At 46.2% G+C, this 103,678-nt stretch overlaps 1 protein-coding gene across 1 annotated transcript; it reads right to left on the bottom strand.

Annotated features, from left to right (window-relative positions):
• Positions 1 to 19,999: 19,999 nt before the first annotated feature.
• Positions 20,000 to 71,673, bottom strand: LOC147684115 (uncharacterized). Its single transcript, XM_086944950.1, has 3 exons — positions 71,451 to 71,673; positions 62,118 to 62,226; positions 20,000 to 20,902 (listed from the first exon to the last, which is right to left on the bottom strand). The coding sequence occupies exons 1-3, from the start codon at positions 71,515 to 71,517 to the stop codon at positions 20,644 to 20,646; spliced, it is 435 nt and encodes a 144-aa protein (XP_086801076.1). The 5' UTR covers positions 71,518 to 71,673; the 3' UTR covers positions 20,000 to 20,643.
• Positions 71,674 to 103,678: the final 32,005 nt, after the last annotated feature.

Consider the following 103,678-nt stretch of genomic DNA (forward strand, 5'->3'; position numbering starts at 1 on the left):
CTCAAGACCTGGCTGTTCGATCAGTAGCGAACCCCTCTCCCTTAAGCGCCTTGAGACCCTCTGGGTGAGTAGCGCGCTATACAAATTTATGACTTGACTTGACTTGAAAACTTCGCAATAATTTTCAATGACAAAATCGCCAAGATTGACCTCTCACTTGGTTCAAATCCCATCTCCTCCAATGAGATCAAAGCATCCAAAACTCCTGTTAAAGCCCCCTTGAACTCTCCAAAACAGTGGTCCTACTTCACTCCCATCCAACAAACAGAAATAGTCAAGCTAATCTCCAATGCTAAGCCTTCATCTCATGTCCTGGATCAGCTACCTCCTCACCTGGCCAAAGACCTGAAGCTCGTCCTTGCCCCGCTATGGTGCAAGATCATCAACAGCTCACTAAGCTCCGGAATCGTACCTGACTGCCTCAAGGTAGGACAAGTCAACCACTGCTAAAAAAACAGGTCTAGATGCTGAGGATCTGAATAATTTTGACCTGTATCGAACCTACCTTTCTTATCCAAAATCATGGAAAGATGTGTACTCCCACAGTTGACCCAACACCTGGATAACATCAATCTACTAGAGCCCCATCAATCAGGCTTCAGAAGGGGATGCAGTACCGAATCAGCAATCCTCAATATCATAGACAACCTACTCAAGTCACTCGACTCGGATCAATGCTGCCTTCTCATCCTCCTAGATTTATCGGCCGCATTCGATACAGTTGACCACTAATTCCTCATAGAGGTTCTACAAGAAAGGGCCAGTCTACAAGAGACGGTCCTCCACTGGTTCTCTTCCTTTCTCCACAACCGTTCACAAAGAATAAAAATCAAAAACTTCGAGTCCGACCTCCACCCCGTCATCAGAGGTGTTCCTCAAGGGTCAGTACTCTCCCCTCAGCTCTTCAACATCTACACTGAACCCCTTTCCTCTCTACTCAGGAAATCCAACATCCCCTTTCATTTATATGCAGAGGACACGCAGTTGTATCTGGAAACCACCTCAATTGACAACATCCAGAGACTTAACAACACACTCAAGGAGGTTCAACACTGGCCCACAAACAATCACCTGAAACTTAACCAAGAAAAAACGGAAATACTCTTCATTTCCAACAAAGATGAAAAGCCACAAATTGAAGAATGGCTCAAAGCCATTGACGCCCTCAATGGTAACCTCACCTTAGCGGATTCGGTAAAGTCTCCAGGAATCACCCTAAACCCAAAACTGGACATGAAGAAACACATCACAAGATCTGCTAAAAGTGCCTTTCTAAATCCTAAAACTATTATACAAAATTAAACCCTTCCTCCCACCCAAGGACCTGCAACAATCACCCAAGCACTGGTCCTCTCCAGAATAGACTACGGGCTCACTACCTTGACTGGGACAGTAAAATCCCTCAGTGCCACCCTGAAGACAACCATCAATGCAGCTGCCAGAATGGTCACTGGAATTAAGAAATTCGACACATCTTGCCAGCTCTCACAGAACTCAGATGGCTCCCAGTTGAGTTGCGAGCCAGCTTCGGAACAGCCTGCCTCACTCACAAAGCCCTGCACACTGGCAAACTGGAATACGTGGCCGCCAAACTCAAAAGGGCAGGCCAGTCCAGAAACCTCAGGAGCTCCAACTCTCTACTACTCATCCTGCCAAGAACTCGCAAGCATAAAACCACAGCCAAATCTTTTGCCGGTAACGCTCCAAAAATCTGGAACTCCATGCCCCCACATCAGAATAACCCCCTTGTTTCCAAAATTCAAGAGCCGACTCAAAGCCCTCTTCCTCGACTGCTCTTGAACGAACCGTTAGAGCCCAGGTAGCTCCCTAGCCGACACTCCATCTTACCTCAAATTTCGAGACTGACGACAATGATTCAGATCAAGAAAACTTTTTATGCATAAATGGTTTGATTGCCTACTACGCTCGAATGATCATCAGATTTGGCTTGCACCCTCCTCTCCTCTGCCCCTTCACCCATACGCTTGTTCCCTTCCCTGCTCGAACCCCTGTTTACTACAATTCTCCTGTATCATATGTTTGCACATTATTGTATATGCTGTGAAGCGCTCTGATACCCCTGGGTCCAGCTAGCGCTATACAAAACTTCTAAATAAATAAATAAATAATAAATGAATGATTATATTTTATTTACTTAATTTGAATTTTATAGTGTTAATTGTTGGAAGTAATTTCTTTATAATTAATCATTTATTGGTTGTTAATTAAAATTAATTATTTAATTGGAAATTAAATATGGTAATTGTGTAATTCTTTTTAGGTGCAGGTTGTGGGGTTTATAGAGGTAAAGAGTGAGAAGTAATTTATTTTTGATTAATTAATCATTAGTTAATTTATAATAATTTATTGATTGAAAATTAATTATGGAAATTGTGTCATTAATTTTAAGGTGTGGGTTGTGGGGTTTATAGGAGTAAGGGGTGGGAAGTCATTTTTTATTTTTTTTTATTTTTATTAATTTTTCTTTTTATTGCAAGCAGATCAGGTTACATACATTTTACCAACAAATATGGATAAAGCAGAGAAACTTAATACATACATACATGAAGATTCCAAAAGAAAATCATTACATAAACGACAGAAAAGAAAAGAATCATGATAAATAAAGCATGAAGACCTCTACCCCAGTTCCCCCTCCATCCACCGGTCAACAGGCGCCCAGATTTTTATACCTAATGCCCTTTTTTTATGCCCTTTCATTCTATAAATAGCGCGTTCTAAGATAAACGTAGCCAGGAGGCGCGCCCTCCATGAGAAAAAAGATGGCGGCTCTGGACTAATCCAGTTTTGGGTAACACATGAGCGCAAAATTCCCATTGAGATAAATATCAACTTCCTATTATTATCAGCGAGAACTGCCAAAGAGACTCCAAACAATACAAGCTCCGAAGTCAATACTACTGAATTTCCAAGTAACATGGAAAGGAAAGTTTGGATTTCAGATATTAAAGGAGATAACTGCGGGCAAAGAAAAAACATATGCGTTGCATCCGCAGCATGCACCCCGCATCTACTGCATGTGGTGCCGGCAGATATTCCCCATTTTGAGATTTTAGCTGGAGTGTAATATGGTCAAACAACACCATATAATGCTGTTTCCGACCTCTGCCCGTCAATAAAATGGAATTAGCCAGATGAATAGACTCCTCTATCTTAATACAGTCAGCTCCCAATTTCTCAATCCATCTCTGTTGCCTGAATAATAAATCATCTGGGCAGAAGGTTAACAATAAATTGTAGAAAAAAACAATCTTTTTTTTGTTATACAAATAATCAATCAAAGGAATCCGCTGTAATCCTGCGCGTTCCTGAAAAGTTAGTGAATTAAGAAAACTATGCCACTGAAAATATTTAAAACTAGCAGCCCGTCCCGACGTTGTCCGGGAGCAATTAGGCTTCAGGGCACCCCGCCCGCCCCGACGTTGTCCGTGGGTCCCCCGGAGCATTCCTCCATATATTGCAGTATTATACCTCTATGTTTACTTTGTACGCTTTTGTAACCTGCACACGTAACTTTTTCCTCCTGTAATGCACCGTTTGGCTCACTTTTTAAATGCTCCGTTTGCTTCCTCTTGCTACCTGCACACGTCACTTTTTCCTCCTATACCTCTATGTTTACTTTCTACTCTTTCGTTACCTGCACATGTAACTTTTCCTCCTGTAATGCACCGTTTGGCTCACTTTTTAAATGCTCCGTTTGCTTCCTCTTGCTACCTGCACACGTCACTTTTTCCTCCTATACCTCTATGTTTACTTTCTACTCTTTCGTTACCTGCACATGTAACTTTTCCTCCTGTAATGCACCGTTTGGCTCACTTTTTTAATGCTCCGTTTGCTTCCTCTTGCTACCTGCACACGTCACTTTTTCCTCCTATACCTCTATGTTTACTTTCTACGCTTTTGTAACCTGCACACATAACTTTTTCCTCCTGTAATGCACCGTTTGGCTCACTTTTTTAATGCTCCGTTTGCTTCCTCTTGCTACCTGCACACGTCACTTTTTCCTCCTATACCTCTATGTTTACTTTCTACGCTTTCGTAACCTGCACATGTAACTTTTTCCTCCTGTAATGCACCGTTTGGCTCACTTTTTTAATGCTCCGTTTGCTTCCTCTTGCACACGTCACTTTTTCCTCCTATACCTCTATGTTTACTTTCTACGCTTTTGTAACCTGCACACGTAACTTTTTCCTCCTGTAATTCACCGTTTGGCTCACTTTTGTAATGCTCCGTTTGCTTCCTCTTGCTCACGATGTACGCTTTTGTAACCTGCACACGTAACTTTTTCCTCCTGTAATGCACCGTTTGGCTCACTTTTGTAATGCTCCGTTTGCTTCTTCTTGCTCACGATTTTCATTTTTGCTTCATTTTTCTGCCGCTCACCGCTCCTAAATAAATAAATAAATAACCTACCTCATCCGCCGCTCACCGCTCCTCCCCGCCTGTCCGCCACTCCTCACCGCCTGTCCGCCGCTCCTCACTGCCTGTCCACCGCTCCTCACCGCTCCTCCCCGCTCCATGTCCGCCGGTCCTCCTCGCGCTCCTGGACGCCGCTCCTCCCCGCGCTCCTCACGTCTGGCACGCACGTCGCGGCCGGCGCTTCTTCCAAGGGACTACTTTTTTTTCTGTAAATGTTTTAAATAACGTATATTTATTACGTTTATATAGCCTATGTCCATCTGCACACCCTGACGATTACAACGATGTATCGGGTGTGTGGATTGGCGCTGTAGTTCCCGAGTTTACCCGCCTCAAAGGTTCAAAGTTCTTCCTTTATAATAGTGGTATAGATAGTCTACATTCGTGAGCTTGAATTTAGTTTGGAGCTCTGAAAAAGATATCATATGATTACTATACCAAAGATCACTAAAGTATATAATACCATGATTGCGCCATCTTTTCATGATATGGTCACTACCAACAGATGAGAGAGTATGTTGGGACATCAGGGGAGTATATCTCGTGATTTTAGGAATACCAGCGATATCCCTAATAAATTTCCAAGCCCTGAATGCTGCTTTTAAGATCTTAAATTTTGTTTTTTTGTAGTAACTAGGCTCAATTACTTTTAGCAGACATCCCCTAGCCTCTACCCGTAAAGCCATCTCGTAGATAGACGGGGCATGTGCATCCAAAATCAATGCCTTATCACCAATTATTAGAGGATTGATAAATTTCAACACCGAAGCGAGATAATAATAAAAAAAAATGTGGGATACCCCATCCCCCCCTGGCCTTTGGAGGTATCATTTTTTGATAGGCTCTGCGATGACGTTTATAACCCCATAAAAATATCGCTGTCATTCTCTCCAGTTGTTTAAAGATTGGAAGAGGAAACTCTAGAGGTATAGATCTGAATAGATATAAAAATGTCGGTAATATAAGCATTTTCAGAACATTTTTTCTACCATAGAGTGATAGATGTAATTGATTAATACGCTCAAGTGTAGCGTTAGACTTTTTAATGATAGGATTGATGTTTAATTCCGGAATCTGCGTAACTGGGGATGTGATCTTAACACCCAGATAAGTTGCTACAGGTACTATATTAGGCAATGCCGGGGGATTATGGCCTATAAATAATATTTGTGTCTTCGGCAGGTTCAGCTTGTAACCAGAGAAGGCACCAAACTGGGTAGCCAGTTCCTCTATCTTTAACATTGCTTTTACAATGTCCGTGGAGATGACCACCACGTCATCCGCATAAGTAGGCTGTCCGGATTTCTGTTAAAACCGACTCTGCATGACATTACACTACCGACTGCAAATCAGCTGACCCTGTTTAAACCGAGTATTGCCGATTTTCTGCAAATTTTATTCACCATTTGGCCACTTGCACCTTTTGGCCACTTGAGGAAGCCAAAGCAGTATAAACCAGCATCCGAGCTAGGCATCAGTAATTCTAATGAAATATTTCACCCAATTCTTTGCCTTACTGCCAAATATTTCCAAATTCTTTATTCGGCTGAAAAATAAAATCCTGATTATTTGTCCTACTGCTGCGAATATTTCGTACCTTCATACTTCTTCCCTACATTTCCTAACCCTTTGTTCTGCTGTCACAAATTTCCTGCCACATTTAGTTGCTTTTTTGGCATTGTATTTCTTGTAGGCATTTTTTTAATCTGCTCTTTTGCCAGTGATGGTGACAGCTTTCCATTTTATTTCCACTTGGCCTTTAGTCAGAAGAGTTGCCGGATGATGGTGGTAATAAATTGTAGGCAACTTGCAACCATGTCTTGAAAACAAAGCAATGGAAACTACAATTTCTCTAATGTGTTTCTGTTCTTTTGAGCAAAACACTATACATTATTCATTAAAAATACAGCTCTAGAGTTTACTTCAAGTTGTGGGCCACTTTGCACCGTGGACTTTGAAAGTGAGCAATGTGATGAAGTAGCAGAAGTTCACAACCTTCAACACCTCCCTCGAGATATGACTTTAAGGACCGGCAATGTAGCATAAGGTTTAATGCGCAGTGGCCCTGTACATTTGATATCCATATCCCTTTGGCCTGAATTCCATGTACATTTTTTATGTTTTGACAGGATGCCGGCTCGGTGTTGGCGCCTTGGCTGGTGCACTTCTTATCTGCTCTCCTTGAGTAGCAGGGATACCCTTGCTTCTCATTCATCTCTTCCCCGCCTGACATCCTCAGAGTAGGCAAGCGCCAGGCACTGCGGGGAGGGCATTCTATTAATACACACAGTACATGACAGCACTTTTATTGGACACCAGGATCCTTCCCACAGCCTTAGAAGCCGTTTCACAGTTCTGGCTCTCGTTGTGGCAGGTGGATACATAACAGTTCTGTCACATCCAAATAAATATTCAGCAGCAACACTGAACCCATGCACTCAAAGCAAAGTAAAACCAGAAGAAACTGAATTAATAAAATACTAGTTAAAAACATCTTTATAGCCAAAGGCCCCTTTTTGAAAGGGGCGTACCCTGACTTTCACTCTGCCTCGGGCAACTGCTCTCTTTTCAACGTCCGTTGCTTTACTGCCCGCCATCCGCTCCCCTCCTGGGCCGATTGATGGCATTAGGAAAACGAAAATTAATTATTTAATCTAAACCAAATCGAGCTTGCCGGCTGCACACAGATCACTGCAGCAGGCTCCGTGATCACAATCCAGCTCGGCTATTTGGTAGGTAAGAGTGCTTTCAGCTGTACAGTTGACTCTCTACCGCCCCTGAGCCCCCATTTCTTTTATGAAAAGCGCACTTGGCCCACCCGGGGGTCCATTCTCTGCTCGGAGCACAGTCCTCAATTTTAACAATGGAGATTAAAGGTTCAGTTAATCACTCAGGCTCGGGCTATTACGGCTGCTCCTGTTGTATGGCGATTGTCTTTGGCCAGGGAACAGCGTGCACAACACAACCTCCCCCCTTTATCAAGCACCCCACGTGGACACAGTAGCCTGCCTTTCTGCATGTAGACATACCAGACTGCCTATCATCGGAGAAACAGAAATTCACTGCTGACCTCCTCCTGGTGGAGAAGTTATTCTCTAACCCACTATCGGCAGGACCTCTCCGCAGTGTGAAGTAACAGCGCAGACGTCTTTGTCAGGCCGTTTCTACCAATAGGCAACACTAGGCGGCTGCCTAAGGTGGCAAAAGGGGGAGGGTGGCAAAAAAATGAGTTCTCCCCACGCCAAAACAGTAAGCATGCCCTGCCTTATAGTGCTCAATGAGGGCCTCCCCTTGCCTCTGCTGCGGATGAACTCCTCCCCTTTCCATGTACCCTGGTCTGAGCTCAGCCATGATCCAGGCACAGTCTACTGCAGCCCCGGTAATATGATTTAGAGCACAGGCTCGTGTCTCTAAAACAACTGTGCAGCCATCAATTTTAAGAGTGTCATTTGACAGATAAAAGTTTACATGGGAAGGAAAGAGCGAGTGCGCATGACCAAAGACTCACTGAAGAAGAATTGTATGGGATACTAGAATAAGTTTGATTTGTAGAAATGTGTTTGTATCCTTATATATACTGTATGTACACTTTCTATATGTCATGCACTATCAGTGTAAAAAGCAAGCAAAAATAAAAGCGAAATGTTCCATAAACACTGGAACAACACAGTTTCTGTTGTTTTTAATGTCGCGAAAATGGGTAACCACTGATAACCAATGTTATTTTAAGGTCTTGAAATCACTGGAAAATACTGGAAAAAACCCCACCAGAATTGACCAAAAATAGAAACTGAAATAAGGAAAGCCTAGGTATAATTGAGGTAGTTCAGTCAGTTAGTTGGTAATGCACATGCAGATGCTGAGACGAAGGTGGTTGAACCTGAGAGAATGCTGAGGCTGTGCGATGCTGATGAAGATTCAAATACAGAATTACCTATTTTAAGCAATTGATTAGAAGAAGATGGCGGAAGAATCTCGAGGAGTAAGACAGTGTCAGAGTGGGGTGCGACAAGTTTGTCGGGTCTAGAGAGGTTCACTGTTCTGTCCTGATTCCTGTCCTGAAGCCTTTGTCACCTGTTCTTTACTAGGTGACCCTTACCAGCTCTTTGGCCAGGGAGTTGGTGTTCACACCATCTTTGGTAATTATGAGATTCGTATTAATTTCTAATGTACTGCTCTCTCTATACTCTCCTTTCTGAGCAAAGTCATTTAATTAAATCAAATCTAAGAATGAATTTTGATTAACTGAAATCTTCCTTCCTATGATTGATGGTGGCTGTAATGTGCATTTGAGATGGGTCACTCACATTTAAAATTTTAGATAAAGGTTTTCTTCCTGTGTCTGCGCTTATTGTGTATGTAAAATCCTAATTATATTAAGGTTATGAGCATCTTCACCATCAACTGGTTCCAACTAATTTGGTCCATTTACCAAATGGAAAGAACTTATTGATTATTGATGTGCTGGCTGACAGCTTGGCTGACTATTCTCGATCATTATATACATCCAATGAGGTCCTCCATCCCTCAGAGATAGAGCAATTCTTTAATGACATCCCTCTGAAGGCTCTCTCTGAAGAGGCTCGTGAGTCACTCAAGGTCCCCCTTTCCCTAGAGGAAGTGATCACCGCAATGGCTTATCTACATAGGGGTAAGGCATCGGGCCCGAATGGCTTCCCTAGCTTATTTTATAAGGCTTAAATGGCCTTGTTAGTCCCTCATTATCTTGAGGCCATACAGGAGGCTGCGCAGATCACCTGCATGTCCCCAACTGCAGACACACTGAAATCGTCGTGTTCCACAAACCAGGGCACCCTCCAGAACTCCATACCTCCTACCGGCCCATTTCTCTTTTAAATGTGGAGACGAAGCTGCTAGCAAAGGCACTCGTCACCAGACTTTTGGCTCATCTCCCTGACCTGATTCATCTGGATCAGGCAGGATTTATGCCCCAGCGGGCCACGCAGCATAATATATGCCCCTCGCCTAATGCCATCGCAGCTGTAGATTGCCTTCACTGCCCCGCGGCCCTCTTAGCTGATATCGACAGAGTATTTGATTTGGTCAGCTGGGCATACTTATTCATTCTCTTAAAGCACCTCAATTTTGGTCTGAAGTTCTTATTGTATATTTGTATGCTATATCACCGGTTGACTGCCTCAGTCCATATTGCAGGTAGGGTGTCTGCACCATTCCCAATTGGCCAGGGCACTAGACTGGGGTGGCCACTTTCTCCTTTGTTGTTTGCCCTGGCCATCGACCTGTTGGCGGCCTGGATCGGCTTAGATGCTCAGGTCATGGACTATGAGTGGACCGCCAAAGTTTCTGACTGGATAGCCCTATACGCATATGACGTTCCCTTCTTTATGACTTACAGTCATAGGTCCAGGCCCCGAATTCTCCAAATTATGCGAATATTTGGCGAGACCGCGGGGCTCTTTATGAATGTAAACAAATCCACAATATGGCCTATGCGGGACAGATGACTATTACAGATGGGCTACAGACCTTTCTCAGACTTGGGAGGGCTTGAAAAATGTAGGGGTCTTCATCACAGATAGGCAGGACATGGCGTGGGCTCGCAATCTGGGCACGGTCCTCACCAAGATTAAAACAGACAGTACACAAGAAATTGGCAGTAGGGAATTATGCACAAAACAGTGTAAAATTATATCTTCTCTTTGTATAAGTGACTAGCATATGCTCTAAGGTAGAGATACAACCACAACCAAAGATTGTAACAACAGGTAGATGAATATCCACCTTAAATTTTAAACACAATTTTTCAACCTGAGCAACTCTAGTAAATTCAAATGTCCATATCAATAACAACCTTTTCCAATTTGTATAATTTTCCGTCTCTTCTTTATTTTTTCAATTCAAATTCTTAGTTCAGTCCAATCACCGGGTACAGGACATAAAAAGTTCTTCAATGTTACAAATAGCCAACAGATTTTGCTAACACTTGTTTCGTCTGGCTCCTCGGCGAATGACTTCGTAAGGGCTAAAAGCAAACAAATTTGTCCTTAAGTTCATATAGATACAAACCATGAAAGTTTACATGGGTAATCTATTTTTAAGAGACTCTAGAAAAGAAAAGAAAAAACCTACAGAGAACGGATAATGATAGAAAGAGGTGCTCTAAAGGGATACATCCCAAGTAATAGACCAGCATATCCAAAAAGTAACTACCAATAGAATGAAGTAAAGGAAAGAAAAAGTGTAAGAAAAAGACCAACACCTCTTGTATCTAAAGTGCCATTAAAGTGAATCAAAGGGAAGAAAAATTGTATAATAATTGTATAATAGATAATCTTATTTAATTTGATTACTTTACATTGAAGAATGATTTTAAATCATGGATAATCAGGGATGTTACTCTACTGAGAACCGCTGATATATATTTCTATCTTAGTTGCCAGACCTTGGACATAGACGGAGGATAAAGAATAACCTTATTGTTAGTTGTGAATGTCCTTCTCGTGATAGGAATTATAATTACGCTAATAGAAATGGTAACTATTACGATTATAACCTGTACATGTTAAGATGGCGCTACTTGAAGAACGATAGTCCGCTCTCTCTGTCTTAGGTTGACAGGTTTAACGTGAGGGACGAAACCACTGAATATTAAAATGGACTACTCTGTTAATATTGTTAGACCATAATTGCGGTTTAATACTGGAATAATTATTTCTCTCGTCATATAATTAAATATATTGATGACAATCGCGATAAATTTACTGTATAATAATAAGTTTACTATCTGGTTGTATACAATGGTGAATTTTATTTTAGTAATTAGATTTAAATAATTTTACAAATAGGTAAAGTACGTAGAATTTAAATACAATATACTGACTACCCTTCTGTACACAGTAGGACAATGCTATTTATGCTATACGCAAGTCTGCTCTCGATATCTAAGGGTGATAGGTAAAAAAGCCTTGTTCAAGATGGCGCCAACGCTAGACGCCGACGCGAACGAAAACTGAAGACTATATTTGCCGGTAACATCCGCATGGTGAGACACTGCGAGGGGAGATAGTGGCTCTATTTTAGATATAACTAGCACGTTCTACTCCTGGCAACGGAATTGTGTTTTTCCCTTTAAGTTCAAGCTCAAGAGACTCACAGAGCAACGAGAACCGTTTCTTTCCAACAACTAGAATGAGATACGCTCTTCCCTAGTTCAGGTACTTTCGTGTATTTATTTCTCTAACAAGATAGTTTTAACGTATGTTGGTAAGATGTCAACATAATTCTTTTGCTCCTACATTTTAGATTTGAACTAAATCAGTCGAAATACTGGCTGGTTTTATTTTAACACCTTGGCTGCTACTTGAATTTTGCCCCTGTGCTGGACATTTCAGAACAGGGTGTGGTCGTGACGGAACCATTCCGTCATCAGCACAGCTCAGCCGTGACTGATGACGGAATGGTTCCGTCACAAGCATCGAAGGGGTTATTTAGAAGATAACAGAGCGATAACTATCATCATTAAGGTACTTTTTAGTTCTCGCGACCTATCAATGCGCGCAAGCGCATTTAGCGGAGCGAGAATTCAAGTCCTCAAAATCCTCGTCAAACCAAGGGTTTTTGCTGCGGTTTTCTTTGAGTTCACGTGAATCACGTGACCAAACAAGCACGCGCATCAGCCTCCCTCCCTCCCTCCTAATTGCATTTTTTCACGGCCGCACAGCACATCAAAGGGCTTCTCCCAGCGTGTGCTGTGCGGCATCTCCTCCCCTAATTATTCATAGCTGGCCGGTGGCCGGCCGTACTTTCAGTTTCCCTGCCGCTCTTATTTTACATTACGTGCCACCAGTAATTTTTTGCAAATGCTTCTTTATTTAATTTACACACATACATACAATATCAGCATGAAGCCCTTTCACGAGCGCCATGCTTTAATGTTTTCATTGTTGTCTCTCTCCATGTTCCTCCACCCCGATCTCTGCTCTCACTCCCCCTCCATTCTCCCACGCCCTCCTTGTTTTTTATACCTTCCTGTGTCTTCTTTATCCCAAATTACGATTATCACTTATTTTCTGCTTTTATACATTTCTTTGATTTGATATATATTACTTTAATTGTGTATGGTTTTAATTAACAGCTGGGCCATGATTAGTAAACTTGTATTTATTTGTTATCGCTGTGTGTGTCTATTCTCTCCGGTTCTTTCATTCATGCCCTCTCCATTTGCACTCTGCCGCATCTCTCCTTTTATCGTGTTTATTTTGCCTGTCCTCTGTCACCGTCTTCTCTCTTTGTGATTTACACTGTTCATCTTCTCAACACCTTTTTCTATCTTATCCTATCATTTTATTTTTCCTTTCTTCTATTATTTTCTTTACGTGTTTTACTGCTACTCTCTTTTCTACGCGCTACGTTTTCTGCCCGCTACCCCGTCCTTTTCACTTCCCTCTCTGACAAGCACTTTCCTGCCTCCGCGCCTTCCCTCCTCAGCCCGCGCGCTGCCACGGGCTCCAGCCTCTGGCAGATCTTATCTTTGAGCCTATGCACCTCAATAGGGAAACCACAACTTTAAAGGCGGGATTTCAGGGCGGCTGAGACAGAGACGGCTCATCACCTAAATCAGCAATTTGTAGTCAACAACCCACCCCGCCCCGCACTGTTAGCCTTTTGAAGAAAGCTTGGTGACGCCTACAGTCTCACCGTGAGCTCCTCGCTCACATTCCCGCCCCCCCACCAGGCTCTCCCGCACCCATCCGGCTTCCCTCCGGCCATTTGCCACACTCCTTGCCTCTGCCGCAAAGGACTCCTCCCCCCGTCACTCTCCAAAACAGCTTTGTTTGCTCTTCTTTTCGCTTGTATTCCGTGAGCTCCTCGCTCACATTCCCGCCCCCCCACCAGGCTCTCCCGCCCCCATCCGGCTTCCCTCCGGCCATTTGCCACACTCCTTGCCTCTGCCGCAAAGGACTCCTCCCCCCGTCACTCTCCAAAACAGCTTTGTGCAACGTCTGTATCCATTACTGGGAAATGTTGGCGCTCGTAATTGCTTATTGGCCTTTACTAGGACAGTGAATATTTGTATTATATGGGGGGTCTTTTGCTGTTTGCCAGAGAGTCACTACACTCACTGCACCCTACCTCACTCACGGATCGTTCTTCACTCACCAAAAATGCCATGCAGAAGTACAGTGTTACATGGATATGTTGCCTGGGCAGGTTCTATTCTGTGCAGTGATACATTGCAATAAGAGGACACAGATGTACGGAAACATACGTGATTGCTCGGCTTGTGATCAGGGAGCAAGCATGCTAAGGTCTTACCACATAATAACGGGCAGTCTACAAGCAACTCCTTGTACGATCTGACAGTTATTGAACATCGTATAGGTAAACTATATTGGAGGGTCCCTGCAGACACTTCGCTTTTGCTTTGACAATCAGAATCAGATATTCTAAATGCTATATAAACTTTAAAGTTACTTTTTTCAATCGTGGCTCTGTTCATTACCAGTGTTTTGATATTACATATCTTCAACTGTCCTATTTTATTCAAGTGCTCCAGTGGTTTCAAGTCTGCAGGACGCTTTTATAAAACGTTTGAGTAAGAAAGCGTAAAAAAAAAATAACCACAAATGCGTTCATTTCTATCACGTAGTTCCAATGGTTCTCTCACGTGCGTGGGCTGTGTCGTTTGTTCAAGAAATTAGTTCACTGGAAGCACAATCCAACCGTTCCGACTGCTGGCTGCAGTCTGATGCTGCTTTGACGGTGCAGGCGCTAAAATGGACCCACTCTCACACCCCCTCATCCTCACCCCCCTCACAACCCTCTCACCCTCACTCAGCCTCACACCTCACCCTCACACACTCTCACCCTCACACCCCCTCACCCTCATACCCCCTCACCCTCACACCCCCTCACTCACCCTCACACACTCACACACCCACTCACCCTCACCCTCACCCTCACACCCCCTCACACCCTCACACCACTCAGTGCTACAACACATATGTGTGTGTAGGTGCAAATGCAATGTTCTTGGATTTTCGTCACAATAAAATACACTGGACATAATCTTCAGAAAATTTATTTACAAACGTTTAAGCTATTACCATTATAAATTACAATAACTTTTATTTAAGTATTAATTATTTCCAAAATTAAAAGCCATTGTTATTTGTAATATCAATACATCTAAGTTACGTAAATACAACACACATTGCATTACAAATGCTATAGGTGTCACATTTGCGAAAGTTAAAACTATTGACATTGTAACTGACAAAGCTATTAATTTTGCTGTTTTCAAAAACAACACATAAATTCAAAAAGTGTCATTTACAATACCAATCGCTCAAACTTTCCTAATGCGAAAAGTTAAAAGTATGGGCATTGTAAATCACAAAACAAAAAAATAAAATGTCATTTAGAAAACCAATAGCTCAAACTTTCCTACTGCGAGACCTATTGGCAACGCCAGTGCTTGTTTACCTTGATGTCTTTTACTCCTAATAACGTCTTTTTAAACATGTTGACTTAAGACAAACTTGGTAGTGAGAGGCCATATGTATAGACCTTTAAATAGGAGAAAATTCGAAGGTACTTGCCTATATCCGGTACTGTTACACTATTAGTACCGGTTGTACTTAATTTCATTCCTGATTATTAATTGGAATGTGTGCATTACTAGTGTAGCCTTACTATATATTTAACTACAGATATAATTCAACTATTACAATAAAATCTGATTAGTGTCTGTTGAATAATTTTAAATTCCTTTTTCTTAGGAATTTTATTGATTTGAATTGGAATTTTACTCCCTTATGATGCCATTTCTGAAAGATATTGCAATTGGTAAGTTGAACATGATCTACCTTGAAGACACAGTGTATATGAATAGATTAGAAGGTGAAATATTAGGGGCACAAATCATACTTCACCTGCATGGATTTATGCACTTATTATACAATTATTCTTCCCTTTGATTCACTTTAATGACACTTTAGACACAAGAGGTGTTGGTCTTTTTCTTACACCTTTTCTTTCCTTTACTTCGTTCAATTGATAGTTACTTTTTGGATAGGCTGGTCTATTACTTGGGATGTATCCCTTTAGAGCACCTCTTTCTATCATTATCTGTTCTCTGTAGGTTTTTTCTTCTCTTTTCTAGAGTCTCTTAAAAAAAGATTACCCATGTAAACTTTCATGGTTTGTATCTATATGAACTTAAGGACAAATTTGTTTGCTTTTAGCCCTGACGAAGTCATTGACCGAGGAGCCAGACGAAACACGTGTTGGCAAAATCTGTTGGCTATTTGTAACATTGAAGAACTTTTTATGTCCTGTACCCGGTGATTGGACTGAACTAAGAATTTCAATTGAAAAAATAAAGAAGAGACGGAAAATTATACAAATTGGAAAAGGCTGTTATTGATATGGACATTTGAATTTACTAGAGTTGCTCAGGTTGAGAAATTGTGTTCAAGATTAAAACAGAATTGAAATCCTCGGCGGGCCTACCCCTATCCCTTTATGGACGCTCGGCAATATTTAAGCTCTCTTTCTCCAGGCTCCTATACCAGCTTCAGAATCACCCCTTTACCATTTCACAAACGTGGTTCAGACAGAATAATTCCATGTAAAATGTGTTTCTTTGGGGAGGAGGGGCAGTTAGGCTAGTTCTCCGCACCTGTTTTCTCTCCACGTACTGTAGTGGCATTGCAATTGCCGAAATACAGTCCTACTACGCGGCCTCCCAGCTACAGGTTCTCAATGACTAGTGGTATTGCCCAAGAGAGGAACCTGCATATAATGTAGAGAGATGGCTCTTGGGAGATTCATCAGTACATAAATTCCTATATGGTTGCCCTAATACCCAGGCTCTCCCTTCAGCCACAGCGGTCATGCTGGCAGTGCGGTGGCAGTCTCTTCGTCTTATCGTATGGCTAAATAGGCTCACATTCAGGGTCCCACTATTGTGTAACTGCCTTCTCCCACAACTACAAGGGTTGCAAGGCTTACAAGGTTGGGACCGTATTGGGATGTCTACATTGGGGGACGTTCTTCAAGGCACCACTCTTAAATACTTCTCAGATCTACAGAGGGAATATTCCATGCCATTCATCCAATTCTATAAATATTTACAGTTTTGCCACACAGTCTCTCCCTATCTCAAGAATCTCACAGACCTTCCTAAATTCAGTCCACTTGAGGGCAAACTTCTTATGGGGGGCCTACAAGACCATAGAATTTCCAAAATATATCAAACTTTGATTTTCCATAGCGCTTCAGCATTGGAGTCCCTTAGAGAGGTATGGCAGGCAGGTATAGGCCCTCTTCATAACAATGACTGGAGAGAGGTGCTGGAGTCCCCCGGGGTAACTACCATCTCCTCGCGACAGCAGTTGATACAGCTAAAATATCTGCATAGAGTATACTATATACGAGTGCGGCTTCATAGAGCTGGGCTCATTGAGTCCTCTACATGTCTACGCTGTGTTGCGGAAGAGGCCACCTATATACATATATGGTAGGGACATGTCCAACTCTTGGTAGGTTCTGGAGAGGGGTTCATAGATGACCTAGAGGAGGTGCTGGAATGGACCATAGGCAGTACACCTCGACTAGCCCTACTTCATATTGCAGAAGATACTGGGGACAATAGATATAAGCGCTACTTATTGTTTTTAGGATTAACCTTCGCCAAATGATACATTGCTCGCTCCTGGAAAGCACCCTCTCCACCGCTATTAGGGGTCTGGAAGCGGGTTCTAGACTGTTGCATGGCGATGGAAGAACCTGTCTTCGAAGCCCAGGGTTGTCCTCAGAAACATGCGCGTATATGGCAGCACTGAGCGGACTATAGAGGAATAGTATTGACCCTTCCGACTCCACCACCTACTTTACTAGACGTGGAGGTGCTGTCCAATTCATAACATTGTTTTCACATGTACGGTCACCAAATTACTGATTGGGTGAGCAAGCCAAGACAATACCCAGGGACTAGATTATTCCGCAATAATGTTTTCCATTCTATGTTGATCGCAGCTGGTTGTGTTTACTTTTGGATTTTTGTTACACTGTTAACCTATGCAAGTGCAATCCTTGCTTATACATGTCAACATCATTTTTGGTCAATGAATGTATAATGTGGCTCTTGGAACATGATGTTAGCAAATAAAACTCAGTAAAGAAGGTTTATTAAAAAAAACATACAGTAGTTCAGATCATACATAAATCACCAGGTATCAGTGTGCCTGAATCACCCACTTTGCACCCTATGCAGCCACAGCGCTTCATATAGTAAAAGGTGAGCCCCACATGGGACACTTGGCTTATGAGCTGTAGGCTGCAGAAACACCTGTATGCCTACTAGTGACAATATGACAATTTTCACTGAGCAGGTAGGGTACCGGAACTCCTGTGTGCCTTTGATGGGGATTATGGTAATCCCCTATGCTGAGACAGCACGCCTAAGGTTTTAGGAATGGCCCCTTGGGACCTTGTCGGCAGTGACCAATGCAGCTCCTCAGCGTCTCCCCCAAGTATGTACAGAAGCGAGGGGGAATACACACCTGGAAATCGTGGAGGGAACCGACTCAGCTTCTCCCATTGGTAGGGAGATCACAAGGCAGCGACTGACAGCGTGCAGAGCAGTGGCAAAAGCTGCCTTCATAGTGGACAGCAGGCCTCTTCCATCCAAGGGCGGTAAAGCCTTACTACCTCCCTGGGCCCCCATCAACTCAATCGACTGTACAGGAGTAAGCAGCACGGAGCTGGCAGCTACAAGGGCGGTAATCCCTCGTCCAGCCATTGGGGCCGCCAACGTCTAGTGTGACATCAGTGGAGTTGCTCGCCTCTCCATGGGCTTCCCTATTGTGGTAGCTGTATCTGCAGTCACAGGGGAAGCCGGTATGACCGCAGGGGCTGCGCCCTCAGCATGCTTCTCAGTACTGCCATTTCTTGGCCTGATATCTGGGTAGGATTGAGGGGCAGCCTCCAGCACACACCAGGTCCTTTGCACACACTTCTTCTCAGAGGAACACAAAGCTCTCTCCACTAGCTGGGTTCACAGAGGGAAGGAGACATACACAGTGCTACTCATGAGCTGAGGTGCTAGAAAAGCAAAAGAATGGATGTGCTCAATGTAGCACTTTCCACCGGCTATGGTTTTCACAGAGGTTGGTGTAATGGCAGCAACCCCCCCCCCCCCCCCCCACACACACACACACCTTGGACTGCCACAGTAAGCGCTTCTCACATTCTTACACGTTTAGCAAAGATCAGTCCAGTTCTTCTCATGCTCCAGGCAGGAGCAGTCACTGCAGGCCGTCTTACCCCACACACATCAAGGGCTCACGCTCCTCTCTGTGTCTCCAGCTCTCCTCCCAGGCAGGTTACTTGGTTTGAAGTCTTTGATTTCCCTAAAACTTCCAACAGGAGGCCAGCACACACAGGCCCTTTGAGATTCCCTTCACAAGCAGGATACCACAGTAGGGAAAAGAGTCAGTCATTTTCCTCCACCACAGACAGAAGCAGCTACAGCAGGCCAACCAACCCATCATACAGAAAAGGCAATGCTCGTCACACTGTCCTTCCGCTCTTCTTCTTGGCACGGTCTTCTTGTTCCTTGAAGTAATCTAAAGTCCTGGGGTTTTAGGTCTAATATTCATACTCCATTTGTCATTGTTCTCTTTGTGGCAAGGGCCTGTGAACCCAGTTCAAACGAGTCCTATCCTCCCTGGTGCAGCATGAGCAAATTGAGTAGAGATAGCATTGTGAAAAGGAGACACAGCCTATTCAGGTGCAAGTGAAACTCCCCCACCACTCTAAATCCAGAACAGGTTTATTCGGCCTAGCAATGAGTCACCCAGGCAAGGCAGGGCACACCTCAACCCCCTTCCCAGTGACTGTTTGGAGTGAGTGAATATACCCAGCAGCTGGCACTCCAACACCAGATGCTTAATACACAAACAGCCAGAGGCACACAGAATGGTAAATTAAGAAAATGCCCACTTTCTTAAAATGGCATTTTCAAACGCACACTTTAAAAACACCTTTCCTAAAAGGTGTTTTACGTTCAGAGACCCTAATCTCTATTTGTCGATCGTGTCATAAATTAAAGTTACACATGTCAAATGGTACAGTGCAGCCCCTATGGAACAGGCACCTTTTTAACAGTGAAAAACGAAATACAGTCACTGTGAGGGGCTGGGACCCATTAGTGTGTGCATTATTGGGTGCAGATGTAGCAGTTCAGTTCTGAATACATAGGACCATAAAAAAGCAGTCAATGTACGAGAGAGGAAGATTTTTCGATATTTCCAGATGGCCCTGGTGGAATCCACCCTGCATTAACTTGTGAGTTGACTTTGCAACAGAAGATCTAACTGTATGATGTCTAAGAAAAAACATATTTTATGGCGTGCTGGGAAGCACACTGAAGAATACATACTACAATGGTTAGCATTTGGCACGCAAACAGCTGCAGAAAATCTATAAAAGATGATTCATTCATTAGATCCCATAACTTGCATGGACTGAAGACTGACAAAAAATATCTTGACAAAGTTTATTACTTTGTAACATTTTATGTGACAATTAAACTGCATCAAAAGATGAAACCTTCCCTTTCACCGATTATAATACCACCATATTCAATAGCAAATAATGTAATGTCTGGGATAAACAGCATTGTTTCCACATAGGCTGTAATACAACACCATAGTATCTATGCCAGTTGCGCTGCCCCAGGAGGCATTACAATTGGACATTAGAAATCCAGTGCATAATTTTTATACTTGCAATTACAATACATATCACAATTGACACTTTTTGAAGAAATTAGATTGAAAAATATTGGGAGTGATGGAAAACATTCCAATGTTACAATGTATGCATGAATTCTCAACCCAGGTTTAATGCAGTTGGAACCAAAACCAATCACCCAGAGACTAGCCCTTAATGGAACATTAAAATGTTATACAAACTTGGTGGTACGTAAGGGCGGAATAGCCAGGAGTAGAGTCAGTCAGCCCATTACACCAGCACCTGGTTTCTCTTTATACTAGTTTTATTCTGGCAGAAGTCCAAAGTTGCTGAAAGTAATACAGAGTTGCATTTTGACGAAGATCTTAGAAATTTGAGACAAGTTTAACTGACAGCATTTCATTCCACCGTTAGTGCCCCCCTATATTCTCCAGGGGTCCTACGGGTTTGTCTTTTCTTCTATGCAGCAGCTTTTGGATCTGAGGCTTCAGCGGCTTCTGAGACTTCTAAGGTTTTAACCGTTTCCACTGGAGGCAGTTCAGACAAATCGAAAGTAATAGCACCACATTTGGTGCACGCGCACCCAGCAATAGCATAGTAGTTATAAGTAAGGAAACCTCCCCCTTCACATGGCAGTTTCTTCGCCATCGGCAACACTTTCGTTTCCGTGCAGCAAAGACAGCTGCGTGAAATTTTGTATAATGATTCAGGCGGGTACCTGTCAAGTAAAAACACAAGAACATATTTCAATATCCGTATCAGTAGAAAATAATAATATAATGAAAATCCAAAGATAGTTCTTTTTCTAGACTCCGCCTAATGCTGAAGCTTCATAATGGTGGAACATTTTATTGAGGATAGCTGACAGGGGTACATTTCTCTCTTTTCTAAATCAAACACACAAAAGGTGGTGGGTGGAATGCTTGCAAATAATCTAAACCTCTGGCGGCCGTTCTCAGGAGCATTCATAACCATGGCTTTTCCCTCACTGCCTCTGCAGACAGAGGCCCTCCTATGCATAGCAGGGCTGCCCCTGCCCCTTGTGCCCCTTGTGCAAACAGTCCATTAAAAGCCGCCAGGTGAGGCTCCCTTTAGAAGGGAACACACTATCCATAGTCCATTTTTGGCCTTGATTAACCATTTCGGCCGTTCCGAACCATTCCTGGCCTAATACTCGTTGGGGGTGATTCTGTGAACCACCAGCTAGTTAGGGAGGGCTGCACTGTGTCCAACAATCCTTTGAGGAGTTGGAGAAGCTGGTCAGGGACAGGGTATGACACTTCCAGGCATGGCAGACATGAAACATGCATTCTGTCTTCTGCACGCCCACTCAGATAACTACTTTTTGCTAGGCTCAGCAGTTGATGGACAGTATTACTTTGATGAGGTTTGCCCCGGGCTGTGCACTTTCATGCTCAGACTTTGAGCAGTTCAGTCCTTTTCTTAAATGGCGCTGGATGGCAGAGTGTGGCCTCAAGGGCATGGCACTTTGTTTTCTTGATTTTGTGGTTGTGGACATGAAATCATCACTACCTCAGTTAAGGAGACATTGGGGTTGCTCATGGAGGAGGCGCTATCTGCTAGGTGTTTCTCCTATCTACATCAATCAGTGCCACATGGAGCACAGAAGCATAGGCTAATGCCAGTGGCTATCCAGGAATTCTTTACTTTGCTCTGCCCTTTATCTGTTAGTAAACATAGAGTGTGTATCACACTGATTCAGCTGTGGAACTGCAAGTCTTTGTTCAAACTTCTGGTCTTTAAGGCTGTATCCTCATACAGTGCCAGATCATTGTGGCAACGAAAAAGATGAGCTCTCACCCTTGGATCCTTCCAGGCTGCTTCTTCCTCCTCCCACACACCAACCCAGGGCTAATAAATGTTTCTGCAATAGTAGTAATATGAATTTGCACCAAATTGAATTCGATTTTTTTTTCTGATTTTGTATTTGGATATGTTAATCTCCTTGACTTGCTTGTCAAATAAAAAATTTACACAAAAAAAGCAATAGTAGAACACTTTACAAACACTCACAATGCACTTTAAAACACAAAACAAGCAGCACATCAACACACTCACAATTCTCTACTACTTTTAAACATTAACAATTGATACATAATTAACAAGAGATTTGATCTTTGCCAAAGCTTGTTTCCAATTACAGTGATAAATAGGTCTCTGACTGCAGTCGCGTTTTATTAAGTGTGCAGATGTGTGGTTATTCTAGGTAGTGCACTGTCTCGTTAGGTGAGCTCAGCCATTCTGCAGCCATTGGGCAGTCTTCAGTTGGTGAGAAAACGTCCAGATAATCAGGGAGCCTGATTGGCCAGTCTGGTGAGGCACCACAGACGTCACATGTTAGCTCCATCAACTTCCTTCCTGCTCGACTTTGAAGGATTTACCCTCATTTACTGAAAGAAAAGCCTGAAGACGTCATTGAAGTGGTAGGCTAATAAGTGCCCTAAGTAGGGAAACATGGCAGTGTGAGACTGGATAATAAACAAGCATTGGCAATGCCAATAGGCCTGGCCTTGTTAAAGTGCCTGCTTACTTGCCATCTAACATACAACATTTCACCAACAATAACCCAGACACACTTGTGGACAAAGACAACGTGCATATAGGTATAAATACAAAACACGTACAAACACATGACACATGTAGGCACAAATGAAACAAAACAGACTGATTGATATCCTCCCTACTGGACTGCAAATGAAAAACAAACACGCACATAAGCACATACTGTAAACACACACAGTCCGACATGAACACCATACACACAAGCATGACAACATAACAAGTACACATGTATGAAAGAGGGATAAATTGTTTAGATCACATGCAATACATTGCATGCCATTACAAAGCGGTTGTTACAACGACTGCGTTGTTACATTTTGAAACATTACATCGCAAGTCATTACAACGACTTTCTGTAGGGGGGCAAAGGTGTTGGATTTACAATCCTACACCTTCCCTGCTATTGCACAAACTGGAGTGGGAATAGTAAATTATACTACTCCTAAGTCCAGCGTGTACCCTACAGTAAGTTGTTGTAACCACTTGCGATGTAATCGTATGCGATGTAACAACGCAGTCGTTGTAATGGGATGCAATGAATCGCATGCATTCTAACAACATTTATTCATGAAAAGACATTACACCTAAGGCAGCACTCATATAAAACTTTCTCCAACTACGAGCTTTATGCATAGGACCAAGGGCAAACGTTGTCATAGCGCAAAATGTAACAGGCATGTTTGCAGAATCCATTTCATCCATGAGTTATCTTGGTACTTTTGGCTGGCAACTGATGTTTATTGTAACCCAGCCCAAAGGCATACATTTTATCGACCAAAGCAAAATGAAAATCCGAGTGGACATGCTCAGATCAGAAGTGACAAATATGTACCACTGTAGCATGTCACAATGGAAAAAGCCCCACGCTATGGAGATCAGGGTAAATGTTTCTACATCTTATACTGGACTAATGCATCCACAGCAAATATATTTTTACTTGCAGAAATTACACTTATCATCCAAAGCTAGTGAAACAACCAGAATTATTAAAATGTGCTTTTCGGGCACCAAGAGGAAGTCTGAAATCAGTATTGAGAATCAAAGAAGACAGAAAATCACTTTCTTGCACCTACCTAGGAACAAGAATTGGCAAAGTCAAAAGGGCAGGCCTTGGCCAGCATGGCATGTTGTATTTATTTGTTTTACTTGCAAACATCTGCACTAAACAAAAACAACTATTTAAAATACATCCATACTAATAATATAAAGAGAGAGCCCAAACCTTTGAGGCAGGTAATCTCAGGAACCATAGCACCAATCACAACACCCAATACAGCGTTGGAAAGGGCAGTTGCAGCAGAAGGACATAGGCTATACAGACGCCCACCATATACATTTAAAAGGTAAAAGAACAGTGCCAGCAAAGTAGTTCCTTGTGGGCGTGTCTGCGTTGTGCTGTGGGCGTGTGCTGGGGCGTGTTCTGGGGGGGGGTGACAAACACTGGGGGCGTGTGGTACGTTCCACCCTTCATGCCATGTCTCATATTGTGTGTTAATCCCACCCTGCTCCCTTTAAATACCCCTGCACCCCATGATCATAACCCACCCTTACTCAAAATACCCAAACACCCTTAAACACTAACCCATCTAAACCCTATAAATATACCCCGTACCCCAAAACCCAAACCTATCCCTAAACCCTAAAAATACCCCTATACCCCAAAACCGAAACCTAGCCCTGAACCCTATAAATACCCCTGTACCTCAAAACCAAAACCTACCCCTGAACCCTAAAAATACCCCTGTACCCCAAAACCCAAACCTAGCCCTGAACCCTAAAAATACCACTGTACCCCAAAACCCAAACCTACCGCTGAACGCTAAAATACCCCTGTACCCCAAAACACAAACCTAGCCCTGAACCCTTAAAATACCCCTGTACCCCAAAACCCAAACCTACCCCTGAACCCTAAAATACCCCTGTACCCCAAAACCCAAACCTAGCCCTGAACCCTAAAAATACCCCTGTACCCCAAAACCCAAACCTACCCCTGAACCCTAAAATACCCCTGTACCCCAAAACCCAAACCTAGCCCTGAACCCTAAAAATACCCCTGTACCCCAAAACCCAAACCTACCCCTGAACCCTAAAATACCTCTGTACCCCAAAACCCAAACTTAGCCCTGAACCGTGAAAATACTCCTGTACCCCAAAACCCAAACCTAGCCCTGAACCCTTAAAATACCCCTGTACCCCAAAACCCAAACCTAGCCCTGAACCCTATAAATACCCCTGTACCTCAAAATACAAAACCTACCCCTGAACCCTAAAAATACCCCTGTACCCCAAAACCCAAACCTAGCCCTGAACCCTAAAAATACCACTGTACCCCAAAACCCAAACCTACCGCTGAACCCTAAAATACCCCTGTACCCCGAAACACTAACCTAGCCCTGAACCCTTAAAATACCCCTGTACCCCAAAACCAAAACCTACCCCTGAACCCTAAAAATACCCCTGTACCCCAAAACCCAAACCTAGCCCTGAACCCTAAAAATACCCCTATACCCCAAAACCCAAACCTACCCCTGAACCCTAAAATACCTCTGTACCCCAAAACCCAAACCTAGCCCTGAACCTTGAAAATACCCCTGTACCCCAAAACCCAAACCTAGCCCTGAACCCTTAAAATACCCCTGTACCCCAAAACCCAAACCTACCCCTGAACCCTAAAAATACCACTATACCCCAAAACCCCAAACTATATCTGAACCCTTAAAATACCCCTGTACCCCAAAACCCAAACCTAGCCTTGAACCCTAAAATTACCCCTGTACTCCAAAACCAAAACTAGCCCTGAACCCTTAGAATACCCCTGTACCTCAAAACCCAAACCTACCCCTGAACCCTAAAAATACACCTATACCCCAAAACCCAAACCTAGCCCTGAACCATAAAAATACCCCTGTACCCCATAACCCAAAACTATATCTGAACCCTTAAAATATCCAAACCCCCCAAAACATATACCTCAGTACCCCAAAACATATACCCCTATACCCATACTTACCTTATCCAAACATTAAAAAAAACATGCTTTTACCATCCATGCATTTACAACGAATTTCGTTGTAAATGTATGCGTAATAAAAGCATATAAAATGTAATGCCATGCGTTATAAGGGCATTGCGGAGTCATGGTACTTTCGTAATGAAAGTATGAGGAGTGATGGTATGCGGGAAGAAAGTTGCGGAATAATCGTTGTTTACCCTCCCCCTGTAAGTACATTGGTGGCACGGCGGCCCACATCTCCAGCAACATACTCATATTTTTTCACCACCCATTTGAAAAATGCACAGGTCTCTCTCATTGATGGCCAGCACCAACATACACTTTTAGACACACCTCCCGCCACAAGTTCTAGAATTGCGAACTTTAGAGCTGGGGAGCTACGTTCGAATCTCGGCATCAGCTCAACATCCTGTGATTCCAGGCATATCGCTTTGTCTCCCCGTGCCTACCACAAATGAATGTGTTCCTCTGTAATGTAAATTGTGCTTATGCCATGTTGTCGAGTTTGCGCTATATAATATTGCAAGGAAAAATAAAGTAGGGAAACTCGAGTTCACACACTACTGAACGCGCACTCTTAAGTGCATCAGCAGTGCACTGTGAATCGGAGCGTTTCACAGGCCTGTCACAGATAAGAAATGCTATCAAAACGAAGTCCTACAAAACAATATACTACTGGCCGGCAGCAATTCATACCCGGACAACGTCGGCACGGGCTGCTATCAACAATGAAATCATAAACCAAGGACTTATAGAAATTGAAGACTCACTGTATCTATTAGGCGAGAAGTCCTTACAAGATTTCAGCCTGCCGCCATCAGTCAGAACTAACCTAACTGGATACCACAATAACGCTACCGCACACAATATTCCAGAGCTAAATAACTACCTTGCTCAACACTTGCCTAACTTAGTTCCCGATCATCAACTCGCCTACAACACCATAGTTGATAATGTTGAAAAGAAGCAAGGCAAACTATTGTTCATAGACGCCCCCGGTGGCACAGGAAAGACTTACCTAATCAACCTCATACTTGCCAAAGTTCGATCTTCTGGGAATTTGGCTCTAGCTGTTGCTTTTTGCTAACAGCTGGGAAAACAGCACATTCTACCTTTGAACTGCCTCTAACAGTTTCCCTTGAAAAGGATTCAATATGCTCTATTCAGAAAAACGGACCTTTGGGGACACTGCTTCAAAATGTGTCTCTTATCATGTGGGACGAATGTACAATGACACACCGCTCACATATTGAGGCAGTTTATTTATTTTATTTATTTTATTTATTTTGAAAGTTTTATATAGCGCGAACAAGATCTTTGCAGATATCAGAGCGCTTTACATGGCTGGGAATGCCAGCAAGAGAGTGGGGTTACACATAAGTAGAACAGCACATCAATAATACAAATATAACAGTTAAATGTGTGCATATATAGTCAGTAGCGTCAATAATACAATATCAGAGCGCTTTACATGGCTGGGAATGCCAGCAAAAGAGTGGGGTTACACATAAGTAGTACAGCACATCAATACAAATATAACAGTTAAATGTGTGCATAGATAGTCAGTAGCGTCAATAATACAGGTGAGATACATAGTCATAGAGTTCGAACAGCGAGTTAAATGTGTGCGTGGATAGTTAGTAGCGCCAATAATTCAGGTGAGATACATAGTCATAAAGTTCGAACAAGGTAATACAGGTCAAAGTAGGGTCTTTCCAAATCCACGCTAATAGGTCAAGTGTATTTGGCCATAAAAATAGCTTTTACTTCTTTCTTAAAGAGTGCGCAGGAGGAGATGAGCCTGGTTTCAGGAGGGAGTGAGTTCCAGATCCTGGGTGCCATTCCTGAGAAAGAGCGTTACAGTTGACAGAACTCTCAAAGACATTAGAAATTCATACAACATAATGGGAGGTGTTACTTTTGTGTTTGCTGGTGACTTCCGACAAACTCTTCCTGTGGTGCCTACAGGAACGCGGGCTGATATACTAAAAGCATGCTTAAAAGCATCACACCTATGGAACTCTGTACAATCTATTACCTTGTGCACTAACATTAGGACACATTTAGGAGGTGGAGATACACAATTTGCAGATCTTCTAATAGAAGTGGCCAACGGAGACATACCTGACACAAATGGCTTTATCAACATACAAAACTTAGGTAAGCGTCTCTGTACCCTACATGAACTCATACAACATGTTTACCCAGACATCAAGCATCTTCTCAGCAAAGATTACACATGGATTTGCGAAAGGTCTATAGTTGCCGCCCGAAACTCTGCAGTGCATCATATTAATGAACACATACTACAACTATTCCCAGGTGAAACCACAATATATAATTCCATTGATACAGTATTAGATACACAAGACGCTGTGCATTATCCCCAAGAATTCCTCCACTCACTTAACCCTTCTGGGCTTCCCCCTCATACACTCCAAATGAAAGTAGGTGTTCCTATACTGTTATTACAAAACCTACATCCACCAAATCTCAGCAATGGAACGCGCCTACAAATTAAATCTCTTTTACCTTATGTAATAGAGACTACTATTCTCACTGGCCCTGCTGCAGGACAGTTAGCCCATATTCCCTGGATACCCATGATCCCTACTGATCTACCATTTCAATTCAAACGCTTACAATTCCCTATTAACATTGCTTTTGCATCCACCATTAACAAATCACAAGGTCAGACATACAAAATCATTGGGATAGACTTACGAGAGGACTGCTTCACTCATGGACAGTTATATGTCGCGCTATCGAGGTCAGGGAATTCCGACAACCAATTTATTCTACTTCCTGATTCTCATGAAACACGAAATGTGGTGTACCATGAAGTTTTGAAGTAAATGTTATTTTCAATACTAAAACCATTGCTGCCTAGCCTTTTTTTACCCGGACAACGTCGGGACGGGCCGCTAGTAACAAATAAAACAGTGGTCCAGCTATGGCACTGATGTGGATTGTGCACAAGGGATCATGCAAATACCATCACACACAGCACGAGACAGCCAATGGACTAAGCAGGCTAAACCCTTCCTCCTTGTTGTATGCTGTGGTGGTCACAGGCAAAATTTGAATGGCACTTGAACAGACCAATGGGTTAAGAGGGCTGACCAAAAGCCTGTATATTTAGGGAACTTTTGGAGAGCAAGAAACAGAAGGTCAGGGCACTCAAGGCCTGCACCAGTCACTCTAGTTTGTGATAGTTATTACGGAGTGTGGTGCAAAGAGCCAGGAACGTGACCTCCCTACGTCCCCACTAATTGGGAAAACCAAAAACACAAAAGACAAAATGGCTCAGCACACAGCTATGATTGAATACAGTTTAGAGATATGCAGTAATGCATACCAGTGAGTGAATTGACACAATGTCTCCCAAATGAATCGAATAAGACTGTGGTTTGCTAGAAATATATCCTTTCTTTATTCTGTTATTCTTTTTTCAGATTTCTTTTGTTAAAATCACAACACAGAATTCATAGCCGATGTACAGAAGGGTGCTTTGAGACCCAAAATACATGCGTTGTTGTGTAACGTAAAGTGGAAGGGTCTATGCCGTTACGCAACAACGCATGTATTTCGGGTCACAAAACACCCATCTGTATGTCAATATCTACTACATATAGTAGTCGTGTTTTCCTTTTTCACTGAGAAATCCTTCGCTAAGGTACTTCTTTTTGACATGAATTGTTGTGTACTTCTCATCTAGACTACTTACAAACGTAACAGACTCGAAGAAGTCACGTTGGGACGAAACGTGCCACGTGGGCTATGAATTTTGTGTTGTGCTTTTAACAAAAGAAATCTCAAAAAAGAATAACAGAATAAAGGAAGGATATATTTCTAGCAAACCGAAGTCTTACTCGATATTAATTTGGGAGACATTGTGTCGATATCCATTCACTGACTGTTATACATTACTGCATATCTCTAAACTGTATTCAATCACAGCTGTGTGCTGAGCCATTTTGTCTTTTGGGGAACTTTTTACCAAATAGTCTTGGGATCTGATTTGCTATTCGAAGTCCACTTCTGGAATGTTGTGGGGAAATAAAACAATTCTTCAACGTTTTAAAAGAGTTGGCATGTTATGGTGTATCCTTTACCTATTCACACTGTCCCAGAAAGTTCTCATCTTGAACAGTTTGGTCTTATCCCAGCTGGCTCATTGTAATAGCATTTATCTTGGGCTGCTAGACACTCTCATTTACTAGCTGCACTTTGTTCAAAATTATCCTGCAAGAGTAAGTTGGGGTCTCCAACATAGATCCCACATCACCACTATTTCAGCCCATTCCCAGTTGCTTCCAGTGTGAGAGAAAGAGAGGATCTCTTTAGTACATAGGACACCCATAGCCCTTCAAAGTCTCCTCTTTGCTCTTAGTTTATAGTGTGTCTGCTTCAAGGGTTTGAGATCAGCACTGTTGCAACAAAGTAGTTTGGCGCATGAATTATGAAGTCCATGTTAGCCGATATCACAAGACCAGCCACAAACCCAGTCTAATCATTATGTATTAAAACCTGGGCTGCTGGTGTGATACAAATAGCCTTATTTTCATTAAACACTTATAATCAGTGTTCAACAAGCTAATTTTTTGGTTATTGTTAGACCTGGCACCTTGGCGTGAGTTTCCCTTCCACTTTTTGCTGGTGTGCCTCCGGTGTTTTGCTGATTTTCCGCTACTCAGGGCACTGCGCCACGGCCAACCCGTGCCGCAGTGCAAGTGCTCCCTACTGTAAATTATACATGTGATTGATGTCCATGATTGGTTCATTGGATTTACTGTTAGTCCCTAGTAAAGTGCACCAGGAGTGCCAGGGCTTGTAGATGCCAATACTGCTAGTGGGCCTGCAGCGCTGGTTGCGCCACCCACAGAAGCAGCCTTAAGATGTGTCTAGGAACTGCCATTGCAGAACCTGCGTGCAGTCGCGTACTGTCACGCTGGCTGGGCAAGTGCACCCACTTGCCAGCCCCTGAACCTTCCCTTAACTTCATATTAGTCACCCCTATGGTAGGCCTGAGGGCAGGGTGCATTGTAAGTGTAAGGTAGGACAAGCCCTGATGCGTGTGGCATGTCCTAGTAGTGAATTACCACCAAATTCGTATTCCACTATTGTAAGTCTACCTGCTTCCCTTAGGCCAGAATGGGCTGCTGGAATTATTACACTCTATAATCCCAGCAGGCTCAGGGAGCATGGTAGAGAGTCATGTTTAGTATGCCTGAACTCAGAATAATAAAATATTTCTTTTAGTAAAGTTTATTTTAATATCCTGTGTTTGCAAATGCTACTTTTAGAAAGTTAGCATTTGCTTGCCTAACCATTTCAGCCCGCCTCTGCTGGTATGTGTATCTGACTGTCTGGGATGTGTGCGTGACAGGGCTGGGGGATGACAGGTGGTGAATGCGAAGATTACACCTTAGTGGGAGGTAGGAGTGGCTCTTGACTCTGAATCTAGCTGTACTCTGCCACCACAATGCTGGCTCCACCCTCCTGGGGAGCGACTGATGACTCAGCCAGCACCTGGCCCAGGAAGGGCGATGCCCCATCAACAAGGTACTTCTGGCTGCCCCTGTCCACACAATGCTGGCTCCACCTCCTGTGGAGCGTCTTATGTGCCTGCCCCTCACACTGAAAGCAGAAGCCAGATTGCACCCCACAAAGTACTCAGAGACTGAAAGTGGCTATGCAAAGGCCCCCCTGGCCTGTAAGAACAAAAGAAACTGGGTATAAAAGTAGGAGCCCTGCTCCTTGTAAATTAAATCCGGTTTGTGCTACAGAAGAAACTCTGCCCGAAGAGAAGGACCTGGAAGGACAAGGAGGAGTCCTGTCTCTGGCCTGTGTCTGGTGCCATGCTGCAGAAGGAGAGGGAAAGAAAAGACCACAAGAAGACTTTTGCTTTGTAAAACTTTGTGCCAAACTTTGCTGAGAGATCTCCAAGGGCTTGCCTGTGAACTTGCCCCCTGACCAGCGCCCCAGGAACAGTGGGCGCTACCCCCTGACAGAGGAACCACCGTGAGACGCTGTCTCCCCTCTGCAGGCCTCTCCAGGAAAAGCGGAGCGCGCTGTGTTCATCCGCTCTTTAGCAACGCTCTGGGAGCTGCCCTCCCTCTAAACAAAGTGACTGCCGCCTGCCCAGCCCAGAAGCATCGTAAAGATCGGCCCAGCTGATCCGAGCACAGTGACTGAACCCGAGCCGCAGCTCGCAACGTGAAGAGAGGTGGCGCCCGGTGCCTGCTTGCCCCCTTCGTGTCTTGTGCCCCTGAACGCGCCGCCGCTGTCCGAGAAACAGCTGTTGCGTGGGGTGCCTGAACGTCGCCTGGAATAATAGAGGCCTGCGCCGAGGAGCGCTGCCCCCTAAGTGTGTCCTCCTGATCAGGGAACCCCGAGGCGCTGGCCCCGTGCAACCCGGCCCGCACAGCAACGTCGACCCACGAGCCAGAGCCGAGCCGCCGCTCGCTCCAAGCACCGGACGGAAGACAACGCGACGCGGACTGCCGCATCGACCTGCGCCCCACCAACTCTCCTGCAAGGTACTGTTTCCTTCCCGCTGCCCCGCCCAGCCCTCGGAGCTGCGTGCGGAGCGCTCCCAGGGCCCCCGCTCTCTCTCCCCTCGTCAACCGCGCCTCGCCGCGCAGAGAGACCAGCGGACCGCTGGAGGAATCCTGGGCGATCACCAGGGCCGAGAAAAGTACCGTGAGGAGCCCTGAATCCCCATGCTGGGGAAACAAGCTGAATAAGAACTGTTGGTGAAACGCTAACACCGAAGACTGATTATTGCTAAAATAAGAACTGTGGCAACCTAAGTGAAAGTATACTGGAACCGTTTTACATTGAACCAAGACTGTATTTACAAGCCTGCTTGAAATCTATATAAAGATATATATTTTTACAAAATACAGTTTGGTGTCATTGTGTGGTGGATTGGTTGTGATGGTGTAATATTGCAAATGTTTAACCCTATGTGCCCCAGAGATTAGCCTAAGACTGCTTAAGCCACACTACCTAGAGGGTAAGCAGAGGTTGTCTTGAAGGTAACCCTCAGCCCTGACGAGGAAGAGAGAGTCCCTGCTTGTCGCTAGTGTTGCACTGCGCCAACTAGAGACTCCCCCTTCCTACATTGGACGCAGCGGTGAGGATTTCGAATTTACATTTGCAGTGTTTATACCTTAACTTCTGACCATTGCACAGTGATTGCAGTCCAGTTACTTGGCCACAGGTTTTGTTTTTAATTTTGCCAAGAGAAGATCCCTAGTGCAGAAACTATGCCGGGCATGAAGAGCCTTGATGGAGCGGAATCCACGACCTCTGAGATGTTGGAGGTGGAATGGGATGCAGCAAAGCTGGATAATTACACAAGAAATGAACTGAAGTTTTTTTGCAAAAAGCTCAAGGTTCCACACGCAGGGTGTAGAAACAAACCAGAACTCTACAAAGCCCTGAAAGCCTGGATAGAGTCCAGAAAGGCCCCTGAGGATCAGAATGCACCTGAGGATCAGAATGCACCTGTGGATCTGGTGGATCTCGAAAAACCAGACAGCGTGCACAGCTTTGGCAGAGGCCTGTCGCCAAAGGAGCTGGCAGACAGGAAGGAAACCAGGGATCATGAAAGGAAACTGGCAGAATTAAAAATCCAACTGGAGCTTGAGACCAAAAGAATGGCGCTGGAAGAGCGAAAGCACCAAATGGATTATGAATTGAAAATGAGGGAGATGAATCTAAAAGAGAGAAGCTTGGATAATCCTCCCTCTGGTGGCAGCACAACGCCGGTGCAGGTAGAGTCAAGAGTGCACATCCCCAAAGACGTAGTTAAAGAGTTCTTTAAGGGTGATGACATAGGATAGTGGTTTAGGGCATATGAGGTAGCCATGTCCTCCCACCGGGTCCCTGACAAGGATTGGGGAGCGGGGTTGTGGGGAAGGTTCCTTAGCGAAGTGCGGGACACCCTGCTAGATTTGCCCACTGAAAACCAAAGATCCTATTCCCACATGAAAGAAGCTTTGATGAACAGGTATGGGCTTACCCCTGAAATGTATAGACAGAAGTTTAGGGGGTGTACCAAGCGGCCTGGGAATACGTATGTGGAGTATGTGACTTTTTTTTGCAGAGCACTGGATGGTTGGGTGAAGGGTAGCAACGTGAATGATTTTCAAGGTCTCTTTGATTTAATTGCATGGGAGCACTTGTCTGATCATTGTTTTCCTGAGTTACGCCAACACCTGATAGATAGCAAGCTGTCCAACCCGAGGAAGCTTGCTGAGGAGGCGGACCGCTGGCTCAGCACCAGGGTCCACAAGGGTCCAGTGGGAGACTCCGCCAAGGGTGGGCAGGGTCCCCAGCAGAAGAGTGGGGGGGACAAGGGAAAACAGAAAGGGTTCCAAAAAGGCCCCCAAAGTAATCCCCAAGGGGACCAGCAGAAAGGTTCTCAGCCTCCCCCACCCCCAAAGCAGAATGGGGCCCGACAGGTAGACCTGTTCCAAAGGGGCCCTTCAATTGTTTCAAATGTGGTGAGCCGGGGCACATATCCAGTGACCCCAAGTGTCGCCTGTTTGGAAAACCCGCACCCACTGGTGCTCCGCCCCGTCAAGTGACTAGTGTTCACCTAGGAGAAGAAGTCCCGGGGGGTGGAGATCCTGTTCAGATGACCCTAGTCTCTCTAGGAGACAGTGAGATGGTCCCTACAAACTACCTGCCCTCTAACACTAAGAAATATGGGCAGGTGGTGATCATCAATGGTAAGGAAGCTGAGGCTCTTAGAGATACAGGAGCCAGTGTGACTGCAGTGAGGCAGCACCTGGTGTCTCAAGAGCAGGTTGTACCCCATGCCTACTGTAGGGTTATCAATGCTGATAATTCAGAGAGTCAGTGTCCGATGGCTCAAGTTCCCTTCGAGTGGGGGGGGTCTCTGGTACTCTGCAGGTCTGTGTGAGGAAAACCATGCCTGTTGACTGTTTGCTAGGGAATGACTTGGAGCACTCCCCTTGGGAAAAGGTGGAGAAGACGACTCACCTGAAGATGGTGGGTCTGCCTGACTGGGCGTGCGTGACCACCCGGTCGATGGTAGCCAGTAGGGGTGATCAAGAGATCCTGGGGCCTGAAGGAGAGGCCCAGGAACCGGCCTTAGGGAGAAGGTGCAGGGGGCGCGGGAAACCTGCCCCTGAAGTTCCCACGGTCCAGGAGGAAGCAGACCTTGAGGGGGATGCCCTGGAGCCTACAGGGGAACAGATCGCCGAACTGGGGACCTGCCTGAGCTGACCCATTGGCAGCAAGAATGAGGCCCCTCCAGGGAGGAATTCTGCAGGGAGCAGAAAGAATGCCCTTCTCTCGTGGGTATGCGGCAGCAGGCTGCAGACCAGGCCAATGGTGTTCAGGCCAAAACACATTATGTGCACTGGGAGAATGACCTCCTGTATTCAGAGCCTAAGGCTGCTGAACCTGGGTCAGCCCGTGTGCTGGTGGTACCCCAGAAGTTCAGAGCCTTCCTACTGGGGCTGGCTCATGATGTGCCTTTAGCAGGACATTTGGGGATGGACAAGACCTATGACAGGCTTGTCACCCACTTTTACTGGCCCCAAATGCACAAGAGCTCAGATGCTCATTGTAGGACCTGTCCGACTTGCCAGGCAAGTGGGAAGAGCGGAGGGAAGAACAAGGCTCCCCTCCAACCCTTCCCTGTGGTCGGTACGCCATTCCAGCTAGTGGGTATTGACATCGTTGGGCCTCTGGACCCCAAGACAGCCATGGGCAACAGGTTCATCCTGGTCTTGGTGGATCATGCCACCCGGTACCCTGAAGCCATCCCTCTGAGGACAGTGACGGCCCCCGTGGTGGGACGGGCACTGATGGGAATTTTCTCACGAGTAGGATTCCCTCTAGAGGTGGTGAGCGACAGGGGGACCAACTTCATATCCAAGTATATGAAGTCCCTTTGGCAGGAGTGTTGTGTAACCTACAAGTTCACCACACCTTACCATCCCCAAGGAAACGGGTTGGTTGAGAGATTCAACCGAACCCTGAAAGGCATGATCATGGGCCTAGAAGGTCCAATGAGGCATAAGTGGGACGTCCTCTTACCATGCCTGATCTTTGCATATCGCGAGGTACCCCAGAAGTCCCTAGGGTTCAGCCCCTTTGAACTGCTGTACGGTCACCCCGTGAGAGGACCACTGAGTTTGGTAAAGGAAGGCTGGGAGCAATCTCCCAGGAAACCTCCCCAGAATGTATATAGCTACATGCTGGCCTTTAGAAACCAAACCAGGCGCTTCTGACAACTTGCCGAGGCAAATCTGGAAGCCAGCCAGGAGGAGATGAAGCGGTGGTACGACCAGAATGCCACTCTGGTCGAGCTTCAACCTGGACAAGAGGTGTATGTCCTGGCCCCAGTGGAACCCTGTGCCCTTCAGGATAAGTGGACAGGTCCATTCGAGGTTGTGGAGCGCAAGAGCCCAGTGACATACTTGGTGGACATGAAGACGCCCAGGAACCCTTTGAGGGTCCTACATGTCAACCGCCTCAAGCCCCACTTAAGAAGGTCCGAAGTGGGCATGTTGTTGGCAACTGATGATGGAATGGAGGAGGAGTCGGAGCCTCTTCCTGACCTCTTAGTGGCCTGTGAGAAGGACGGGTCAGTGGATGGAGTTAACCTCTCACCCACCCTGACCCCTGAACAACAGGAAGACTGCCGCCAGTTGCTGGGGCAGTTTCCAGATCTGTTCTCCCTGGTTCCTAGTGTCACAGATTGGTGCGTCCATGATGTGGACACAGGAGACAGCTTACCTGTGAAGCATAAGGCTTACAGAGTGACTGACAGGGTCAGGGCCTGCATCAAGGAGGAGGTCTCCAAGATGCTTGCCCTTGGGGTGGTTGAGTCTTCCAGCAGTCCTTGGTCCAGCCCCGTGGTCTTGGTCCCAAAGGCTGCTGCGCCGGGAGCCTCACTTGAACTCCGGTTCTGTGTGGACTACAGAGGACTCAATTCAGTCACCAAGACTGACGCGCACCCCATCCCCAGAGCTGATGAGCTCATTGATCGGCTAGGGGCTGCCCGGTTCCTCAGCACGTTTGATTTAACGTCTGGGTACTGGCAGATCGCCTTGACCGATGGGGCAACGGAGAGGTCCGCATTCTCGACACCAGATGGGCATTTCCAGTTCCGGGTTATGCCGTTTGGAATGAAGAATGCCCCTGCCACCTTTCAGAGATTGGTCAACCAGGTGTTGGCTGGGCTGGATGAGTTCAGTGCCGCCTACCTGGATGACATCGCGGTGTTCAGTGGCACCTGGCCAGAACACCTGCGACACCTCTGGGAAGTGTTGATGGCCCTGCGCAGAGCAGGCCTCACAATCAAGGCAAGCAAGTGCCAGATTGGGCAGGGTTCAGTGGTGTACTTGGGACACCAAGTGGGGAGTGGCAAGGTAGCACCCTTGCAACCCAAAATTGAGACCATCCTGGCTTGGGAACCCCCCAAGACCCAGACTGCGGTGAGAGCCTTCCTGGGGCTCACTGGGTATTACAGGAGGTTTGTCAAGGGCTATGTCACGATTGTGACCCCCTTGACAGAGCTGACTTCTAAGAAGCAGCCCAGGAATGTGATTTGGACTGACACCTGTCAGAAGGCTTTTGACACCCTGAAGACTGCCATGTGCACGGCGCCCGTGCTCCTGGCTCCTGATTTCTCCAAGGAATTCATAGTGCAAACAGACGCTTCAGAGCATGGTGTAGGGGCAGTTCTCTCACAGATGACTGAGGAGGGCTTTGACCAACCCGTAGCCTTCATCAGTAGGAGGTTACTTCCACGGGAAAGTAGGTGGAGTGCAATAGAGCGAGAAGCATTTGCTGTGGTCTGGGCGCTGAAGAAGCTAAGACCCTACTTGTTTGGGTCTCACTTCCGAGTTCAAACGGACCACAGGCCCCTCAGATGGTTAATGCAGATGAGGGGTGAGAACCCGAAACTGTTGAGGTGGTCCATTTCTCTACAGAGTATGGACTTTACGGTGGAACACCGCCCTGGCACAGATCACGCCAACGCTGATGGTCTGTCCAGATTTTTCCGCCTTAGTGATGTGGAACTCCCTGGGGAAGGGTAGTTCCCCCCACATTTCAGCTGGAGGGGACACGTGTTAGACCTGGCACCTTGGCGTGAGTTTCCCTTCCACTTTTTGCTGGTGTGCCTCCGATGTTTTGCTGGTTTTCCGCTACTCAGGGCACTGCGCCACGACCAACCCGTGCCGCAGTGCAAGTGCTCCCTACTGTAAATTATACATGTGATTGATGTCCATGATTGGTTCATTGGATTTACTGTTAGTCCCTAGTAAAGTGCACCAGGAGTGCCAGGGCTTGTAGATGCCAATACTGCTAGTGGGCCTGCAGCGCTGGTTGCGCCACCCACAGAAGCAGCCTTAAGATGTGTCTAGGAACTGCCATTGCAGAACCTGCGTGCAGTCGCGTACTGTCACGCTGGCTGGGCAAGTGCACCCACTTGCCAGCCCCTGAACCTTCCCTTAACTTCATATTAGTCACCCCTATGGTAGGCCTGAGGGCAGGGTGCATTGTAAGTGTAAGGTAGGATAAGCCCTGATGCGTGTGGCATGTCCTAGTAGTGAATTACCACCAAATTTGTATTCCACTATTGTAAGGCTACCTGCTTCCCTTAGGCCAGAATGGGCTGCTGGAATTATTACACTCTATAATCCCAGCAGGCTCAGGGAGCATGGTAGAGAGTCAAATCAAATCAAATCAAAATTAACTTTATTCGGATTTCAATATGAAAACCACAAAAGTACAAATTTATACTGTAAAAACACTGATAAAAATAGATACATTTAAAAGGTACATGATATGGATTAAAAATTATTTCACTGTATTCTGTGCAAAAATGCATTTACTAGAGGCCATTTTTTGAAGGATTCACGGAATGTTTATAAGTTCGTACGGTGTTTAAGGCACACTTTAAGATAATGCGCCACGGATCTTGAGACTAGTAGATTGTCCAAATGCTGCATTGCCAAAAACGCTGGGCGACATCTTCTGATCTTCATTACCTTTAGGATAGGTAGAATCCATCTCTTCCGGAATGGTGTGTAAAAGGTACAGAAGAAGAGGACATGGATTGTGGACTGAGGGGAGGTGGAGTCACAGGGGCACGGTGTTCTAGTGCATGTCCAGTTGTTTTGGGTGGGAAACGAAACCATGATGTGGAAAAGATTAAACCTAAAACGGGTTAACAGTAGCTTTTCGAAGAGTGTCAGGTCTTCCTGTAGATATGGTTGCATGGACGGAACAGATTGTATCATGAGGCTATGTTGAACTGCTGGTTTGCCTATTTCTGACATCAGTCTTAGTTGGTTTAGGTGGGACAGACATATCTTTTTTAGTTCCTTTTTTGCTATGTCTGTAACTGACTGTGGGTCGTTAAAAAACCTCTGTAAGCCAATATCTGTGAGGAAGGTTTTTACATACTGAAGCCACCTAATCTTTTCCATGTGTTCTAAGTCCATGCAGTCCTCAATAATTGCCCTTGTGAGTGTACATTCTTCCGTTGCCCATATTCTTCGCCATAGCATTATGGGTTGTATCTTTATCAGATCTGAGATATATTCTAGTCCTAGTTCCAAATGGCATCCGAGGGTGGTCGTGCTCTTAGGGACTGCTAGTAAGAATTTAAGGAAGGTGTTTTCAACCTTTTGGATTTGCTCGGCATTTGCCGTTCCCCAAACTCCTGCACCGAAGATAGCCGTGGTGATGCACTTTGCGTTATAGATCTTTAGCATCTCCGCCAGGGGTTTTTTCCCTAGACGGAGTGAGAAGGCTTTTAGGGCGCCGACTGTTCGTATGAGCGATAACTTGCGGGAATTAATTGCATCTTTCCATTTGAACTCCTCATCGATGGTAATTCCAAGATATGGGTAGGTTTTTGTTGTTTCGAGTGGTGTGTTATCTACCAAAATTGTTTTCATCTTTTTCCTTTTACTGCCGACATGCATCACGAAAGTTTTCTTTATGTTTACTTTCAGATTGAGGTTGGTCATGAAGGAACAGTAGTAATTTACGGCTTTTTGCAGCTGAATTGGAGTTCGGGCAAGAATCACCGCGTCGTCGGCATATAGCAGTGCTGGAATTGGTCGCCGTCCTGCTGTTGGAAAGTCTTTTGTGCCCTGTAGCATTGCTGCCTCTAGACCGTTGGTGTACAGCGTAAATAAGAAGGGGGCCAGTACACACCCTTGCCTGACCCCCTTCCGTATTGGAAAGCTGTCCGTGAGTTGCCCCTCCAGCCCGTATCTTACCTTGCCTGTGGCGTCGGAGTATAACTCGCGTAAAAAATCTATGATTGAGGGGTCAATCCCCATATCCTGCATTATTAGCCATAGTTTTGTATGTACCACACAGTCAAACGCTGCCGTAAGGTCAACGTAGACTAGGTGGAGACTGGTTTTTTTTGGTAGAGAGTCATGTTTAGTATGCCTGAACTCAGAATAATAAAATATTTCTTTTAGTAAAGTTTATTTTAATATCCTGTGTTTGCAAATGCTACTTTTAGAAAGTTAGCATTTGCTTGCCTAACCATTTCATCCCGCCTCTGCTGGTATGTGTATCTGACTGTCTGGGATGTGTGAGTGACAGGGCTGGGGGAAGACAGGTGGTGAATGCGAAGATTACACCTTAGTGGGAGGTAGGAGTGGCTCTTGACTCTGAATCTAGCTGTACTCTGCCACCACAATGCTGGCTCCACCCTCCTGGGGAGCGACTGATGACTCAGCCGGCACCTGGCCCAGGAAGGGCGATGCCCCATCAACAAGGTACTTCTGGCTGCCCCTGTCCACACAATGCTGGCTCCACCTCCTGTGGAGCGTCTGATGTGCCTGCCCCTCACACTGAAAGCAGAAGCCAGATTGCACCCAACAAAGTACTCAGAGACTGAAAGTGGCTATGCAAAGGCCCCCCTGGCCTGTAAGAACAAAAGAAACTGGGTATAAAAGTAGGAGCCCTGCTCCTTGTAAATTAGATCCGGTTTGTGCTACAGAAGAAACTCTGCCCGAAGAGAAGGACCTGGAAGGACAAGGAGGAGTGCTGTCTCTGGCCTGTGTCTGGTGCCTTGCTGCAGAAGGAGAGGGAAAGAAAAGACCACAAGAAGACTTTTGCTTTGTAAAACTTTGTGCCAAACTTTGTTGAGAGATCTCCAAGGGCTTGCCTGTGAACTTGCCCCCTGACCAGCGCCCCAGGAACAGTGGGCGCTACCCCCTGACAGAGGAACCACCGTGAGACGCTGTCTCCCCTCTGCAGGCCTCTCCAGGAAAAGCGGAGCGCGCTGTGACCATCGCGCTCTTTAGCAACGCTCTGGGAGCTGCCCTCCCTCTAAACAAAGTGACTGCCGCCTGCCCGGCCCAGAAGCATCGTAAAGATCGGCCCAGCTGATCCGAGCACAGTGACTGAACCCGAGCCGCAGCTCGCAACGTGAAGAGAGGTGGCGCCCGGTGCCTGCTTGCCCCCTTCGTGTCTTGTGCCCCTGAACGCACCGCCGCTGTCCGAGAAACAGCTGTTGCGTGGGGTGCCTGAACGTCGCCTGGAATAAGAGAGGCCTGCGCCGAGGAGCGCTGCCCCCTAAGTGTGTCCTCCTGATCAGGGAACCCCGAGGCGCTGGCCCCGTGCAACCCGGCCCGCACAGCAACGTCGACCCACGAGCCAGAGCCGAGCTGCCGCTCGCTCCAAGCACCGGACGGAAGACAACGCAACGCGGACTGCCGCATCGACCTGCGCCCCACCAACTCTCCTGCAAGGTACTGTTTCCTTCCCGCTGCCCCGCCCAGCCCTCGGAGCTGCGTGCGGAGCGCTCCCAGGGCCCCCGCTCTCTCTCCCCTCGTCAACCGCGCCTCGCCGTGCAGAGAGACCAGCGGACCGCTGGAGGAATCCTGGTAGATCACCAGGGCCGAGAAAAGTACCGTAAGGAGCCCTGAATCCCCATGCTGGGGAAACAAGCTGAATAAGAACTGTTGATGAAACGCTAACACCGAAGACTGATTATTGCTAAAATAAGAACTGTGGCAACCTAAGTGAAAGTATTCTGGAACCGTTTTACATTGAACCAAGACTGTATTTACAAGCCTGCTTGAAATCTATATAAAGATATATATTTTTACAAAATACAGTTTGGTGTCATTGTGTGGTGGGTTGGTTGTGATGGTGTAATATTGCAAATGTTTAACCCTATGTGCCCCAGAGATTAGCCTAAGACTGCTTAAGCCACACTACCTAGAGGGTAAGCAGAGGTTGTCTTGAAGGTAACCCTCAGCCCTGACGAGGAAGAGAGAGTCCCTGCTTGTCGCTAGTGTTGCACTGCGCCAACTAGAGACTCCCCCTTCCTACAGTTATGCGTTGACATCACTTGAGTTCTAATCTTTCTTTAAATAACTAACAACCATGGACTCCTTGAAGGAAATGTCCCCACCCTCTTTAATAAAAAATAAACAACTCGATAAAAGAGAGTATAAGTTCACTTGCAATTGCTCTAAAAAATGTGACCAGAAACCCATCTTTGCCTCATGCCTTCTTTCTAGACATTGTGGCATGGCTTCCTGAATCTGTACCGCTGACATATTAGAGGCAATTCTTTCTACCTGGGAATTTGCCAACCGAAAAAGCCTGTTGAAATGAAAATATTGGGATATACAGGGCTGCTGGATATAATGTTTACTTTCATACAAAACCTTATAATGCTGCAGAAAATATGGGACCCATCAGCCTTTTCTGAAACTACATCTCCAGTAGCTAGCTACTGCAGCTACCTTATGAATTAGGCATCTCGCTTAAGCTGCACTGACCAGGCAAGAAATTTCCAAGTCATCTGGCTCTCCTCATATACCTGCTGCTGAAAAGCCCTGAAGCTATTAATTTCCTCCATAATGAAGAATTCCCTCAAGTCATGCTTAGCTTTTTCACGGTGGTTCTCTAAAGGGGGCTGTCGATCCTGAGGCATATTCTTAGCCGGAAGGGCTACATCAACTGCAGATTGGAGCTCAGCGATACGCTCTGCGTGCGCTTTGAATTGTGGAGTCCTATGAACAATAATCTTTACCGAGCATTAGCCATAAAGGCTTAGCATGCTGCAAACAATTTTGTCATACCCCTATTCTAATGAAAAAAATCTTGAATATACGTTCTCATAGCTATAAGGCATTCTTAGTTGATAAGAAGGTTCCAGTCCAGCTGCCACCTGGGCCTTTCCCCTCTAGTTTATCAAGCTCTACTATGATGGTGGACAACAATGATTGTAAAAAGAGTTAGCCCAAATACATCAGTACCTCCATTTCAGAGAGTGACATATTTAAAAAAAAGAAAATCAATACAGAGGCTAAACGAAAGCGATGCGAGAAGCAAGTATATTCTGACATACCATGATGACCACTGCACCATGGATCGATTCATTTAAAGTCAGTTGTTTCAGCACGTACACCACTTTTTTAGTTTGGGGCTTCAATTGGTTTTTAGTTTTATTATATGTATCCCATACTAAATCCTGAATAAAGTTAAAGTCACCCCTAAAATTATCGAGCCAACTGCTGCAATATTTTTGAAGAGGAGAAAGTATTCTGCCTAGTTAACTGGGATGCACTGTTTTATGGCCTGGCGAGGTTTGGCTTTCCTCCTCATTTCACCTTAATGCTGTTGAATCTATGTCAATCGGCACAAGCGAAAGTTTGTTTATTCCAACCTTGCGGGGGAAGCATATATAAATAGGGGAAGGCTTCAGGGCTGTCCTCTGATCCCAATTTTATTTACTTTTTAGAGTCCATGGCTGTTAGGATTCAGGAGAATGAGGGGATTGAGGCCCGCATAATGGGGATGAATACAGTAAAAATGTCTGTGGGGGATGATATCCTATATCAAGCCAGAGATATAGATCTTTCAAATGGTGTTGGATGAGTTTGAGCCGTTTGAAAGGATTGAGGAATATAAAATGAGCCAGAATAAAATGGAAATGCTTCTTTTCAACACTTCAGTTAGTATTATTCCTGCTTCTCTTCAGCAGTAGGCCAGCTCTCAAAGTCTGAGACATTTTCTGAGGATCTTTGTAACAAATAATTACTCTCAGCTTTATCAATTAAACTATGTGGTAATGCTGAATAAGATCAAGGGCTTGCTGGACAGACAACTAGTGGGTATAACAGCCTTTATGAAAATGTCTATTTTACCTTTGCTGCTATTTCTTTTTTCAAATTACCCTATCAAAGTTAATAGGAGGCATTTCACGGAACAAGAACACATTTTAATCACTTTGGGCCAGATGTAGGAAGCCAAATTGCGATCGCAAACACTGAAATTTGTAGAATTTCAGCGTTTGCAATCGCAATTTGACTGTGTGCAAAGTAGGTTGGCAAATACCCACACGCAAAATAAGGAATCTCAACAATTGCGATTCCTTATTTTGCGCAAGCATTTAGGGAATGGCAATTTGCTATTCCCCAAATGCTATGCTGGTAGGCATCGCAAATTGTGATTTTGCCTTAAGGAATCGCAAAATACCACCAACTTTAAGTTGGTGGTATTTTGCGATTTCATTTCAAAAAGCACTTTTTAGCTTTTTACAAAGTTCCATGTGGCACACATGCACATTTTAGGGGTGCAACAGAGTGTCCTTTTGGAACCCTTGCACCCTTGAAATTGCGCCCACAATTTGCGAGTACCTATTGGTTACTCGCAAATTACGGGCGCAAATCCTATTCATTCCTATCGGCCTCTTGGCCCATAGGAATGAATGGGATGGTAATCCTTGATTGCGAATCTCAATTTGCGATTCGCAATTAAGGAATATTAAGGAATCGCAAATATTTTTGCGATTCCTACCTACATTCATTTTAGCGACTCCTTAATAGCGATTCAATAAAGATCGCTATTAAGGACTCGCTAAATTGAATTTACCTACATCTGGCCCTTTGTTAGGTATAAGAGGGCTCCTGGGGTAAAACTCCCTGTACTTCAATTTGATATCAGTCAGGGTGGGATGGCGTTATCCCATGTACAGAAAATATTATGAAACATAATTTTTAGGTGCTCTAGCAAGATCAATAGATGGAAAGAGGACGGACAATCTTTTTTTATAGACAAAATGATCCAGGAAGCTGAAACCCAGCTGCCAGTTTTTATTTAGGTAGCTAAAGAAACAAGGTTTTACAGGAGATAGGCGCCAGACTCCAATAACTTTAAAGAGTTAGGACACTTCTTTTTGAGGTGTAAATGCATTGCATTGCAAGAATTGCATGGTCTGTGTTCTAATCGCTGACAGTTGTTTTTCTTGGCATTTCAGCAGATTACCTTTTTTTTTTAAGAAACACTGCTCTGAATCTAGTCCAGATACCCACCATGCCACAGGCACTCTCTTAAGGGTGAAACTCAAGGGCATTGGAAATTGGTATAAAGGGGTGCCGCTCGCTGCGAGGTGAACTGTGAACCTTGGACTCTGGCCAATGGAGGGGCTGTGTGAAGCGCTGTGTACTGGGGCCAACGAGGAGAGGAGATTTACTCTGTGCAGCAGGATACCGGGACTGCGAGGACCAGCATTCCCTGCTTGACCACAGCTGGTGCCTCTTCCCGGTATCAGCCCGCCCGCCTGCCCGCAGCTTAAAAACGCCTCGCGGCCCCCGCTCCGCGGGAGCCGCTCGCTGCGAGGTGAACTGTGAACCTTGGACTCTGGCCACTGGAGGGGCTGTGTGAAGCGCTGTGTACTGGGGCCAACGAGGAGGGGAGATTTACTCTGTGCAGCGGGACACCGGGACTGCGAGGACCAGCATTCCCTGCTTGACCACAGCTGGTGCCTCTTCCCGGTATCAGCCCGCCCGCCTGCCCGCAGCTTAAAAACGCCTCGCGCCCCCCGCTCCGCGGGAGCCGCTCGCTGCGAGGTGAACTGTGAACCTTGGACTCTGGCCACTGGAGGGGCTGTGTGAAGCGCTGTGTACTGGGGCCAACGAGGAGGGGAGATTTACTCTGTGCAGCGGGATACCGGGACTGCGAGGACCAGCATTCCCTGCTTGACCATAGCTGGTGCCTCTTCCCCGTATCAGCCCGCCCACCTGCCCTACATTAACAGTCTCCTCCTGCGCAACGCGGAACGAGCCCGGGCCAAGGGAGGGCCCGTTCAAGAACCCTCAAGGACGGGACGGGCCACCCCTCTTACATCTCCAGATCGGAGGTCTTTACTGTAAGTGTCATATTCATATCATCGCTTTATTTGTACCATAATGGCTCAGAAGGATGGTAGGATTAAGGCGTCAAACGCAAACCTAATTGGATCCATGGATAAGTTTATTACCAAGGTTAATATTGCTATTGATCAGGGGATCTCACTGATGGAGCGGCGGGTTTCACAGGACTTGGCACTTGCCAGAAGATCATCCATGGGGCATATTGCTAATGTACGGACACCCGACCATCCTGGTCAAACTAGTAATATTGGTGCATCTGTGATCCCAGAATCCCCAAATACTGACTTGGCAGTTCGTGACCCCGACCATTCTTTTACAGGGATTCAGTCTATGGCCTCCGATCTGTTATCGTTAACACCTCCCAAGATATTAAGTGAGGCCAGTCCTGTTAGGGAGCTCAACACCAGGCAAGTACGTGAAAGACGCCAAGGGGCTATCCCAATGCACAAACAGGGGCTGGCCATTGCTACTGATCGAAAGAAGGAGAAGTTGCCCAAACGTAAGGGAACATTAATGGCTGAAAAGGGGCAGGCTTCCTGACTACTCAGGCAATTGTACATATACCTAGAGAACATCCTATACCCTTGAGAGTGGCGTCCCAGGCTGAGGATGGGGCTAAGAGCCCAGAGAGTGGGGTAGAAATGGAGGACCCCTTACTGGCCAAGATAGGTGATTTACGTAGCCTCCTTCTTCGACCAGTAGAAGATAGGTTATCTAGGATTGAACAGAAGCTAAGTAAGATCAAGTCTATATCATTGGGAATTGTTAACTCCCTGGAAAAGGTAAATACAGTTAGGGCCGCAGCTCCCTTAAATGAGTCTCGGACAGGGGGAATTGTTACTGATTCAATAATCCCGCTAGCTTCGAATACAGTTAAACAGGCTGCAGCTGCTCCTTTAATTAAGGCACCAGTAAAAGGTACAGCTGTAACATCAAGCCAAAGTAATTTAGCACGGTTGAAAGAGGGTGACGGGGCTCCTAAGGAGCCTGATGGCGGGGGGGATTAATATCGATTTACCACCAGAAGTAAGTCCTTACCTGGTAGTTTTAGCAGGGGTCCCGGTTCTGAGAAAGGACGAGTAAGAATCTTTTTCGTCCTTAAGGAACAAGGTGATTGACTGGCTAAATAAATATAGACCTTTACCAATGTATATTTCAAGTAAAATACTTATGGTGCAAAGGGTTTCCTGGGTGGGTCACTCGGTTTAGGACATTAGGGGGGATTGTGTTTTAGTCAATTTTAAAGACCCTAGGACAGTGGGACATATTTGTAGCTGGAATCAGCATAGCCCAGGTGCTTCTATTCTATCCCTCCCTTTGTTCTATTTTTATCCTTCGGGATATATTTCAACCGCAGGCGATGGCTGGACATTAATACAGCGGAATGGGAGGAGATTGACCAATGGGGGTCGGCTCGAGTCCTTGTCAGCCCCGAGCCAAACCTTTAGTCAAAACCGGTTTAGTGGACTGGAGGCTGTCGATTGACTTCATGTACATGTAGGGGTTTTCTCAAACATAACTGCCCCACCAAGAATCAGTATCACTAGTCCCCCTAGGCCTCTACAGTTTCCAGATCTTGAACTGCCAACCTCGGTTGTAGCTACTCGGGGGGGGGCAATATAGAAAATGATCAAGGCCCCATTTCTTCTAAAGGTGGGTTGATCCCCTGTAGCGGCTCCACTAGGAATCTCAACATTCTCTCGTGGAATATAGCGGGTCTGTGTAAAAAGTTATCCCTACCGGACTGGAATACTTTTATTGATGACTACGATTTGTGTATATTCCAGGAAACATGGAGTCTTGAGCCATTGTACAAGCCCGGTTTTTCTTGTTTCCATGTACCAGCTATCTCCTCCGAGCGCGGCCGTCCCTCCGCTGGGCTGATAATATGGGTTAAGGCCGCACTTAACTGTAAAATTACCCACCATTCATGTGTATCATCGGACCTGTTGAGATTAACAATTAAGGACTCAAAGGACAGCGTCACCTTGGAACTTTTTAACATTTATGTCGGAGGTTTGCAAGGGGGGACAAAATCCCCAACCATCTCCACTTTGTCTGAAATACTTTCATCCTGCCCCTCTGACTCCTTATTTTTGATCGCTGGTGACTTAAATTGCACATTTGAACCGCTGGCGGTCAATGATGTTGTTGGAATTCATGATGAGTATGCCAGATGGGGTATACCACTTTTGCTGATCCCGTCTGTGAAGAAATGGTCGCCGATTGTCATACAATTAAATGCATTAACGCTGGAACACGGTTTAATAGCAGTTAATGGGCGCACACCCTCTAACTATTTAGGAGCCAACACATACAATAGGGTTTCCTGTCCAAGCAGAATTGACTATATTTTGGCTGACAAAAGGTTATGGAAATATGTGATCGATATGTCTGTCGTTCCATCTATTCATAGCGATCATAATCCTTTGTCCCTTTGCATGCGGGAATTGTTGCAAAATATGGAGCATCTCATTAGTACTAGACCTCAGATGCTAACAAAGGCAATTATCCTATCTAACTGTGGAAGGTTTATCAAATGGCAAAAATTCATTCTGAATGAACAGAAAATTAGTGCCCTTGAGGAGATTGTAAGTAATCAGACCCTCAAACTTTCTGTAGCCTGTACGAATGAGGTGGGACCCCCTGGGGTGGACACAATTTATGCTGAAACAATTGACCTGATAGGTTCTCTTTTTCTGGAGACCCAGGCCCCTAATAAGTACCCCACGAACAGGAAACAAGTAGAGCAGTGGTTTAATAAGAACTGCAGGAGGAAAAAGTCCATACTAATACTTGCTATTAAAACCCGCAATCCCGCTGAGGTACGCTCAGCAAGATTCCAGTACAGGCAAGCTATCTCAGAGGCGAAAAGGGCATGGGAGGAATCACACTGGGCTAGCCTGAAGACAGCGAGCCTGTCTAAGAATGGCGAACTTTTTTGGGCTTTGGTAAGAAAATCTAATGGTTGCGATCCGGACCAAATCCCCAATCACATCACTGACAGGGAGTGGTTTGATCACTTTAGCAGATTGTATGCAGGGTACGAGGCTATAGAGAGAAGTGGGCACTCAGGTCACCCTATGGCATCCATGTTGACCCCTTCAGGCTCTTATGACTCCCTAGGGAAAAATTAGGTGGTGGCGGCTATAAACAAAATTGTATTAGCTAAGGCGCCGGGACAGGATGGAATACCAGGCGATCTGTTTCGAGCCAATGCTGATCAATGGGCTATATATTTTACATTTCTGATTAATGCCCTCCTCGAGGGATCACCAGTACCAAGTTCTTGGAAAGGGGCTGAGGTGATCCCCATTTACAAGAAGGGGTCCAGGGGGGGCCCTGCCAACTACCGCCCAATAAGTCTTATTGATGCTGGTCAGAAGGTGGTTGGTAGGGTTCTCCTGGAGAGGAATCTTTCGTGGGCGGAGGAAAACAATATCATTTCGCAATACCAGGCGGGGTTCAGGGCCTGCACGAGTACAATCGACCAGGCTTTTAGGCTGGTATTACTACACTGGAAGGTTGTAACCATTGGCAAGGGCGGTCTTTATCTCGCATTTATTGATTTGAAGACCGCCTTTGACCTGATTCCCCGAGAGCGTCTTTGGATGTACTTGCGGGAGATGGGGTTTCCACCGCCTATTCTGAACCTCTTGGCCCGCATGCATGACGGAAATTACGCTCGTATTAGGTGGGGTACCCAGGATCAAAAAATAGACAAAATCCCTGTGAATAGAGGTGTCCGCCAGGGATGCGTCCTGGCCCCAACTCTATTCACGCTATTTGTGAATGGGGTGGTATCTTTCCTATCGGAAATCAATGCCGATGCCCCTGTTTTGGCTGGTGATAAGGTCCCTGCATTACTTTTTGCGGACGATACGCTGTTTGAATCGAAAACTCTGGCGGGCTTTCAGAAGCTATTAGATCGGTTCTGTCTTTTCTGTAATTTGAGGGGCCTAGTAATTAACACCACCAAAACGAAGCTCCTTTATTTTAATCCGAGCAGGTCGGTTAAATCCACGCTCACACTCGATGGGGTGCCCCTAGAGAGTGTAATATTTTTGACTACCTGGGGATTAGAATTTCAGACAAATTGAAATGGCAGCCGCACATTGAAAAAATGACCCTAAGCCATAAGCGGGTTGTGGGAGTTATTGGGAGAGAGCACCAAGCCTCAATCTCCAGACCAATCGCCCCTGCTCTGGAGATTTATGCCGCAAAGGCTGTAGGTTGCGCACTATATGGAGCCGAGCTCTGGGGCTTCAATAATGTAGATGCCCTTGTGACAGCAGAAAATAAGTTCTTTAGAGAGTTTGTTTCACTTCCCAGAGGAACTCCTAGTAAACCCCTTCTGAGTGACCTGGGCCGCCGCTCAATTAAGGATCTAATTAGCTTGCGTCCCCTTCTTTACTGGGCTCGCCTTTGGCGTACCCCTGAGCTATCCAAATATGCCAATGGCCTAAAAGAAATAATGAATCTCCAGGGATCTTATAAGATCTCTTGGTTAGCAAATATAAAAAGGCTTCTTTTGGCCACCGGCCTTAACCATGCATGGGAGTCAGGGGTTCTGTTGTCTAAAACGGAAATTAAGAGAGTTTACTGGACATGGATTGATAATCAAGATCATAGAGATCCTAATCTGGGTAGACTGACTGACGAGTTCCGCCAGCACAAGACAGTGCCTCGTCTTGAGCCTTACCTGGATTTTATCCAGAAACCTAGAGACAGGGCCCTCGTCATTCAGTTCAGAATGGGAACCCTTCCCGTCCACAAACGCACAAACAAGTGGAAACCTCCCAACCAATCGTCTGCTGATTGCCCATATTGTGCAGGGGTAGTTGAAAAGATTCCACACTTCTTCTTTGTATACCCAGGCTATATTAAACCCAGATTGAAGTGGTTAAGACCTGTCTGTCGACAGCTCGAGACCAGGAATCACTTGACTGCCCTCAGAATTCTTCGAGCAGATGTAAATACCACGTTAGCTTGTGGGGTGGCTAAATATTTAAGCTGGGCTTGGCTGCTAAGATCGAAAGCCCTATGATGAATTTGTATAGTTACCAGTTTTTAAGCTCTCAGCAATGCTGTTTCTGGTTTAATATGTTTTTACTATTTTATTGCAATATTGATTGTCACTATAATCTTTTTTCCTGATTGTATTTTGAATGAAATGTGTTTTTAATTGTTATGTGCTTTTTAAGATATTTCATATCGAAATAAAGCTTTGTTGAACTGAACTGAACTATAAAGTACTATCGGATTAGGGGGTCAGGAACCACGTGAAAAGTTCTTTAGAAAAAATGATTGTGTCCACACAATGTACCCCCTTAGAGGCGGATTGGCAGTTTATTTCACTAATAGGTCATAGGAATTTAAGGGCTGCAAATTTCAAGAGGATGTTTTTGCTATCTCACTGAATGGCTTATTATACCCCTATAGCCCTCCACAGAATGTACCCGCGGAAGAGGATTGCTGCTTTCAATGTCAGTAACAGGGCATGGGTGTTGTCTTCACAAGTTTTGCACTTGCCACGTGTTGGAAAAGTTTTAATAAAAGGTTTTCTCTGCTCTAAGTCTCAGCATCCAGATTAATATAGACCCGGAGGCTTGTGCGGCGCTCTTTGGGCTTGTTAGCAAGAGCAAGAGCTCTGGCAGTGGTAAGTGGGGACAGGTGCTTATATCAATAGCTTCTCTAATTGTTTGCTCTTTGATTCTACAGAACAGGAAAACATCTAGGGTTCCAATATACCGAGAGTGGTTCAATGAAATGCTTAGGCTTCAAAAATTTGAGGAGTCGTGTGCAAGACTGGTGGGGGTTAAAGAGATTTAAGGCCTAATTTAATGGTAGTTTCTGGATATAATAGAAAAAGCGGGCCCTGACTTGGTAGCAGCACAGTAGGCGATTCCACAAGGGCCGCAATGCAGGTACTGTTGAGCTGCAAGTTCCTGATCAAACATGATGTGTATAGTTATTTATCCAGCTTTATGGCATGGACAATTTTGAATGTTGCTGATTAAGAGTCAGGGGGCGTAAGGCCGGTTTTTGCTCTCAATAGGGGTATTTATGATCTAACTGGCCTGAGCAGCTTGTTGTTTCTAGTGTTCATTGCTGCTATTATAGTTGTAATGTATATTTTTTGGTAATCACTGATTGCATGAAGTAATGTAGTGGTAGTGGTGATTCAATAAGGCACAATGGAACTTTACGGATTGCTGCTATTTTATTTGTACTGTATAATTTTTTCTACATTTTAATGAACAAAATAACTGTTTGGATGGAGATTTAATGCGGCATGTGATTGCTACTAAGCATTTAATTATTGTTGTTTTTATTGGATTGATGGTCCTAAATTTTGTGATTGACTGTCTATTTTAATTTTTGCTTTCCTGCTATATCAATAGGTATTTTCATGTCACTTGTATTGTATATTTTATATATGTATTTGATCTGTGATTCTGCTCAATAAAAAAAAGAGATCAGCACTGTTGCTTGGTGGGTCATAAATTCTACCGGAAAACAGTTGGAGGCTGATCATTCTCCACTGTGTCTGCCCCAAGTTGGAATCGCCTACCCAATTATATCAGAGACAAAGCTAATCTTTGTAGGTGTATAACATTATTGAAGACTTTGCTGTTCCCCCGACCTTAAGAGTTGCCTGCAGACTAATGGCTTTGTGTTTTCACTAAAGACCTGGAAATTCAGTGCCAATATACTTTTGTAGGGGGGGGGGGGGTGAAAAATAAATTTAAATAAAAACAAGTGGTAATTTATAGTGGATAGTGAAATTATACTTGCGTGACATTTCTGATGCTTAGCAATGAGGGAAATTTGTCACACCACGGTTACTGGTGATGTTTTGAAAACAAAAAGACCACATGATGTGTGGCTGTGCTAACCTGAAAGTCCCAGTGAGGGCTCATATCCTCCTATGTCTGCCTCTCCTCTTCAAGTAGTTGTCCCTTAAAATGAGAGGGAAGGCTACAGACAGTATCCATCAAAGAGGACAAATAGTTTCATAAGAGGTGCAGGAGAATCTCCTCCAAGATCTCAGTGAAGAGCATTCGTGGGTGTGTAAAGCCCTCTTCAAAAATAGGCCCCAATATGAGCAATTACTGCATCCCTTGGTCTCCTCTGACCACCAGGGACTCAAAGTTCAAAGTTCAAAAAGACCTTTATTCGAATTTCATAAAATTCATAAAAGTACCGAACACAGCAAAAACACACATATATATGTAGTACAAAACAATTATATAAATAGCATTCCATGATAACAAAGTAATTCATACAGTGATTGAGCAGTAAATTTCATTTTCTTATAAAAAAATTTCAGTAGTATCATTGTGACTAGTTTCTGATTCCAGGGACTTTCCATTGTCTTGCGTGCACGTATGGCTAGTCTTAAAAAAGTGCTAGTGCGAAAGGTCAGTTCGTCGGTATCCAGGGTAAGCAGCATCATATAAGATTTTTGGAGTGTGAGAGGTCTATGTTTTCTAAAATATGGGGTTAAAAACCATTTGATATATCTCACATAAAATTGACAGAAAAATAGAAAGTGCAGGTCATCTTGAGTACTTATACCATCGCAAGGGCATGGAGTGAGGTCTGTACTATGTTGGTACCCCAAAGGAAAAGACAGCAGAATTTTCACAGTTCCAGCCCTTAAACGAAGCAATAAGGATCGCTCCCAGTTTGACATAGGGAGGGAAAGGTAGGGTGGCATAATTTGCATACAGAGACCATTTCCTATGTATTTCTTGACCCTTGATTTCTGGGATTCTCTTCCTATGCACCCATTGCGATAAAGTGCATAAAGTGCTTTTTGTACCTCGAATTTATCCTTTGGCTCAATTGCCATTGGGTCAGTGAACAAAATGTCTCTACCAATTTCATTGAGTGATTTGAGAACTTCTTTAAGCCAGGGAATCTGCATTCCATATTCACAATTTAGGCAGTCCTTGATGATATTTTGTGTAAGGACAGCAGCATCATTCCTCCAGATTCTAATCCAGAAGAGAGCTGGTCTCGCTTTGATAAAATCACTTATATAGGGGAGATTAAGTTCATTATGGCAAATAAAATCTGAAGAGGAAATCGGTGCGCCCAGCACTTTTCTACAGAAACGATTTTCCTCTCTTTGGATACTGATGCTACTATCCGATCCCCAAACTTCAGCTCCATACGTGGCGACAGGAGAGCATTGTAATTTAAAAATCTTAACAAAAGCCTTTGAGGCACCAATTTTCTTTGGGCGGGGGAGACTCAGAACAGAATTGTTGGCTTTCGAGAACTTGCTCGTGGCGTGGGCCAAATGCCCACTCCACGAGCTGTTCGCAGCGAAAACCAACCCCAAATAAGGAAACTTATGAACAGATTCTAGTTTATCTGTTCCAATTCGAATTGTACTGAGTTTCCTTTTGCCCGGCCCACAGGACATAATAAAAGACTTTTTAAAATTAACTTTCAGGTCCAGTCCCTCCATAAAATTTACAAAACTATGTACAAGCAGACGTAGGGCGTTAGGTGTGCGTGCCATAAGGACAGCATCGTCTGCATATAAAAGCACTGGTAGGGGATTGCCTAGAATTGTTGGGACATCAGGGGTGACTTTCTTTAGACAGTTGGACAGGCCATTGATGTAAATGATAAACAACAGGGGTGCTAAAACGCACCCCTGTCTCACCCCCCTCCCTATCTCAATAGCTCCCGATACCTCTCCGCCCATCCCGATACGTACCCGTGCTTTCAGGTCAGTATGGAGATAGGCTAAAAATCTAACGAGAGTGGCATCAAGGCCATTGGACAGGAGGATTGACCAAAGCTTAGATCTGTTCACAAGATCAAATGCGGATGAGAGATCCATAAAAGCTAGGTAGACAGGGGATGAGCGGGCAATGCAATATTTGTCGATTATCAATTTGAGATTTAAACATTGCTCCACTGTTCCTACCCCGCTCCTGAACCCCATCTGACAGGGATCTAAAAAGTCAGTATCAGCCGCCCATTCCAATACCCTATTATAAATTATACGTCCTAGTATTTTTAAAGTATTATCCAGAAGGGAAATGGGACGATAATTTGCTGGGTCTGATCTGTCTCCCTTTTTGTAAATAGGAACAATGATACTAGTAGCCCAGGTGGTAGGCATGGCTACATTTGGGAGACTGTTAAAGATGTTAAGGAGTATTGATGACCATAGCTCGACGTTGTGTTTGATAATATCGATAGGAAGACCGCCTGGTCCGGGTGCCTTGTTGCCTAGGCTCTCTTTAATGGCTTTCCTGACTTCTTGATCCAAAATCTGTAACCCTTCTAATTGACCTGTATTAGGGAGAGAGTGCTCATCAGAGGGGGCGGCATAAATTTTAGAAAAATGGGTCTCCCAGGCAGCACTTGATATATTACAGCTGATTTGTGTAAGCTCTTTGCCCATTTCCCTCGTTCTCCTGACAGCCGACCAAAAAGGGCCGCTGGCACCCAGGTTGGCGCTAATGACCAGCTTTTCCCAGTGTTCGGAGAGCAAGTTTGCCTTCCTTTCCGAGATTTTATCTTTGTAGTTTTTCCTGGCGGCTCGAACTACATCTTTGCACCTAGGTTTGGCAGAGAGGGCCTTTCTTAAATCTCTGTTGGCCACGGAGCAAGATGTATCAAACCACCGTGGCTCTTTGCATTCATTAGGAAGTGGGACTGACAGGAGGGTTTTAATGTTTGAGCATAAAGCTTCAAAGTCTACAATCAATTTTTCGTTATTTGTACTTGGGGATGAGAGAGATTTCAACAAATCTGGATATATCTCCTGAACAGTATCTATGATGGCCCCACAATCAGTTCCCCTCCATTTTAGGCGAAGGCCATCAATTGAAGGTGTAATGTCCCTTGCCCCATTTAGATTAATAAAAATTGGACTGGGTACAAAATTAAAAGTAGCTAACAATGGATTGTGATCGCTGAAAGACGTTTGCACCACAGAAGTTTTAGTTATACAATCTGTTAGCAGTGGTGATGTAAATATGTAATCGATAATTGAACCGTTATCCCTGCCCTTGAACGTGGGGGCATAAGGAAAATTCATATCATACCCTACACTCATTACATCAACAAGATCAAAATCAGATAATATTCTAATCAGTTCCAATCCCCTGCGGTCATCACAATAAACAGAGTTAGTAGATCCATAGTTCTCTATAAGTTTCACGTTAAAATCACCCCCTATCAGAATGCCAGTCTTAGTATCTACTGATAAGGAACAATCAATCATATTCAGAACCTTAGATAATGCAACAAAGTTTTTGTTCGGTACACCATAAAAATCATTGTTGTAAAAATTAATTAAATAAATCGCGGTCTTTGATTTTAGTTTATATTCCAGGATTTGGATATTGGGATTAGCAAAGTTATCTAGCTTCAGATCTCTGATTATACCGCCAGCCAGAATTCTAATCCCCATAAAAAGACCACCCACTGCTCGACCGGAGCTAGGTTTTACTGACGTCAGGCTAAAGCAGTGATAGCCTTCAATGTACAGATTGTCAACAGCCCAAGTTTCTTGAAACATAAGTATGTCCGCGTCATTAATTAGTTCAATCCATGCAGGGTCCGAGAGCTTGGATTCTAATCCTGCAACGTTCCAGTTTAGGATTGATAAGCCGTGTTTGGTTCCATATTTAACAGGTATGTTCCCAGTATTCCCATTATCGTTGTGAGGTAGTTCATTGAAAGTGGGCAGAATACTGTCAGACGATATAGTTTCTGTTGAACCAATCTGGTCCTGGTACAGTACAGCTGGAGTTGTGAGACCCTCTGAATAACAAACTTTCACATCGTTGCACATTTCGTTATTGGCCGATATACTCAGTCAGTCCTGCTCGTCTAGAGTAGATAGATAATCAAACCGATTGTAAGTGGGGATGTTATACATTGGCCTAATTTCAGTCATCGGTGTAAACTGGAACGGGTTAGGGACTGGGTAGGGCCTATCTCTGTAATTGTTCTGATGCATGGTTGGAGCTTGAAAGTAGTGCGGGGGGTTGGGGGTTGGGATTGGCATTGGGGGTTGAGGATGCCAGTTATGGCTGTTAGAGTGGATGGCGTTGAGATTCTGATTCTGGATAAAAAGGGGTGATTTGATCCTTGCTCCAAAGTTCAGATCTTGGAAAGAATTTGTGGGGAGATTAGCCGTGGCTTGTTCAGGGGGTATCAGATGTCTGTAAAAGTATCCTAAGGGATGTGTGGTGTTAAATTCCCAGGGCGATGGTAAAGGGGCACTGGCAAGAGTTTTCTCTGCCCATTGTGGATTTCTGAAGCTTATGGTGACACAGTCGCCCTCAAATTTTTTCCTGAGTGGGCCTATCCAACCCACTCGCTGGGTGTTAATAATCTCCCTTGCACCATCAATAGGGTAATTGCAGTTGGCAATTAGCCAGTGCAAGGTTTTATTTTTGAGAGATGTGGGATTTTCGTCCTGATCCTTCCTTAACTTGGTAACGTTTACTAACACTAATACATATGCGCCGCATTCCGGTGGAAGGTTAATGCGGGCAGGGACTTGCCTAACTGTTTTTAATATTGGTTGGGCCGTGGTAGGGCTACTTGTGGAAATTGCAGACTGACCTATGGTAGTCCCATTTGGAGGTTTGGTGTTAATATTGGTGTTAGTGCCAGGGTCCTTCCTTTTGTCTGAGGCTGCATTATTGGTATGCAATGTTGATGTTTTTTTCTGACTAGTGGTTGGACCATTTGAATTAACCAATATGGCAGGTGGAGCTTTGTGTACAATGTTTGTATTTGTTGGAGGTTCCTGAGGAATATTAGGTTTGGTGCCTGCTGTTTTAGTGGTATTACTATTATTTATACTCTTTACAGGGCCTTCCTTCAGAAAATTCTTAATAGGGTTACTCAGTTCGGCTAATTGTTTTTCTATTCGAGTAAGTCTACTTTCAATGGGGGATAAATAAATACTTAATAATTCCCCCAACCTTTCCAACATAGAGTCGTGTGCATTGTCAGTGTTATCATTGATATCCATTGTTCTGCCCTGCTGAACCATTTCACTTTCATCCCCTTGAGAGATTACCGTGACCCTGCTCGCATTGTGGTTAGGGACAGAGTTAGTGTTTTTCCCAGGCTTCCTTTGTACCCGGCCATATTTCCTGACCTTTGTAATCCGGGGCTTGGGTGCATGTAATTTTTGTTTTTGAACTGCACCCTCGCGTCTGCCTCTCAATTGCCTGGTGTTGTCAGCAGATGTTGCTTTAGGAGAGGGGTTGATGGGTAAATCTGGGTTTTTTTCTAAATCCGTGCTGATATCAGTGTCTGAATCTAACAGGGGAATGGAAGCTGAGCGGTTGACCTCACTAGGAATGGTGTGAATGTCAGCACATACATTAAGTAGGGGTCTGATGTTATTTGGCATAGCCTGTGCAGGTGTAGTAGCAGCGGCAATAAGGCCAAGTGAAGAGCGTTTGGCGTGAGCCAGATCTTGTGATACCCTTCGTTCTAAAAGGCAAATGCCCTGATTAATGGCATCATTGGCCTTAGTTATGAAATGGTCAATGGGGCAGGTCACAGGGCCTGCCCCAGTGGCGGCTGTTTTACTGCGAGTACACCTTGGAGACATGCTGAAAATTGCTTACCCTTGTTCAAGAGAATGGGTCACTACACAGTACGGCGAGCAAGATTGTTAGAGACAGCGGGCAGATAGTCCCAACCGCAGTAAACAACAGTATTTACAGTATCAACAGTCCCTAAATTGGTGGTGACAACACAGTAAAATGGGCCGATAAGTCAAAAGAGAGTACCTTGTGAAGGAAGCGATAGGGGAAGGGCCCCGTCCCGTCCTCCTCGTGCCTCTGAGGGCCACAGAGGGCCCGCCCTTTGCCCGGGCTTTGCCCCGGGCGCTCCCGCGCACGACTCGCGGGGCGAGAGGGGGTATCAGCCTTTTACAGGCGCCTCCGGGCGCTCTCCGGCCGTCCCCGGCGTGCTTCCGTCCCAGGGGCTGCTGGGAAGTGTGGTCCGCTGGTCGCTGTGCCTCCCGGCGTTCTGCAGCGCGTTCTGCCGCCTCGCCGTTCCCCTCACGGCTCTGATTGTTACAGGTGAGTTTAAGGTGTTCCCCCACTGAGCTCCCGGGGGGTCAGCCTTTTACAGGCGCCTCCGGGCGCTCTCCGGTCGTCCCCGGCGTGCTTCCGCCCCAGGGGCTGCTGGGAAGTGTGGTCCGCTGGTCGCTGTGCCTCCCGGCGTTCTGCAGCGCGTTCTGCCGCCTCGCCGTTCCCCTCATGGCTCTGATTGTTACAGGTGAGTTTAAGTGTTCCCCCACTGAGCTCCCGGGGGGTCAGCCTTTTACAGGTGCCTCCGGGCGCTCTCCGGTCGTCCCCGGCGTGCTTCCGCCCCAGGGGCTGCTGGGAAGTGTGGTCCGCTGGTCGCTGTGCCTCCCGGCGTTCTGCAGCGCGTTCTGCCGCCTCGCCGTTCCCCTCACGGCTCTGATTGTTACAGGTGAGTTAAGGTGTTCCCCCCCTGAGCTCCCGGGGGGTCAGCCCTTTACAGGCGCCTGCGGGCGCTCTCCGGTCGTCCCCGGCGTGCTTCCGCCCCAGGGGCTGCTGGGAAGTGTGGTCCGCTGGTCGCTGTGCCTCCCGGCGTTCTGCAGCGCGTTCTGCCGCCTCGCCGTTCCCCTCACGGCTCTGATTGTTACAGGTGAGTTTAAGGTGTTCCCCCACTGAGCTCCCGGGGGGTCAGCCTTTTACAGGCGCCTCCGGGCGCTCTCCGGTCGTCCCCGGCGTGCTTCCGCCCCAGGGGCTGCTGGGAAGTGTGGTCCGCTGGTCGCTGTGCCTCCCGGCGATCTGCAGCGCGTTCTGCCGCCTCGCCGTTCCCCTCACGGCTCTGATTGTTACAGGTGAGTTTAAGGTGTTCCCCCACTGAGCTCCCGGGGGGTCAGCCTTTTACAGGCGCCTCCGGGCGCTCTCCGGTCGTCCCCGGCGTGCTTCCGCCCCAGGGGCTGCTGGGAAGTGTGGTCCGCTGGTCGCTGTGCCTCCCGGCGTTCTGCAGCGCGTTCTGCCGCCTCGCCGTTCCCCTCACGGCTCTGATTGTTACAGGTGAGTTTAAGGTGTTCCCCCACTGAGCTCCCGGGGGGTCAGCCTTTTACAGGTGCCTCCGGGCGCTCTCCGGTCGTCCCCGGCGTGCTTCCGCCCCAGGGGCTGCTGGGAAGTGTGGTCCGCTGGTCGCTGTGCCTCCCGGCGTTCTGCAGCGCGTTCTGCCGCCTCGCCGTTCCCCTCACGGCTCTGATTGTTACAGGTGAGTTTAAGGTGTTCCCCCCACCAGGGACTCTATTTTGAATGCTATAGCAGCTCGAAAACGATAGAAGGGCTGAACTAAACTAAATCATTTTATTTTACTTGTGACCATACCTTTTTTCTAATTTTCAGAACAGGATAACTGTGTGGAATGCCTTGAATATGAGACCTTTTCTTCCCTTTGCCGTGTAGCGAAGCATGCCCTCGCACTGCATCTCATACCCGCACAATAATGCGTATTTGTGGTTCATGTACTTCCCTTTATTATCAGAAGTGCACACAAGGTCAAAACATGTGATGTGGTAATGCTGCCTCTGTTCTGTCCATGTCTGCCTGATCATTTTCCAGCTCAGCATGTATCTTGTTTATTTCATGCACGTCCTAGTTTGTAGTGCTGGAATATTTGCCAACATGTACATGTTCTCTATGTGTACTGTGAGTTTGGTATGACAAAGCGTGAAGTTTTATCGAGGATTTGTCAACATTTCACAGTTTAATCGGCATGTATGCTCAATTAATATAGATCCAATGCATCCTGTTAATCTTTGATACTGCATATTATCATTTCAATATGATTACGTTGCACCAGTTCGGTAAATTGGGTAATATCGAGCTTGGCATTCTTTTTATTTTCATTTGAAATAAAAAAAAATTGAGCATACGTCCCTGCCGTTCATGCCTTTACCACGAAACTAAAAGGTAAAGGCATGCGTGGTAAGGGGATGCGTGGTAAGGGGATGCGTGGTAAGAGGATGCGTGGTAAGGGGATTGCGTCGTAAGGGGATTGCGTGGTAAGGGGATGTGTGGTAAGGGGATGCGTGGTAAGGGGATGCGTGGTAAGGGGATGCGTGGTACGGGGATGCGTGGTAAGGGGATGCGTGGTAAGGGGATGCGTGGTAAGAGGATGCGTGGTAAGGGGATGCATGGTAAGGGGATGCGTGGTAAGGGGATTCCGTGGTAAGAGGATGCGTGGTAATGAGATGCGTGGTAAGGAGATGCGTGGCAAAGGCATGCATGGTAAGGGGATGTGTGGTAAGGGGATGCGTGGTAAGGGGATGCGTGGTAAGAGGATGCGTGGTAAGGGGATGCGTGGTAAGGGGATGCGTGGTAAGGGGATGCGTGGTAAGGGGATGCGTGGTAAGGGGATGCGTGGTAAGGGGATGCGTGGTAAGGGGATGCGTGGTAAAAGGATGCGTGGTAAGGGGATGCGTGGTAAGGGGATTCCGTGGTAAGAGGATGCGTGGTAAGGAGATGCGTGGTAAGGGGATGCGTGGCAAAGGCATGCATGGTAAGGGGATGCGTGGTAAGGGGATGCGTGGTAAGAGGATGCGTGGTAGGGGGATGCATGGTATGGGGATGCGTGGTATGGGGATGCGTGGTAAGGGGATGCGTGGTAAGGGGATGCGTGGTAAGGGGATGCGTGGTAAGGGGATGCGTGGTAAGGGGATGCGTGGTAAAGCCATGCGTCGTTAACTCGCATTAGCGCTGCGGGCTGCGTGGTAGAGACCTGCAGCTGGTTGAGCCTTGCACTCCTCCAAAGTACAACCGTTTCCACTCCCACCGCTTGTTGATAAGTAGGAAGGACCCACTTTTTAATTCATTCTGAATTGTGAAACGGTACAAATTATTACAAACTACAAAAACATTTACAAAATGCACAAATTTGATCTCTCAAATCGACCATTTAAGCATCACTAAAACCCTTCATTGGGTATTGCATTGTAATATAGGTGTTATCCGTGCACGTTTTTGACAGAGGAAAGGTTCTAAATAAAAGGTGTGTATGTGTTGCCTATCCAGGTGTACATGTTATCCCAACACCCAATACCTCCGGGACACAAACATAAGAGCACTTACGAGACACTGCTTGGGCAGCCTCCGGAACAGGATCCGACAGTGACGTATCCGGAGCAGCTGTCAAACAACTTGACCAAGACAGACTTCTTCACAACTACACAATTGGGATCTATCGAAAGAAACAGAGGTGTGAACAATGAGTCCCCACGCGGAAAGAGACATAAACCTTCATTTGAAAGTGAAAGTAGCAACTTTGGGATCTCCAAGTTCTGTTATCGATCTTGTACAGAGCCATCGGGTGTCAACGACACCTCACGTTTCAACCCTGTGAGTCGGCTATTTCGAGTAGCATGTCTTGTATCATAGTAACAGCTAATATTTATCATGAGCCGTGTTATGTTATATACACTTACCGTAAAATATTGGGGTACGTAATGTGCCGCACAGACTGCTCTCAGCCCAGTTTAATTACGTCCGGCGTCAACATTTGAGTATGTTTATGCGTCACAAGGATGTGGCCTAACGACTAGAGCAGTCAATCTCCAACCTGGGGGACCGGGAAAGGCAGGGACACTCAACACCTTGTGGTCCTGGGCCAATCACCTAATCTCCTCGTGCCTAGCAGAAAATTTACGGCTCAGTAGCGCTCAGAAGCCCATGTCCAGCTCAGCAATGTAAAGGGTTAATCGTCATTTTCCTGTCAGTCCTCCTTATACCGATTAGTTGGGTCGTCTGTAGGGTAGTGGACTGCCCTGTTTTTCTAAATAGGGCTATCACACTGTTCTGAGTCCTAGGGGCTGCACTCGATAGGTGTATCCGAGGTATGATGCTGAGAGGCGTCCGATGGCGCCCCAACCGACTTAGCCGTCTTCTCGGCCCTTTAGAGGAGAGAACCCTGCAGGATTAATGATGGCAGAGCCTGGCTGGATCCACCATCTGCACATCTAGACCTGCTGCCCCCTCCTGGGTCCCATTGACCATCGTCCGCCCTATGTAATGTGGAGCAGCCCCAAAGGAGCAGAGTGAAAACTCCCCGCGTGTCATTTACTGTTTCAGTGGCACAGAGATTCCTGCTTTGGGAATTTGATTGTGTAGAACAAAAACGAGTTTTGAGTAGGTAGAAAACATACACTGTGAGCCCGAAACTGGTCCTCGGATGCTTGTTTCTGGTCCAGGGAAGACATGGCTTGGCAGTTGGCTGGACTGATTTGCATATGGCCATGTCTGAACTAGGGTGGGGAGTGAGTTTAAGAATGGTGATGGATTTAACCCAGATCTGTGACTGGGGGTGCGTGCTTCAATGTTCAACACTGCCTCCATCACCCCCTTTTGGTGTTGGGTTTAACAGAGAAACAGATGTAGGGATAGGGTAGGCAGAAGAAGTGGGGATGCAAGATTAAGGAAAGCAGCACATGCAGGGGTGCCAGGAAGGTGCTCTTCCCTCCAGGGGTATAGGTAAAATACTTGTGTGTTGTGTCCTGTGACTGGGAAGTGAATGCCTTAGGGAGATCAATCTGGGGCCTACACTCCGGGGCATCTAATCCTGACTAGGCCTAACACGTGGCCCTAGAATAAACTCAGACGGACACTGGGAATAAGTTTCGTTGCTCGGTCTGCGCGTCTCTCTCTCTGAACGCCTGTGTACGTGCTAGACCTCTTTTTATTATCAGGAGTCACATGACCAGCGCGCCCCACGCCCGGGGCGCCGTGGGCGGACCTCCAGGAACATAACATTCCTCCTAAAATAAGGAAAAACCAAAACCTTAACATAAACACACTTAAACATTTTTCTTTATGTCTCTGGAAACATTGGGACCGATACCTTCAGCGTCCTTCAAACGCAGCGCCACTTTACTGGCCGCTCTGCTCAAACACATGCATGCATAGATAGGAACAGTCTTACGTGAAATAGTCTCTCAACCAGCCAGAGGGGGTGGGATTGTCTCGTAGCCGACGTTGCGACCCCCTGTGAGTCAGCACTTCCGCTCCAACCTCCAACTCGCGACTTGGCGCCTCTCTGTCAGCCCCCTCCGGATCTGGGGCCTCCTCAAAGGCCTCCGCGTCACCTCCCACTTCTTCACTAGAGGCCTGAGGCTCGTTACTTTGTCTGACCTCGTGACGAGTTGTTGATTCGACAGTTGGCAAGCTGGTTGCAGTTTCGGTTTGTTCACCACCCTGCTGATGCTCTGTCTCCGGGGCTGCGGGATGATATCGTTTGAAGTGAGACACATTGCGAGTCACCCGGTCTCGTCCTCGAATGGCTGTGAGGCGTGTGCCTTTCACTCCGATGACTCGCCATGGTCTCTTCTCATAATTGAGTCTGAACTTGCCACTAGTGACACGATTTCGAATATGCACCACATCTCCTCTTTTGAACTGCGGGGGCACGGCCCGTCGTCTCTGGCTGATTTTTTCAAACATGGAGTTTCGTTTTCTCGCTACTAATTCTTCATTTACCAGTTCAGGTGACCACTGGGGATGATGAGGGATGGAGTCTGTTACCACTCTTCCTAGGAGAAGGTGCGCTGGGGCCACCCCGGTAGTGGAGTGCGGGGTCTGGCGATAGCTTCGAAGAAACGTAAAGATGGCCATTTCCACTGACTGTCCTTTGTCGTGAGCAATACGGATAACCTTGTTCAATGTCCTCATGAACCTCTCGGCTTCCCCATTAGCTTGAGGCCACCGAGGTGTTATGCGCCTGTGACGTGTCCCAAGAGATGACAGGTAGGCAGCAAAGTCCTGACCCTGAAATGGCGGTCCATTGTCTGTTCTAAGCTCCTTCATGGCTCCGTGAGTGGCAACAATCTTTTCCATCTTGGGGATGACGCAGTCTGCACTGGTGCGTGTTACGATCTCCACTTCCGGATACTTTGAGTGGTCATCTATCATCACCAGCGTGTGTCGTCCATCCGGGAGACTGCCGAAGTCCATGCTAACCCGCTCCCAGGGCCCCTGTGGACGGGGCTCCACGATGATGGGGGCCTCCCGGGGGTTATCCCCCGTGACTTGGCAGGCAGCGCACGACCTCACCACGCTCTCCACCATGTCGTCCATGAGAGGGAACCATACTTTGGTTCGAAGCCGGGCCTTTGTTTTGACCATCCCCTGGTGCCCTATGTGGGCCAGTTGGATCACTCGTCCCGTGAGGGCCGTTGATATCACTAGGCGATGTCCTCGCAGTAGGCATCCCGCCGCATCTTCATTAAGTTCAGCCCTGACATGGTACAAACTGTCCATAATCTTCTGAGCCTCAGGAGTGAGCACCTTCCAGCCCTCCTTAGCTTTCTGCCAGTTGGCCGTTCGGAGCAGGTCCTTGGCCCGCTGTATGCAGGCGTCCTGAGCCGTGGCGCTCACGACATCCTCCAGGGATATGGGACGCGGGCATGACCTGGCCACTACCCACTGCACGTATGCTTCCGTTTCTTCTGCCTCATCCATCTCTTCAGGAGTTGCGGGCCTAGGATGTCGTGATAGGTAATCCGCCGGATTCTTCGCCCCTGGTTGGTACTCGATATTGCAATTGTATTCTTGCAGTTGCAAGATCCACTTTTCTATTCTCGGTGGTGGTTTAGATGAAGTCCCTGAGAACAGAGCCAACAGCGGCTTATGGTCTGTCACCACCGTGAAGGGCTTGCCATAGACATATAGGTGGAAGTGGCGACATCCCCAGTGAATCGCGATGGCCTCTTTCTCAATCTGCGAGTATCTCTGCTCCGTGTCCATGAGGGACCTGCTGGCGAAGGCCACGGGGGACCAGTCTATCTCGTCTCTTGCCCTCTGCATTAGGACAGCCCCTAGCCCCGCCGGTCCGGCATCCACCGCAATGAGAGTGGAGTGTCGCGGGTCAAAGAACGCCAGCGTGGTGTTGCTGGAGAGTGAGCTCTTGATGTCCTGGAACGCCTTTTCCTGTTCGGGTCCCCAGCTCCACGGGGTGGAGTCCTTAGTGAGCTCCCGCAGGGTGAGAGTTAGGTTGGCCAGGTCCTTGATGAAGCGACCACAGTAATTTACCATGCCAAGAAAACTCCTGACTTCCGTGACTGTCGTGGGCGGTGGAGCATCCTTGATGTCTTTAACCTTATCAGGATCTGGGTTGACGCCGTCAGCTGAGAAGACATACCCAAAGAACCCCAGTTTGGTCCGCAAGAATTCGCACTTGTCTCGGTGCAGGGTGAGCCCCGCACTGCGGAGTCTGCGAAAAACTTGTGCCAAACGTTGGTTGTGTTCTGGGATCGTTCGGGCGTGCACCATGATATCATCGCTGACATTTATTACTCTGGGTATGCCAGCAATCAGTTCCTGGATAACGTTCTGGAAAACTTCAGCCACACTGGAGATCCCAAAGCTAAGTCTGGTGTATCTGCGAAGTCCAATGTGGGTGGAGAAAGTTGTGATGTTCCGTGACTCCTTGTCTAGTACAAGTTGGTGATACCCCGCCCGGAGGTCCAGTTTGGAAAACCAGCAGGCTCCAGCCATTTCCCCAATTAAGTCATCTATTGTGGGGGTGATATGGCGCTCCCTTTTGATGGCAGCATTGGGGAGGCGCATGTCCACGCAGATCCGGACCGCTCCTGGCTGTTTCGGTTTCCTCGTGACCACGATGGGCGACACCCAGGGGGTGGGGCCTGATACCTTCTCGATTATTCCGGCTGCTTCCAGCTTCTGCAGTTCTTCCTCCACTAGTGGCCGCAAGTGGAATGGAATGCGACGGTGTCCCAAGGCCACAGGTTGTACGGTGGGGTCCACGTGCAGATGTATTTCACGGCCCTTGAAACACCCAATTCCCTCGAATAGGTCTGGAATGTCCATGATCAACTGCTGCACCGACTCCTGATGCACACCAAATGCAAACATGACCACCCCCAGGTCTTCTGCCGTCCGGCAGCTCAGGAGCATGCCTTGACCCTCTTCCGACACAAAGATGTTGGCTCTCGTGATCTTGTCCCCATGTCGGACTGCCGCTTTGAACTTTCCGCGGATGCGGAGTGGAACATCTTGACCGTAGGCATATACCGTGATAGGGGTGGAGCGGAGTCTTGGAGGGGTAGACATGTCACTGTAGAGGGACGCACTCATAAGGTTTATGGATGCGCCGGTATCTACTGTCGCCATGATGTCCTGATCAGCCACCTGGATAGGGCACTGGGGCAGCGTCCTGGTGCGCCTGGTGGCGGTGCCGATCATGTGCACCTTGTGTACGGATCGCTCCTCCTCATCGTCATCCATGTCACTGTTGCTGGGCTCACCTTCAGCGACCTCGTGCTCAGCGACCGTGTGCACCATCTGGCGTGGCTTACGGAACCTCTTGGACCGGCATACTTTTTCAAAGTGATTCATTTTGCCACATCCTGAGCATCTCTTGCCCCGTGCCGGACACTCTGGCGCCGGGTGTCTCGGGCCTCCACAGTAACCGCATGACTGTGCTGATGCACCACCCTGAGGGGTCGTCGTTCTTTTGGGCCATTTGGGCTGTGTCTGGACCTGTATCTTATTGACCGGTTCCACTTTCATGTTGGCTTGTAGTGCCGCTTCCATGTGGGCCGCCCTGGCCTTGGACAGCTCTTTTGTGCGGCCAAGGGTGAGGATGTCGGGTAGAGGCTTCCCCGATTCTTCCAGTATTCTCTCGCGCAACTTTGCAGATGCGCATCCTTGAATTATCTGGCCCCTGATCTCCTCTGTAACATCCTGGAATCCACACGTCAGTGCTAGTTTCTTGAGTCTGGAGTGATATTCATCCAGCGATTCTTCCGGCAGTTGCCGTGCCTGTCGAAAAATGAACCGTTCGTAGTCCTGGTTCGCCATCGGCTCAAAGTGTGCATTGAGAGCATTGATCAGGGTATGATGAGTTTTGGGGGTCGCCTCCGTGAGGGTCCGAGCTATAGAGTGGATATCCTTGCCACCAAGATGGAGGACCATGGCGCGCTTCTGCTCCTTATGGACTTTGGTGGCCTCGAAGAATATTAGGAGCCTGTCCACCCACTCCTTCCACTTCGGTGCGAGAGTGGAGGGCGCACCCTCCACCACAAACGGTTCAATGGGCGGAATGGTAGCCATCGCCCAGAACTCGCTGGATCAGGCCCGCGGGCGGCCGAGGTGATGTCCGAAGAGGCACTCCGACCAGAACGGTGACAGCAGGGGCTTCGCACAGACGCAACAGTGCCCACCGGCCGGGCGGAAGAGGGTCGCTGAGATTCCCCCGGCAACCGCAGCGGAGTGCGTGCGACCAGCGCTCCGGAACCGGTTGGCGATGTAGCGCCCTGGGATGAGTCGGCACCCCGTCCCCTCGAGCAGCTGGGCAGGACCCGACGTCGTCCGGATCGCCTCGCCAGGCGTGCCGAGGTGCGATTCACGCACGTGCCACCGAGCACGGTGCGGCACCGGGCAGGGAGGTTCAGTAGAGGAATGGCCTCGCGCGACCAATCGTGCGCCGATGCGCAGCAAGGGAGTGCCGGGCAGTGCCGCTCACCTGCAAGGATCCAGGGGTGGAAGTCGTCCCTCCAGGCGATCCGTGCGGGGGTGTGCGTGGCAGCAAGGCACGAGCACCACGGGCAAATGGGAGCGCCCGCAGCCGCCTCACCCAGGAATGGGCACGCACACACCCGGAGCGAGGGGTCGGCAACCACCCTCGTCGCCAATTGTTGTGTCCTGTGACTGGGAAGTGAATGCCTTAGGGAGATCAATCTGGGGCCTACACTCCGGGGCATCTAATCCTGACTAGGCCTAACACGTGGCCCTAGAATAAACTCAGACGGACACTGGGAATAAGTTTTGTTGCTCGGTCTGCGCGTCTCTCTCTCTGAACGCCTGTGTACGTGCTAGACCTCTTTTTATTATCAGGAGTCACATGACCAGCGCGCCCCACGCCCGGGGCGCCGTGGGCGGACCTCCAGGAACATAACATTGTGCACGTGACTATAACCAGTTGGGCCACTTTCACTCATCCCAGATCTGACAGAACGGTTGTGTCCTGATGAAACCCAGAGATTGATGCATTGGGTCGAAACGTTGAATGTTTGAATGTTCAAAATGGGGGCCTGAAGCAATTTGACGGAGGATTCCCTCTATCACTTACTGTGCACCAAGCCTTGGTTTCTTTGTGCAGGCATTGTTGATTGTGAAGTCACTTTTGTTGAGCTCTTATTGATTATTTTGTGCTATACGATTACAGAACTTCTTTTCTTCCCTGTGCTTGCTTTGTGTTTCTCTATGTTTGTTAGTTCTCACAGGGTGCATAGATTTACAACCCCTGTTCAAATCTGTCCGTTGTTTCATGTTTCCATATTCATTGATCAGCAGCCGCCTGGCTCCCCAGTAAGTTTATCTGTTTGGGGGGGGGGGGAGGAGTCCTACTCTGGTGTGGGGTGAACCTGCTCATTACCAGACTCTAGGCACTACTGGGGAATGTCCGACGGTGACACGGAGCTCTGAACCCAGTGGCTGCAAAAGTAACGTCAGACAGAGTGAAGGGTACAGCTTTTCAACAAGGCGCTACAACTGATGTCAGCAAGGAGCGAGAAAGGGGCAGGAAAGGGAACGGAGAGGGACATGAAAGTGACATGGGGAAGAAGGAGGGGGGCTAACAGAGCACAGGAGAAAGTGCGGGGGCGGGGGGGGGGGGTCCCATGGGAAGACATTGAACGGGGTTACGTTTCAAATATGGCATCTGTCAAATGGTGCAGTCAGGAGACTAGCACGGATTAAGGAAAGGGCAAGGAATATGGGAGAGGGGGGTGCTCTGGGTCACTGCGGGCGAACACGGTCCTCTGTCCTGGGGTCGTCTCCCGAGAAACACAGCTGACCGACATGATGGGGCAGGGTGAGCCGGGGTGCCAAACAAATCACATGTACCAGGCAACGCAATGCAGTGTCAAAGAGGCGCACCAAAGACCCCGGCGAGGCGGTAGGCACTTTACAGATGGCGTGACAGGTTCTGGACTCAACCGAGACCCCTTGTAGGCGAGAGCTCAGAACGTTTCTTATCAGGCCTGCGATGTTCCGCCAGCTCTGCCTGATAACCCACCGCTGGCGACGGGGTAACCCCACTTCTCCACAGGGTCGAACAATGCCAGGCGAGCTCCCGACAGGGAATTTCCCCGATATTGAATACGAGGAGGTGGTGTTGGGGTGTCAAATCTTATCTATCTGGCTCGCCAAAGGGTTTCTTTTATGTCATTGCATGGTCCGTGGACCGGTCTTCTGTTCCAATGCAACCCTGCTTTAGCGCTTGGAAGCAGGGAGCTGCGCTCAGCCACCTGACTTCTAGCGCTTGGAAGCAGGGAGCTGCGCTCAGCCACCTGCCTTCCCGCGTCAGTCGCATGAGAATTACCGGGTCACCCTCACGCCAGCCGCGTGACCTTGGGCACCTTCTGCCTTCACTGGCACTGACTCACCAGCCGTCACCCTTGTGATGACTGGCACGGCAGGCTGGCAAACACGGTTATGTGATGGTTTTGTATAGCACAACGCCCGATTCCTCTGTGTCTTGGCGCTTCTAAGATCCCGGGAACGGGACGAGGGCTCAAATTGGGGGGGGGGGGGGGGGGGGGGGGGGTGCTATTTGTGGGATTTCGTAGCCAAGAGCACCTGACGGGGCCAGGAACGGGATGACGACGGCGCCGACCAGTCCCCTGGATACTTCTCCTGAAATGACCGGTGTTTTACTGGCCCGGTCGGTGTGTGCAAGCCCAAGCCAATAAACAAGCATTTGCAATGCAATAGAATTCGCATTTACGCCAGACCTATTGCATTGCAAATGGGGGTGCTGGCGGGCGGGGGGTAAGGGGGCAGAAGGCACGAACAAGGGGAGGGGGCGGGGGAGAGAAACCCTCCCTGGGTATGCAAAGATCTGTAATTACGGCGGGGAATCCTCTGGCGTGCAGCCGCCGTGGCCTAGATCGATGGCCCTGGTATTATTTATAACTGTTCCTTTAAAAGCAGAATCCAACAACCCCTCTTCTCCTCTCTGTGGGCATCACCCGCTAATGTTACACCTTTCTTTTTAAAAAGAAAATATTTTAATTTGGTGACACGAGGACAGAGTAGCAACAAGAAAGAAAAACAAAATCACCATACAAATAATAATTAAAAAACAACAAAAAAACAGGCAAGTATAGCAAACTACAGAGGTTAATGCATTTTGTGAGGACGGACAAGGGGAGGGTAGCCTTCCAAAAAACAAAACAATTTTAAACAAGCATAGCTTCCTGTAAGCTACTAACATTCCTAAACACATTCTCCCCAATTTTTTCCTAGTTTATATAGTGCTCTTACACCCCTGATTTTAGCTAGTGCACATTCCATGTTTTATGTATCTTTAACATGTTACACCTTTCACTCTCGCACATAAATGGATCTGATAAAGCATCTTAAGTGAAAATAAGAGTCTTGTGAGCTTACCTGCTATTGGAATGCTTTTGACATATGTCACGAACAGCAGGACCGTAGTCAGCACAGCAGCCTTCATGTCGTTTCTTTGTCTTGGGTATTGGTGTCGAGGTAAAGACGTCTTGATGGGTGCCCGACCCCTCAAAGCAGGTGCCCATTTATAGCCAGGATTCTTTACGGGGCTGAGACCACGCCCACAATAAGGGCGAGGCAGAAGCGGGGCTCATTCAGTTGCTGGCACTGTTGCTCCTTTTTCTGCATATGATGAAAGGGGGAGCAAGATGGACAAGTCTTGGTATGTGGAAAATTCCTACTTCTAGCCCTGGGCTGAAAGAGGGTTGGCTGAGAAACCTGCTCAGTAAGGGAGGACCTTTCCAAACAGGAAAGGTAACAGTCGGTTTTGTGTGGATCGGCGAATAACCTCCTGCTCGTCCTAGTGATGTTCATACTTGAGACATAAGAGCTGCTCAACTCGTATTTTAATTGGTTGAAGCTTCCATTCTTGCTCAGCCAGCACGTGCTTCGTCCAGTGTGTGGTGCGCGGGCTGGGGCTGTCACGAGGCCCTTCAGGCTGATAAGCCCGTCTGACCCCCCCCCCCCCCCCCTCCCCCCACAGGCCGCCCAGGCCCCCTCTGTCAAGTCAAGTCAAAATGTATGTTTATTTTGACCGTAGTCTTTAACTAATGCCGCAGGAGGCATCTGAACTGCGCTGGCACAGACCATATCTGACCATAAAGTGGCCGCATCTGGATCTCGGATACCCGCCATTGCCCGAGTGCCCACCTTACCAATCCCACCCACCACCTTACACAAACTGATGCATTCTTACCCCAGCAGCTGCCAGTGAAGATACAGGAGCTCTAATAAGGCACCAGAGTGTTCAGCTAGGCCACAAAATGGGCTTCACTGTGAGACCTGCTTATGGGTGAGACCAGTAGCGGCTCCTGGAGGGAGTGCTGAGGGGGGTGGAGAGAGGGGCAGGGTGGGGGTAGTAAACTCCAGTATACGGCCGGACGGAGGTAAGTAAATAAATAAATAAAACAAATGACATTGCGCGCTGCATTGCCAAATAGCGATGAAGTACACGCAATGTAATTTGTTTTATTTCTTTCATTCTTTACTTACCTCCATTCTGCCTTATGCTGGAGTTTACTACCCCCCCACCTTGACCCTCTTCCGCCCGCCCTGCCTTACCGCCCCGCCGAACTCCCTCCAGGAGCCGCAACTGGGTGAGACTGTTAGAATCCTTCGCTTGGCTCAACAGAAGCCTGAAGATGTGCTCGCCATTGCATCTCATCTCTGCTGCTATAGGATCCAGCAACGAGTCTCCCAAAACACCCCTTCCCATGCGATTGTATATGATCCCACCAGAAATCAACGGTGCAATTCATGACAGATGTCACTTTTCTTCTAAAACAGTTTTCTCTTTGTTTTCTGCAGAATTACAATGTCAAATATTCACAATATGTTTAAATTCATTTCCTTGGTGTTTAGGTGTTTAAAATGTACAAAGAGACATTTCTATTACAACAAATATATATTGTTTTTTTACTACTCGTTTTTTTTTATTTTTTTCTAAGAACGCAAACAAAACATACAGGGGCAGATTTACATGCCCCTCCTTGTACCACTTTTGCGTCACTTTTCCCATGTTAGAAATGACGCAAAAGTGGCGCAAGGTGCTTGTAAATCTGCCCCACAGACATTAGCATGGGCATCCTTGTATCCCATCCTCGACATGAAATCACCAGGTTCACCCCAGCCCACCTCAGTTGGTCCCTTGTTGGCCTAAGAGTATATTACCTATTTTACGATTATTTTTTAAGCAGGACAGACAGGCTAATCCGTGGGCTACCCAGACAACTCCAAATACTGCTCGTCCCCAAATGTTGGGAGCAAATCTATGCACAAGGATTGGATGCAACAGGATTTATTCCTAAATATAAAGGTGCCCACAGAACGGCGGTATAAAAGGGGGTGGTGATGGACAGAGCATCTGAATCAATCAAACACTCACACCCAGTCAAAAGATCTGGGTTTACTCCATCACCGTTCTTTAGCCCACTCTGCCACCCCAGTTCAGACATGGCTATATGCAAATCAGTCTGACCCTGTGCCTCATGGGAACAGTCCAGCCCGAACTGCCAAGCCATGTCTTCCCTGGACCGGAAACAAGCTTCCGAGGACCGGTTTCTGGCATTCCAGCCGTCTTCAGCCCGGCTTGCTTGAATCCAGTGGCAAAGTGAGCAAGGAACTCACATCTGAGCATACCCTGCCACACTTATGGCAGCCAAAAGCAGTACAAAAGGGGGTGGTGATGGACGGAGCATATGAATCAATCAAACACTCACACCCAGTCAAAAGATCTGGGTTTAATCCATCACCGTTCTTTAGCCCATTCTGCCACCCCAGTTCAGACATGGCTATATGCAAATCAGTCTGACCCTGTGCCTCATGTGAACAGTCCAGCCCGAACTGCCAAGCCATGTCTTCCCTGGACCGGAAACAAGCTTCCGAGGACCGGTTTCTGGCATTCCAGCCGTCTTCAGCCCGGCTTGCTTGAATCCAGTGGCAAAGTGAGCAAGGGACTCACGTCTGAGCATACCCTGCCACACTTATGGCGGCCAAAAGCGGTACAAAAGGGGGTGGTGATGGACGGAGCATCTGAATCAATCAAACACTCACACCCAGTCAAAAGATCTGGGTTTAATCCATCATCGTTCTTTAGCCCACTCTGCCACCCCAGTTCAGACATGGCTATATGCAAATCAGTCTGATCCTGTGCCTCATGGGAACAGTCCAGCCCGAACTACCAAGCCATGTCTTCCCTGGACCGGAAACAAGCTTCCGAGGAAGGCATTCCAGCCGTCTTCAGCCCGGCTTGCTTGAATCCAGTGGCAAAGTGAGCAAGGGACTCACGTCTGAGCATACCCTGCCACACTTATGGCGGCCTAAAGGGGTACAAAAGGAGGTGGTGATGGACGGAGCATCTGAATCAATCAAACACTCACACCCAGTCAAAAGATCTGGGTTTAATCCATCACCGTTCTTTAGCCCACTCTGCCACCCCAGTTCAGACCATTACCACCCCCTTTTGTACCACAGAAAGGCAGCCTTCTCCGGGGTAGGTGGAACGCAAGTGCCAAGGAGAGCCGTTTGACTGGTGCCTTATACGAAGAAACCTTCCAGAATGCTGATCACAGCAAACAACCACAGCAAATACAAATAGGGAAGCGACAGGGTAGAAATACACACTATTCATACTACCCACAATTTGCACACTCCGAGGTAAGTGTAATACTGTGTGCACGTACTACTAAAACCAATGTATGTGTATATAAAAATTATCAATGCATTTTTTTAAAACTCGACATCATTTGCATTGCATCGCATGCTTTCACAATACATGTTTGCGCTGTACCTGTATACGTCATGCATGAGGCGCAGACAGTAGGTGGCAGTGTTGCCTTTCAAAACGCTCGCGCTAGCCTGCTCTCACCGACCCAGCCAGAGTGCTCGGGGCCTAAGATTCTGGCGGTGTTGGGAGATCTCTAGCTTCAAGGGGAACCGTGATAAATCCAAAATGCTCAACAGAGGCCTACTCCTGGGAATAGTGACTCGCCTTCCAGTACGGCATCCTTTCATTGGACGGTAACAGTCTTAAATCCCTGGGAACGTTAATCAGTCCAAAACTGCAACTGTTACACGAGGCAAATTACCCCATACTGCCCAGATGACCAGTAATATTCCAAGGAATTCCAATAGGACTGCTCAACAGTGGCACTCACGCCTTGAAAGCAGCCATTGATACATCCAAATCAGGGGGGAGGGGAACAGGCATACCAGGGACACTCCTCATAACACAGACCATCTGGGGACCGGATATCAGGGGCACTCCTCATAACACAGACCATCTGAGGGGTCGGATATCAGGGACACTCCTCATAACACAGACCATCCGAGGGGTCAGATATCAGGGACACTCCTTATAACACACACCATCTGAGGGGTCGGATATCAGGAGGGGCAGTCTTCATAACACAGACCATCTGAGGGGTCAGATGTCAGGGACACTACTCATAATACAGACCATCTGAGGAGTCGGATGTCAGGGACACTCCTCATAACACAGACCATCCGAGGGGTTGGATATCAGGGACACTCCTCATAACACAGACCATCCGAGGGGTCGAATATCAGGGACACTTCTCACAACACAGACCATCCGAGGGGTCGGATATCAGGGACAATCCTCAAAACACAGACCATCTGACGGGGTCGGATGTCAGTGACACACCTGACAACACAGAACATCCGAGGGGTCGGATATCAGGGACACTCCTCATAACACAGACCATCAGAGGGGTCGGATGTCAGGAACACTCCTCATAACACAGACCATCCGAGGGGTTGGATGTCAGGGACACTCCTCATAACACAGACCATCCGAGGGGTCGGATGTCAGGGACACTCCTCATAACACAGACCATCTGAGGGGTCGGATATCAGGGACACTCCTCATAACACAGACCATCTGAGGGGCCGGGTATCAGGGACACTCCTCATAACACAGACCATCCGAGGGGTCGGATATCAGGGACACTCCTCATAACACAGGCCATCCGAGGGGTCGGGCATCAGGGACACTCCTCATAACACAGACAATCTGAGGGGTCGGATATCAGGGACACTCCTCACAACACAGACCATCCGAGGGGTCGGATGTCAGAGACACTCCTCATAATACAGACCATCCGAGGGGTCGCATGTCAGGGACACTCCTCATAACACAGACCATCTGAGGGGTCGGATGTAAGGGACACTCCTCTCAACACAGACCATCCGAGGGTCGGATATCAGGGACACTCCTCATAACACAGACCATCCGAGGGGTCAGATGTCAGGAATACTCCTCATAACACAGACCATCCGAGGGTCGGATATCAGGGGCATTCCTCATAACACAGACCATCCGAGGGGTCGGATATCAGGGACACTCCTCATAACACAGACCATCCGAGGGGTCGGATATCATGGACACTCCTCATGACAAAGACCATCCGAGGGGTCGGATATTAGAGATACTCCTCATAACACAGACCATCCGAGGGGTCGGATGTCAGGGACACTCCTCACAACACAGACCATCTGAGGGGTCGGATGTCAGGGACAATGCTCACAACACAGACCATCCAAAGGGTTCGGATGTCAGGGACACTCCTCATAACACAGACCATGTCAGGGAGACTCCTCATAACACACACCATCCGTGGGGTCGGATGTCAGGGACACTCCTCACAACACAGACCCTCCGAGGGGTCGGATGTCAGGGACACTCGTCACAACACAGACCCTCCGAGGGGTCGTATGTCAGGGACACTCATCACAACACAGAGCATCCTAGAGGTCGGATGTCAGGGACCCTCCTCACAACACAGACCATCCGAGGGGTCGGATATCAGGGACACTCCTCACAACACAGACCATCCGAGGGGTCGAACATGAGGGACACTCCTCACAACACAGACCATCCGAGGGGTCGGATGTCAGGGACACTCCTCACAACACAGACCATCCGAGGGGTCGGATGTCAGGGACACTCCTCATAACACAGATCATCGGAGGGGTCGGATGTCAAGGACACTCCTCATAACACAGACCATCTGAGGGGTCAGATATCAGGGTCCCTCCTTATAACACAGACCATCTGAGGGGTCAGATATCAGGAACACTCCTCACAAGACAGACCATCCGAGGGGTCGGATATCAGGGACACTCCTTACAACACAGACCATCCCAAGGGTCGGATGTCAGGGACACTCCTCATAACACAGACCATCCGAGCCGTCGGATGTCAGGGACACTCCTCATAACACAGACCATCCGAGAGGTCGGATGTCAGGGACACTCCTCACAACACAGACCATCCGAGGGGTCGGATGTCAGGGACACTCCTCATAACACAGATCATCGGAGGGGTCGGATGTCAAGGACACTCCTCATAACACAGACCATCTGAGGGGTCAGATATCAGGGACCCTCCTTATAACACAGACCATCAGAGGGGTCAGATATCAGGAACACTCCTCACAAGACAGACCATCCGAGGGGTCGGATATCAGGGACACTCCTTACAACACAGACCATCCGAGAGGTCGGATGTCAGGGACACTCCTCATAACACAGACCATCCGAGCCGTCGGATGTCAGGGACACTCCTCATAACACAGACCTTCAGAGGGGTCGGATGTCAGGGACACTCCTCACAAGACAGACCATCTAAGGGGTTGGATATCAGGGACACTCCTCATAACACAGACCATCCGAGGGGTTGGATATCAGGGACACTTCTCACAACACAGACCATCCGAGGGGTCGGATGTCAGGGACACTCCTCACAACACAGACCATCCGAGGGTTCGGATTTCAGGGACACTCCTTATAACACAGACCATCCGAGGGGTCGGATATCAGGGACACTCCTCATAACACAGACCATCCGAGGGGTCGGATGTCAGGGACACTCCTCATAACACACACCATCTAAGGGGTCAGATATCAGGGACACTCCTCATAACACAGACCATCTGAGGGGTCGGATATCAGGGACACTCCTCACAAGACAGACCATCCGAGGGGTCGGATATAAGGGACACTCCTTACAACACAGACCATCTGAGGGGTCGGGTCTTTCAGACATAGGAAATACTTCCACGCCGCACTGTTCAGAATATTTTCGGAGCGGTCCCTTCATGAGACCAGAACCCACTGGGTTTACATGGAGGGGCAGTGATGGGCAGTGCTCAATGTGCTATTCCATGGCTATCTGAGTGTACCAGACCACAACTATGTTACCACTCAGATTGTAGAGCTCAGGGATTGGGCTGTGAAGGACCGCACTGACCAGCTTCTCTTCTCCATTCACGCCCCTTATGGGTAATTTATAATTGACACTAGGCTTGGCGACCAGTGATTTCAGAAAAAGGACAGTGGGAAGGACAGAGGAAGAGGTTTGGCGCTGCGGCTAGGGTGACTGACTCTGGAATCTGGGGATCACGGTTCGATCCCCGGCACCGGCGGCAGGTTAGCCCAGCACCATGTGACTCTGGGCAATAGCTTGCTTAATCTTCCCGACGGCCCCCAGCGCCTAGATACCCTTTCGGGTGATAGTGCGCTTTAAAAATGTGGATTATTATTAAAGATGCCGGGTGACCTATTTGAGGGGTATATTTATCAACATTTGACGCAGCGGAGAGTAGCATGCCTCAGGGCTGTGCTGCATGGCAGGGCAAGGGCCGAAGTGCAATATTTAACATCATTCGTCTCATTCGCTACAAAACAGCTAAAATAAATTCCTGTCTTTTGCCAGTGCTAGAGCACAATGTGCTGCCTAGCGCCAATGCAGGCACTCTTGCAACATGGTGCATGCAAAGGTCCCTGAATTGTAAGTAGGATGTTTTGTGCATTACCTACAACACACAAAAACGGTAAACACAAATACCCGTCAGAAAAACAAAATGTAATCAAAACCCCTACATACTCATTTTTATAACGTGCTTCAAACAAGCGATAATTCCGAAACTACTCATTTATTTTATTTGGTTGCCCATAAGGAAAACTCCAAGCTTTTTAGAAAGAGTTCCATCATAAACAGAGAAGCAATGATTCGTCAGTTCCATCCCTGGAAAAGCGTAATTTTACTTCCAAGTCAGACACCTACTGCCATTGACACGCAGCCCTCACAATATTGATCTTAAAAGAAAGCAGTGGCTCTAAAGAACGTGCTGTGGGGCTTTGGTGTGGCAGGCACCATTACAGAGGGTGGAAGACTTGTTTGGCTGAAACACATTGACCCATTCCATCTTGCCATCAATAGTGGACCAAAAAGAAGGAGACTAGCTCGGAAGTGGTTCGAAAAGTGACCTGGAAGAAGAAAGTAGTGAGAGAAAAATGGTTCTAAAAACAAGGATTGCGAGTGAATGACGCCATAAAGAACACGAGACCACCCAATGTCACCTTGAAAAACACAATTTTCACATGCTTCAGATAAACGGTAAAGTTTCTGAACCCACACTTATGCCATGCCTCCAACAAGCAAAAGCGATCTCGATGGATAGTTTAGAAAGGAAAAAGGGCTGCATGTACTTCTCTTTTCAAAATAGAAATGCGTGCATGACAATTGACAATGTATATAAAGAAATGCCTTAGTTGGAGTAAAGTTTAAATACTAGTGTATTGAGGTAATACACAATCTTTTCATAGCTGTTAGTGAAAACGTCCCACTGCAACATGGGTCTCTTTTAGGATTGTCTGAGTCACACCTAAAAATAAGATGTCGGAGGCTGGCTTAGTATATGATGCTCCCTTATGCAAGTGTAGCACCCTGCACTAATCCAGGTGACCCGTAAGGGGATTTTAGTGGTTTAGACAACCTTAGAAATGCTCTTTAAGTGGTAGCTGTGGAGAGCAGCCTTCAGGCTTAGTCTAGGAGGAGTGTACAGCACCTCGGTTTACCAGTATCCAATCTTTTTTTATAGGCTAAGTGAAAAATAACCATACAGTGTACTTATAAAAATAGATATTTCGTACAGCCACTCACTAACACTATACAATATCTCTTACCTGGAGGTACACTTACAATAGACACAATACTTTAAAATAGAACCGTAAGAAGCACTGTTACACAGTGTTCGCCAGGGGTAGACCAAACTATATAGACGGGGACCCAAGATACCACCCCAGGTGAGACTTTAGGTACCCCACGCTAGTCGTATGCAAAGAGGATGCACGACCGCATACTCAATACTACTCAGGGTACATTGCATTTGTAGTCTTAAAGAGGAAATAATCTTACCAGTGGACTCAAAAGATACCCAGTGGAAGACAGAAGGTGGAGGACTCACCCTACCCGTGGATATCCTCGGAATCAGGATAACTACAAGCACTATCGAGCACAATCTTGGACTTCAGGACAAGACCGCTGTTGTAGAAGGATGAAAGAGTCTGTTGGAAACCAGGCACGGTTTGTGTCGCAAAGTAACTGCAAGCAGAGGAGACAGACTCTATGCAACTTAGGAGCGTACAGAAGGCATAGCAGATGAAGGCCACCCAAGTTCAAGAAAACAGGTCAGTTGCTGAAGAGGCTTCAAGTACAGGTAGACTGAGTCGGTAGCTCTGCCTGAGCCACCGGGATGCCGAAGACAACAGAATTCGTTCATCCAACCAACCCCGTCCTCACGGGTCAGTTATAGCGGGGACAGACTTGTCAAAAGAACATTTCTATGGTCCAACTTCGTTGGCTCAGGCTTCGAGGGAATGCAAAACCACCAGCTGTGTTGCTGAGCCTCTAGGAGTCCGTTGTAGCCCAGGTTCGCCAGGCCAGTGGATCATGTTGCGGTGCCTGCGGATGCAAGGGAGTGACTCCTTCACTCCAAGGGAGATTTCTTTGGATGTCTTTAGATGCCCAAAGGCCAAGGACGGAACCTGTATGGAGCATGGACAATGATGGTGCAGCGGGTTTGCAGGTTGATGAGGTCAGGAGCAGACAAAGTCTTCTCAGTTGCAGTCTTGGTCCTCAAGCGAAGAACGATGCAATCAGTCCTGCACGGTACAACTTGGCCAAGATGTCCAGAGAGTCAAAGATAAAGTGGAATTGAAGCTGAATTGAATAACATGATGAATCAAGGGTCCCACCCACAGGTAAGCCTTTAAGTACCCTCAGGAGAGAGCTGAGATGATTCATGGGTCCCTCCCATAGGAGGGACTGGACAGCAGGGAGGATACTCCCCTTTCCTTTGCCCAGTTTCATGCCAGATTTGGAGCCAACGGCTCCTTGATCTGATTTGAACTGGAGTATGCAAGAAGGGCACCAAATGTGCCCTTCCAGAAGCTTCCACACCCCGGCCTAATACACAAAATCATGTCTGGTAGGTGGTTACACTTCTCTGTGACAGGAAACTTATTGTCCAACCTTCCCCTGCTGGCCCAGCAGCAGGAGGGCAGGATCATTTCTGTGGTCGGCAGCAGCTCTAGGTTGCTGGCAGGCTCTGTAAAATCAATCCTGGTAGCATGGAGGGCTTCCCGGCGGTGCCCTACCGTGGATGGAATAATACCTCCAACACCGGATATGGTGTTGGGGTATGATTCCAACATGTTTTAGACCAAACATGCCCAGGTTCATTCCAGCCTGTTTGGAGATTGTCATCGCATAATGATGCATGGCCCGAGTTTGAGTAGTAGTTTTGCCCCCCACCCCTGACCAGCACTTTCTGCAGAGGCAAACATATTTTGGAGTTATGATAGTATGTTTCCACCCCAACACTGTCAAGCACTTTCACTGAGGCAAACACCTGTTGGAGTTAGAAAAGTATTTTGGTACACCATTACTGACAAGCTATTTCTCTGAGGCAAACACATTTGGAGTATGAATAGTTTTTTTACACCCCATTACCGACAAGCACTTTCCCTGAGGCAAACACATTTTGGTGTTAGATTAGTATTTTTGGCCAACCACAACTGAGCACCAATTTCCATGAATGAAACACTGGCTCGGTTTAGAATAGTATTTTTGCCCCCCACTACTGACCAGTAGTTTCTTGGAGGAAAAGAATGGTTGGAATTAGAATATTATTTTTGAGCTCCTCCACTGACCAGCACTTTCTCTGAGACAAACACCTGTTGGAGTTTTAAGAGTAATTTCTGCCCCCACCAGTGACCAGCACATTCCCTGAGGGAAATAGCAGTTAGAGTTTGAATAGTAATTATGCCCCTTCCACTGACCAGCACTTTCCCTGAGGCAAACACATGTTCTTTTTTAGATACTTATTTGTTCCCCCACCTCTGAGCAGCTCTTTCCCTGAGTCAAAAATCCTGCATAGTTGGAATAGTAATTTTGCCCCCCACCACTGCTGACCATCACTTTCGCTGTGCCAAACGAACATATGACTTTACAACACTTACAATTACAATGCATACTTTTACAACATCATTTTTACACCGCCACTACCATTATCCCCTAGGTCCCCAATATCACCAAAGCTACAAGCAAAGGCAATGCTGGTAGTGTTCCCCTAGAAGAGGGAAAATGTCCGCACATAAAGTACTATTCTTCTCAGTGTAATTCTTTAAGACGTATAATTAAAACGAGAACATTTATTAAGTTGTCTGCATTGGATCTCTGAATTTGGAGTTGTATGAATACAAATACGGATACTATACAAACTATGATTATGGACTAATTTGAGAAAAAATAACGGGTTTGGACTCTAAATATAGCCAGATGATTGTCTATGGCATATAATAATTGAACACGAACTGGAGTGCTGAAGTGGCTTGTTATCTTCTTTTCTTGGAATATCACCAAAGCTATTGATATTATCATGTAATGTTATGATGCGTTATAACACGAAGGTGAGTACTACATCCATTTTCATTCGTTTACGGTGCACATGTACCTATTTACAATGTCTGGTAAAGTGTCATAATGTATATGAGGTTACTCTTCAGAACTGTTTGTAATAGCTCAAGTAAACAGATACACTGCGCATACTTCTGGTCAGTGTATCTGTTTATAATGTTTCAGTCAGAAAGCTTTTACTTTCAGTTCTGTAGAATCAAATGGGACTGGTGTGCACCTCAGTCTGTGACGGCAACACAAAACCTCACCAACGACAGGACCGGGACAGAACCGCTGAGGCCCAGCTCCTTCAAAACTGGTAAGGTAACCGAGGGTGACATCAATGTAACTTGAGATAGAGGTGAGGTGAGGGCATCGACTCAAGGCCCTCTCCTCCATCACAAGTTGCATTAGCTTTTTCCTCTCTTGCTCTCTCGTCTACTGTAACTCTCTTTTACTCACTCTTTTACTCTATTACCCTCTTGCTCTTTCTCAGTCCATTTACTCTCCCTTCTGTTCCATGCTTTGTGTTTCCTTGGATGCCTCTTCAACTCTCCTTTGGTTCCCATTGCCTCACCTTTTGTTTATACCCCTCTTTCTATTTCTCATATACCACGCATCTTCTCATGGTAACATTCTTCGTTAACCCCCCTCTCTTGCTGTGCTTTTTTTGTTTTCTAAATTTCTTCCCCTACTTTCCAAATACATATGATGTTAATGAGCCACCAGAATATTCAAAATCAGGTAACAGTTTTGTGGCCCTAATCCTTCACAAACCAATGGAAAACAAGCCAATGGCAATAAGCATGAATTCAATTTCTATCATTAGCCTTCCTCTTTCGTTTTTAGGAGGTTATTTTCAATCAGGGTACTTGGTAATGCTTGGATATCTTGGATATTAAACGGTAGTCAATGATGCACATATGCATAAATATGCACTGAACACACACACACACACACTTTGGAGTAAACACACTCTTGCATCAACTTATACTGTGGATGCACTTGCTGAAATGTACGCATTTGTTCAGGCGTACTCACAAGCCCTTAGATGTGTGTAGTAGTGCTGTGCACATACTTACAGAATGTCAAACACGTTTCCCCTTTGGGTGAACTTACAGCATAGCAACAGCTATTCCCCACAACATTCCATACATATATAATTGACTTTTAAACAATAGACCAGGAGTAAAGGAATATAAGTGACAAGTTTATGCAAAAATGTACATTTTATTACAATATATTTAAAAACAATATAAAATATAGCATCAGTAAAAACACATACTTATACACATCAAATTATTACAGACAGTGGGAAAGAAATCAAGGAAAATAATTCCAATTAAAATACTTACAGATTTGCGCATATGTTCATGCACTTGTTTTTGTGCATAAAGGCTTGCACACAAAGGCATTTCACCAAAGACAATACATGTATAAACATACATAAATACCAAAACCCACACTTTTTTCACACTTTTTTTTAAGACGCTTGCACATGCAGTCACTGCAAAGCAGACGTACTCAAACATATACAATCACAAATACACATTGCAGTCTTACCTGCACCTGCAGCCCCTTTAGTAGGTCAGACTTGCTGGGAAAAAACATACATTCTAAAATATTTACTTATTTCCCTTCATTAATGCTTAGAAATTTTTATTTTTGGTACATTTATTGAAGAAGTAGTGCTAAAATACGCACCAATATGGACCAAATTTGAAACATTTCTTGGGGGCGGAACCTTCTTCATACCTCACTGAAATCTGATGATGTGTTACCAGTAGTCTGACTTGTAGGGGAGCCTGCACTTTCCAGAACGGAGTTGCTGGACCCTACTTACTCATTAGTTTGGCCTATTCTTATCAGTGGACGGTCTCTGGATCGGACATTTCTCCGATATCATGGCCTACTTCAGGGGCTGGGGAAATACGTCTGTGAAGTATTCAACTATCCTGACATGGCGAAGGACTAGAACTGGTGCCCAAACATTGGCTCTGTGGGGGCCATATTGGGAGGTGCCTGGCTCCCGTAGTGTTAACGCGTCGCCATCCGGCTGCTATTGCCTTTTTACTTTCTTTATAATTGTTTTTATTTCTCATCGTTATTTTAATGTTGATTACTTTACCAGTAGCCTGGACTTGTCGTGGAGCCTCCATTTCTCAGGACGGGATTGGTGGACCCTAGTTAGGCTTTAATTTGGCCAATTGTTTTTGGTGGACTGTCTCTGGATCAGACGCTCCAAACCACACCATGTTCTACTTCAGAGGCCGGGAAGACTCCCTGGCCATTTTTCCCGCCAAAGGTATACCAGGGAGGCCCTGTTGAAACTAAATAGACAAAGTAAGCCCCTTGTATGCCCGCGTATCGATCCTAAAATAATAGAAACAGAGCCAGCATGTGAAAGCTGCCATCACTTGTTTACAGCCCTTCAGTTCATAAAGAGTAATGATAAAGACATTAACAATACTTTCGCTACTAAGATTCTCTCAGACCAAAACAACCACAGAGTCAAATGCCTGTTAATTAACATGGGCTCCCTCATTAAACATGCAATAGAGTTTGCTGAATTAATGGATCAGGGCGATGTTGATGTTGCCTTCTTAAGGAAAACCTGGATAGACGCGGCATGTCTGCCAGATGGCTTTGAGGAAGGCAGACATGACATCCCACTTAGGGGAGGTGGTGGGCTGACAACCGGGCACCGAATCTCATTGAATCTCCCTAGTGGCCATTCTGCCTATGGGTGCTGCCAACACTAGGTTTGTAGGGGACTGCAGTTGTTCACAGGCATAGCTAGTGGCACATTCCATGTTTACCCCTTGATGGAGCATATAAGCATTACATAGCATCACCTTTTGTCAGTGTGGACCTGTGCAACCTGAAGTGGTTGGGAATAGTGTAGCAGCTTTGTGGCTCCTCTGAAACTGTAGGTTGCCCAGAATAGAATGTCTGTGTATATCCTTGTATATCTATAAACCTAAGAGATGTGTTTCCTGTACGAGCACTACTTCTAAAGAGTCCCATCCGATGTATTGGGATACCACACCTGCTTGAATTTGTTGTTCAAAGTCATTGACAATCCTTCTCATTATTCTTTAATCACCTGGGTTTATCAATTCTGTTTATTAAGATTTGGATCTCCAACGAGGGCCACATAAAGTATGCACACAATGATTGCATAACAAGCATGTTAAAATATAAGCTTGGTTCATTTCCACAGTAGATAGACAAATTATATGAATGAATGAATATTGAACTTATAGAGCGCTAACTTTGCCCAAAGGCCTCAAGGCGCTACTGCGGAAAAATGTGCAGACAAAGTGAAAAACTCAAACCGAGATCTGTGAGAAAAGCCACGTCTTCAAGGCTTTACAGAAGAGAGAATGCGCCGCCTGGCCAGTGAGGTCTTTGGGGAGGGCGTTCCACAGCTTGGCAGCCGCCGTAGAGAAAGCTCTGTCTCCCCATTTCGCCTTTTTAAACCTCAGCATTTTGTGTCAGGGAAAGGATTTTAAAAAGGATCCTTCGGTCCAGGGGAAGCAAATGCAGCGTAATGAGAGAAGCCGAGACAGAGTGGAATTTCGGTAGATCCATCACCAGCCTGGCCGCAGCATTCTGCACCAACTGCACCCGTGGCACCAAAACCTTTATTAATGCCCAAATAGAGGGCATTACAATAGTCCAATCTGGACATTATTAAGGCAATAACCACTTGTTTGCATGAGGCAAATGACAGGAAGTGGGAGACTTTCCTGAGGATCCTGATTATCCCAAAGCAGGTGGAAACTGTCCTACTAACCTGCAGGTTCATAGAAAGGGAATTGTTCACTATGACCCCTAGATGTTTCCCATGGGATACAAGACAGGGCCAGCTCCCAAGAGTGTCTGGCCACCACTCATTGGACCAGATGTCTTGGTTGCCTCCAAAGATCAAGACCTCAGTCTTCTCCCCGTTCAGTTTCATGAAATTTTCCACCATCCAGCAGGAGACTGCCTGCATGCAGTTTATGAAATTAGTGGCTGAGTCCCTAATACTGTGAGTGATGGACACCATTATTTGGGTGTCGTCAGCATAGGACAACACCTCCAGCCCAAATGATCTCACCGCTTTAGCCAACAGGGCCACATAGATATTAAAAAGAGTTGGGCTCAAGGAGGAGCCCTGTGGAACTCCACACGACAGGGGATTTTGGGGCCGAATAGAATTGGCCAAGTTTAACTGTCTGTGCCCGATCCCTGAGGAAGGATATATTACAATTACATTAAAACCACTTCAATTGATAGAAAAATTCATTATGTAATTAACATTATAACTGTATAGCAGCAGCAATTTGTATGAAAACGAGTCCATCAATGGGATATCGAGATCCTTCATAACCAGTCCTAAGTTCTCCCTTAAGTTTCAAAGAAGAATGTCCACAGGCAGATAGATGCTAGCAGTGGCACAGAATAAGAAAATTGTAGGTAAGAAAAAAAATATTCAACATTATAACGGAAAACAAATTAAAATAACATAGTCAAATCATATACAGCAACACGTAAATCAAGTTAAATACATATACAATTTGTATATATTAAAATACCCTACAAAAGAAGCTTAATAATGGATTCAGTTTTAGATAAAGTGCATCATATATCAGCAGGGGGTTATAGACCAAAAGAAATTCTAAGGAAGAAAATTAACCCATTTATAACTAGCAATTCATTTTCCCTTAGCAGCGAAGGTTAAAAAGCAAAAATATATCCCAGTTTTTGTACAAAAAGCAGTTGAGTAGCAGCAAAAACATGTGCAAAATGTAATCCAAAGAGTGGAAAACTCTATTAACCTTAAAAAATACATGGCCAGGAACTTAAGTGCATAATCGTGAGAGGGGGGGGCATGTATCTCGTGAGTAACAAGCCCATTTATAAAAGTACCCAAGAACCCAAGAGATAACGGGTATCAAATGAAGTGGTCATAAGTCATGTCATTAATTCTCTTCTTTATACATATAATAGAACAAGGTATGTACAACTGAGGGAGGGACCTACTTAAGTAGAATATAGCGAAGACTAAAATATATTCATAAGCTCCTTAAACAAGTCGAATCATTTTGTACACACTTTTATTCTTTGGATAGAGGAAACATTTGCAGGCAGATGTTGTTTTGTAAAAACATTGGTCTAAGCCACCGAAGGCGAAACGGAAACAGAGCTTGGCAAACAAACAGAAGATGAGCAAGATTCTGAGTGCCCATGTTACATAAGTTACAAATTTTCCCAAATTTCATAGTGGGGGACCAATTAGCTGTTAGATAATTTAATGGCAGAAGATCCATGCAGCATTGAGTAAGCCAGCAACGTAAACCATGATCTAAAGTCCAAGAAAGGTATCTCTGGGGAACTCTCATGGTACTTGATATGGCTATTATGTTCAGCCTGTCCTTTAATCTGCAATACTTGACATCTCTCTGGTAACTAACCACAGAACTTGTGATTTAAAAAAAAGATTCCAATTCTAGAAGCGGGAGAGAAATCACTGACTTCTTCTGTGCACTGAAATAGTTCAGTACCAAGGTGAAGTCAGGGGAAAAGGACTATTTGTAAGTTTTCCGTCCCAAAATTTAATTAGACATAACACCCCTTTAATGTGTACAACTCACTATTCTTTAACTGGTATCCCTAACGTAATACCCTGGCTAAGCCTTGAATAAATGAACTTACCAAACCAAATTTCTATCTATTAGCGGATTTCGGAATGAGAGTATTAAAGTGAAATAATTTACGTAAAAATCTGGCCTTCAATCTTATCTAGGAAACTCCAGTTTTTAATGGAATAGATTCAATAGCGGAGGGGGATTTTTGATTTAAGAACTGTGAGCACATGTAAGGCCTTCGACCCATCGCGCTATAGAATATGCGCAAGCCATTTGTACGTGATGCAGCTTTACGAGAACTATGTTCAATAAGTGACTTATTATTGCCCGCGATTACTTCCCCCAGGTAGACTTAGGGATCTACAATCTCAAGCTTTTCGGAGCCAATTCTCAAGTTAAAATTACACGATTTTCTGCTCCTGCTACATTTCATTATCTGAACTTAACTTATAAGAAAGTTTATCTTCAGAAACTGTGCCAATGTATTTTTCTGCAATTATTTCAATTTTGTATTTAGCCAATAGGGAGTCAGGTCCATAATTGCAATATCATCTGTGTACATGAGACATGCAAAAGGGTGGCCGCCTATCTTCAGTGCATCTCCTTGTAATGGAGAAAAGCATTCAGGTAAATCTGCTACTTACAGAGAGAAGAGTAGCTGGGCTAGTAGACAGCCTTGCTTGAGACCATTTTTCAGTGGGTATTACCGTTGATAGGCCCTGATTTCCCCCTATTAGCACCTGACACCATGTTAGTGAGTGCGGAGCAATAATTAATGATAACAGGGGGAGAGGCACCACCATGTTTTGCAATTTTTTCCACAGTAGTGGCCGGTCTACCGTATCAAAGGTCTTTGAGAAGTCTATAAATGCTGCACATACATTTGACTAGCGAAATAAAGTGTACTTCTTTTCTATTAATTTCAGCACACTGATGTTATCCAGTGTGGTGTGATTTTTTTCTGAATCCTGCTTGTTCTATGGGGAGAATTTTCTTGTCCACTACACAGTCAGTAAGATGATCAAGAATACTGTGAGCAGATATTTTCCCCACTGCATCTAGTAAAGCTATTTGCCGGTAGTTACCCTGGAGGTGTCTATGGCCCTTTTTATATAGTGGAATTAGGATATTACCGGACCATGATGGGGAGTCTTCCCTTACAGGTAACAGTAGTTAAACAGAGGAGTAGGGTACGTAGCCCACAGCAGAGGCTCTTTTTTGATAGTTGTCATGCAGATTTCGTCAGGACCTATTCCTGTAGGTGCCTTATGAGTTTTCTGGTATATCATTTCCTAATCTCCCATTGGCATTTAGTATGTCTAAGTTTTCAGGTCTTCGAGTAAAATAGCGCCTCTTTTATCAGTCCGACTATTATTCGAGAACAGAGTAGGGGTCTGTTTCGGGCTTCATCTTTTGAGGCTTTATCAAATAACCATATACTGTGGGTAGAGACTCTGGCATTCAGATTGCTGATGGGGATTACATGCCTAGAATTTTCTCTTTCCATGATAATGGTGCTAAAAACAAATAGGTATTTTAGTAGATGAATATTAGGTATGTCAGGAGGTATATATGCATTTACAATAGGCCGAGTATCTAAGCTATTGTGCTCTTCCTTAAAATCTAGCTTAATCACCTGAATCAAGTTAGAGGCATGAGGGATTACTGTATAAATCCATCTAAAACGTGTTCTGAGCAGTATGGTAATACAACATTTTGCGTGTCCTCTGTTCACTGGGAGTGCAGGTCGACTTAGCACAATATAATCTTCAAAGGACCAGTTCTTTACAATCCAATGCTCTTGTATGCATATTATGTCATGATTCTGATCTTTCAAGAATAACAATTTATTTTTATTTGTGCATAACTTCTTCATCTATTGTCCATACTTGATTATTCTTTTCCTCCAAAAGGAGGGTAACTGTCCTTGCAGAGGGAGACATGTAACATACTTTTTCTCTCTGTGGAGAAGTGTGGCTCAATGGTTAGAGCGGCAGACCCTGATGCAGAGGTCTAGCCCGGGACCAGGGTTCCATTCCCTGCTTCGGCGGGTCTTGGGCTCAAAATTCCACAGACCTAATCATTCTCGCCTCGGTGCCTATTCTAATCATAGAGTACCACTCTGCAACTCTGGGCAATAGCTTGCTTAATCTCCACACCGGCCCCCACAACGCTAAGGATGCCTGGCCTTCACCCTGGGGGTGCCCAGGAGTGGACGCCTCACAGGGAAAGGCAGGACGGGTTCCACAGCGGTATTCGTACAAGCGCCTTGAGACCCTTACGGGTGAGTAGTGCGCTATACAAGTATCAATTAACATTTTTTACTCTAAGGGAGGGATATCTGATGAACAGAGAACTGAGTGGGCGTTGGGCGGCCTATTATGAGTTGCTTTTTTAAAAACGTTCTCCTCTTTGGAAACAAGAACATTAATACCAAAGCATCACTCTAGCTCCCGCGTAATTGCTGTGTTTTTGAACTTGAACCAGGGCAAGATCACTACTCTGGATCCTTTGGAGGTCAGGAATTTTAGCAAAACAGTTCTTTAAGCGAGACCTATTCATGTAAAGGTCTGTGCTGAGACAGAATATGGAGTTGAAAATGTCAACTTACATAAAAATTGTGTTGGAAACATCGTGAAGCAGAAATATTGACAGCAACAATATTGTGATCAAGAATATCAAATTTAAGGTTATAAATATTGTTATTGAAAATGTAAATTGATAATATTGTTTTCAAAAAAGTAGATGTTTAAATATCAAAATTGTAATTAGTGTTATATATTTTAGTTTATATTTTAAATGTATGTGCTGTATTTTTTGTAAACAAATTGTTGTTTTTTATAAATGTGTTACATTTTTAGTATTTATGAATTTTATTTAAATTAATTTTAGCATTTTTCTTTAGTTTCGTAGCAGGTTGTGGGTCTATAGGGTAATAGGATGGGAAGTAATTTAATTATAATATATATATACTAGCAGCCCGTCCTGATGTTGTCCGGGAGCAAAAGGCTGCTTCAGGGCCGCAGCCCGTCCCGACGTTGTCCACCTTCGGGCCCCCAATCAGCCGAACCGCCACCTTCATGGCCCCCAATCATCCGCACACAGTTCACTGGCACATACCGCCCTCTAAACCCATTTTCTGCTGAAGATTTATTTTATCCAGTATTCTTCAAAGCAATTTTTCCCCTGCTAGTAGTGAAAAAGCATAATGCATCAAGTGGAAAGTTATTGTCAGCCAGGAAACAGGAGCTCTTTACAATGGAGGCGTTTTTAACAGGGACTGGTAATCTAGTGAGTGCAGGGATTCTGTTAACACAGACAGATTTGAGCTATTGATTTTGTCATAAGATGTTCTACTTATAAGAATGCATTAAGATTTGAATTAAGAGGCTGCCATTTCATTGAACACGAGGGTCTGCAGCCTAATTATTTCTGAAGAGGCAAGAATACACCGGCAATTGGAACCATCCAAGGAAAATGAAAATATACTTACACCTAAGCGTCTGCTCCTTATCTTCACATATCCTTGCCTGACGACGTCATTAAAATTAGAAGCCATCCTTTACCCCTTTCCATGCTCATGACGAGCTCAGCTCGTCATGAGGCACAGTGGAGCTGTGCTGATGACGAGCTGAGCTCGTCATGAAACGATGTAAATCTGAAACCTTCAGCACCGGAGGGGAAAATGTGCAGCAGCGATGTGGTTAAAAGCATATGGAGAACGTAATTGGCAATCGTAAAAGTTCAGGTAATCCGTGGTTTCCGACATCATTTGCAAATTGGCATCATTGCCGTCCTTTCGACCACGCGAAGAGCAGCATGTTTCCTTTGTTGTTTTTTTTTGTTTTTTTTTTTTACAGGTGCTTTTTTAGGTCTTGCCTAGACGAAAGCAAAGCGAAGCTTTGCTGTCTAGGGAGACAACTAATGTTGCCACTTTCCGGGGAATGTGGACTGTAGACTGTGACGAGCTTGTCCTCCTGGAGATTGTAGCTCGTGAGCGCGCACGTCGCGTCGCCGTGCCTGATATTCCCATGCACAGAAAGACTCCCGCACGCATGCGCACATACGCACACTGCATACACACACACGCACCCCCCTTAAAGAAAGGCTCACGCACGCATGCGCACATACACACACTGCATACACACACACACGCACCCCCCCCTTAAACAGACACACGCACAGACAGACACACGCACGCACAGACACACGCACGCACAGACACACTACAACAGACACACGCGCACACCCCACCCCCACTCACCCCACCCCCACTCACCCCTCCTCTCCCTCAACACACTCACCTGTTCTGGCGGTCCTCGGCGACGGTTCTGGCTCTCGGGCGGCGGTAGCGCTTTGTGGGGCTCTCTCACCACATGAGAGCCCCGCCTTCCCCATGCGCCCGGCCCCTCTTCACCCGGTCCCCCATCTCGGGACCGGGACTCCATCAGGAGCCCTTGGGGCTCCTCGGACAGTGGCTTTTCTCTCGCGCCGCGATGGGGGCGGGACTTCCGGTTGGGGCCGTGCTGCGATTGGCCGGCTGCCCAACCGCTACCAGGTCGTCGCAGGCTGCGCGGCGGCCTGGCGGGAACTTGTTTCTTTTCAGTTTTGTCTTTGCTCATCTGTCCTGGTTCCACAGTTTTTTTGAGGCGACTTTCGTGCGGCAGAAACTACTAATCAGATATTTCATTTGTGCATGTAATTTCTATAACTTTTATTTAGTCTGGCAGTTCTTGGATTGAAGTTTATGAATCCCCTTGCATGTATTGCTATCTTCAGGAATCAAGCCGTTTTTGCTTGGTGCTTCTCCTGGCAATGGTTAAGGTAGAGGAACTAGGACATAGGATGCTTAGTAAGTAGTCTAGCGTTCTGCCTAAATTGTGGTATAATTATTTAATCATGATTAGCTGTTAGAAGTAGCAGAATAGTATTTATGTAGGTATGTATTGGTATTTTTAGTGCAAAACTAGTTGTGAAGCAACAGCTCTGTACGTTACATGAGGGATTGGTTGAAGATCGTTTATCGTGTCCATCAAGTGGGGATCACACCAATACATTTTTACTCGCATTTAGGCACAATAGATTAAGCGATTTGCCCAGAATTGCACGCCGTTTAGCCTGCCCCAGTGGCACGATTCGAGCCTGGGTCCCCGGTTCCAAAGGCCATCTACCGCTCAGCCCTATAATTAACGTGCATTCAGAGTGATTAACTGTGACAGTGTGCAGAATCAGCAGAGAGAAGTGCAAGCATGCAAAGGTGCACAGTAGCAGTCTGTCTGCCACTGTCAGAGTTGCTATATAAATCTGAGTTTTCATGGTTGGCTAACCTTAAATTTGTACACGAAACAATACTACGATTGTCAGCATATATTTTTCTCCCTGTCCTTTAAGTATGTTACTTTTGCTTTGCTTATTTAGAAGATGAATACCGGCACCTGTTTTTATTGCTTTTTGCAATGTTTTTGGTCTTAGCATTCTTAAAACCTTTTTAGTATCTCTTAACTACTTTATAATTAGAAGCATGTCTGAAAGTGGTATCTGTTCTGTGGATCATTACCCAAACATGCTGAGACAGGGTATGACTCTGGCTCTATAAATTTCCTTTTATGTGCATAAAAAAGATCTTTGTAACAGGCACTAATAAAATGGTATTAGTCAAAAAAGCGTCTAAGAATATTTTTTCTTCGAATATACAGGGTGTGGACATCACTAGGCTTGCTTGAGTTTGAATCACACTTGGCTTAAAATGCAATTTTAAGTTTTAATATTTTGATGAGCTAGGGATATTTTCAGTTTCAGTGCATCAGAGGTGGCCAACAAAGTTGTACCTTATAACCATCGGGACAGGTATTGTAGCTCACCCTTATGTATTTTTCATTATCTTCGTCCATTCTTGTATCTACATGTACTACTAGTCCAGTGTTCTGCAAACCTTTTAATGCTGAGCACCCATTCAAAACATTTGCTACTCCCCACCCCATTGCAAACCTATTTTCTCACAATTGCACAAAAGGTTAAAAAACATCATTATGTAATGTAAGATTATAAATAAGATTGGATTGTTCTCCCCAAAAAGATACATCTGATACAGACTCTCCCACTCTCGCACTCACTCACTGTCACTAACACTCTCTCTGACTGACTCTCCCACTCACTAACTCACTCACTGTCCAGACTCACTGACCGACTCACTCACTCTCTCTCACTCACTGACTGACTCGCCCACTCATTCTCACTCACTGACTCACTCACTCTCAACACATATTGCAGTACAAATGCAATAGGTGTCACATTTGCGAAAGTTATAAGTATTGGCATTGTCATACACAATGCCAATAACTCAAACTTAAATGCTGCGAGACCTATTGCTTTGTAAATGCTTGTTATTTATTGTATTTACTGTTTGAAATATGTACAGATGAGGGCTAAAACTAACATCATTAGATGATTTTACTTATTTTTGTACTTGCCGGGATACTAAAATACCAGTGGTGCCGGTAGAAAACCGGTCAGTTGGCAACCCTCGCACTACAGGGTTGAAAATAGCTTAAGGATGCTGTAAGGCCGACTGTGCATGTCGCCTTTAGGGCTCTGAGCAGGAAGTTGAGCTAAATTGAGCTCCGTTTCGATTTCCTGCTTCTTCCAGACAGGCGCTCTTAGTCAATGGCGTTCTTCTCAGCGACTGCTGTTACGTGTAGCCTTCCACTCAGTTTTCAAGCCTCTTTAAAAAGCATTTTCCTGGAAAATTTTATTAAAGCCCCAGTCTCGCCTCCGTGCGCCACGCACTTCTTTCCCTTCCTGCAGAGTGTAAACATTTCTTCAGGATCTCATTAATTCTCAAGTGCAGTCACTTTTGTTCCATTAAACTATATTTCATGCCTAAAACCTATTTCACAAAGGATTCTCCTTGTTCGCCTGCTCATGACATTTTTTTTTAACACATACAAGTTTCAGTTTCTGCAGTTGTTTTGTGGCTTGGAGATTGTACTTGTGTGCCTGGCCAGTGTTTTAAATGGGCAGGTCCATCCGGTACGGAGTACCTTCTGTTTTGAAATTATTTAAATAGTGATTACCTGTACATCTGTATTTCCATTTGAAACACTGGTCAGTGCTAAAGCAGACCTGCCAACTCACACACGGTGCCGCACAAGTCACACGATTTCAGCTCTCATATTACACGGTCACACGGTGAGAAGTCGAAATCACACAGTGGCAGGGAAAAGGAACTGAAAACCACTATAAAAAGTGGATTTCCAGCAGCTGATGTCCATAAAAAGGTGTGAAAACACGTTTTTTTCAGCAACAGCATAGATGACCCTTTTGTTTCTTTTTTTTTGCCGACAGAGTAAGGGAGCTGCGGGGGAAAATGCAAAAAATGAAAGCGCAAGAAGTAATGAGACTGAAGCCGCATCAGCTGAGAGGACTACATAGTGAAATGCACCACTCCGCTGAAGAGGGTTGTTATGCTGCAGGGAGAAGCCTTTCTGTTCAGCACCGATGGCTCACCCTGAAAAGCAGATGCACATGCATTCACCCAAGCTGCCTAACAATTCCAGGACTTCACCGCTCCTCCCAGCGCTAGATGATGTCAGCACGTCCACGTTGTTAGCGCACACGGCCGGCGCTACTTCTTAAGGACTACTTTTTTTAATGTTTATTTTTTTAATAACGTTTATTTTATTATTTTTTATAGCCTATGTCCATCTACTGGACCCCCCCTTTCCAACGCTGTATTGGGTGTTGCGATTGGTGGTGTACTTTTCGAGTTTACCTGGCTCAAAGGACACAGTTCTCTCTTTATAATAGTAGTATAGAAAGGTAGGTTACGTACATGTTTTTTCTTCCCCCGTGCGAGCCCGTAGAAACCAGGGCCCGTTAGTTACAAAGTCGCTTGTTAGTTTTTCCCACAGATTTACTTTCTTGTCGTGCTAAGAGGAGAGTAAACCACAGAATAAACAACGTACCGCCACGAGATGGGTCTGTAGAAGGTATTTTTTTTTATGCCAAGCAACACCACCAAAAGATAAGAGCCCCATTCCAGTTGTTCACAAAATGGAACTTTATTGTTCACAGAGAGTAACGTGAAATACATTAACTAGTGGATACTGAGAGAGACACATGGTCACAGACAATACAGCCTCAAGCAAAATATTCAAGATAATAGCAGGTATGTACGTAAGCGCCAGCAAAGGACACAGGAATAGATTAAAAAAGGCAGTAGGTGCAACAAGTCATGATTCATTTCATTTTATTTGAGATGTTTCCAATGTGGTGAAAAGGAGATGCGCTGATGAGAGCCCCATAGAGAACTAGTGAGGTTTGAAACGCGTCGGCAGTTGCTAATAAAGTAGCAAAAGTAAAAGGATCAAAAGAAGAAATAGAATTGATTCAGGCTAAAGTTCAGATTTGTTTATCAGAACGCTTAATGAGATTTAATTGAGCCATCGCTTTAGTTTGTGTAGCACATTGGTCTGTTTTTGATGTATCTATGGTTGTTTAAAGTTGTGTGTAAAGTATTATTTTTGTCATGAAAATGTTGGTTTTGTATATTGATGTAAGTACTGTATAAATTGTGATGTATGTAAATATGTTTCTCCAGTATTAGGGTGTCTTTCATAGATTCACATGCTTGAATATTCCCCGTCGTCGGAGTGGGAGTCCCACGGTAAATAAAATAGCAATAACATACCAATAATTTGTCAATGTAAAACATAACAGATGAAGTACACATTAGAAAAAAACAGGCAGTAAATGCCTAGACATAATTCCTCATAGGAATCCATGAATAGAGAAAAAAACACTTGTAGCCTATTCCTGTCATTATGTTGGTCCAAACTGTAGCCAATCAGGCGCCAGCAGTCCTCCAGAACCTTCTCCTCAGAGCTCAACACCTCAGATTTTCTACCACACGTCGTGTGTAAGGGAGTCTCCCTGAGCTCTGCTCAGTTTTCTCCGTTTTCTTCAGGTTTTCCTGTGCTTTCAGAATGTCTACTAGTAAGAAATCTCTCTTCAGACCTTGCTCTTCTTGTGGAAAGCTGCGTCTTTATTCAGAGGATCCACACAGTAAGTGTATTTACTGTCTTTACCCCGACCATGAAGTGGGAAAGTGTAAGTTCTGTAGAACTTTCTCCACAAAAACTCTAAAGGACAGAAAGGCCATCTTCTGTAATGGCTTCAGAGACTCAAGGACAAGGATGGTGTACTTTCTGATGCTGAAAGTTTGACTTTTGGTCGTTCTCAAGCATTATCTAAACGTAGTAGTGTGCAGGAGTTGCCCTCACCTTTCATCAAGAGACAGAAAATGTCCCTCTCTTTGGCCCCTGCTGTGTCTTCACCTCTACCTACTACATCCACGGCCACGAGACCTGGCTCTCAGGCGTCTACTGCATCTTCTGCTCATGTTTTTGTGAAAAAACATTTTTCTGCGTCGACGGGACCGCTGACTGTCGTTCCGACGACGAAATCTGCTGTCTCCGGATCATCGACGACGACGGTGACGACGGCGTTTGCTTCTGGATCGTCGACGACTGTCTCGTCGACGTCGTCGTCGTCGACGAAAGTTACGCTTAGTTTCAAGACTGTGCCGTCTGTCATTCCAATTGCATCGTCGTTGACGAAGAAGTCTTCCCCGTCGACGACCAAGTCATCGTCGACGAAGGGTGTGAAGAAACCACATTCGTCGAAAGCCTCGTCGACGTCCGCACCGTCGACGTCCACACCGTCGATGACCGCACCGTTGACGACGGCACCATCGACGACCCCGTCGACGACTGCTCCGTCGACGAAAAAGAAGTCATCTTCGTCGTCGATTTCGTCGACGAAGACAATGTCGACGCCATTACCGTCGACGACGGTACTGTCCACTGTACTGGATGCTGCCAGTGTGGCTCCATCGACGACTCCTTCTACGTTTGCCTCTCTACCAATGTTACCATTGTCGTCCACTGGATCTGCCGATGTTGAGTCTCTTCATCTACGCCGCAAGGTGCCTGTAGACCAGATTTCCATTTCCAGTGATCCGCAGCCTCCCTCGCCGTTGTTTGCCACAGACTCGGAGCAGGACTCAGAAGAAGATGTTCATGAATCATTCAGAGCAGCACGTAGTCCATCTGATTTGGTCATCAAGTGCCAAGATTACTGTAACGATGATGAGGACCAGTATTTCCAGCAGGAAACTACGCCGCTTCAAGCTCCTACGGCGACGCTATCCTTGTCGCTTATCTCTAATCTCCAACATATGTTGGACGACTACAACAGACGTTTTTCGTCATCTCCACAAGTGCCTGCAGCCCCTGCTATTCTGCCACCGGTTACTATGTCGGCTCCGGCTCCTTTGGCACCTCTGCCTATTTCTGCTCCTCAAGTTCAAACATCTGTTCGGATACATATGACTGTGTATGCCGACGATGAGGATGAGGTTTCTCCTGACCGCGAAGATGGTGAGATTCGTGATGATGATGAGGATGACAATATGGCGGAGTGGGATAATTACCAAGTTCAAACACCGTCCCCATCTCCGGCCGCACAAGGGGATTCACCTCCCGTAGATATTGCAAGTTTCCATCAGTTGATGGACAGGGCAGCCCAATGCTTCAAATTACCTACAGTTCAAAGAGAGGAAGATTGTTTTCTCTATGACTTTAAAAACTCCTTTCAAACAAGTCCATACTGTGCCTATAATTGACTTTATTTGGGCCGAAGGAGTAAAATTGATGCAGACCCCTAATACACTTCTGGCTCAGATGCCCAGGCTGGAAAAGAAATATAAGGCACCTGCTGGCACCCCAGCGTGCCTCATTGGACAGCCAAAACCCGATTCAGTGGTTACACAAGCAATTGATTGTGCCGTTGACATCGCCTGCACTGGCTTTAGACAACTCGCTGGAGCGGCGGTTCTACGTAGACAAGGTTGGTTGCGTTCCACATCTTTCCGACAAGAGGTACAAGCAAAGATCCTCGATATGCCGTATGACGGCGAGTCTTTGTTTGGGGCTCATGTGGATGAAGCTTTACAGTCCATTAAAAAAGACATGGACACTGCTCGCTCTCTAGGAACCTTGCAGTTTCGGAAACAGTCCTTTCGGGGTGCACATGGACGCGGCACCTCGTCCACTTTTTCGAGGAGGAAACACTCAATACCGTTCCTACAACCAAGGCAACCAACGCTATTCAAACAACCAGCAGCAGTCTTCCCGACAACAGTCTTCTAAAACCTATAGGGGGAAATCTTCTTACAGAGGATCTGCTCCCAAGCGACAATGACTTGCCTCTACCCTAAAAAGTTGGAGGTCGAATCTCCCTGTTTTGTTCTCAATGGTCCTCCATCACTTCGGACCGTTGGGTTCTGGACATCGTAGAGAAAGGCCATGGTCTGGAGTTCGTCAAACTTCCTCCGCCCACTCCACCATCCGGCCCGCCGCCCGCACACATCAAGGAACTATTACATCAAGTTCGTCTTATGATACAGAAGGGTGCCGTCAAAGTGGTACCAAGGCCTCAAATGGGAATGGGATTTTATTCCCGTTTTTTCCTTGTCATGAAGAAGACACTGGATTGGAGGCCGATATTGGATTCACGAGCACTCAACAAATATCTCAAGTGCCAATCCTTCCGCATGTTAACGTTGGTGGAGATCTTGCGACTACTCTCAGTGGGGGATTTCATGGCAACTATCGACCTCCAAGACGCCTACTTCCATGTCCCTATTCTACCGCGACATCTGAAGTATTTACGTTTCCGCGTGGGATGGAGGGATTTCCAATTCAAAGTACAGCCTTTCGGCCTACGTTCGGCCCCTCACGTCTTTACGAAGGTGTTGGCTCCTGTGGTAGCTTATCTGCGTCTTCAGGGTGTACAGATTTTTCCTTACCTGGGCGACTGTCTCCTTAAATCTCAGTCTCATTCACAGCTGCTTCAGGACACTCGCCTTTGTCAAGAGGTGTTTCACTCCCTCAGTCTATCCATCAACGTGGCCAAGTCCCAAATACATTCAGCAACCTGCAAGAACTTTTTAGGGGCCACGTTAAATACGGCTCTTGCAAAAGCATTTGTATCTCAGGAGCGACAACTGAAGATTCTTCAATTGGTGTCTCTCTTGCGCGCAAGACAGTCCGTTTCTGTCCGACTATTAAAATCATTTCTAGGAATGGCGTCATCGTGCATTGCATTGATCCCAAATTTCAGATTACGGACACGTCCCATTCAAGAGGAACTGGATGGACAGTGGCGCCAGGTCACCGGTTCCTTCAACGACATAGTCTGTGTCACCGCCCGCATGAGAGCAGCCCTCAAATGGTGGGCGCGCCCATCCAATCTTTCGACAGGGTCGTCGTTCCTTTCCATCACTCCGGAACTTACTCTGACGACGGATGCCTCGTTGGAGAGATGGGGTGCTCATCTTCAGGGCCTTTCTATAAAGGGCAAGTGGACTTTGCCTCAGAGAGCCTGGCACATCAACAGGCTGGAGCTGATGGCCATTTTTCTGGCGCTCAAGTCCTTTCATCTCTTGATCCAAGGAGAGTCAGTCCTTATTCAAACGGACAACACAACCAGCATGCATTATATAAACAAGCAGGGCGGAACAAAGTCTCCAATCTTGTCGCATCTGGCGCAGTCAATCTGGGACTGGGCTCTAAGTCATCAAGTCACTCTCACTGCAGTCCATGTACCAGGGATTTCCAACATCCTAGCGGACTCCCTCAGCAGGTCCACGTCATCGACCCACGAGTGGGAGTTGCACCATCAATCGCTCAAACTGATTTTTCGGAGATGGGGGCATCCACCGCTGGATCTCTTTGCAACACCACAGAACCGGAAATTCCCATTTTATGCAAGCTGGCATCCCCACCGAGGATCACAGGGCAATGCCCTTTTGATGAATTGGTGCAATCTCTTCGCTTACGCTTTTCCTCCAATCCCTCTGGTGCCTCGGGTATTGTGGAAAATGCGGAGACAGCCTTGCCACATTCTTCTGATCGCCCGCAGGTGGCCTCTTCAGGCATGGTTTTCAGAGCTACTTCTTCTATCCCAGTGCGAGCCCATCCGTCTTTGTCTTCGGGTGGACCTTCTCACGATGGACAGGGGTCATATTTGCCATCCAGACCCCTCCTCTCTGAATTTGTCAGCTTGGAACCTGAGCACCTTGAATTTGCTCACCTAGCTATCCCACCAGACTGTAGAGACATCCTCGCTCACGCTAGATCTCCGTCAACTGTTAAAACCTATAAACTTAAATGGAAGAGATTCTGCCATTGGTGCGCAGCTGCTGGGATCCATCCCATTCATTCCACGCCTGCGCAGCTCCTTCCTTTCTTTTTGCAACTTACTCAGTCTGGACTCTCGCATTCAACTTTGAGAGTTTTTCTGGCGGCAATTTCCCGCTTCTGTCAGGATGGCGTCACTTCCCTTTGTTCTTCCAGGATAATACGCCAATTTTTCAAAGGATTATTTTGCAAGTTCCCACCGATTCGGCGCCCTCCTCCTACTTGGCACCTTAACATCGTGTTGTCACAACTTATGAAAGCACCTTTCCAACCTATACACAAGGCAGACTTGAAGTTTCTCACTTGGAAGGTTGCTCTTCTCCATGCGCTGACATCTTCTCGTCGCGTAAGTGATATACATGCCTTCACTATAAATCCTCCATTTCTGCAGTTTCAACCTGACTGTGTAGTGATGCGTACTAATCCTACCTTCCTGCCTAAGGTGCCTTCAGATTTCCACATCAACGAACCTGTTTTCCTGAAGACTTTCTTTACTAATCCACAGTCTCCAGCGGAGCAGCGTTTGCACTCCTTGGACATTAAAAGGTGCTTAAAGTTTTACATCAGCAGAACAGCCCCTTTTCGTAAAGCTGACCAACTGTTCATAGCTTATGGATGTTTCCACAAGGGGCGTCCAGTTACCAAACCTACAATTGCTCGTTGGGTTTCCTCGGCCATCACTTTCTGCCATCAACAGGCAGGCAAGCCTCTTCAGTCTTCAGTGAGGGCTCATTCAACCAGAGCGATGTCATCTTCAACTGCAGTGTTCGCCGGTGTGCCGCTGCATCAGATCTGCAGAGCAGCCACGTGGTCAAGCAGGCACACGTTTACGAAGCATTACTGCCTGGGTGCCATCAACGAAGCAGACACTGCAGTGGGACAGGCTGTGCTTCGCAATCTTTTTCAGTAAGGTGAGCCTCTGTCTTCCCTCCTCCATTATGGTTTACCTTATTACTGTATGTTTTGCATGACTATACGCATATTGGTTTTATAAGTCTATTCATGTGTATCATGACTGGGAAATTTTCTTCCAATATTACTGCTTTCTATTCTATATTCAAGCATGTGAATCTATGAAAGACACCCTAATACTGGAGAAGAACAATTGTTACTTACCTGTAAACAGGTGGTTCTCCAGTATTGGTGTCTTACATAGATTTATATGCGACCCATCCTCCTCATCTCAGAGGCTCTCTTCTCCTCATATACTCTGTGGTCACTCTTGTGCTATGAAAATCTGAGGTGTTGAGCTCTGAGGAGAAGGTTCTGGAGGACTGCTGGCGCCTGATTGGCTACAGTTTGGACCAACATAATGACAGGAATAGGCTACAAGTGTTTTTTCTCTATTCATGGATTCCTATGAGGAATTATGTCTAGGCATTTACTGCCTGTTTTTTCTAATGTGTATTTTCATCTGTTATGTTTTAAATTTACATATTATTGGTATGTTATTGCTATTTTATTTACCGTGGGACTCCCACTCCGACGACGGGGAATATTCAAGCATGTGAATCTATGAAAGACACCAATACTGGAGAACCACCTGTTTACAGGTAAGTAACAATTGTTCATATGACACTTTCTTAAAATGGCTTTTTCAAACGTACAATTTAAAAAACACCTTTCCTAAAAGGTGTGTTAATTAAATCTGAGTTCAGAGACCCTAATCTCCATGTGTCTATCTTGTCATAAATGAAAGTTACACATGTAAAATGGTACAGTGCAGCCCCAATGACAGCCTATGGGACAGACAGCTTTTTAATAGTGAAAAACGAAATACAGTCACTGTGATGGGCTGGGAGCTATAAGTGTGTGCATTAGTGGGTGTAGATGTAGTAGTTCAGTTCTGAATACATAGGACCATAAAAAAACAGTCAATGTACGAGAGAGGAAGATATTAACATATTTCCAGATGGCCCTGGTGGAATCCAACCTGCACTAACTTGT

Source organism: Lissotriton vulgaris, chromosome 11 (genome assembly GCF_964263255.1).
Source record: "Lissotriton vulgaris chromosome 11, aLisVul1.2, whole genome shotgun sequence".
Classification (NCBI taxonomy): Eukaryota; Metazoa; Chordata; class Amphibia; order Caudata; family Salamandridae; genus Lissotriton; species Lissotriton vulgaris.

What these genes read in the sequence shown, in the direction of transcription:
- LOC147684115 (XM_086944950.1), bottom strand. Translation starts at nt 71,517, where the DNA reads ATGAAGGCTGCTGTGCTGACTACGGTCCTGCTGTTCGTGACATATGTC. An exon ending in CAAAAGCATTCCAATAGCAG is followed by an intron (nt 62,227 to 71,450) that starts GTAAGCTCACAA and finishes TTCTTTCGATAG; the next exon opens with ATCCCAATTGTGTAGTTGTG. An exon ending in GGCTGCCCAAGCAGTGTCTC is followed by an intron (nt 20,903 to 62,117) that starts GTAAGTGCTCTT and finishes TTTACTTGACAG; the next exon opens with GTACCCGCCTGAATCATTAT.